The sequence below is a fragment of the Rhinoderma darwinii genome, chromosome 7 (genome assembly GCF_050947455.1).
Source record: "Rhinoderma darwinii isolate aRhiDar2 chromosome 7, aRhiDar2.hap1, whole genome shotgun sequence".
Classification (NCBI taxonomy): Eukaryota; Metazoa; Chordata; class Amphibia; order Anura; family Rhinodermatidae; genus Rhinoderma; species Rhinoderma darwinii.
In genome coordinates, this window is record NC_134693.1 from 63,473,538 (window position 1) to 63,610,538 (window position 137,001).

The window sequence follows — 137,001 nt, forward strand, 5'->3', positions numbered from 1 at the left end:
TTCTTGGACTTTAGCTGGTAACTATCTGAGCAGTAAAAACTCTATTTTTCATCTGTATTTTAGGTGCTGTGGACTTCACCCTATTAAATGTTTCCAGTCGAACTGTAAAGAGACGTGTGCAGAGGTGCCAACTGTTTTATCTTTACATTCAGTTTTTGGCATCTGATAAAAAATTAGAATTGCCAGTACAAACATCATTCAGAATTCAAAAGAAAGTACAAACCTGCATTTTTTTTTACAGATTCATTAAGAATTAAATTTATCCGGAGATATGCATTAAATAGTTATTTGTTTTATCTCGGTAAACAGCACCTTCATCAGATACTTACATATATGATGCTTAGATGCAACCAAATTTAAACAGTGTTTAAAGTGATCTGCTAGCTCTGATTAACAATGTGGCTGTAATGGCAGGAAGGAGGTGAAGGGAAAGTGAGCCCTAATCTACCCACCGCCCTGTCCCTGCCTACTTGCAACGACCCGCCCTAGGCGACGGGGTACAACTGGGCGGCGGTCCCTACGCTGTCTAAGTGCACAGGAGAACAAACAGGGAACACGCAAGGGAAGGGGCAGTAGCCCACGGAACGCCGCGAGGAAACGGAGCGGTGAACGAACAGTCAGGACGAGGATGAAGTGGAGCATACCAACGTGAGCACGGAGAAGGAAGCAAGCCAGGGGCAAAGCGAAGCAGGTCAAGCTGAACTGCAGCAAGGCAGAAACACGGCAGAAGCAGGCTGGAGCAAGCAGCAGTGGGGCCAGGAATCCAGAAGAATTACAAGCACTGAGGAAGAGAACACGGCAGGTAATAAAGGACAGGGGGCGGAGCTAACTCCGACTGACCAGGCCGCGATAGGCTCTCCCACTCCTGAGCCTGCCACCCTGGTTGGTGGGAGACGGTGTCAGTCTAACAGGTCTGGCCTCAGGTGTGGATTGATTAATCCCAGGAGTATACCTAGACGTAGTACCAGGCAGATCCCTAACAGTACTCCCCCTTTTATGAGGGGCCACCGGACCCTTACTAAGAGGACCCAGTTTAGTAGGGAAGAGAAGGTGGAACCTCCTGATCAATACCCCAGCGTGAACATCACGGGCAGGAACCCAAGTCCTCTCCTCCGGCCCGTATCCTCTCCAATGGACCAGGTACTGGAGGGAGCCCTGGACCATCCTACTGTCCATAATCTTGGCCACCTCGAATTCCACCCCCTCAGGGGTGAGAACGGGAACAGGAGGTTTCCTCGAGGGGGACCAGGACGGGGAGCAGCGTTTGAGGAGGGAGGCATGGAAGACGTCATGTATGCGAAAGGATGGGGGCAGCTCCAGACCGAAGGATACAGGGTTGAGGACTTCAATGATCTTATAAGGTCCAATAAATCGGGGAGCATACTTTCTGGACGGGACCGTAAGGCGCAAGTTCCTTGACGACAACCAGACCAAATCCCCGATGACAAACCGGGGGTTAGCAGAACGTCTACTATCAGCCTGAATCTTTTGTGCGCTCTGGGACGCCTCTAGGTTCTTCTGAACCTGGGCCCAGACAGTGCACAGTTCCCGATGAACATCCTCTATCTCAGGATTATTGGAACAACCAGGGGAAACGGAGGAGAACCTTGGGTTAAACCCGAAATTACAGAAAAATGGGGAGACCCCTGACGAGTTACTGACCCGGTTATTCAGGGAAAATTCAGCAAGGGGAAGGAATGAGACCCAATCGAATTGACAGTCAGAGATGAAACACCTTAAATATTGTTCCAGGGATTGGTTAGTCCTTTCCGTTTGGCCATTAGTTTCGGGATGGAAGGCAGAGGAGAAGGACAGATCAATCTCCAACTTTTTACAAAAAGCTCTCCAAAATAAGGAAACAAATTGTACCCCTCTGTCAGAAACGATATTGACTGGGGCCCCATGGAGACGCAGGATGTGTTTCACAAACAAAGAAGCTAACGTCTTGGCGTTAGGTTGCTTCTTAAGGGGCACAAAGTGGCACATCTTGCTGAAGCGGTCTACTACCACCCACACCACCGACTTGCCCTGAGATAGGGGCAAATCGGTGATAAAATCCATGGAGATATGGGTCCAAGGTCTCTGGGGAATGGGCAAGGAAAGTAGTAGGCCCGCAGGTCGGGACCTAGGGGTTTTGGACCTAGCGCAAACCTCACAAGCGGCGACGTAAGCCCTGACGTCTTTAGGCAACCCAGGCCACCAATAGTTTCTGGTAATGAGGTGTTTGGTGCCCAAGATGCCAGGATGACCAGATAGAGCGGAGTCATGGTTTTCCCCAGGGACGTTCCCGGGAGCTGAACCCTGATCAGCCGCAATATCAGAAGCTAAATCAGAATCCGTGGCAGAAACGATTATACCAGGGGGTAAAATACAAGCAGGATCCTTCTCGGAAGGAGGATTGGCCATGAAACTACGTGACAGAGCATCAGCCTTAATATTCTTGGACCCAGCCCTATAGGTAACCAAGAAATTAAATCTGGTAAAGAATAGTGCCCACCGAGCTTGTCTAGGATTAAGCCTCCGGGCCGATTCTAGGAAAACCAGATTCTTGTGATCCGTAAGGACCGTTACCTGGTGTCTGGCCCCCTCCAGGAAGTGCCGCCACTCTTCAAAAGTCCATTTAATGGCTAGAAGTTCGCGGTTGCCAATATCATAGTTACTCTCCGTGGGCGAAAACTTCCTAGAGAAGTAGGGACAGGGGCGGAGATGGGTGAGGGAGCTGGTACCCTGGGACAAGACGGCCCCCACTCCCACCTCGGATGCGTCAACCTCCACAATAAATGGCTCCTCTTGGTTGGGCTGAATCAGCACGGGGGCCGAGATAAAGCACTTCTTGAGGGTCTCAAAGGCCTGGACGGCCTCAGGGGGCCAATGGAGGACATCAGCACCCTTGCGAGTAAGGTCCGTAAGAGGCTTAGCGACGACCGAGAAGTTGGCAATAAATCTCCTGTAATAGTTGGCGAACCCTAAAAAACACTGTAACGCCTTAAGGGAGGCAGGTTGGACCCATTCCGCCACAGCCTGAACCTTGGCAGGGTCCATGCGGAATTCATGAGGAGTGAGGATTTGCCCTAAAAATCGTATCTCCTGTACCCCAAAGACACATTTTTCAGTCTTAGAAAACAGATTATTCTCCCGAAGGACCTGGAGCACCTTCCTGACATGCTCCACGTGGGAGGACCAGTCCTTGGAAAACACCAGTATGTCATCAAGGTACACAACAAGAAAATTACCCAGGTAATCTTTCAGGATTTCATTAATAAAATTCTGGAAGACAGCAGGGGCATTACACAACCCAAAGGGCATGACCAGGTATTCGAAATTACCCTCAGGTGTGTTGAACGCAGTTTTCCACTCATTCCCCTCTTTGATGCGGATAAGGTTATATGCCCCCCGTAGATCGAACTTAGAAAACCATTGGGCTCCCTGAACCTGATTAAAAAGGTCCGGAATCAAAGGAAGTGGGTACTGGTTCCTTACGGTGACCTTATTCAGGTTACGATAATCAATGCACGGCCTAAGACCACCATCCTTCTTCCCCACGAAGAAGAAGCCAGCACCTACAGGAGAAGTCGAGGGGCGAATGAAACCCTTGGCCAGGCATTCTTGGATATACACCCTCATAGCTTCACGTTCAGGACATGAAAGATTAAATATCCTACCCTTAGGAAGCTTGGCACCAGGCACCAAATCGATGGCGCAATCGTAATCTCTATGGGGGGGCAACACCTCGGAGGCCTCCTTAGAAAACACATCGGCGAAGTCCTGAACAAACTCAGGAAGCGTGTTTACCTCCTCCCGGGGAGAAATAGAGTTAACAGAAAGACATGACATAAGACATTCACTACCCCATTTGGTGAGATCCCCAGTATTCCAATCAAACGTGGGATTATGCAACTGCAACCAGGGAAGACCTAATACCAGATCAGACGATAATCCTTGCATCACCAGTACAGAGCACTGCTCCAAATGCATGGAGCCAACAAGGAGTTCAAAAACAGGAGTATGCTGAGTAAAATAACCATTAGCAAGGGGAGTTGAGTCGATACCTACTACAGGGATAGGATAAGGTAAATCAATAAAAGGCATCTTTAGAGACATAGCAAATTCCACAGACATGATATTAGCAGATGAGCCAGAATCCACGAAAGCACTGCCCGTGGCAGACCGGCCAGCAAACGAGACCTGAAAGGGAAGCAAAATTTTATTGCGTTTCACATTAACGGGAAATACCTGTGCGCCCAAGTGACCTCCCCGATGATCACTTAGGCGCGGAAGTTTTCCGGCTTTTTATTCTTGCGCCTGGGACAGGTGTTCAGTAGATGCTTGTCGTCCCCACAGTAGAAGCAGAGACCATTCATTCTGCGAAACTCCCTACGTTGTCGAGGGGACATGGAGGACCCGAGTTGCATAGGTACCTCCGAGTCCTCCGTGGAGGGGCGAGGGGACGGGACCTCTGGGGGGATCGCAGAAAAGTCAGAGGGGAGCACATTGAAACGTTCAAGCTGACGTTCCCTGAGACGTCGGTCAAGTCGTACTGCTAGGGCCATAACCTGGTCAAGGGAGTCAGAAGAGGGGTAGCTAACCAGCAGATCCTTCAGGGCGTCAGATAATCCTAACCTAAACTGGCACCTTAGGGCCGGATCGTTCCACCGAGAAGCTACGCACCACTTTCTAAAATCAGAACAGTATTCCTCAACCGGTCTCCTACCCTGACATAAGGTCACCAGCTGACTCTCGGCTAAAGCAGTCCTGTCAGTCTCGTCGTAAATGAGTCAGAGGGCAGAGAAAAAACGATCAACAGAGGAAAGTTCAGGGGCGTCAGGAGCCAAGGAGAAGGCCCACTCTTGGGGCCCTTCCTGGAGTCGGGATATGATGATACCCACCCGCTGGTTCTCGGAACCTGAGGAGTGGGGTTTTAGGCGGAAATACAGTCTGCAACTCTCCCGGAAGGAGAGAAACGTCTTACGGTCCCCTGAGAACCGGTCAGGTAACTTGAGGTCGGGTTCTAGAGGTGAGGTGAGGGGTACTACTAAGGCAGCGTCACCCTGGTTGACCCTCTGGGCCAGGGCCTGGACCTGTAGGGAGAGGCCCTGCATCTGCTGGGTCAGGGTCTCAAGGGGGTCCATGATAGCGTCAGCGTAGGAGAATGGTAGACTAGGCAGGGGCTTGTAATTATGTAATGGCAGGAAGGAGGTGAAGGGAAAGTGAGCCCTAATCTACCCACCGCCCTGTCCCTGCCTACTTGCAACGACCCGCCCTAGGCGACGGGGTACAACTGGGCGGCGGTCCCTACGCTGTCTAAGTGCACGGGAGAACAAACAGGAAACACGCAAGGGAAGGGGCAGTAGCCCACGGAACGCAGCGAGGAAATGGAGCGGTGAACGAACAGTCAGGACCAGGATGAAGTGGAGCATACCAACGTGAGCACGGAGAAGGAAGCAAGCCAGGGGCAAAGCGAAGCAGGTCAAGCGGAACTGCAGCAAGGCAGAAGCACGGCAGAAGCAGGCTGGAGCAAGCAGCAGTGGGGCCAGGAATCCAAGAAGAATTACAAGCACTGAGGAAGAGAACACGGCAGGTAATAAAGGACAGGGGGCGGAGCTAACTCCGACTGACCAGGCCGCGATAGGCTCTCCCACTCCTGAGCCTGCCACCCTGGTTGGTGGGAGACGGTGTCAGTCTAACAGGTCTGGCCTCAGGTGTGGATTGATTAATCCCAGGAGTATACCTAGACGTAGTACTAGGCAGATCCCTAACAGTGGCAACAAAGAGTCTTCGTCAAGTTGTCGATCTCTCTTAGGCCCCCTTCACATCAGCGTATCTCTTGTAGGCGGAAGTATACGGGGTGATGCCAGGAGATTCCCCGGGGCCAGGGTCCCTGGCCAGAGCGCTTCCGATGCTCTGGTCGGGAACTCCAGCTTTGTAAGCGCCTGACCAGTGGCGTAACTACCGCTGTAGCAGCCATAGTGGCTATTACGGGGCCCACGGCATGAGGGGGCTGTGCCACCTGCCGGGACAGCGCCCCCCCCCCATGCCCAGTGGCGTTGCTAGCAGCCGCTTTGGCTGCTACAGCGGCAGCTATGCCACAATCAATAGCATCTGCGTCCTTAGGATACAGATACTATTGTACACTATGACAGAGCAGGGAGGTATCTCCCTGCTCTGCCATAGGCTACAGGCTACATTCGGTATGCAGCATATCAGGCACAGGGTCAGGATCCTAGCGCAGGCCGGCGTGATGACGTCACTGGATCACGTTGGCCTACACAATTATCACATCCGCGTTGAGGAGCTGCTCCTACAAGGGAGGTGGGAGTGCTATCTACAAGGGGGCTGTATGGCACTGTACGGGGGAGGTTGTATAGCATCGAATGGGGGGGCTGTATAGCACTGTCTACAAGGGGGGGCTGTATAGCACTGTCTAAAGTGGGGGCTGTATAGCACTGTCTATAGGGGACAGGCTGTATAGCACTTTCTACAGGGGGGCTGGATAGCACTGTTTACAGGTGGGGCTGTATAGCACTGTCTAAAGGTGGGGCTGTATAGCATTGTCTACAAGGGGTGGGCTGTATAGCACTGTCTACAGGGGGGTGGGCTGTAGCACTGTCTACAGGAGGGGTTGTATAGCACTGTATACAGGGGGCTGTATAGCGCTGTCTACAGGGGGGGCTGTATAGCACTGTCTACAGGGGGGCTGTATGGCACAATCTACAGGGGGTTGTATGGCACTCTACAGGGGGCACTATCTATAGGGGGCACTATCTACAAGGGGGCGGTGTGTGGCACCCAGGGTAGGGGGGGACCAGTCAAAAGTTTGCTATGGGGCCCAGTGTTTCTTAGTTACGCCCTGCGCCTAACATCACTAGGAACATAGGCTGCAATGTATCCAACTGTATAGGCATACAGTAGGATACGTCGCCCGGAGCCTCTGGCAGAGTGCCGGAGTTCCCTGCCAGTGAAACTCCCAACGTCAGTGTCCGAATATAACCAATGATGTCAAGAACTTACAATGCCGGAGTCCCCGGTCAGAGCATCGGAAGTGCTCAGGCTAGCGACTCCGTCCCTGGGGAAAGCTTTACAATGTCAGTCGCCGGACAGTGCATCAAAATCGCGCTGCGCCGGAGCTCCGGCCATGGGGAAGCTCCTGACGTCACTGTCTATACATAGACAGTGACGTCAGGAGCTTCCCCAAGGCTGGAATCCCTGGGCTATCACTACCTGATGCTCTTCTCTGGGTCTCCGGCCCCTCAGAAGCTCCCGACATATACGTTTAAATTATACCTGTGATGGATGCCATACAGTTGCATTCGTCAAACATGGGCTATCATGTTAAAAAAAACTGTATCCCTCGGGATGAAATAGTGTAATCTACTATGCTATTCCATCCTTCAAAAAAAAAAAAAAAAAGGCATACTAACTTATAAGATTTGACACTTACTGGAAAACAGGGCAATGGATAAAAATTTCGATTTGCAGCACAAAAATTTGTGGCTAAACAGAGGGTGTAGGTTGCCTTTTAATGTATTTCCTAGATTCAGACAGCATTACTAAGGCCCAATTCACATCTCGTTATTGAACTATGTTTATATCGTGTCTGGCAGCGGTCTCCCCTCCCGGTCCTGATCTCCTGCTCATTTTCCACTACGTAGGTGTAGGTATACTGCTCATTAGTTTGCCTATGACTGCACTTTGCATGTATTTTATTAGGTATATATCTGTGCAAATATACTATGCTTAGCACCTGCCTAAAAATATTTATTTATGCTCTTTGTGGGATCTTGTGACCAATTTAACATCAGGGGGACCAGGCTGCTTTCATGTTCGGATTCCATCTCTTTATGAGGGTTCATTCTTTTTACTGTGTATAGTTGTAATGTGTTTTTTCTGTGTATTTTTGACTGAAACAAAGATTCTTTGTAATTTTGCAAATACTTGGTCGTGACTTAGACTAAGACCCGTTAGTGACCACCGTGAAAAGGCGTATTGGTGGTCACTAATGGGTTAACAGTAAGTCAATTACAACGTTTATATCAGGTATACTATTAGATTATAATAAATTGTTTGAAAACTTAGTGTCCATTTAATATAAAAACATGCTTTACACAATGGGTCATTTTCTGATGACACATTCTAAGAGGGAGGAGAATGTGTCTGTGCAGGAAGAACTGCTACCAGTCAGGGAAAGCATATTAAGATATCTAGAAAAAAGCTCTAACCTAAACCCCACATCTAGAGGAAAACTCGGGGGCGGCAGAAGCACAACATTGATGCACTGGTAACATATCTAGAACTCTGTTCAGGCATCTTGTACATAATGTGTGTCCCGCTTATGCCTCATGCACACGACAGTGTGCGCCGGCCGAGTACCATCAATGATCGCGATTCACACTCTAAAGTGAATGGGTCTGTGAAGACTATCAGGTGCCACTCGGATGCCATTAAAAACAGCCCGAGTAGCACATCGGTCGTGTGCAACTGGCATAATAGGCTATACTTTGGGAACAATCTGTTCAGTAGTAATTTGCACCTTGCTTCCATCCCCATTTCTGATATGCAAACATAGCGCATTGAAAAGTTGTTTTGTACACCAGCAGTTCTGGATTAGTTCAAGAAGAGTTTGTGAAAACGTTTCTGACAAGCTATCCTGTAAAAATAAGTAAATTATTATTTTCCATGTGTGGTTTGTACGGCTCAATGTGCCTGCTATAATAAAGTTTATGGACTGCATTATTGAAATTGTGTTGCACAATCCCAGCACAGAGCTAAGTAGCATAGCTCACGGCGAAAACCATTTGCCATCCAGCGAAATCAGATTTTCCGTAAAAGGTAGAAGTAAGCTTCCACCATGAGCCACGGAAGTGCCCTTGCTGACTGGGTAGTGTAATACATGTCACGCGATGTACTTCCACCATAAGACCTTATCTCAGGTGGAAGAAGTTGTGTGGCAGTGGTGCGTGGCTCCCACAGAGACCCATAGCGGCATATAGAACAATAGCCATGGCTTTACATGATCCTGGGCACAGCCTTAGGCCCCATGCACACGACCGTGCCTGTAATCACAGCCCATGATTGCGGGCACGGCCGCCCGCATTTTCGGGCCATGCTCCCATACAAAGCATAGGAGCATGGCCCGTAAGATACGAAAAATAGGACATGCTCCATAATTCCCGGAACGGACACCCATCCGTAGCGCTACGGAAAGGTGTCCGCAACCAATAGAACTGAATGGGTCCATAAAACCGTGGACCGTGGTACGGTCTGCGGTTTTACGGTCGTGTGCATGGGGCCTGACAGTGGGACTCCTGTGATGGTTGGGGTCTCCAGCCTCAGGGATCAGACCACCCCACTGTTTGTATGGTTACAAGAACTGTTGTTCGCAATAAATAAGAGAGCTCTTCAAGTAAATTGAGTCAGGATTTCCTCAGTTATTCACACACTGGGTGCACAATAGCTAATACTAAGGGCACTGATACTACTCTACATGTCCCTCTTTTGTCATGGATGTCAACTGCTTATGAGGCCCACTAGTCTCCAAGGTTTGGCTGGTGAGGCATAGGAAGAAAAGTTTGAGAAGTTCTGCTTTAAAGGATACATTCTTTAAACGTGCATAAAAAAAAAACAGTTAACCCTCTTTCTAGGATAATACTGTATGAATGAGGTCTTACAAGCATAAAAAAGTAGCAAATGTGCAAGTTGAAATAAATATCCACCTTTTCACACAATGCTTTTTTTTTTTCTGTGCTAAATAATTTTATAATACATCTTCATAGTGGGTTGGTGCTCCATTTTTCTTGTAAAGAGGTCCAAATCCCCTGCTTGCTTTGTCAATAAGTTCTGATGAGAGTAAAATCATATCAATGACCAGGGCAGATTTTGGCTTTTCTGCAGCCTGAGGCGAAAATTCGAATTGAAATGGCGCCCCTCCTCCACAAAAAAATCCTAAGAAATTCAAGTAGCCAAGCTCTAATGGATCATTCACTCTTGGAAATCGAAACACGCTGTGTTGGTGGGCTGGGAAGAGGAGAACTGTATGATGCTGATTGGACAGCGTCATAGAGAAAACATTACACCGCCCAGAGTGAAAAGAAAGAGTCACCTCCTATTTGGTAAGTATAGCAAAATTAGCATATTTGGAAAAATGCTTGTAACTTTGCAAATAATAAATGTTTTGAAACACAATTTACACTGTAGTTATCAGCATCATAGCAACTATTAGATTAGGTAGGAGATAGGGCATTAATAAAATAGTGACAGATCCTCTTTAAATTGTAACTAAACTTTTAAAAAACTTTTGCCATGTCAGACGTTTTGATCACTGGAGGTCCGAGAACTGAGACCCCCACTGACAGCTAAAACAAAGCGGAATAAGTGCTCGGGTGAGCGCTGCTGCTTCATTTCGGATTGGCTTTCCTCGGAGTGCTGTACGGGCACAATTGAAAATCTATGAGTCTGTAGACCACTTGCTCTACTTTCTGAGAAAAGCCGATCAGAAAGGTAGCGGCAGTGATCACCCAAGCACTTCTGCTGCTTCGTTTTAGTGATCAGTGGGGGTTTCAGTGCTCGGACCCCCACAAATCAAACTTCTGATGTCACTATGGCACATATTTTAACGGTTTTTTAAAAGTTTAGTTACAATTGAAGCAGTCAGACACCCCCCACACCCTGTTTTGCAGTATAATAACTACTGAGGGCGCTATGGGGGAAATTATGCTGCAAGGGGGGACTGAGCGTCTGACTCTGACGGCTCTGTGGCAGGAGTTATCCCCCCATAGAGCTCTCAGCAGTCAGTCAGATGTTCTGACCCCCTCCCTTGTAGTATGATAACTACTGAGGGCTCTATAGTGGGGATTATACTGCAGGGGGGCCTAAGTATCTGATCGATGCGGGGGGGGGCCTAATCATCTGATCGAGTGCTGAAGGATTATGAGGAAGGATAATACTGCGCTCAGCCTCCAGTACCCAACCAATTTAAAAGCAAACGGCCAGCGCTGGGGGGATATTATACTGCAAGGGGGGATCTGAGCATCTTGTTGACAGCAAAGTTCCCTGTAGGGGCCCCCCATAGAGCCCTCAGTAGTTACTATACTGCAAGGGGGTTCTAAGTAACTGACTGCTGAGGGCTCTGTGGGGGGAAATTATCTATGATGATCTGTAAGGTGAGCCATTTTAAGACGCTTACTGTGCTCAGGCTAAGCCTCCTGCCCCCACTTTTTTAAAAGGGATCGGCCGACGCTAGGGGTGGGGGGGTGTTATACTGCAAGGGGGGTTTACTGTACATCTTTCTGACAGCAGACGGCTCTGTTGGGGGGGATAAACCCCCATAGAGCCCTCAGTAGTTACTATACTACATGGGGGTTACAGGGCATCTTGCTGACAGCAGAACGCTCTGTGGGGGAGTTTATTCCCCCTATAGAGCCCTCAGTGGTTACTATACTGCAAGGTAGGGGTCTGAGCATCTGACTGCTGAGGGCTCTATGGGGGGAAATTATCCCCCCATAGAGCCCTCAGTAGTGACTTGCTCAGACCCCCCCCCCCCCCCCGCCCTTGCAGTATAGATTATTTCCCCCACAGAGCCCTCTGCTTTCAGTAAAATGATCAGACCCGCCCTTGCAGTATAGTAACTAGTACTGAGGGTTCTATGGGAGGATTATTTCCCCCCCACAGAGCCCTCTGCTGTCAGCAAAATGTTCAGTAAACCCCTTCCCCTTGCAGTATAATGCAGCGTCCCTAGCATTGGCCAATTACTTTTAAAAATGTGTGGCCTGGAGGCTGAGCCTGAGCACAGTAAGCGGTGCTTTGCCACTCTAGTCTTAACACGGCTCACCTTACAGATCACCGCTCTGCTACAAAATGCCACATACCCTTTCTAACTAGGTGGTGCCGCCTCATGGCAGGTGCGACCCTGTCAATGACAATAATGGTCATTAAATCGGGTTTTGGTAGCCACTACCGATCCATCAGGACAGCGGATTTAAAGGGAAACTGTCACCAGAATTTAACCTATTAAACCAGCAATACCTGGTGGAAGTAGGTGAAAAATAATTTTTATGTAACCTATAATTATCTTCTAAGTAGGCTCTGTACCTTCAGTATTCAGTTTTTTAGTGTTCCTGTGCCATATGCTAATAAGCATAAAAGAGTCATATATTCATTCCTCAAGCCTTTCCGAGTTATCCTCGCCTCCTTACTTTTGATTTGCAGCTCCTCGCCTCCCCCCAGCACACACGAAATTCTGCGCTTGCGCATCAATGTCCTCTTCTGATGTGTGCGCACAAACGGACACCGGATTATTGCGCAAAATGTTTGCAGACCGGGTCGGAGGAGGAGTTTAGGAGAAGGGATAATGGCAATGAAATTTTGACAGCAGCTGCCAGTGAGGGATGAGTAGAGTTCAATAGGTGAAATGCTGGTGAAAGGTTCCCTTTAACGCATACCTAACTTTTCAGGTGACTTTTCAGAGTAAGATGTCATATGTGTGTACATGAGGAATAACACTATTTCTTGCCATTATATGACTTATATTCTACATTTTTTAGAGAAATGCTTGTGATAGGTTCCCTTTAAGGACAGGTTTAGATGAGTTATCTTGGCGGAAAATGTGGGCAACTAGAATAATTACCAAGTTTAAAGTAAGTCAGAGGGGTTTTGTAGTTTCAGAGACCTGACACTATAAGGCCCCATGTAGTGTCCATGGCCGCGGGCAGTCGGGTTTTCTCACCTCCCGACGCCTGCAGCCATGGATCCGTGAGCGCTGGTCCCCATCTCCTTCCTAGGAGACGCCAGCGCTCACTTCCGCTGCGTACGGCTGTGTCCCGTAGGGTGCGCGCGCATGCTCGTGCCCGGCCTTAAAGGGCCAGCGCGCGCAAATAGGAGGAAGTCATCATCATCAACTGCCACGATTTCCTGGTCTATAAGAAGGCCCCTGGCCTTCTAATCCTTGCCTGAGCATTGTTAGCTTTCCCAGTCTGTCTTGCAAATGGTCCCTTAGTGTTTCCCGTTCCAGTAGTGACCCGTTCCTGTTTCCCGTGCTGTGCCTTTGTATCTAGTCGTGCCATGTCCTGTGTCATCTGCCACGTCCGTAGGAATCCGCCACGTTCTGTTTCATCTGCCACGTCCTGTGTCATCTGCCATGTCCGGAGGAATCCGCCACGTCCTGTGTCATCTGCCACGTCCGGAGTCCTCTGCCACGTCCTGTGTCATCTGCCATGTCTGAAGGAATCTGCCACGTCCTGTGTCATCTGCCACGTCCGGAGGAATCCGCCACATCCTGTGTCATCTGCCACGTCCGGAGGTATCCGCCACGTTCTCTGTCATCTGCCACGTCCGGAGGAATCCGCCACGTCTGGCGCAACTTGCCGCTCCTGTGTCATCCACCACGTTTGGCGCTATCTGATGCACCCATCTCCATCTGTGCCAGAGCTGAGGCCACTGGACTATCCAGGTACCCTTGTGCGGGACATTGTATTGCTGGGGTTTCCTGTTATTTGGCCAGCTGCCTCCCCACTACGACGGTACGGCCTAGTGGGTCCACTAACCTGCTTCGTGACAGTACGCTCAGGCCATGGACCCCGCTGGTCAACCTGAGACTTTGACAACACACGCCATGCTGGCCGAGATGGAGGATCTCCAGTCACGACAAGACCAGCTCCTCCTGTCGGTGAACGCCATAGCCCATCGGTTGCTTGCCCCAACCACAGTCGTCACCGCACCCTATCCTGCGGTTCCTCCTGCTACACTTCCTGTCTGTACCGGTACCAACCCCATTTGTTTCTTGCCGCCACCTCCACGCTATGACGGAGATCCGAGGTCCTGCAGGGGATTTTTGAATCAGTGCCTGATCCATTTCAGACTACATGCCAGGTCCTTCTGTTCGGATGACGTCAGGATCAACTTCATCATCTCTCTCCTTACTGGCAAAGCCCTGGCATGGGCTAATCCTCTGTGGGAGCATCAGGGACCAGAGACCCGGAACTTGCAGCGCTTCTTACAGACCTTCCGCTCGATCTTTGAGGAACCTGGGAGAGTTTCTTCGGCTGCTGCATCCTTGCTAACCCTACACCAGGGAGACCTCCCCGTGGGTGAGTATGCCATCCAGTTCCATATCCTGGCTGCTGAATTGACCTGGAACAACGAGGCTTTGGTGGCTACATTCTGGCAGGGACTGTCTTCAGGGATCAAGGACGAGCTGGCTGCTCGCGATCTGCCATCTACCCTGGACGATCTTATCCTACTCGCCTCCCGGGTTGACATGAGGATCCGGGAACGTTACCAAGAGGTTCTCCGGGAGAGAGAACTTCCTAGGCTGGATTCTGCTTTCCTGCAATCCCCCTCAGTCATCCCACCAGAGGATCCGATGCAGAGTAATTATGTCAAATTGTCTACCCAGGAGAAACAACGCAGACGCACTTCTGGACTTTGTTTGTATTGCGGCTGTGGAGGCCATATTGTGCGTCTGTGTCCCCAGAGGCCAGAGAGACCCCATTGCCTAGGATTGGTTGAAGAGACAACCCTAGGTGGAACGGAGTCTAACAGGGCATTCTGTTCCAAATTGACTATCCCTGTGACCCTAGTATCCGGCGACAGGATGCATCAAGTTTCTGCCTATCTTGACTCTGGCTCTGCTGCTAACTTCATCCACAGTTCCCCTAGAGACGTCTTTGGCTGTTGCCTCAGTTAATGGACTGCCTCTGCCTGATCCCATCATTTTTAAAACCAAGCCATTGAAGCTCCAAGTTGGAGTCCTGCATTTTGAATTAATTTCTTTCCTTGTTTTGCCCAAGGCCATCAATCCTGTTCTGCTGGGCCTGCCTTGGCTCCAGTTACATGCCCCAGTCCTGGACTGGAATTCTGGAGAGGTTCTCCAATGGGGCTCCAAGTGCCATGGTCGTTGTCTGTTGCAGATCCATCCTGTCAAGCCTCCTCTGCCTCAGTCGTTGGCGGGACTGCCTCCCCAATTTGGTCAGTATGCAGATGTTTTCAGCAAAAGGCAGGCTGAGTCTCTGCCTTCACATCGGACCTATGACTGCCCCATTGAACTGGTTCCTAATGCCTCTCTCCCCCGTGGACGGGTATATCCTCTCTCCTTACCAGAGTCTCTATCCATGTCGGCCTATATCAAGGAGAATCTGTAGAGGAGTTTTTATATGAAAATCTTCCTCCCAGGCCGGGGCTGGATTCTTCTTCGTTAAAAAGAAGTATGGATCCCTTCGTCCCTGCATTGACTACCGGGGCCTCAACCTGATCACAGTCAAGAACAAATACCCGTTGCCACTCATTTCTGAGCTATTTGATCACATACGAGGAGCCCAAATTTTTTCTAAGCTAGACCTGCGGGGGCACTACGAATACCTAGTGATACCCTTCGGACTGTGTAACGCTCCCGCAGTGTTTCAGGAGTTTGTTAACGATATATTCCGAGATCTACTCTATGTCTGTGTTGTTGTTTATCTCGATGATATTTTGATTTACTCCCCAGATCCGACGACTCATCGGAGGCATGTCCGTCAGGTTCTACTACGATTGAGGGAGAATCATTTATACGCAAAGCTGGAGAAGTGCGTCTTTGAGAGTAATTCTCTGCCCTTCCTGGGCTACATCATCTCGGCTCACGGCCTCAAGATGGATCCTGAGAAAGTGAAAGCTGTCCTGGAGTGGCCACATCCTCAAGGCTTAAGGGCCATACAGCGGTTCCTAGGATTCGCCAATTTCTACCGGCAGTTTATTCCTAACTTCTCTTCTCTGACGGCTCCCATCCCGACCCTTACTAAGAAGGGTGTGAACGCCAAAGTGTGGACTCCAGAGGCATAAATCCATTACAGCCTTTCTGGTGTGGCAATCATTACCCAAACTCCCAGTAGATAGGATTTAGGCCATGCCTAGCAGTGGTAGACTGGTGCTATTACACCTACTGTATACTATTACACAGTTCTACTACGGACAGTGATCCTTGAAGTGTTGCTCGTCCGCTCTCTGGAAGCTTTTACCAACTTTGAAAGAGTCTCATAATTGTACCTGGTTGATGATACAGATGCATTTAGGAAACATACGGTATACAATTTTATTAAGCTGTGAAACATAGAAGGCTCTGGTCTCCTTATATCCTACTTTCAAGGAATTCACGCAACATGAACATCCTCGTTTTATTTGAGATTAATATGATAATGGGAGCTATGTAACATTTCATACCCCTCAGGCGGCATTCTCCATTCTAACTAATGACTGCATTGTAGGAAAGCAAATGGGTATGGGTATGGTAATTCTGGACCAAGACTGGGACATACACCAAAATCATAGAACTTCATAGCAAATAGGCCCCACATGAGAGAGCCCTGTCTAGTGTAGTACATCGTTATTAAAGTTAATGTGCACCATTCCATTTTTAGGTCCAAAATCCTCTGCCAATTTATTTGATAACATTGCTTTATAAGGGTGCTCTGTTTTTATGACTTCTAAAGTATATAATTCTGTCTGCATGCTTCCACAAGGGTTGCTAACTGCATATGGATTTATGCAGCTAGTACTGATTTCTATATGCAGCGATCTCCACCTATTAATAGCTACAGGTAGCTTTGCCTCTATGCTAGGTATGCCACTGACCAAGACTGTAACTCACTAGAACTGGCCAGCACCCATCCTTTTAGAAAGTTGATGCCAATATTCTACAAAGGGCTTTCGCAAGAATCTCGTTTTTCACTAGGACTTGCACAAATGTAGATTTAAATAGAATAACGTGGCTAAAGATCCTATGATACCCTTTCCTTTTCATGCCAATAATTGCTTAATTCAGGTTAACCAACCCCACAGAGTCTACAGAACAGTTAATGAAAAGTTATGAAATGTTTTCCTGATACACGGGATAAAGGCACCTTTTCCCAAGATTGTCATGTATTAGAAAGGGCAGGGATCGATGGTAGTACTGCTAATCATTGCGGGAGTTGTAAGAGCTTAGAGTGTGAAAGTGGTAGCAACGTTGTCTTCGTTACTTCTGTAACTAATTTTCACCTTATTGTACAAAGATATTGTGCCTTGCAAAATGTTGGCTATTCTTACATTTGTACGGGACAACATCAAAATAATAAAAAAATAATCCACAAGAATAAGGACTGTCATGCAGTAATCATGTGCCTCAATGTAATGTGTGCTCTATAAACCTAATACATGGAAGACCTACCTTTCACACACATTAAGGCCACATACACAAGACCGTGATTACGGGCACGGCCGTGTGTATGTCGCCTTAAACAATAATATAAAAAAAAAATCTTTATTACGTTCTGCAGTGGTTTACAAAACATATCGCAACACTTTTATACAATATGATATAATTGTTTTTGTTTCTACTGTTAGGCTCTATTCACACTGCTGGATCCATTTTCAAATGTATATTGGTAAATCCTGACAGACCCCATTCTTTTAAATGCGGTTTGTTGGGGTCTTGCCATCAAAAATACTGGAGAGGCCAATGACCACCTAACCTAACTAAGAACAATTCCAGATGTCAATATCAGAGTTGAAAAAGCATAAACTATAAAATAATATAAAGAATATTATGGACACATGAAATAATTGAATCAATTAAAAACACAGGTGTAGACAGCAAGATGTTGATCACTGTATTTTGTGCCTGCTAGACCACATAGCTGTTTTCAGTCAAAAAAAAAATCTACGAACATTGCCAATAGTTGACACAGAAACTGCTACTGAGATTTAAAGTACAAATTCAGTTTTGACAAATATTCAACATTTTTTTTATTTTAAGAAATGAGTTATAGAATTATCATTATGATCTTATTTTCACGTAAAATCTTGACATTGTTGTCTGTTCAGCTTAATAATGATTCTTTATAAGGCATGCTTCTATTAAATTCCGTTTGCTCATTCTACTAGGCTCTGTTCATACTAAATTTGGCGTATTCTTCAAAAAAATCTCTGAACATATGCTGTATAAGTTTTGTAGGATGACTATGTTTTTCAATACAGTAGAAAAGAAAGGTTTACCAACGTATATCGGCTGTTTGTATATGCCAAAACAAACTCTTTCTCTTACGTCAGGCTTATTGTACCCTATGGAGACATTCCGCATTTAATTTTTCCTGCTGTATACCCCAAATGTGCACTACATAAATATGGTGTGAACACAGCCTTAAATGTACTAAAGTAATGTTGCAACATCATTTTATTACTGGAAAAATCTCTTTCTTTTATAAGTAGTTTCTATTATACTGTAGCTTAATCACCCTTAGATAAACATGAAGATTTTTGAGGTTACATGTAGTGTATATATTAAACCACTTAAAAGTTTAGGATAAGAGCTGCCAAAACAATAAAAACTGCACAGACTTTCAGTATCAGTGGAATAGACCGGTCTACAGTGCTATTTTCAAGAATACGGGTCTTGGTTGGCTTTATAATACGTTTCCACTGAGTCAGGATGGCCTCCCTGGCCCCACTCCACTTCCCCGGTCCTGTAAGACGATACTGGTAAGGAGTACAAGGTCCAAAAAACACCTGCGCAGCCAAGCGAGGATCTGTAAGAAATATTCTGAATAGATTTGGCTTTACACCAGCAAGTGTAGCGAGTTCATCCATATACTCCACATAATCCACTTGTAAAGTATGACGCGGACTTTCCACATAGCTTAAAGGAAAGAAAGTTAGGAATGTTTTAATATATAGAAGATATTTTATAAAACATCTTTATGTAACAACCAGAATAAATCACTGGATCAACTACTTATCTCTGGCAATCTAATACACAAGAGTTATATCTTTCAAGAAAGTGGCTTATCAAGTCAGTGTTCAATTATACTATTCAAACTCGCTTCTCCACTAGAAAAGATCCATAGCCATCCTCTTATAACCCACTTTAGGTCCACAGATCCCCATATTTGATGTACTGCAGCCCTAGAACTTGTAGACTATTAATGACCACACACAGTTGAGCAATTTTTTTGAGAATACGAATTTTGCAGGTATTTTTATATATATATATATATATATATATATATGTAGTAAGGTTTTGTTAGTAATACATGAGCTTTTATTTTTGTTCATTCTTTTTTTCGAGGCGTTATTAAGGGTAAAATGTAAAAAAAAAGTGTTTTTAATTTATTTATTTTTTACATTTTAATAGCAAAAATGTACAGTTAAATTAATTCTTAAAAAGGGTCCCCCTTTCCAGTATGGTCATTTTTATCGCTGGGACGAAAACGAAAAGTGAGCAGTGTATATTGTGTGCACAGAGCTCATTGAGCATCATGTATTCAGCAATTTTGAAAACAGACGCAATGCCTTTCATACATGGCCATGCAGAGAGTTATTATATTTGACCAGTGCAATATTTAAAGATGTTGGGCTTCCGCAATTGGTGTCTGTTCCCACAGCACAGTTTGTGTTTGGCAGTTTGGTGGTAAGCAGTGCTATACGGTGCTTTTATAATTATTTGCTGTGTAGATATTTTTATATATTCTACATTATTTACACATTTTTCTATCTCAACCTAAATAATCAATTAGTGAGCATTGCTCTTTTCAGCAGCACCTTGCTTGGCATATAGAGGGGGTACTAATCAAAGGAACCCCTCTATATTGCCTCCATATATTCTAATATGCCTAATAGAGCATATCGGAAAGCTTAGTCCATAATAGACAAACCCTTTTAAAGAGGTATTCCCAACTTAGACATCTATAACATATCCACGGAATATGCCATAAATGTCTGATAGATATGGGCCCCTGCTCTGGGACTCGCACCTATCTTGAGAACGGCGGACACCCAACCCCACCCTGCCTGGTGAGACAGCCACGCAGTCCAGGACTAAATGGAAAGGTGGCCGCGCATGTGTGATGCTCTCCCCATTGATTCCTATAAAAGTTACGGAAATAACTGCGCCCGCTTGGGCTACAGAAAGTATATTGGAAAATTGTGAAAGCTCATTTCCTCATTATACAATGAAAAAGCTTTATTTGCTGAAACCGTAATACCTCTTTAGGGTCGGCATTAGTGGTGTATGATCCCTGTGGTCGTACAGGGTGCAGTATTATTTCAAAATTGTATATCACTGTTATTAGATTACTTTATATGAGAAACTGTTATTTAGTCACTGTATGTTGGTATTATTTGAGCATTCCATGTAGTACTTACAATGAGTAGCACTGTACATTACATTACTTTTGCAATGAATGTTTGTGGTGGCACTGCATAGCATTGTAATCTAGGCAACTGTATTTGGCCAATGTATGACACTTATTTGGGCACCATACGGTCTGGTGCTTATAATTAGTCACTGAGTGGTATAGTTATTTGCACACTCTATAACTGTACACCATATAGAGTGGGGGAGCACCAATAGTAGGCACTGCACAGGGCATCCATCGATATAAGACTACTTTTATGTGCAATAACTTAAGAACATACCGGTTGGACATTTTGTACTGTTTCTGTAATATATCTATGGTCATGCTTTCTTTATCTGGTAATTGTACCAAACCTATAAAATGAAAATAAATGGTCAGATAAATTAAATAACATGACAAAAATTTTGCACTGAAGTATGCATTACATATTCATATTAAACCCTTTTGAAACAAGTGAAATTATATATAATATATATATACATCTACATCTAATCAGCGAAATATTACGCCAAAATAAATCACAAAAGAATTGGTCTATAAACAATTTAAGCATTGTTGACTGATAATTATGAAAAAACTTATTACACATTGTCCTCTGTAGTCTACAAACCCTCATCAAGAAACTGCAATTAAGTCAGCTATAGACATTAGGCCTCATGCACACGAACTTGCTTTTGCGACCGCAATTCCTCCGAAAATCCAGGGGAGAATTGCGGCCCCATTCATTCCTATGGGGCCATACACACGACCGTGGTTTCCACGGTCCGTGCATGGCCCAGGAGCCCGAACCGCAGAAAGAACGGACGTCTTATTACGGCTGTGCTCTGCGGTCCGGGCTCATTGAAAATAATGGGCACGGCGATGTGTATGGCCCGCGATTTGTGGGTGGCTCGCGGCTGTCACTCCGTGGCCGGCCGACCTGAAATTTTCAATATTATAGTTGAGTAGTTGGTTTCTTGGATGAAACTAGACTAATTCATGGTTACCAGTCAAAAGAAGTGTTTATTTTGGCCAATATTTATACCATTCTTTATGTTCAGTGCTAGAGAAATATTTAGTGTAAGGGCTTATTCACACGAACGTTGAATACGTCCATGTGACGGCCGTTAAAACAACGGCCGTCACACGGACGCATGTATTTCAATGGGGCCGTTCACACGGCCGTTGTTTCAATGGACCGTATAAAGGGTCCATTGAAAAGTAGAACATGTCCTATTTTCTTCCGTTTTCACGTATCCCTCGATAGACTCAAGTCTTTGAGGATCCGTAAAAACGGGTCCCACACAGGTGAAACTTGGACGTGAAAAACTGCAGTTTTTCACGTCCGAGTTTCCCCACATTCGTTTGAATAAGTCCTAAGACTATCCTTTAGTTATCTTTATGTACCTTAATTGAGAGAATATTACTCTTTATTGATGATAGAAACAGCTAGTAATACCAACATTCTACAATAGGCACTAAAGTGTATTGTATTGGTTAATACCTTTAAAAACTTGTGTCGCCAGACGAGACTGAAGCTCAGAGATTGGCATGATGGCACCAATTGGCTGAATGAGTCCCACTACCGCTAGTGTGTGTTTTTCCAAATGATAAGGAAACATAGATTTGTATAAGGAAATCTTGTTCCTCTTAACACTGATTACAGTTTCTTCACAAAATGGGAAAGAAAAACTGTATCCTGTAGCAAAGATGACTGCATCAATATTTTCCTCTTTTGTCCCATCTTCAAAGATGACACCAGTATCTGTAAACTCCTTGACATTTGGCCTAATTTGTACATGTCCAGACATGATGCGATTTGGAAGGTCATCATTGACTGTTGGATGTTGGCTATTATATCTGTGAAAGAAAAATAGAATGTTCTTCACATATTTAAAGGTTATGTACACCTTTGAAATCTTTATTTTTTTGTTTTATTTTTTTTAAATAAAAATGTCTATTGGTGTGTTTGATACAACTTTCTAAATACTTTTTATTAAAGATTATTTTTACTTTTTGAGATACAGCTGCTTTGTATCCTATATAAAGAGCAGCTATATCTTGCACTAAGTTATGAACTTAGATGTGATCGGTTAGGCTGGATTCACACAAGGTCATTACGTCCGTAATTGATGGACGTATTTCGGCCGCAAGTCCTGGACCGAACACAGTGCATGGAGCCGGGCTCTTAGCATCATAGTTATGTACGACGCTAGGAGTCCCTGCCTCGCTGCCGGACAAGTGTCCAGTACTGTAATCATGTTTTCAGTATGGGACAGTTGTCCGGCAGCGAGGCAGGGACTCCTAGCATCGTATATAAGTATGATGCTAGGAGCCCAGCTCCCTGCACTGTGTTCGGTCTGGGGCTTGCGGCCGAAATACGTCCGTCAATTACGGACGTAATTACCTCGTATGAATCCAGCCTAACAGCTCAATCCTGCTTGTCAGAGAACCCATCAGTCCCGCTAACGGATAAAGGTTTCAGGGCTAGATACAGCAGCTATATATCAAAAAGTAAAATGTATTTTTAATAAAATGTATTTAGAAAGCTGTACCAAACATACTGAAAGCCTATATTGACATGACATACAGCCTATCTGTATCGCTATTCCTAGACAAAGGCCAAAAAACTTTTATACGTTGTTTTTGAAACTATATTACATAGTTACATAGTTACATAGTTACATAGTTAGTACGGCTGAAAAAAGACACATGTCCATCAAGTTCAACCAAGGGAAGGGAAAAGGGAAGGAAAAATTTCTACACATAGGAGCTAATATTTTTTTGTTCTAGGAAATTATCTAACCCTTTTTTAAAGCCATCTACTGTCCCTGCTGTGACCAGCTCCTGCGGTAGGCTATTCCATAAATTCACCGTTCTTACTGTAAAGAAGCCTTGTCGCCTCTGCAGCTTGAACCTTTTTTTCTCCAGACGGAGGGAGTGCCCCCTTGTTTTTTGAGCGGGTTTTACAAGGAACAGGATATCACCATATTTTTTGTATGTGCCATTAATATATTTATATAAGTTAATCATGTCCCCCCTTAGTCGTCTTTTTTCAAGGCTAAATAGGTTTAATTCTTTCAATCTTTCCTCATAACTTAAATTCTCCATGCCCCTTATTAGCTTCGTTGCTCTTCTTTGTATTTTTTCCAACTCCAGGGCATCCTTTCTATGAACTGGAGCCCAGAACTGAACTGCATATTCTAGATGGGGCCTCACTAATGCTTTGTAAAGTGGCAATATTACATCCCTGTCCCGCGAGTCCATGCCTCTTTTAATACACGACAATATCTTGCTGGCCTTTGAAGCAGCTGATTGACACTGCATGCTGTTATTGAGTTTATGATTTACAAGAACACCCAGATCCTTCTCAACAAGTGAATCCGCCAGTGTAGCGCCCCCTAGGACATATGATGCATGCAGGTTGTTGGTACCCAGATGCATAACTTTACATTTATCTACATTAAACTTCATTTGCCAAGTGGACGCCCAAACACTTAGTTTGTTTAAATCTGCCTGCAATTCACAAACATCTTCCATAGTCTGAACTATATTACATAGCTTGGTGTCATCTGCAAAAATAGAAATAGTGCTATTAATCCCATCCTCTATATCATTAATAAATAAGTTGAATAATAGTGGTCCCAGCACTGAACCCTGGGGTACACCACTTATAACCGGTGACCATTCAGAGAAGGAATCATTGACCACAACTCTCTGGATACGGTCCTTGAGCCAATTCTCAATCCAATTACAAACTATATTTTCTAAACCTATAGTCCTTAATTTACCCATTAGGCGTCTATGGGGGACAGTGTCAAATGCCTTTGCAAAGTCCAAAAACGCTAAATCCACAGCGGCCCCTCTGTCTAGACTTCTGCTCACCTCTTCATAAAAACAGATTAGGTTAGTTTGACAACTTCTGTCCTTAGTAAAACCGTGCTGGCTGTCACTTATAATGCTATTTATTGTCACATAATCCTGTATATAGTCAATCAATAGCCCCTCAAACATTTTCCCCACGATGGATGTTAAGCTTACTGGTCTATAATTACCCGGGGAAGACCTAGAGCCCTTTTTGAAAATAGGCACCACATTTGCCCTGCGCCAGTCCCTTGGCACTATACCAGTCACTAGAGATTCTCTGAATATTATGAAAAGGGGGACAGAAATAACTGAACTAAGCTCTTTAAGAATTCTAGGGTGTAACCCATCTGGTCCCGGAGCCTTGTGCACATTTATTTTATTTAATTTAGCTTGGACCATCTCTACATTCATCCAATTCAGTATATCAACTGATATATTAACAGCACTGGCACCGGCTACATCAGCTGCTCCTTCTTCAGTTGTATATACAGAGCTAAAGAACCCATTTAGTAACTCTGCCTTCTCTTGATCCCCTGTGATCAACTCCCCATTACCATTATCTAGGGGTCCTACATGTTCAGACCTTGGCTTTTTTGCATTTATATGCTTGAAGAATTTTTTAGGATTTGTTTTACTATCCTTGGCCACCTGCCTTTCATTTTGTATTTTTGCTAATTTTATTACATTTTTACAGATTTTATTAAGCTCTTTATATTTTACAAAGGCTACAGCTGTACCCTCAGATTTGTATTTTTTAAATGCCCTTTTTTTGTCATGTATTGCCCCTTTCACAGAATGTGTAAGCCATGTGGGGTTTAATTTGAGTCGTTTATACTTATTACCTGTAGGAATAAATTTTGCACTATAATAACTCAAAGTAGATTTGAAAATCTCCCATTTATCATTTGTTCCATTATTTGACATTAGTTCTTCCCAGTCCATATCCTGAATTGCAGCCCTCATCCTGGGGAAATTGGCTTTCTTAAAATTAAATGTTTTTGCCCTCCCAGCCTGCGTTTGTTTTTTACAGTATAGGTAAAATGTAACTATATTGTGATCACTGTTACCGAGGTTTTCACGAACATTGACATTCCCAACAAGATCTCCATTATTAGAAATGACCAGATCCAACAGAGCTTCTCCTCTAGTCGGGTCTTCCACAAACTGGCCCATAAAATTTTCCTGCAACAGGTTGAGGAAATGTCTCCCCTTTGCAGTTGAAGCCGAACCATGACACCAATTAATATCCCGGAAATTAAAATCTCCCATTATCACTACAGTACCCGCCTGTGCAGCCCGCTCCATCTGTTTATATAGCTGAACTTCCATCTCCTCAGTTATATTGGGGGGTCTATAGATTACACCAAAAGTAATTTTTTCAGTGTTTACCTCCCTTTCTAGTTCCACCCACAAGGTTTCAACCTCCTCACAGTCTTCACCCACTATTGTCTCTTTCACACTCGCCTTCATATCACTTCTCACATACAGACATACACCACCACCTTTCCTATTTGTCCTGTCTTTACGAAAAAGTGTAAAACCCTGTAGATTTACAGCCCAGTCATGTGGAGAGTCCAGCCATGTTTCAGCAACACCAACTATATCTATATTTTCTTCCAGTATCAAGGCCTCCAGCTCCCCCATTTTACTTGCTAGACTTCTGGCATTTGTGAACATACACTTTAACTTGCCTGTCAGTTTTTCACTTTTATTATCAGAAATGTGATTTGACATTAATCGGTCCTTTTTATTTACACTGATGTTTTGTAACGAAAGGATCTCCTTATCCTGTTGTCTAGTCCTCTCCCCACATTCTGTTTCTCCCCCCACCAATATAGTCTGACCCCTCTCTAACCTGGCTACCCCTTTTTTTTCTACATTGACCTCCCTCCTCAGCCCTAGTTTAAATACTCCGCCACCCCAGCTAGAATTCTCTCCCCCAGCACAGCGGACCCCCTTCCATTTAGGTGCAAATCATCTGCAGAATACAGTTTGTACCCCAATGAAAAGTCAGCCCAGTGCTCTAGGAACCCAAATCCTTCTCCTCTACACCAAGACTTCAGCCATGCATTTAACTCCCTAAGCTCCCGCTGTCTTTCCTGTGATGCGCATGGCACAGGCAGTATTCCTGAGAATACAACCTTGGAGGTCCTTCCCTTCAGCTTGTAGCCTAGTTCTTTAAAATTATTCTTAAGGCTCCTCCACCTACCATTTATTCTGTCGTTGGTACCGACATGGACCACGACAGCTGGATCATCACCAGCCCCTCACAGCAATTTGTCCACCCGTTCCACCACATGCCGAACCCTGGCACCAGGGAGACAGCAAACCATTCGGTTGAGGTGGTCTTGGCGACAAATATCATAAAGGCTTTATTGTCCAGTAGTATTTCAAAATGCACCTTGGGGTATATGAATAGCGCTCTGAGTACATTAATATCAATTTAATGCCTCTCAAACCTGGGTCCTAGACATTTTAACTGGCAGGGTGAAGGGGCAGAGTCACCTATGTTTCCATAAGGGTATGTTCACACGCAGTGACCAAAAAAGTCTGAAAATACGGAGCTGTTTTCAGGCGAAAACAGCTCCTGATTTTCAGACGTTTTTGTAGCAACTCGCGTTTTTCGCTGCGTATTTTATGGCCGTTTATGGCCGTTATTGGAGTCAATGAAAAACGGCTCCAAAAACGTCCCAAGAAGTGACATGCACTTCTTTTTCGCAGGCGTCTTTTTACGCGCCGTATTTTGACAGCGACGCGTAAAATAACCCCTCGTAGGAACAGAACACCGTAAAACCCATTGAAAGCAATGGGCATATGTTTGTAGGCGTAAGGGAGCCATTTTTTCAGGCGTAATTCGAGGCGTAAAACGCCCGAATTACGTCTGAAAACACTGCGTGTGAACATACCCTTATACAACTTATACCTTGAGTCCCTTTCTTTTATTTTTCATTTATATCTCCACTGTCTTATTTTCCTTGGTTTCTCTACATATTGCAGTCCTCTACTATCTAGTGATCTTCAGCAAACATCCTCTTGATAATTTATCTGTTTGCCTCTCACACTGGCTCCTGTGACATATCCATACTCCTTATCAAGGCACTGGAGGCACTAAAGTTCAAGTGCCTGGGACGGCACCTGAAAAACTTTATTTGTTTACATTTTTTTTTCTACCTCTCCAACGGCTGGACTTCCAATTTCTTTGTGGGGGAGGAGTTTTCAGACGTGGGTGTAATGGCAGGAAGGAGGTGAAGGGAACAAGTGAGCCCTAATCTACCCACCGCCCTGTCCCTGCCTACTTGCAACGACCCGCCCTAGGCGACAGGGTACAACTTGGCAGCGGTCCCTACGCTGTCTAAGTGCAAGGGAGTACAAACAGGGAACACGCAAGGGAAGGGGCAGTAGCCCACGGAACGCCGCGAGGAAACGGAGCGGTGAATGAGACAGTCAGGATCAGGATGTAGTGGAGTATACCAATGAGAGCATGGAGCAGGAAGCAAGCCAGGGGCAAAGCGAAGCAGGATAGCGGAACTGAAGCAAGGCAGAAGCACGGCAGAAGCAGGCTGGAGCAAGGCAGCAGTGGGGCCAGGAATCCAAGAAGAATAACAAGCACTGAGGAAGAGAACACGGCAGGTATAAATGGACAGGGGGCGGAGCTAACTCCGACTGACCAGGCCGCGATAGGCTCTCCCACTCCTGAACCTGCCACCCTGGTTGGTGGGAGCCGGTGTCAGTCTAAGAGGTCTGGCCTCAGGTGTCGACTGATTAATCCCGGGAGTATACACAGACGTAGTACCTGGCAGATCCTTTACAGTACTCCCCCTTTTATGAGGGGCCACCGGACCCTTACTAAGAGGACCCGGTTTAGTGGGGAAGAGAAGGTGGAACCTCCTGATCAATACCCCAGCGTGAACATCACGAGCAGGTACCCAAGTCCTCTCCTCCGGCCCGTATCCTCTCCAATGGACCAGGTACTGGAGGGAGCCCTGGATGATCCTACTGTCCATAATCTTGGCCACCTCGAATTCCACCCCCTCAGGGGTGAGAACGGGAACAGGAGGTTTCCTCGAGGGGGACCAGGACGGGGAGCAGCGTTTAAGGAGGGAGGCATGGAAGACGTCATGTATGCGAAAGGATGGGGGCAGCTCCAGACGGAATGATACAGGGTTGAGGACTTCAATGATCTTATAAGGTCCAATAAATCGGGGAGCAAACTTCCTGGACGGGACCTTAAGGCGCAAGTTCCTGGACGACAACCAGACCAGATCCCCGATGACAAACCGGGGGTTAGCAGAACGTCTACTATCAGCCTGAATCTTTTGTACGCTATGGGACGCCTCTAGGTTCTTCTGAACCTGGGCCCAGACTGTGCACAGTTCCCGATGAACGTCCTCTACCTCGGGATTATTGGAACAACCAGGAGAAATGGAGGAGAACCTTGGGTTAAACCCGAAATTACAGAAAAACGGGGAGACCCCTGACGAGTTACTGACCCGGTTATTCAGGGAAAATTCGGCAAGGGGAAGGAATGAGACCCAATCAAATTGACAGTCAGAGATGAAACACCTTAAATATTGTTCCAGGGATTGGTTAGTCCTTTCCGTTTGGCCATTAGTTTCGGGATGGAAGGCGGAGGAGAAGGACAGATCAATCTCCAACTTTTTACAAAAGGCTCTCCAAAATAAGGAAACAAATTGTACCCCTCTGTCAGAAACTATATTGACTGGGGCCCCATGGAGACGCAGAATGTGTTTAACAAACAAAGAAGCTAACGTCTTGGCGTTAGGTAGTTTCTTAAGGGGCACAAAGTGGCACATCTTGCTGAAGCGGTCTACTACCACCCACACCACCGACTTGCCCTGAGATGGAGGCAAATTGGTGATAAAATCCATGGAGATATGGGTCCAAGGTCTCTGGGGAATGGGCAAGGAACGTAGTAAGCCCGCAGGTCGGGACCTAGGGGTCTTGGACCTAGCACAAACCTCACAAGCGGCGACGTAAGCCCTAACGTCTTTAGGCAACCCAGGCCACCAATAGTTTCTGGTAATGAGGTGTTTGGTACCCAAGATGCCAGGATGACCAGATAGTGCGGAGTCATGGTTTTCCCTGAGTACCCTTAGCCGGTATTGCAGGGGGACAAACAGTTTGTCCCCAGGGAGGTTCCCGGGAGCTGCACCTTGATCAGCCGCGATGTCAGAAGCTAAATCAGAATCAGTGGCAGAAACGATTATACCAGGGGGTAAAATACAAGCAGGATCCTTCTCGGAAGGAGGATTGGCCATGAAACTACGTGACAGTGCATCAGCCTTAATATTTTTGGACCCAGCCCTATAGGTAACCAAGAAATTAAATCTGGTAAAGAATAGTGCCCAACGAGCTTGTCTAGGATTAAGCCTCCGGGCAGATTCTAGGAAAACCAGATTCTTGTGGTCAGTAAGGACCGTTACCTGGTGTCTGGCCCCCTCCAGGAAGTGACGCCACTCTTCAAAAGCCCATTTAATGGCTAAAAGTTTGCGGTTGCCAATATCATAGTTACTCTCCGTGGGCGAAAACTTCCTAGAGAAGTAAGCACAGGGGCGGAGATGGGTGAGGGAGCTGGTACCCTGGGACAAGACGGCCCCCACTCCCACCTCGGATGCGTCAACCTCCACAATAAATGGCTCCCTTTGGTTGGGCTGAACCAGCACCGGGGCCGAGATAAAGCACTTCTTGAGGGTCTCAAAAGCCTGGACGGCCTCAGGGGGCCAATGGAGGACATCGGCACCCTTGCGAGTAAGGTCCGTAAGAGGCTTAGCGACGACCGAGAAGTTGGCAATAAATCTCCTGTAATAGTTAGCAAACCCCAAAAAACACTGTAGCGCCTTCAGGGAGGCAGGTTGGACCCATTCCGCCACAGCCTGAACCTTGGCAGGGACCATACGGAATTCATGAGGAGTGAAGATTTGACCTAAAAATGGTATCTCCTGTACCCCAAACACACATTTTTCGGTCTTCGCAAACAGATTATTTTCCCGGAGGACCTGGAGGACCTTCCTGACATGCTCCACGTGGGAGGACCAGTCCTTGGAAAACACCAGTATGTCATCAAGGTACACTACAAGAAAATTACCCAGGTAATCTCTCAGAATTTCATTAATAAAATTCTGGAAGACGGCAGGGGCATTACACAACCCAAAGGGCATGACCAGGTATTCGAAATGACCTTCGGGTGTGTTGAACGCAGTTTTCCACTCATCCCCCTCTTTGATGCGGATAAGGTTATATGCCCCCCGTAGATCGAACTTAGAAAAACATTGGGCCCCCTGAACCTGATTAAAAAGATCCGGAATCAAAGGAAGGGGATACTGGTTCCTTACGGTGACCTTATTCAGGTTCCGATAATCAATGCACGGCCTAAGACCACCATCCTTCTTCCCCACGAAGAAGAAGCCAGCACCTACAGGAGAAGTCGAGGGGCGAATGAAACCCTTGGCCAGGCATTCTTGGATATACTCCCTCATAGCTTCACGTTCAGGACATGAAAGATTAAATATCCTACCCTTAGGAAGCTTGGCACCAGGCACCAAATCGATGGCGCAATCGTAATCTCTATGAGGGGGCAACACCTCGGAGGCCTCCTTAGAAAACACATCAGCGAAGTCCTGAACAAACTCAGGAAGCGTGTTTACCTCCTCCCGGGGAGAAATAGAGTTAACCGAAAGACATGACATCAGGCATTCACTACCCCATTTGGTGAGATCCCCAGTATTCCAATCAAACGTGGGATTATGCAGCTGCAACCAGGGAAGACCTAATACCAGATCGGACGATAATCCCTGCATCACCAGTACAGAGCACTGCTCCAAATGCATGGAGCCAACAAGGAGTTCAAAAACAGGAGTATGCTGAGTAAAATAACCATTAGCAAGAGGAGTGGAGTCGATACCCACTACCGGGATAGGATAAGGCAAATCAATAAAAGGCATTTTTAGAGACATAGCAAATTCCACAGACATGATATTAGCAGATGAGCCAGAATCCACGAAGGCACTGCCAGTGGCAGACCGGCCAGCAAACGAGACCTGAAAGGGAAGCAAAATTTTATTGCGTTTCATATTAACGGGAAATACCTGTGCGCCCAAGTGACCTCCCCGATGATCACTTAGGCGCGGAAGTTTTCCGGCTGTTTATTCTTGCGCCTGGGACAGGTGTTCAGTAGATGCTTGTCGTCCCCACAATAGAAGCAGAGACAATTCCTCCTGCGAAACTCTCTACGTTGTCGAGGGGACATGGAGGCCCCGAGTTGCATAGGTACCTCCGCGTCCTCCGTGGAATCGCAGGGAAGTCAGAGGGGAACACATTGAAACGTTCAAGCTGACGTTCCCTGAGACGTCGGTCAAGTCATACTGCTAGGGCCATAACCTGGTCTAGGGAGTCAGAAGAGGGGTAACTAACCAGCAGATCCTTCAGGGCGTCAGATAATCCTAACCTAAACTGGCACCTTAGGGCCGGGTCGTTCCACCGAGAAGCTACGCACCACTTTCTAAAATCAGAACAGTATTCCTCAACAGGTCTCCTACCCTGACGTAAGGTCACCAGCTGACTCTCGGCTAAGGCAGTCCTGTCAGTCTCGTCGTAAATGAGTCGTCCGAGGGCAGAGAAAAAACGATCAACGGAGGAAAGTTCAGGGGCGTCAGGAGCCAAGGAGAAGGCCCACTCTTGGGGCCCTTCCTGGAGTCGGGATATAATGATACCCACCCGCTGGTTCTCCGAACCTGAGGAGTGAGGTTTTAGGCGGAAATAAAGTCTGCAACTCTCCCGGAAGGAGAGAAAAGTCTTACGGTCCCCTGAGAACCGATCAGGTAACTTGAGGTCGGGTTCTAGAGGTGAGGTGAGGGGTACTACTAAGGCAGCGTCACCCTGGTTGACCCTCTGAGCCAGGGCCTGGACCTGTAGGGAGAGGCCCTGCATCTGCTGGGTCAGGGTCTCTAGGGGGTCCATGATAGCGTCAGCGTAGGAGAAATGGTAGACTAGGTATGGGCTTGTTATTATGTAATGGCAGGAAGGAGGTGAAGGGAACAAGTGAGCCCTAATCTACCCACCGCCCTGTCCCTGCCTACTTGCAACGACCCGCCCTAGGCGACGGGGTACAACTTGGCGGAGGTCCCTACGCTGTCTAAGTGCAAGGGAGTACAAACAGGGAACACGCAAGGGAAGGGGCAGTAGCCCACGGAACGCCGCGAGGAAACGGAGCGGTGAATGAGACAGTCAGGATCAGGATGTAGTGGAGTATACCAACGAGAGCACGGAGCAGGAAGCAAGCCAGGGGCAAAGCGAAGCAGGATAGCGGAACTGAAGCAAGGCAGAAGCACGGCAGAAGCAGGCTGGAGCAAGGCAGCAGTGGGGCCAGGAATCCAAGAAGAATAACAAGCACTGAGGAAGAGAACACGGCAGGTATAAATGGACAGGGGGCGGAGCTAACTCCGACTGACCAGGCCGCGATAGGCTCTCCCACTCCTGAGCCTGCCACCCTGGTTGGTGGGAGCCGGTATCAGTCTAAGAGGTCTGGCCTCAGGTGTCGACTGATTAATCCCGGGAGTATACACAGACGTAGTACCTGGCAGATCCTTTACAGTGGGCAGTGCAGAAAAGAGATGGATCACAGTGGTGTGGTTGCTTAGCCCGCACAGTTGTTCCTGTCTAGTGGAGCGTGTAGCATAAGGCCATGTTGATCCACCAATCACTGCACGTGCTTGACAAAAAAGGGAGGAGCATGGCTGCAGCATCACTATCTGTACACATGACGATATGTAGTTAGTTTATGGGGGCTAGGGGGTGTTTAAATGTTTTATTTGCCACAGTCTTGGAGTGAACAAAGAGGGGGTACAGTGCTGAAACCCCTTCCTTACAACATCACTCCAGGCAACACCTTGTATCCCTGCCTCTTTTCTCCCTTCTATGAATTACAGTAGAGATCCAATAGATGCTGTATTATAATACGCAGGTATACGCAGCATAAAACCGCACATTTCCGCATTAAAATTTAAAAAACGCACCTAAAAATGCATCAAAAGACTCCCCAGTAGGTGTGGTTTTACGTGCGTATACCTGCAGTTTCTATGCAGATTTTCCGCATTAAATTACGCAATGTGTGCATTTAGCCTTAAAGTAATTTGCAGTGTTTTTAGCATAAAAAAATTATGTTTCTCATCTTTTTTTTTTTTTTGCTTCAGTGTCCCCCTTAGTGCTGCTTTTAAGGGGCTATGTTTCTGGGGCAGGCTCTGAGATTAATCAGTCTCATTTCCCCTCTAGCAGATTATAATATAGTTCTTTTTTACTTTTCCTGCATATTGGTAACATGGGATCCAGAGTAGTGAAAGTATATACTGTTTGACATCCACAGTATGAACATCCTTAGGCCTTATTCACACGGACATGTCTGTTTTGCGCGCGCAAAAGGTCCGTGTGTCATCAGCATATGGTGCGTGGCTGCGTGATTTTCGCGCAGCCGGCATCATTATGACACTCTGGTTTTATGTTTACAAACAGAAAAGCACGTGGTGCTTTTCTGTTTTCATTCATTGATTTTACTACTATTGTGCGAATCACGCGTGGCACCCGGAAGTGCTTCCGTGTGCCGAGCGCGATTTGCACGCACCTGTTGACTTCAATGGGTGCGTGCTGTGCGAAACACGGCCAAATATAGGACATGTCGTGAGTTTTACGCAGCGCACATACGCTGCGTGAAATTCACTGACAGTCTGAACGGCCCCATTCATTAACATAGGTCCATGCGACGCGCGTGAAAATCACGCGCGTAGCATGGACGTAAAACACGTTCGCGGGAATAAGGCCTTAGTGAGTGTACATGTGCAGGGTTCTTATCAGATGTCAGGATGCAGGGCTTTACAATACTAACAAGCTAAGAAGGAGTCTCCTCAATTATATGGGCCATGCTACTGCAGAGGCTCTGCTCCTTCCATGACAAGCAGGGCAGAAAGCAAGCTCTTTTGGCAGCTCTGCAGTGAACAGAGAATCACTTTGCAGGAACCTGGCTGTGGAAGAGGGACTGAGCATATCTATTCACCAGCACTCAGCTCATTAGGTGGCCATGCACATTGCTATACACTTTAAACACCAGATGGCCATGTTACAGGGGCGGACATACCGCATGTGCAGCCGGTGCAGCTGCACAAGGGCCCCGCGTGGGAAGGGGGCCCGTTCAGTGGCGTAACTACCACAGTAGCAGCCGTAGCAGCTGCTACGGGGCCCGCGGCATGGGGGGGCCCGTGTCGCCCTGACAGGCACATTACATTTTATGTACCAGGCCTGGCGGCACGGGCCCCCTCATGCCTAGTAGCATCACAACACTAGGCATGAGGGGAGGGAGGGGGCGGGGGCCCGGTGATAGCCGCCACACTGCACTACCAATCGGGAGGGAGGGGGCGGGTGCCCGGGCCCGGTGATAGCCGCTACACTGCACTGCCAATCTGGCACAGATGAATAGGACAGGACGGCGATGCTGGTGGTAGGAGGAGCGCTCAGGCAGGGGAGAGGACAGGGGGCGGTGCGACGTAAGACTTCGGGCGGCTGGACAGTACAGTCAGGACTGCCGGAGAACTCATAGGATGAGCGGAGGACAGACACAGGACGAGTGGAGGACGTGCAGACTGCAGAGGACAGGTAGATGAAGTTAAAAAGTTCATGTCAGAAGGGAGAAGTTTTTATGTAGAAAAATCTGCCTCATAATTCCTTCCGGAATTTTGAGGCATATTTTGACCTGCCGGTAGAACACTTCCCGCGTTTTTCATTGCGTTTTTTTGTGGCGTTTTTCGGCCATCGGGCCGTGGGCAGGGAAACGCAGCAAAAAACGCATTTTCTGCCTGCCATTGTTGTCAATGGGAAGTCAGAGACAGAAACGCCCGAAGAAAGGGCATTGCGCTTCTTTTTCCCGCATGCGGTTTTTACTGCTCGCAGGAAAAATTTCATGGATTTCAATGGGAGGCACTTTCTGACGTTTTTCGCGAAAAAAACCTCAGTGTGAACTCCCCCTAACACAGGGGCGTAACTACTGCTATAGCAGCCGTAGCGGCTGCTACGGGGCCGCGGCATGAGGGGGCCCGCGTCACCTGCCGGCACGGGCCCCCACCTTGGCCGGAATCTCCGCTAGCTGCCGCTATGGCTGCTACAGCGCGATGCCACGGAACACTACGGCAGAGCAGGGAGTATCTCCCCGCTCTGCCATTAAACATAAGACATGTATCCCCTATCCACAGGATAGGGGATACGTGTGTGATCGCTGGCATTGATAGGGAGAACGGGGGACCGAAAGTCCCCTGAAGTTCTCCATCACAAACCTCGGACTTCCGGGGTCTGTGTCGGCAGCTCCGTAGAAATGAATGGAGCGCCGGTCACACTTGAGCTGCGCAGACACCGGAAGTCAGAGGTGAGTGATGGAGAACTTCGGGGGACTTTCGGTCCCCCGCTCTCCCTATCAATGCCAGCGATCACACATGTATCCCCTATCCTGTGGATAGGGGATACATGTCTTTTGTCTTTTCACACTGTAGGTCGCATTTTTTTGAGTGATTGGGGGTGTATGGCGTTCCCTACAGGGGGGGGGCTGTATAGCGTTCCCTACAGGGGGGGGCTGTAAGGCGTTCCCTACAGGGGGGGCTGTATAGCGTTCCCTACAGGGGGGGCTGTATAGCGTTCCCTACAGGGGGGTCTGTATGGCGTTCCCTAAAGGGGGGTCTGTATGGCGTTCCCTACAGGGGGGGGCTGTATGACTTTCCCTACAGACCCCCCCTGTAGGGAACGCCATACAGAACCCCTGTAGATAACGCCATACAGACCCCACTGTAGATAACGCCATAAAGTCCCCCCTGTAGATAACACCATACAGCCCCCTGTAGATAACGCCATACAGCCCCCCTGTAGATAACGCCATACAGCCCCCTCTGTAGATAGCGCCATACAGTCCCCCCTGTAGATAGCGCCATACAGTCCCCCCTGTAGATAGCGCCATACAGTCCCCCCTGTAGATAGCGCCATACAGTCCCCCCTGTAGATAGCGCCATACAGTCCCCCCTGTAGATAGCGCCATACAGACCCCCCTGTAGATATCGCCATACAGACCCCTCTGTAGATAGCGCCATACAGTCCCCCCTGTAGATAACGCCATACAGCCCCCTCTGTTGATAGCGCCATACAGTCCCCCCTGTAGATAACGCCATACAGCCCCCTCTGTAGATATCTTGAGATTCAGTCCTGCTTGATAGGTAACAGTGCAGTAAGCTAAGCATGATAAGATCATCTAAATTATTGCATCTCAGTTGCATGAGTGCTTTGTGTTATATTCAATGATTCAATTTAACCTAAGTCTCTAAATGTGGGCAAAGAAAATAAAAAAACTATACTCACCTCCTCCCTCGCCTCCGTTCACCCGCCGCAGCCCCCATCCTCCTGTCTCGGTCTGTGTTACAAGTGTACAAGGCTGCACTGGTGACGCGCTGCCGATGGCACGTGACCGCTGCTGCCAATAACTCCTCATTGGTGTGCTGCTGAGGACAGTAGTTCCACAGCAAATCGCTGTTGAGGGCATTGATTGGCTGCAGCGGTCATGTGCCATCGACCGCGCGTCACCACAGCAGCTTTGTAAACACAGAAAGGGATAGGGGCTGCGGAGGGGGAACGGAGGCGCCGGAGGAGGTGAGTATAGGTTTTTCATTTTCTTTGCCCACATTTAGGGACTTAGTTTAGATAAGAATTTAACCCGGAAAAAAATGTGTTACTTGTGTTCTAAACTGGTAATAAAATGTACAATATAAATCTTCCTTCATAATTTTTATTAGTAAGGTTTATTTTTATATGCATATATATGTTTAGGTAACTTTGTCGGTATTGGGGGGGGGGGCGGGGGGGCCCTGGCACATTATCTGCACAGGGGCCTTTTGCAGTCTGTGTCCGCCACTGCCATGTTATGTAAGTAAATATCATAATGTTACGCTGGATTGCTTTTTAACAGCATATAAATGACAAACATTGTTTATTTTGTTATGATCTGTACAATGAATATGATATTTAACCCTCTTTAACCCTTTTAGGACACGGCCTAGTTTGTGCCCCAAGGATGCAGCGATGTGTTTCGTTTTTTCGTCTCAGCATTCCAAACGCCATAACTTCTATATTTGCGCTTATTTTTATTTTTTGGCGGAATAATTGGTATTTTTTTTAATGCTACTATTTTGGGGAGGAATGAAAAAAAATAGCAATTTCACCATTGTTTTTTTTTTCCTATCTACTTTTACAGCGCTTACCGTGTATAAATAATATGTTAACCTTATTTTGCAGGTCGTTACAATGACAAAGTTATATTCTTGATGTGTTACTATTTTTACACAATAAAAGCACATTTTATTTTTTTACTAAATTTGTGTTTCACTGGCAGGCAGCCTATTACATCCTGCCTCCGGCATTGCCTAATAGGCTTTTGAACATGGCAGAACTGGCAGCCATTGTTGGGCCCCAGCTGCCAGGGCAACCCTATGAGCCACCGCATGCAATAGAAAAGACTGCTGCACTTCAAATCAAGTCCAAACTTGTGTTGTTTTTTCAAAGTCATGTGCAGTGTCTCAACCTCCAAGAGGCCTTTTTCAAGCTTGGCTTTAAAAACATTTCTTGGAGATTGAAACTTTGCACATGCCTTTGTGAATAAACACCACAAGTTTATATTTCATCTGAAGTGCTCCAGTCTTCTTTTCTATTGTATCATGGGTTGTCTGTGAACTGGGACTTGAGTGCTTTGTACCCCCACTCAATGCTTTATTGCTATATTGGTGCTGTTGATTTAGTTTTGGATGGGCTTACAGATGGAGCCCACTCCCTCTATAAAACCATTTAGGTGCTGCGGTCAGTCTTGACCGTGGCATCTGAGGGGTTAGACAGCCAAGATCAGAGCCATCTCGGCCATTGCAGAAGGGTGTCAGCTGTATGTTACGGTATGGCATGCGGACGGTACAGACACAGCTCCTGAGCCTGCACCATCCGCACTCTGTAATAGTATGGCGTTGCACGTGGACTACCTGCTCCGCATGCTGTACTAAGCCAGCGCAGTGTTGGAAGGGGTTAAGTACCAAGAGAGTTTTTCACTTTATTCTTTCTCACATTCCGTCAGCCATAACTATTTTTTAGGCTACGTAACCTTTATACAGTATAACAGTACATTACTGCTTTTGCATTTTAGATAAATTATAAAACAGAGATTATTATTAGACAGTCCTAGACAGCTCAGCTTAATCACAATTTAATCTTTGAATTTTACATTCCACTAAACTGTTGTACCTAAACTTTCCATTGAACTTTGAAATAAATATTCTAAGGGAAAGCAATTCTGTCTAATTTTGACACAGAAGATCACCCGCTTTATCTACACACTCTTTGGCGTAAAGAACACTGTTCTGTAGATCTTTTACCGATTAAACTTCCTCTCTACTTATTTTTTCTTTGATTTTTAGTACCATATTTATGTTTGTTGCATTCCATTGTACACTTCCTTTCATGCAATTTTTCCTACTCTCTTGAGAACCACCCCTGAGTATCCGTTGGCTGTCTTTGCTGTGCTGTCCTCTCTAGACATTAAACTCGACCTTTATAAAACTGAGCGCTATCTTCCAACTCAGTAAAACTTCATGTTCCTATGTGCAATACTATTCTTTATTGTGCCTTACCACTGGTATTCCTCCTGGAAATGTATGATACAAATTGACAACTGGGCATTACCTTTCCACCTATTTTATAGGGGGAATACAAGTATTTGCTGAAACAGACATTTCAGGAGAGATGACAGATCATCTTTAACCAAACTAGCTCTGCTCTAAAACCTCATGAAGGCAGCAGCAAGCTTCATCTGTCTGACTAATGTTTATACGACGTCTCTAATCTAACACTAGTTAGATTATCTGTTCTAGAATAAAGTTCAAGACTCTGTAAAGAGTCTATAAAGCTCTCCATCAAGCCGCACCTTCCTACATCTCTTTCATAGAGGACTTCTAATCCATTGACGTTCTATAGTTTATTGTCCTTCTGAATTGCAACTTTTTACTCCCAATCCTAAAGACTTTTCCCATACCATTAATAAAACAAAAAGTTGTATACACATCTTGATCCATGTTTCAAGAACACTTCTATAACGCTCCAAGTACAAAACTATTTAAACTATTCACCCATACTAATTCTGCCGTCTTTATTTTTAATGACACTCTTCCCAATGCACAGTTATATCTGCGATAGACTTATTTATGTAATATTATTTTATATCTCCACATTGCATGTACAAGTTGATTGGACATGTCTGTAAAGGTTTTTTTTCCCCTCGGTGAACATTTAAGTCTTATGGATTTGACAGGCAGTGGCATCCACAAATTTGTCTGTTCAGTGAGGTTCTTATGCTATAATTTGTTGCACACAATAATCTGCAAAATAGAGATAATAATGAATACAAATAATTACTTAGAATCCTCTACATTTTACCTGTGTCGAGGCAAGAGTCCATAATTCTCATGATTAAATCTCTTGTTGACAGTATTTTCTGCAATGTAGTTCAGCAAAGCAGGCAAAGAATTTTGAAGTAAGCTTACAAAGCGAGAAATCTTTGCAATGTCCACTGGATAGCCATTATAAGAAACACGGTTTACAACCCAAGCACCTCTTCTTGTGCTTAGAAAAACCTTATGAGAAAAAAAAATGATCCTTCATATTAAAGAGAGATAATGAGGGAGAGATAGAACTGAAACATTGCCATATAATCCCAAAAGGGAAAATTAAGTTGCCCTGGGACAAAATAAGGAAACATAAAACCAAAATATTTAATGGATGAAATAATGGAAAAAATATAATTTTGGTTCCATGATTAATGTTTGCTGTCTTTGACTGAACATGTTCCTTCAAATAAAGCAAAGTAACTGAGGTGCAGCTGTGTTGTTTCCTTCTTGAGTGAACAGCAATATCTTGCCAAATTGGACATCAGCAACCATGTAGAAAACAAATGAGAATTTTGGGCCAATAAACTAAAGGAGCCAGAACCTTTAAACCTACAAAACAAGAAAATCCACTCCTTAGCAGAAGTTTAGACTTGTGATTCATGACCAGGAGATGCAACTCCAAAATGTTATAAAGTAACACTAAACTTCTCTTAAAATATTATACTACTGAATAAGTAGTCCCTCAATGGGGACTAAATTATCCCCACTGTTGGGTAACCTCTTCATTGTATGCTGGAAGAAAATGCACATATTTTTAGACACACATTCTTTTTCATCTGATCTAATATTTTACTTTATGTACACAGATGATGTCTTCGTGGCGTGGCATAAGGACATCTTTAAATGTGGAGGAATTTGTTGAGTACCTAAAGGCTATGTAAACCTTTGAAACCTTTACGGGAGCAGGATTTAGCGAACGTTACGGCTGCTCTATATAGAGAATACAGAGCAGTTGTATCTCAAAAAGGAATATTTAATAAAAAAAACTATTTAGAAAGTTTCACTAAACAAACTGACAAACCTTTTTATTTAAAAAAAATTTTTTTTACAAAAAAAACAAACAGAAACTGGCAGCAGCACTAAAATAAAAGACAATACTCACCTGGTAAATTTCCCTGCATCTCCAGTGCTGATGCTTCAGTGGTCCCCCGTTTGCCTTTGTTTATATTCCAGGAGCAATGATGTGCTGTTTCGGCTTATAAATGCTGCAGCCAATCACTGGCTGCAGCGTTGTTGCCAGTAAGTATAGCATGTGATGCTGAGGCCAGTGATTGTCCCCCTCAAAATTTTCCCTGCACAGCGGTGCTCCCAGCCACTGGCTCTGCATGGAACTGCAGCATAGCTCCATTTACTTAAAGTGACAGTGAAAAGGGGCACTCGTAAGCAGCCGACGGAAATGGACACACATTAAAGCGGCTCCAAACTTCCCGGAAACATCAGGCACATCAGTGTAAATAGGTGATCTTTGGCAAAATAAACCACCTCTGCCCTCTCCTCCACGACCTCCCACACCACCCAGAGCCATTATGCCGAAGAAACCACTCCAGCCGAAGTGGGATTCCTGACTTACAACATCCTCTGCCTAGATGAGTTTGAGCCGGCACAGCCCGCCCTGTCTCCAGCCGGAAGTGACAGTCTTTTCAATTCCCCTGAGCTACTTAAAGGGAAGGTGTCATGAATTATTTTATTTTTTTTAATCATATTGATTTAAATATAATATTTTCAATAATTGTATTTAATTGTACTCTCATATTTTATTTTATTTAATATTTTCTGACTTCAATATGGGGGCTGCCATTTTTTTTTCATCTCTGTATGTGTCGATTAACGACACATACAGAGATGGAATACGGCACATACAACCCCATAGAGAATGCGAACCGTAGCCGTTCCATTCTCAGTTGCGTGCCCCGTCTGTGTGGGAACGGCGTATGCGCCGCTCCCACACAGACCAAAACGAAGCTCGTTCGTAGAGCGAAATCCGGCGCCATTTTCGTGTGGACTGGAAGCCGCTGCCGGACAGTAAGATGACGACTTCCAGCCGCGGCTACTGGCCATATGTTCAACGAAGCGAAGGCTCAAGGAAGAGGAGCGCAGACAAGCAGAGGCGGCGGCAGGAGCAGGTAATTTATGTTCGTGTATGGTCGTGTATATTATGTTTGTGTGTATTATGTTCGTGTATGTTCGTGTGATACTGTCTGCTGAGCCCTGTATCTAATCCTCCTAGCACTGTGCAGTCGCTCAGAAAATGTCGGCACACAGTGTAGGAGGTTTGAAGACATTCAAACCCTTCCTTCTCCTGGCACCAGCCAGAAGAAGGGAGGGGGGATTGTGTGAGGACATTAGAGGAGTGTGTGTCCACCCCAAATTTGCAGCATACATCAATGAGGTTGCTTTACCACAGTCACCATGCTGCTATTTTGGGAATTGCTCCCTCTAGTGGCCAGCACATGGAAATAATATAAATTAGAATCTATTTATATATTTATATATTTCCTGACTAATTGTTTAACTGAAAAAATATATAGATATATTTCTAGCGACACATTCCCTTTAAGGATCTCAGCAGCAGCGAAGCCTTACAGCTTCCGGTTTAGCTGAAGGCACAGTAATCACGAAAAACACCGCTCTGCTACAAAAATTTCAATTGCTCCTATAACAGGAGCTGAATGCAACTGCCACATGTCTCAAACAGAACCTGACACAGGAGAACAGGGATCTCAGCAACCACACAAATGAGCTTGAAGAAAAGATGGACAATGCTATTGAGGTACTGAACTCCCATGATGACGAGATTGACCATCTTTGATCAGATTAACATGCAGTCCTCTTGCATATTTAAGATTTTGAAAACAGGGTCTGTAGGGGTAACCTCCGTATTAGGGCAATTGCTGAATCTGTTTAGGACCTGAAATCCTCTGTACTGTTCCAGGCATTGGCCCCCGCCATACTTAGTGACCAGCTTGAAATGGACAGAGTCCACAGGTAACCCATCCCTAAATGGACAGATTGCAAGCCGAGAGACATTGTTCTCATAATGACCTATTTTGCAACTAAAGAATTGATGATGCAGAGGGCCAGAACCCAGCCGCCTCTTTCCTTTCAGGTACATGCATATCAGATTTTTGCTGACCTCTCCCCTGTTGCCACCTGGAAGAGGAGAGCCGTGATAAAATATTTAGAAGTACAGCATGCTCACTGCATACGATATAGATGGGGCTATCCTTTCAAGCTGCACTTTCTCTTGTGACGGCAAAGCCTACGCAATTACTACCCTTGATTAAATAAAATCTGCACTATGCTCCATCCGTTTGTTGCAACCTTCATCTCAACATGGTTCACCAACCCATCCACCACTATGGAGCAAGATAACTCTACCATCAGAATGGACTAAAGTCACCAGATGAGCGTCCATGTGCCAACGAAAGACGATCTCAACTTCCAGCTAAGCACCAGACTGATGACCTGTACTCGTAAATATCTTTTTGAATGCAGGATGAATGGTGTTTGATCGCTTGAAAGACTATCATTATGTCGACTACTCTTCTCGCAGTTTCTAAAGTCATTGACGTTATCGTCTTTGATGCCTTAGCGTTCTCCTAGAGATAATTTTCCTCATTTGATTTAGCGTTACTGTACGACTGTATTGATATGATTTTTCCTGGGCTCCGACCCAGATACTATTTTTTTATTTGAGCTTAGGTTTTTATAATGGTGAGAGTCCACTTATCCAATCTTTACACCATGGGATTTGTTTAAGTGCTACTTCACATAACCACTTCCTGACATTGAAACCCCCTAGTTGGGATGTGTTCCATATGTAAGATTACCATCTCTATTGTATGTGTTACTATTGCCTTATTATGACATAAAACTGTTTTGACATTGTGACCATACCATATTGCTACCGTATTGCTACTTTCCATTGTTTACCCTCTTCCTACCTCCCTACTTTTCTTTCCAATTGTCTGACCTCCACCACTATAGTTTAAAGAGGCCTTGTCACCAGATTATAAGTTCCCTATCTCCTACATAATGTGATCGGCGCTGTACTGTAGATAACAGCAGTGGTTTTTATTTTGAAAAACGATCAATTTTGACGGAGTTATCACCTATTTTCGATTTATGCGAATGACTTTCTTAATAGACAACTGGGCGTGTTTTCGCTTTTGACAAAATGGGCGTTGTAAAGAGAAGTGTATGACTCTGACCAATCAGCATCATACACTTGTAATCGTTCCCGCCCAGCTTCTTTTACTGCACACAGCGTGATCTCGCGAGGTCCTTTGTCTCCAGGCGTCCAAGAGGGTAGAGTTGAATCTGCAGCAGCATCACAGTGTGCAGGTAAGCATAGTGAACTCCCTAGAGACTCTACCCTCTCGGACGCCTGGAGACGATGTGTCTTCTCTCTTCCGATGCGCTGGTGAAGGACCTGTGGGAGGAAGTGACGTCACAGCGTGATCTCGCGAGATCACGCTGTGTGCAGTGAAGGAAGCTGGACGGGAACGATGAGAAGTGTATGACGCGGATTGGTCAGCGTCATACACTTTTCTTTACAACGCCCAGTTGGTCAAAAGCAAAAACACGCCCAGTTGTCTATTAAGAAAGTCATTAGCATAAAATAAAAAATAGGTCATAACTTGGTCAAAATTTATCGTTTTTCAAAATAAAACCACTGCTGTTATCTACATTAAAGCACCGATCACATTATGTAGGAGATAGGGAACTTATAATCTGGTGACAGAGCCTCTTTAATAACTTGGCGCCTATGTGTCTGGGTGCTGGTGACCTCCTCATTTACTCCCTTACATGGAACTGTCTTTGACAACACCATCAGCACTTCTGCTGAAACTCTGCTCTCTCTCTTCTTCAATTTCTTCTTTCTTTTCTTCGCTCTCCCTTCTACACTTCAATCACCAACCCGGGAGGTCAATTACATCAGTAGCGGCACCTAGCAAACTCACTGCTTATATCTATTCCACAACTTAGGATAATTTCTCACAATGTGCAAGGTTCTAACTCCCCAAATAAATGCTCTAAAGCTTTTTATTATGGTAAAGCAGATATTATCTCTCTAGAAGAAATGAGACTCTTACCTACCTCTAAATTCCTGAGTCCTTACTGCCCAGTCTTTTAAAAGGCTTGTGCACCCGACAGACATCGCAGACTGGTTGTGGCGTCCAGAAAGAACCTTCCCTTCTTTTGCACCAAGGAGGTTGCGGATCCCACCAGTAGGTATTTACTGCTATGCAGTACGCTCTTTGACATAACCCTAGTTTTATTTTATGCCCCAATGCCCACCAGAATCAAATTTTTTTTCACAACTATTTAAAGTTATCACCACTCACAAAACAGGGTCTCCTTCTGGTTATGGGGGACTCCAATTTAGTCATGGACTCCGCCCTACACCGCTCCCTGCCACAATCTCCAACTCAATATCTTCTTTACAATCGCTTTATTCACTTGCTTCATTACCACAACCTGGTCAACATTTGGAGAGAGGCAACCCCTACGGTTAAAGATTATGCATTTTAATCCAACACTCACTCCTCCTTCTGTCAAACAGATCATCTTTTTTAGCAACTAATCCAGACTCCCTCTTTGGCTCCTCTGCTGCCATAGTTAGCATTCCGTGGTCTGACCAAAGTCCACTTTCAAGTTCTCTCCTCCCAAGACCCTTGTGTCACCTCCTACATCTGGCATTTAAACAATTCTCTCCTCACAGTTAAAAACACATTTGCAGAAGTTAAATAGGCAGAAGAGGAATACTTGCAATGCAATGCACCATTCATCTGTTTCTTTATGGGAAGCCCATAAGGCTACTCTCCGAGGATGCCTTATCTCATTGGCTTCAATTAAAAAGAAAAAATGTACTCAGAGGATAAGAGACCTGACTACTCAGCTTGAGATTGCTGAGAGAGCTTGGAAGTCTTCTCCTTCTGCTACCACTAAGTCCAAGGTCCATGATATCAAGTTGCAACTTAAACTTATAGGCTGGATTCACACGACCATGTTACGTCCGTAATGGACGGAACGTATTTCGGCCGGAAGTCCCGGACCGAACACAGTGCAGGGAGCCGGGCATCTAGCATCATAGTTATATACGATGCTAGGAGTCCCTGACTCGCTGCAGGATAACTGTCCCGTACTGAAAACATGATTACAGTACGGGACAGTTGTCCTGCAGCGAGGCAGGGACTCCTTGCATCGTACATAACTATGATGCTAGGAGCCCGGCTCCCTGCACTGTGTTCGGTCCGGGACTTCCGGCCGAAATACGTTCCGTCCATTACGGACGTAACATGGTCGTGTGAATCCAGCCATATTGTCTAGCCAGATGGAAAAAAAAAAAAGACCCATTTTGACTGTGATAGGGCGAACCTCCTCTTTGACCAACTGTCTTTTCCAGACATATCCAAAGAACACCTTGCAACATGACATTTCACCGATTTAAGTCAGCTTACCTATTAAATCACTAAAATTCTCTAAAATCACCAGGTCCTGATGGTTTTACACCTTTGTACTATGAAAAAAATGCTTCACTTTTTGCTGCTAATGTCCCTCCCCTCATCCAGTCCATCACAGCAATACTTGATAAGTGGTGCACCGTGCCACTTTCCTGGTTTGGTTGCATACAAATCATCAAAATTAATCTCTTGCCCAAAATATTATATATTTTTAGAGTTCTTCCAGTGATGATATCACTGTAAAATTACTTAAGTTATCTGGCTGGATAAGAACTTTGGGTTTCTCGGTACGCCCTGTATAGTCTAAAACATGAAGGTGGCCTCGGTGCACCAGACCTACATAAATATTACCAGGCAGCCACCATTGCTCAACTCGCCTCATTACACAATACAACAGATTCCCTAATGTGACTTTTTTTTCAGCCCATACTGGCCTCCTCATACCTTTGGATACATCCCACTTACAGCCCCAATCGGATAGCCCACTAATGAAACACTCCTTGTCTGTGGGGAATCTGTAAAGGTCTGGCCTCCACACATCTAAATATAATGAATTTGTGGCACAACCACCTGTTTCCTCCTGGGATCTCGCATCGCTCTGCTTTTTGATGGGGGAGAGAACATGGCTTTCACCAGGTCCATAACCTACTCTCACTATTTGGCGCGTGCACTTTCGAGACCTTAGGAGATAAACACAATATCTCACGCTTTAGAGAAATTTAGATACCTTCAACTTACACATTGGATTGCGTACACGATACAATGGGATTCAACATTTGCCAAATTCACCACATTCCTCCGGTCTGATCTCGACCCCATATAAAATAATAATCCACTGCCTAACCCAGACTAGACACACGTATGTTACTATCTGGGAAAGAGACCTCAATGTACATCATGAGGTTGCAGGTTGGAACTCCTCTTGTGTTTAGGGCTGGGCAATTAATCGAAAAATAATCAAAATTGAAATTCGGCGCATTTATTCAACGTCATCTTGCGAATTTTGGTTTTATAAATTATTTTTTTCCCGGTTTAAACTGTATGTGCATCTTCAGGTTGCAGATACAGTTGAATTCAATGGTAGAGCAGGGTACCATAATGTCCCTGCTCTACCATTCACTATGTATCACTGGACGCGAGGCAGTGATATCATCGCGCCGTGCCACACAGACCAGAGGAGCAGAGGGATCTCCTCCACTAGTCATTGAAACAGGGGGTGGGGGTAGATGTGTATGTATATTATTATTTTTATCAAACACTATTGGGGGAAGCTGTGGGGGCATTATACAGTGTAGGGGCAGCTAGGGGGACTTTATACTGGGTGGGGTGCAAATATGGGGGCAGTTATGGGGGCATTATACTGTGTGGGGGCAGCTATAGGGGCATTATACTGCATGGAAGTTGTTTTCACTGTGGTCGCGGACTGCTGCTGCTCACCTTCAACTTCCTGGCTGTCAGCCAGCGTCTCTCTCCCCGGAGACACCAGCTGGCGCTACCTTCCCGTCCTGGACTTTGCGATAGGGTGCGGCGTGCGCTTGTCCCCGGCCTTAAAGGGCCAGCGCACGCACTCTCTAAAAGTTCCCTAACATATCCCCAGAGCACCCTGGACTATAGAAAAGGGCTCCGCCCTTCCACTCCTTGCCTGAGCGTTGTTGTTATTTTCCCATGTTCGTATTGCAAATGGTCCCTTAGTGCTATCCTGCTACCAGTGTTCCTGTGCCCTGCTAACTGTATCCCGTGCTGTGTTTTGTTCCTGAGCCTGTTTATTATTGGAGTCGTGTTGTGCCGCCTGCGGTTATACGCTACGTCTGGTGTCATCTGCCACTCCTGGTATCATCCCCCGCGTCTGGTGCAACCTGCCATGCCTCTTGGTATACACCACGTCTGGTGTCATCTGTCATTCCTGGTATTATCCGCCACATCTGGCGCAACCTGCCACATCTGCTGGTATACACCACATCTTCTGTCATCTGCCACTCCTGGTACCATCCGCCACGTCTGGCGCAACCTGCCACATCTAGCCCCATCCGTGCCAGTGCCCCTGCCTGGACTATCTCAGGTACCCTTGTGCTACTAACTTGTATAGACTTTGCATAGACTGTTACTTGGCCAGCTGCCTCTCCGCTACAGCGAAGTGGACTAGTGCCCCACATACCCCCAGATCATGACAGAAGTCAGTTATAGGAGCATTATACTATGTAGAGGCAGCAATGTGGGCATTATACTGTGTGGAAGGCAGTTATGGGGCATTATACTGTGTAGAGGGTAGTTAAGGGGAGCATTATACTGTGTGGAGGACAGTTATGGGGGCATTATTTTGTGTGGTGGCAGCTATGAGGGGCATTATACTCTGTGGAGGGCAGATATAGGGGCTTCATACTGTGTGGAGGCAGTTACAGGGGCATTAAAATGTGTGGGGGCAGCTCTGGGGCATTATACTGTGTGGGGAGCACTATGGGGGCAATATACTGTGTGGGGCAGTGTCAGGGGTATATTATATACAGTTGTATACAGCGGGCTCAGGGGATAAATATTAATTCAATGGCATAGCATTCAAACAGGGGGCATGGCATGCAAAAAGGGGTGTGGCCTACATAATCGTTCAATAATCGTAAATCGAGGTTACATGTTCAATTATTTGTGATTTTGATTTAGGTCTTAATTGCCCAGCCCTACTTGGGTTGCGGTCTCACACTGTTCTGTCAATGTCACGACCATGGAATCGGCCTATACAGTTCTCAACTGTTGGTACTTAGTCCCCAGTCGAAGTGCACATGATGTCTCAGATACCCTGCTAACTTTTTTCGGGGTTATCCTGATAGGGGTAATATGCTTCATACCTTGTCCCACAGTAATATGCTTTTGGGTCAGAGTGTTCAACTTCACATGTTCCCTCTTTAATGAACTGGTTCTCAGTTCAAACTTTTCACTCCTGTTCTTTTGGCAGCAAAGCAGACCATAGCTCAAGTATGAAAATCTCCCTTTTTACCATTTGCTAATGTCAAAGTGTGGCCTGATAACTGTATGGTCAATGAATGACTGTCTAGAAATCTGAATGGCACAACCACTCGTTTTCAAAAAAGTTTGATGATTTTGGATCTCCTTTGCCAACGCTACTTTAGGTGACTATTCCATAGATTCACAGTTCTCACAGTAAAGAAGGCTTGTCGCCTCCGCAGGTTGAACCTTTTTTCAGACGGAGGGAGTGCCCCTTGTTTTTTGAGGGGGTTTTACATGGAACAGGATTTCACCATATTTTTTATGTGCCATTCATATATTTATATAAGTGAATCATGTCCTCCCTTAGTTGTCTCTTTTCAAGGCTAAATAGGTTTCATTCTTTTAATCTTTCCTCATAACTTAGATTCTCCATGCCCCTGATTAGCTTCACTGCTCTTCTTTGTATTTTTTCCAACTCAGAGCATTTTTTCTATGACCTGGAGCCCAGAACTGAACTGCATATTCTAGATGAGGCCTCACTAATGCTTTGTTCATTTATCTACATTAAACTTAATTTGCCAAGTGGATTCCCAAACACTTAGTGTGTTCAAATCAGCTCACAATTTACGAACCCAACATAGACTGAACAATACTACAATGGTGGTGTCATTTGCAAAAATTGAGACAGTGCTATTAATCCCATCCTCTATCATTAATAAATAAGTTGAATAATAGTGGTCCCAGCACGGAACCCTGGGGTACACCACTTATAACCGGGTACCATTCAGAGTAGGAATCATTGACCACAACTCTCTGGATACGATCCTTGAGCCAATTCTAAATCCAGTTATAAACTATACTTTCTAAACCTATAGTCCTTAATTTACCCATTAGACGTCTATGAGGGACAGTGTCAAATGCCTTTGCAAAGTCCAGAAACACTATATCCACAGCGGCCCCTCTGTCTAGGCTTCTGCTCACCTCTTCATAAAAACAAATCAGTTTAGTTTGACAGCTTCTGTCCTTAGTAAAATCGTGCTGGCTGTCACTTATAATACTACTCTTTGTCAAATAATCCTGTATATAGTACCTCAATAGCCCCTCAAACATTTTCCCCATGATGGATGTTAAGCTAACTGCTCAATAATTACCCGGGGAGGACCTAGAACCCATTTTGAAAATAGGCACCACATTTGCCCTGAGCCAGTCTATTGGCACTATACCAGTCACTAGAGAATCTCTAAATATTATGGAGAGGGGGAAAGAAATACCTGAACTAAGCTCTTTAACCCCTTAGTGACCACTAATACGCCTTTTTACGTGATTCACTAATGGGCTTTAGGCCTAGGCTGACGCCTTTTCACGTCAGCCTAGTCTAAGTCCTGCACGGGTCTCCCGTGCAGGCAGGAGCCGGGGCTCTGCTGTCTGATGACAGCTGAGCTCCTGCTCCAACGCCCGCGATCGAAGTTTACTTCGATCGCGGCCGTTTAACCCGTTAAATGCCGCCAACAATAGCGACCGCGGCATTTAACTTTGTTTACAGAGGGAGTGCGCTCCCTCTGTCACCCATCGGCGGACCGCGAATGAAATCGCGGGTCTCCGATGGGGTGTCATGGCAGCCGGGGGCTTGATAAAAGCCCCCAGGTCTGCCCTGGACATATTCCTGTTAGGACGTGCCTCCGGCGCGTCCTAACAGATTGCCTGTCAGATTTACACTGACAGGCAATAATGCTCTGGTATACGAAGTATACCAGAGCATTATAGCAGCGATCGGAACATCGCACAGTAAAGTCCCCTAGTGGGACTAATAAAATAAGTAATCAAAGTGAAATAAAGATTATTAATAAAAAGTACAGTAAAAAAATAAATAAAACCATTTTTTTCCATAAAAAGTGGTTTTATTTAGTAAAAGTGTAAAAAAAAAGTACACATATGTGGTATCGCCGCGACCGTAATGACTCCATTAATAAAGTTAATATGTTAATATGTAATTTAAACCGCAAAGTGAACACCGTAAAAAAAAAACTCAAAAAACTATGGCGAAATTGCAATTTTTTTCCATTGCCCCCCAAAAAAGTCATAATAAAAATGAATCAATAAGTCCCATGTACCCCAAAACAGTACCATTCAAAACTACGTCTTGTCCCGCAGAAAACAAGCCCAAAAAATCACTACATTGATGGAAAAATAAAAAAATTACTGCTCTTGGAAAGCGACGATGCAAAAACAAATAATTTTAGTTCAAAAGTGTTTTTATTGTGCAAAAGTCGTAAAACATAAAAAAACCTCCACATATGTGGTATCGCCGTAATTGTACCGACCCATAGAATAAAGGTAACATGTTATTTACGTCGCATAGTGAACGGCGTCAATTTAAAAACGCATAGAACAATGGCGGAATTTCAGTTTTTTTTTATAATCCCCCCCAAAAAGGTTAATAAAAGTTAATATAAAAATTATATGTACCCAAAAATGGTGCTATTAAAAAGCACAACTAATCCCGCAAAAAACAAGTCCTCATACAGCTATGTAGACGAAAAAATAAAAATGTTATAGCTCTTTGAATGCGACTATAGAAAAACGAATAAAATAGCTTGGTCATTAAGGCCTAAAATGGGCTGGTCACTAAGGGGTTAAGAACTCTAGGGTGTAACCCATCCAATCCTGGGGCCTTATGTACATTTATTTTATTTAACTTAGCTTGGACCATATCTACATTCATCCAATTCAGTATATCAACTGATATATTAACAGCACTGGCACCGGCTACATCAGCTGCTCTTTCTTCTGTTGTATATACAGAGCTAAAGAACCCATTTAGTAACTCTGCCTTCTCTTGATGCCCTGTGACCTACTCATCATTACCACTATTTAGGGGTCCTACATGTTCAATCCTTGGCTTTTTTGCATTTTCATACTTGAAGATTTTTTTACTATCATTGGCCACCTGCCTTTGATTTTGTATGTTTGCTGATTTTATTACCTTTTACAGATTTTATTAGGCTATTTATAATTTACAAAGGCTACAGCTGTACCCTCAGATTTGTATTTTTCAAATGCCCTTTTTTTGTCATATATTGCCCAAAAAAAAAGGGCATGTTATGTTTTATTTCTAGGACCTCAACAAGAAGCTTTCAATGGCTGCTAGATTAATTTCCTCAAACATTAAACTTATGTATTTTCTCATGTTCACCATATCACTTGGCATTACTGCTCTGTTACTTAATTTGTCATTACTGTCATGATGTTTCCCCATAAAAACTTTTTGAAAGAAAAAGTGAAAATGAAAAAAACTATAAAAAGGAAACCAGAACTGCGGCCCCTCCATTCTCATGATTGGCTTGCAGATGGACCCCCACCATTAACAAAGGAATACAAACCTTTACCTTCTGTGACAGAAAAATTTATTTAAAATACAGTTATAATCTCTTATAGTACAAATTTACAATCAAGTCTTATCCCCACATAATAAATATATTGGATTTGACACTTTCTCATTTAGGAAATTTGCATCAGGCACCATCACATTGTATGCCTGGAGTTCCAACCCAAACACACATTTCTCAGCATTCAGAATCCATAAGAAAAAACGTAGACCCCTCCTTGCCCCAAAGATAAGCTGTCATAAGTTTTTCTTACTGAAGCGACCCTCAAAATAACTGACATATCCTAACAGTTTAAAGACAGGAAACTCCCATTCTTCTGGTTGTACTATTTGTACCACCAGGTCAAAAAAATAAGTGTCAAAAAACGATATGTTAATTTACGAATTGGCAGAAATTGCCTTCTGGATTCATGGAAATGCTGGCGAAGCGAATTATAAAAGCTTGTCATCTCCAGTTATGCTTTTAATACAATGAAATAAACAACAGACTTTTTTTCAATTCTATTTCGCTACTGATGTTGCTTTATAGGTGTTTGCATTTACACTTGTGTATAGCATATTACATATTAAATATTTTCAATACAATTTTCTGCCTAGTACTTTTAGCCCTTACATGTTTGTACTACATTTAGACACCAATAATACATACATAGTATACATTTTAATGCAGGAAACATACCTGTTGTGCTGTTCTGCTTAGTTCTACTGCAATGTCTCCACCAGAGTTCCCAATTCCAATGACTACAATTCTTTTACCTTTAAAATGATCAGGGACTTTATAATCTCGACTGTGCAGATACTGCCCTTTAAAATGTTCTATTCCTTAAAGGGAACAAACAACAGATAAGCCCTTTCTACTTTGTTTTAGACAAATTTTGTACCATACTACAATATATATTAATACATATGGGTAACAGCTTTCTTAGGCCCCATGCACATGAACGTAACAAATTTCCGTAATTGCGGACCGTAATACGGTCCGCAATTCCGGATCCATTCAGGTATATTGGCTGCAGACACCTTTCCTTATCGCTATGGATAGGTGTCTTCACCGTAGAACTGTGCCGGGAATTATGGAGCATGTCCTATTTTTCGTATTTTACAGGCCGTGCTCCAATACTTTGTATGGGAGAAAGGTCCGAAAATGTGGACTGTGGCCCACGGCCGTTGACGGCCGGCCACGCCTGCAATCGCGGGCCGTGATTACGGGCACAGCCGTGTGCATGTGGCTTTAATATGAGGTGCATATAGGAATATAAAAAAAAAAATAATTGTCAATATGCACATAGCCAAATAAATAAAAGTGCTAATAAAAATACTAAAATGCATCTTATGCAATAAAAGAATTGGAATCCAGGTTCTTACAGTTTGTGAAATAGGGAAGAATATATAGGACCTACAGCGAACACACTTCTAACTTGAATGGATCTCCACCTGTATATCATTTTTATTACTCACTATGGGTAACAAAAAATTACAAGCACCTTTGCAATTATCACAGAAAATCCACAAATATTGGAAATGTCTGAAATAATTACAGTGGAGATGTAAGGTGTGGAATGGGGTTTCTCTCCCCCTTTCTTAACCCCTTAGTGACCACTAATACGCCTTTTTACGTCGGTCACTAATGGGCTTTAGGCTAGGCTGACGCCTTTTCACGTCAGCCTAGTCTAAGTCCTGCACGGGTCTCCCGTGCAGGCAGGAGCCGGGGCTCTGCTGTCTGATGACAGCTGAGCTCCTGCTCCAACGCCCGCGATCGAAGTTTACTTCGATCGTGGCCGTTTAACCTGTTAAATGCCGCCGTCAATAGCGACCGCGGCATTTAACTTTGTTTACAGAGGGAGTGCGCTCCCTCTGTCACCCATCGGCGGCACGCGAATGAAATCGCGGGTCTCCGATGGGGTGTCATGGCAGCCGGGGGCTTGATAAAAGCCCCCAGGTCTGCCCTGGACATATTCCTGTTAGGAAGCGCCGGAGGCACGTCCTAACAGATTGCCTGTCAGATTTACACTGACAGGCAATAATGCTCTGGTATACGAAGTATACCAAAGCATTATAGCAGCGATCGGAACATCGCACAGTAAAGTCCCCTAGTGGGACTAATAAAATCAGTCATCAAAGTGAAATAAAGATTATTAATAAAAAGTACAGTAAAAAAATAAATAAAACCATTTTTTTCCATAAAAAGTGGTTTTATTTAGTAAAAGTGTAAAAAAAAAAAAAAAAGTACACATATGTGGTATCGCCGCGACCGTAATGACTCCATTAATAAAGTTAATATGTAATTTAAACCGCAAAGTGAACACCGTAAAAAAAAAACGCAAAAAACTATGGCGAAATTGCAATTTTTTTCCATTGCCCCCAAAAAAGTCATAATAAAAATGAATCAATAAGTCCCATGCACCCCAAAACAGTACCATTCAAAACTACGTCTTGTCCCGCAGAAAACAAGCCCAAAAAATCGCTACATTGATGGAAAAATAAAAAAATTACGGCTCTTGGAAAGCGACGATGCAAAAACAAATAATTTTAGTTCAAAAGTGTTTTTATTGTGCAAAAGTCGTAAAACATAAAAGAACTCTACATATGTGGTATCGCCGTAATCGTACCGACCCATAGAATAAAGGTAACATGTTATTTACGTCGCACAGTGAACGGCGTCAATTTAAAAACGCATAGAACAATGGCAGAATTTCCTTTTTTTTTTTATAATCCCCCCCAAAAGGGTTAATAAAAGCTAATATAAAAATTATATGTACCCAAAAATGGTGCTATTAAAAAGCACAACTAATCCCGCAAAAAACAAGTCCTCATACAGCTATGTAGACGAAAAAATAAAAACGTTATATCTCTTTGAATGCGACTATAGAAAAACGAATAAAATAGCTTTGTCATTAGGGCCTAAAATGGGCTGGTCACTAAGGGGTTAAAGGGAACCTGTCACCAGCATTTCACCTATTGAACTTTACTTCTCCCTCACTAGCTGCTGCTATAAAAAGTTCATTGCCGTTATCCTCGCTCCTAAACTCCTCCTCCGACTGTAAATATCGGTCTGCAAACGTTTTGCGCCTTTTATCGTAATAATCCGGTGTCCCTTTGTGCGCACACACCAGAAGAGGACATCAATGCACAAGCGCGGGATGTTGTATGCTGGGGGAAGGCGAGGAGCTGTCAATCAAAAGTAAGAAAGTGAGGTAAACTCGGAAAGACTTGAGGAATGAAGATTTGACTCTTTTCAAAACGAAGATCTGACTCTTTTCTGCTCATTAGCATACGGTGTGGGAACACTAAAAAGCTAAATACTAAAGCTACAGAGCCGACTAAGAAGACAATTATAGGTTATATAGAAATGATTTTTCACCCACTACCACCAGGTATAGTCGGTTTAATAGGTGAAATGCTGGTGACAGGTTCCCTTTAAGTGTGGAGTATTGACGTCTGTTGCTACTTTGATCACAGGTGGAAATCCTGAGGAACAGATGTCTGTGTGATATATATATTATGCTTGTATATATTGTAGTAAATGTTCATTTTGTGCAATGTACTTTTATTTGCAGGCAGTAATAGTGGTTTACTGTGACTTTAAATTGGGAGCTGGGGGAACTGCACAAAACGCCATAATGCTGGTGAGACCCAGCGGTGTTACGATGCATGCCTCACGCTGGGGGCAGAGCTTAGTTAATAAAAAGGTGGCTTTTCCCACCTAACACAGCTCAGTGTGCAAGCTGCAGCCAATAGAGGTGCAAGAGTTCTACTGTACTAGAGGGTGTGAGTAGGCACGGTTCCAGAATTTGCACCAAATTTAAGCAACAAAGTTTTGAAAAACCCCATTGACAGAAAAATTCACAACGGATTCAAGACATGCTGCAGGATTTCAAAATGACAACATGCCCTATCTATTATGGATATTTGCCATGGATTTCTCTTATTGCAATGCATTGGGTAAAACCAGCTTCCAAATCTGCATCAAATACTTTGTAGCTATGTGTGTCAAAACTAGACTGGGCCTGTGGATGGCACTATTCCACGTGACATCACAAAGGTTAAAAACATAAAATCGTGTGTAAATGGCAAAGGGAAAATTTGTACCACTATTTGTTCAATATTAAAAAGTGAGTGACTGATGTATTTTAGGGGCAATATTTAGCATGTACGTTGTTGTTCAATGCAAAAGATCATTTCCAAACTGGGAAATGTAAGTGAAGTGAAACCAGGTTGTAATGACTGGCTGCCTGATCACAAAATCCTTTTTCTAAACATAGAAATTTTAGGCTATAAAGGTCAGTCCCATTCAACAGGTATTTAGCATCTGTAAGTGTCATTTAATGCAAGAATTATTATTATGAACTCTAATATACTTTGTAATAACAGACACAATTACCTGGAAAAGAAGATAATGGTAAGTTAGGAAATGTATGATGCCCAGTACAGATCATCACAGCGTCAAAGAGAGCTACTTCCTGCTTTCCGTCCATTTCAGTGGTGACAATCCATTGGCCAGTGGTTGAAAAGTTTGGGCTTCTTTTTATACTGCACACTTTAGTCTGAAATACATTCACATAGCATAACATATTAGTAGATGAATTATGTTCACACATGACAGACCTGCACTATTAGAACAACTGGCCTAATGTAGAGGATTGCATAGAAAAGCCGAATCTGTCATAATATGGGAGAGTTATAATCCTATGTTGATATGTACAGTAACTGCCAACACATTTATTTCAAGGTTTCTAAATTTGTTTTAAAATTCATGACATTCTACATGAGTCTTTGCCTTATAGTTCTTTCATATGGCAGTATTAAGCCATATATTAAGGGCCGCCAAGGAGGGGATCAGATCCTGTCCTTGGAAATCACAAAAGCCTTCTCTGTCTTCAGTACAATATATACAGCTCATAAACGGAGCTGTAATATGCTTATGTGTAAGCAATTCATTTAAGAGAACTTTTTTAGATGAGTGGTTAGGTTTTTGGAAAGCTGATCACATCGTTTTTGTCTAATATTAGGCTTTGTTTACATCTGCGTCAGGACTCCGTTCATGGGTTCCATCGGAGCTTTCCGTCAGGGGAAACCATGAAAGGAATCCAAACTGAAACAGGTTTCTGTTTGCATTACCATTGATTCCAATCGTGACAGATCTGGTGCAAATGGTTTCCGTTTGTCACCATTGTCTTAGGGTGCCATAGTTTTGATGGAATGAATAGCAAAGTCGACTACGGTATTGATTCCATCAAAACGACGGAACCATTGCAGAACGGTGATAAACGGAAACCATTTGCACCGGTTCCGTCGCCATTGGATTCAATGGTGATTCAAACGGAAACCTATGGTTTCCGTTTGTTTTAGTTTGGATCTTGTTCATGGGTTCCCCTGACAAAAAGCTCAGACGGAACGCATGAACGGAGTCCCAACACAGATGTGAATGTAGCCTCAGTCTGTGGGATTTAACTTGATAATGGAAACTTTCCCCTTTTGCTTTGCTTTGCCTTTTTTTTTTTTTTTAATACAAAATGTCACTTTGAGCATACTGTGATGTACACCAAAGAAAAAACAAAGATTAACTGAGCGAATACAAATGAATGCATTTTGCACCAGTATGCATAACAAATAAATAAATAGCATCCATCAACAGATCCGATACTTTCCATTTCTTCTCAAAATCTAAAAAATTATTCCCACAGACACACCACTCCAAAATCTTATAGAAAGTCTTCCCAGAAGAGTGGAAGCTGTTATAGGGGGGGGGGGGGGGGCAGACTTCATATTAATGCTTATAGATTTAGAATGGGATGTCATAAAAGCTTCTGTAGGTGTAATGTGTAGGTGTCCTAATACTTTTGTCCATATAGTGTATATTGTCAAACATTCTGAATTAGTCAAAATGAATTAATTTATTTTTATTAAAAATATTTCTGTGACAATTTCAGATATAAAGTATCACAACTAATAATAATTCGGTATACCATACTTGTATGAGTTGTACCAGAAGGTGGCAGAATCACATCACAGACGTTACTCTTTACCACCTAAATACTTCTCATACATTAAAATGCTGCAATATAAAAGAAGTATTTAATGATCTTACATAGGCAAACCAGTGTAATTATCAGAATACAATTGTAACCTAATTTAGTTTATATCATACCTTAAACTGGATGTGTTTTAGAAGGTCGAATTCCTTGGCATACATTCGGAAGTACTCCATAATTTTGGAGTTGTGCATGTAATTTGGAAAATTTTCAGGAATGGGGTAATCACTATAGCACATCATCTCCTTAGATGTGTTAATAATAACAGATTTATAGATGCTGGCTCTGTCATCTTCAGAATGATCCTATTAAAAAACAAATAACAACTACTACTTTATAATACAGTAGTCCTCAAATATAATGGTTCGGTACCTAGTATGGCACAATTTTGTAAAGTCAGTCTTGGTACTGTTCCGTTGCATATCATCGTACTATAAAAGTAGAATACCTATTGACCTTAATAGTTTAGAGTAATTTGTAATGTTATGATTCTTACCTGGTATTGCCATAGTCCTCCAATATCTTCACTCTTTTCAAAACATTTGGGTTCAAGTCCCTCATCAAGACAACACTTAATGGCTGCCAAACCACTGGCTCCTGCCCCAATTACAGCTACAGTCTTCACCAGCATTTTCTGCGGTTGTAGGCAAAATTAGAAAACACATATACCATATGACAAATAAATCCACGCAATAGATTAAACAGAGTTTGATCGATCATTACAGTTTTTAATATTCAACTTTTCACTATCTTTCAACAACCCCTCCTTTAAAATGTCACTCCTTGAAAAGGAGGTTTTGAGCCCACTGGCGCCATGGGTTCCAGTTTTACAGAATAATCAGGTTTCTGTCAGCATTACTTATTCTTACTGCGCAGTTCTGCTAGAAAAAATCAATGGAAACCTGCTGTAACTGAAATCTATTCCAGTGTGAACAGAGGCTTACAATTGCTTTGTCCCTACACACAACCATTTACAGGTAGGTCGAGAATTATTTGGACAGTGACACCATTTTCATCATTTGGGCTCTGCATGCTACCACATTGGATTTGAAATGAAACAACTGAGATGCAATTGAAGTGTAGACTATCAGGTTTAATTAAAAAATATCATGTGAAAGGTTTAGGAATTGCAACCATTTTTCTACACAGCCTCCACATTTCAGCTAACAAGAGGTCCTCCTCACATGCACACTCCACTATACTTACATTTTCTGCAGATATTTTTGACTCACATAGTTTAAAGACTATGTACACCTTTTAAAACGTTTTGTTGTTTTTTTTCAATAAAAATGTATATCAGTGTGTTTGGTGCAACTTTCTAATTACTTTTTTTTTTTTATATTTTTTTGTTTTTGAGATACATCTGCTTTGCATCCTGTATACAGGGAAGCTGTATCTTGCATTGAGACCTGAATCCATTAGGTCTGCGGCACAGACGGGTTCAGTAACAGCGGGTCCTGAGTGTCTCTGACATGATCAGGTGACGTCATCACGCCGGCCTGCGCAGGAATCCTGTCCCTGATAGGCTGCAGGCCGAACGGCCTGTAGCCTAGTAAATGGCAGAGCAGGGAGATACCTCGCTGCTCTGCCATAGTGTTCAATAATTCTAAGGATGCAGATACTATTAAATGTGGTGTCGCTACCACTGTAGCAGCCATAGCGGCTGGTAGCGGTGCCATCCGGCATGGGGAGTCGGCCCGTCTCCTGTCGTGTGGCATGGGCCCCCCATTGCTGCAGGCGCCATAGCAGATGCTATGACTGCAATAGCGGTAGTTATGCCACCGCAGAGGAGCGCCCGGGCGGAAAGGCAGCTCCAGAGTTGACGGGCCCGTGTGCTTCGGAAACACAGCAGGGGAAGGGAGTGAAGGCAGCACCCCCTTCCACCTGCTGGAGTGATGCGTCCTATGCAATGGCACAGGTCGCACACCCCAAAGGCCGGCCCTGGTCATGACTATGACTGAAGACCAAGAAAGGTCTAAAACATGCAAGCATTCACTAGGAGTTGTCTCCAGAACATGGAATAAAGTTTGGCACAGCTGAAAGGAGTGCCGGTTATACTTTTAAAACAAAAAAATAGAGTAGCGTTTTTCAATATGTGCAGATAGGACTTGTTTTTGCAGCAACATCCCACAGATGCTCGATCAGATTGAGATTTGGAGAATTTGGAGGCCAAGTCAACACCTTGAACTCTTTATCATGTTCCCTAAACCATTCCTGATTTTTTTTTTTCAGTGTAGTAGTGTGCATTACTCTGCTGAAAGAGGCCACCGGCTTTAGGGCATACCTTTTCCATTAAGGTGTGTACTTGGTCTGCAAAAATATTTAGGAAGGTGGTACTAATATCCGCATGAATGCAGGACCAAAGGTTGCCCAGAGCATCACTGTGCCTCTTTCGGCTTGCAATAGTGCATCCTGACACCATCTCTTTCCCAGGTAAGCGACGCAAATGCACCTGGTCATCCACATGATGTAAAAGAAAATGTGATAAATCAGACCAGGCCACCTTCTTCCATTGCTCCATGGTCAAGTTCTGATGTTCAAATGACCATTGTAGGTGCTTTTGGCTGTGGATAAGGGTCAGCATGGGCACCCTGACCGGTCTGCAGTTTTCTGACACCTTTTTATCGTAGAGAGAATTAACTTCTTCAGGAATTTGTGCTACAGCAGCTCTTATGCAGGATTGGACAAAATGGGCTAGCTTTTTCTCCCCACAGGAATAAATTAGCCTCAGGTGTCCAAGCCCTGTCACTGGTGTACTAGTTGTCCATCCTTGGAGCACTTTTGGTAGGTACACCCCACAAGAACTTGGATATGTTTTAACCTAGTCATCAAGACATCACAATCAGGGTCAGCGTTAGGGAGGGCAAAATGGGCAATTTCCCAGGGTCCCCATCCTTCCAGGCCCAGTGCCCACTTCCAGAACTACCACCATAGCAGCCATAGTGGCTGCAACGAGGCCCGCACTTATGGGCACTCATGCTAGAGGCATTGCTAGCGATTGCTACATTCAATTGTATCTGCGTCTTCAGGATGCAGATACAATTGAATGCTATGGCGAAGCAGCTCCCTACTCCACCATCCACTAGGCTACAGGCCACGTTAGACATGCAGCCTATAAGACGCTGGACAGAATTCCTGCGCAGGCCGGCGTGATGACTCCATCCTTCTCAAGGGCTAGGTAAGCGCAAATTTTTTTTACATTTGTTTGTTGGGCTGTGTGGCATCATCTAAAAGGTGGGCTGTGTGGCACTATCTACAAATGGGGACTGTGTGGCACTACCTAAAAGAGGGGGTGTGTGGCACTACAAGGGGAGGCTGGGTGACTATCTACAAGGGGGGCTGTGTGGCACTGTCTACAAGAGTGGGTGTGTGGCACTGTCCACAAGAGTGGGTGTGTGGCACTGTCTACAAGAGTGGGTGTGTGGCACTGTCTCCAAGAGTGGGTGTGTGGCACTGTCTACAAGGGGGGCTGTGTGGCACTATATACAAGGGGGGCTGTGTGGCACCATCTAAAGAGGGATGGTGTGGCAGTATCTACAGGGTGGTGTGTGGCACCATCTACGAGGTGGGCTGTTTGGCACTATTTACCAGGGGGAGTTGTGTGGCACTATCTACAAGAGAGGGTGTGTGGCACTATCTACATCGGGGCGGCTGTGTGGCACTATCTAAAGGGGGCACAGTTACTGATGGGGCACTTTTATTGTGTCAAGCACTAAGGGATCATTATTACTATCTGGGGCACTGTGGATTAAGAGTTTGTTTAGAGGATCGGGTATAGGGGAGGATGGTGCTGGTTAAGGGAGAAACCAACATGTCTGTGTGTTTCTCTCTTTTGCAGAGACGAGTTGTGGCTGGAATAGGTTGATACAGTGGTCTATGTCAGATGGAGATAAAAAGGGAAAAAGAACGACTCTAATCAGAGAAAACATCACCTGTGAGTCACTGTATATAAATGTGCTGTAATCACTTATATAGTCTACAGAGCACCTGTGTATAACTGGCATAGACCACTAAATGGTGGTAATATTGGTCTTTGTATAGCGGTTTTTCTTCAGTAACAGTGTGGGGGTATTATTCAGTCACTATTTGGTTATGGTGTGGTGGTATTATTTGGACCTTATATTGTGTTATTATTGGTAATATCGGTCTTATAATAGTTGTGTTCAGTAACAGTATGCAGGTAATATTTAATCTGGTATAGTAGTATGATTTAACCCCTTAGTGACCAGCCCATTTTAGGCCCTAATGACCAAGCTATTTTATTCGTTTTTCTATAGTCGCATTCAAAGAGCTATAACGTTTTTATTTTTTCGTCTACATAGCTGTATGAGGACTTGTTTTTTGCGGGATTAGTTGTGCTTTTTAATGGCACCATTTTTGGGTACATATAATTTTTATATTAACTTTTATTAACCTTTTTGGGGGGGATTATAAAAAAAAACTGAAATTCCGCCATTGTTCTATGCGTTTTTAAATTGACGCCGTTCACTATGCGACGTAAATAACATGTTACCTTTATTCTATGGGTCGGTACGATTACGGCGATACCACATATGTAGAGGTTTTTTTATGTTTTACGACTTTTGCACAATAAAAACACTTTTGAACTAAAATTATTTGTTTTTGCATCGTCGCTTTCCAAGTGCCGTAATTTTTTTATTTTTCCATCAATGTAGTGATTTTTTGGGCATGTTTTTTGCGGGACGAGATGTAGTTTTGATTGGTACTGTTTTGGGGTGCATGGGACTTATTGATTCATTTTTATTATGACTTTTTTGGGGGGCAATGGAAAAAAATTGCAATTTCGCCATGGTTTTTTGCGTTTTTTTTTTACGGTGTTCACTTTGCGGTTTAAATTACCTATTAACTTTATTAATGGAGTCATTACGGTCGCGGCGATATCACATATGTGTACTTTTTTTTTTTTTTTACACTTTTACTAAATAAAACCACTTTTTATGGAAAAAAATGGTTTTATTTATTTTTTTACTGTACTTTTTATTAATAATCTTTATTTCACTTTGATGACTTATTTTATTAGTCCCACTAGGGGACTTTACTGTGCGATGTTCCGATCGCTGCTATAATGCTTTGGTATACTTCGTATACCAGAGCATTATTGCCTGTCAGTGTAAATCTGACAGGCAATCTGTTAGGACGTGCCTCCGGCGCGTCCTAACAGGAATATGTCCAGGGCAGACCTGGGGGCTTTTATCAGGCCCCCGGCTGCCATGACACCCCATCGGAGACCCGCGATTTCATTCGCGGGCCGCCGATGGGTGACAGAGGGAGCGCACTCCCTCTGTAAACAAAGTTAAATGCCGCGGTCGCTATTGACGGCGGCATTTAACGGGTTAAACGGCCGCGATCGAAGTAAACTTCGATCGCGGGCGTTGGAGCAGGAGTTCAGCTGTCATCAGACAGCAGAGCCCCGGCTCCTGCCTGCACGGGAGACCCGTGCAGGACTTAGACTAGGCTGACGTGAAAAGGCGTCAGCCTAGCCTAAAGCCCATTAGTGAATCACGTAAAAAGGCGTATTGGTGGTCACTAAGGGGTTAATAACTGTACATGTATATAGATAACTTTTTTGTGTGAGAGGGGGGGACATATATTTTGGAGCTAGAAATCAGCAAAGCAGTTCTCTGCGCACTGCCTTCTGAATTGACTGCATTATTGATACAATAATTCAGCGCCTGGGGCCCCACTTTTAACTTCGCCCAGGGCCACACTTTCTCTAAAACCGGCCCTCATCATAATTTGGCACCTGTAAAAGTTACATAGTTACAGGTAGTACAGTTGAAAAAAGACACATGTCCATCAAGTTCAACCAAGGGATGGGAAAAAGAGAAGGGATGAAACAATAATTCTACACATTGACATAGGAGCTGATCTTTTTTCATTCTAGGAAATCATCTAAGCCTTTTTTAAAGCCATCTACTGTCCCTGCTGTGACCAGCTCCTGCGGTAGACTATTCCACAGATTCACAGTTCTCACAGTAATTGCCTTGCCCAACTACTGTATCTCTGCATGTTTCTTTCATTGATATGTAATGGGAGTGCTTATGAGCTCGTTCCTGTACCGCTTTCAGCGTTCTCTCCTGTACTGTTTACCTACATTGGATCTGATGATCCATAGTTTGTCCGATCCTGACTACTGATACACTACTTTGTGGGCTTTTGTGCTTTGTTTTACTCATTAGATCACCTGTCTTGCACACATAGCGCTTATTCCAGCGTTGGTATCGGCGCTGTATGTTCTGGCCACCTTTAGCTCCCCCTTGTTACCATTGATGCTTTATGCATCTTTTTCATAGGCTGCGTGGTTACTATGGATCCGCCCCCTGGAGGGGCGTGTGTTCTCACACGCCTTATTCCTTCATTGGACGGCCCGATACTACGCAACGCCCCTATGGGTTGGGCTTGGGTGAATAAAACTTCCGAGTTTCCACGGCGCGCGTCAGACCACCATCAGATGTCTCATATGCGCCGTTACACTAAAACGAACAGCTGAATATCAGCTGACAGGCAACTGTACGTTAATTTATTCAGGCAACTCGTACCCCTGAGGACGCTCCCCTACAAGGTGCAGAAACGCGTTGGGAGTGTGCCTGTTAACTAATCTGTGGCAATCAGATCTCATCAATATTTGCCAAGCACTCTGAGTCAGTTTTTATGTGATCGTTTCACTTGTGATATAATCAGGCATCCATGAATGGGTGCTCGCTGATTATTTATCTTTTTGTCACATACATCTCAGTCTGCGCTTTTGATCTGGTTGCCAACGCCTGTACCTGGATCTTTTGGCACTCTGTGCCCTACCAATTTTAATAAATACTTTGTTAATAAACAATTATTTTAAACGTTTATACAGGCAGAATAATTACATCTTAGTAATTTAAACGTATACCTCTACACAGTTATCTCTTGTACTATTTCTCTAAATCTCATTCTCTAAGGGGGATGGCAGGCTTTCTCACAACTGATATCAATGTGGAAAGATGGATGTGTGATGCGAGAGAGGTGTTCTCTGAGAGTGAATTACTGCCACAATCACACAATTTAAGTATCAATGGTACATTTAAACAGCTCACCAAGTCATACAAGGATCACATCAGATCATGGTGGGAGGTCCAGACCATTGAGACATATCTTAAGAACAGCATTGTCCCAAGAGGGCTTAGAATTTCACTTACCCCTGCAGCTAGACTGCGTTCAGTGGATTTACTCAAGAGATGGGAGAAAGAATCGATTGATTCGTCTCTCAGATTTATGGGTATTCTATTAGAAGAGGAAAAAAATCTGCTCTCACGTAGCTCCAAGGAATTGAGGGACGGTATTGAGCTTGCCCAGAAGTTTTCTGGCACTGCTGAATTTGAAAGAAGAGAAACTACTCTTCAACAAACTGTAGAAAAATTCACCGCACATATTAAGGAACGCAAGCATTTCCAATACGTTCGTGACACAACTGACTTTAAGGAGGGCAGAATTTTTGAGTTTGGCCTGAAACAACTGGGGCATCAGGAGGTAGAGACTGAGTTGTCCTCCTCTGAACCAGATCTATCAGATACGGACACTCAGAGATATCCTCTTAGGACAGCTCGGAATAATAGGACCCAGGGTAAAGCATTTTCCCGGGGTACCCCAAGAGGGAGAACTAGGGGAAGAGCCCCCATTAGGGATGGTTTTTTAGGCAAGAGCCACCCCATCCTCGATTACCTGCACAGGGACCCCAGGGACAACTAACGCTGGGTGCTCCTTGTGTTGATGAGGAAATGCAAATTATCAATGTGTCTGGGAGAACCTTATCGCACTATGAGACTGTCGTTCTGAAAAAGGGTCTATCATTTATTCCCACTAATCGTTTTGATCTCTTTTCCTGGGTGAAGGACCTTAATTTATTTATTAGAAAATTGAAGTGGAGGAAGTTCTTCTGTACACATGATAGAAGACAATGTGCTGAACTTGGCATTCAGGAGGAAGATCTTGCAAATGTCAGGGTATTGCAGGAATTATTGGATGAGGGGCAACGGGGAGTGGGTGAGGGCCCCTTCACTGATCTGAGGGCTCCCTCAACCACCAATCCCCCAATAAATGACAACACTCTGCTGGATGTGTTTCTCACGGTTGTTACAAATCAACTGCAGAAACTAGTGGCAGATCAACATCCACATTTTAATCTGTCACGGGATGAAACACTTGCACTCAAGGTACTGGAGAGTGACACGGGGATCATAATTAAACCCTCGGATAAGGGGGGTAATGTTGTTGTGATGGACCGTGCGCAGTATGTTACCATGTGTCATAATATCCTGAAGGACAGACTCTGCTATAGCATCCTGAGTGCTAATCCTACTGCAAAATACATGGCTGAACTCAAAGAGATTGTGGGGGAGGCTAAACAAGCGAAGATCATTGATGCTCGAGAGTTGTCATTTATTGTGGGACATTGTCCTCAGATAGCCACTTTCTATAGTCTTCCCAAGATTCACAAGGGTCTTAGTCCATTAAAAGGAAGACCCATTGTTTCTGGGATTGATAGTGTGTCTCAGAACGCTAGCATCTATTTGGACAGGATTCTGAGGCCCTTCGTGATGGCACTTCCGTCCTATGTGCGTGACACAATGGAGGTCCTCAGGAAGCTTGAAGGGATCAAAGTTGAACCCAATGTCCATTTGGCAAGTCTTGATGTAGAGGCCCTTTATAGCTCCATCCCCCACTCTTTGGGATGTGGTGCTGTTGAATACTTTCTCAATGAGAGAGGGGCTCATTTTGGTGTGCATAATCAGTTTGTGCTCATCCTGTTGCGTTTTGTGTTGGAGCACAACTTCTTCATCTTTGAACATAAGTTCTTTCACCAGCTCAGAGGAGTTGCCATGGGTAGCCCATGTGCTCCTACCTATGCCAATCTCTATCTGGGCTGGTGGGAGAGAGAATTTGTTTTTTGTGACAGAATGGAGAAATATGTCTCTTCCATTGTGTTATGGTTAAGATTCATTGATGACATTTTGATACTGTGGTCTGGGACAACAGCAGAATTTGGAGAATTTGTCTCTATTCTGAACATCAATGACCTGGGTCTTTATTTTACCTCTGAAATCAAGGATAATCATATCACATTCCTTGACATCCAAATAGAGAAGACTAACCAGGGACATATCCAGACACAAATCTTTAGGAAAAGCACGGCCACCAATAGCCTTCTCAGATGGGATAGTTGTCACCCTAAACCCCTGAAGATGGGCATCCCAAAGGGTCAGTATATTAGAGCGAGGCGGAACTGTACCACACTATCAGACTTTCAAATGTCGGCCAATGGTCTGAGAAAGAGATTTGAGCACAAAGGGTATCCCAGTGGTGTCTTGAAATCGGCATACCAACATGCTATTACATCAAATAGGGAGTCCCTACTGAACCCTAAAGTATCTCCAGAGAAGGACAACGTTATGAGGATAATTGGTACCTACGATGTTGCGCACGCTGAGGTTAGAAATATCCTTACCTCATACTGGGACATCCTTAAAGCAGACCCGGACGTAGGTGGTTTAGTTGGGGACCGTCCTCAGATCACTTTCCGGAGGGGCCGTAATCTTAAGGACAGATTGGTGCACAGCCATCTGAAGACACCTGCTGTCACCACTTGGCTTTCGACTAACGTCACTGGGTCATTCCAGTGTGGTAGATGCAAAGCATGTAGCTCTGTTTGGAAAAGCAAAATATTCAAAAGTACTGTGACAGGAGTCACGTTTTCCAATAGGTCGTTTATCAACTGCCTCACCAAGGGGGTGGTGTACTTGATTACGTGCCAATGTGGCATGCAGTATGTCGGCAAGACAATAAGGGAGTTCAGACGCAGGATTCGGGACCATATTTGTGACATTCAGAATAAAGCTGACACCTCTGTTTCTCGACATGTATGGGACCATCACAAGGGAGACCCCTCCTCTATCAAGTTTCAAGGTATAGAACATGTCAGTATTCCTGCCAGGGGAGGTAATTGGGACAGACGTGTTCTACAGAAGGAGGCCCAGTGGATTTTCAGGATGCAAACCATCAAGCCACTGGGCCTCAATGAGTCTATATCCTACCTTCCGTTTTTATAAATTGCCTTGCCCAACTACTGTATCTCTGCATGTTTCTTTCATTGATATGTAATGGGAGTGCTTATGAGCTCGTTCCTGTACCGCTTTCAGCGTTCTCTCCTGTACTGTTTACCTACATTGGATCTGATGATCCATAGTTTGTCCGATCCTGACTACTGATACACTACTTTGTGGGCTTTTGTGCTTTGTTTTACTCATTAGATCACCTGTCTTGCACACATAGCGCTTATTCCAGCGTTGGTATCGGCGCTGTATGTTCTGGCCACCTTTAGCTCCCCCTTGTTACCATTGATGCTTTATGCATCTTTTTCATAGGCTGCGTGGTTACTATGGATCCGCCCCCTGGAGGGGCGTGTGTTCTCACACGCCTTATTCCTTCATTGGACGGCCCGATACTACGCAACGCCCCTATGGGTTGGGCTTGGGTGAATAAAACTTCCGAGTTTCCACGGCGCGCGTCAGACCACCATCAGATGTCTCATATGCGCCGTTACACTAAAACGAACAGCTGAATATCAGCTGACAGGCAACTGTACGTTAATTTATTCAGGCAACTCGTACCCCTGAGGACGCTCCCCTACAAGGTGCAGAAACGCGTTGGGAGTGTGCCTGTTAACTAATCTGTGGCAATCAGATCTCATCAATATTTGCCAAGCACTCTGAGTCAGTTTTTATGTGATCGTTTCACTTGTGATATAATCAGGCATCCATGAATGGGTGCTCGCTGATTATTTATCTTTTTGTCACATACATCTCAGTCTGCGCTTTTGATCTGGTTGCCAACGCCTGTACCTGGATCTTTTGGCACTCTGTGCCCTACCAATTTTAATAAATACTTTGTTAATAAACAATTATTTTAAACGTTTATACAGGCAGAATAATTACATCTTAGTAATTTAAACGTATACCTCTACACAGTTATCTCTTGTACTATTTCTCTAAATCTCATTCTCTAAGGGGGATGGCAGGCTTTCTCACAACTGATATCAATGTGGAAAGATGGATGTGTGATGCGAGAGAGGTGTTCTCTGAGAGTGAATTACTGCCACAATCACACAATTTAAGTATCAATGGTACATTTAAACAGCTCACCAAGTCATACAAGGATCACATCAGATCATGGTGGGAGGTCCAGACCATTGAGACATATCTTAAGAACAGCATTGTCCCAAGAGGGCTTAGAATTTCACTTACCCCTGCAGCTAGACTGCGTTCAGTGGATTTACTCAAGAGATGGGAGAAAGAATCGATTGATTCGTCTCTCAGATTTATGGGTATTCTATTAGAAGAGGAAAAAAATCTGCTCTCACGTAGCTCCAAGGAATTGAGGGACGGTATTGAGCTTGCCCAGAAGTTTTCTGGCACTGCTGAATTTGAAAGAAGAGAAACTACTCTTCAACAAACTGTAGAAAAATTCACCGCACATATTAAGGAACGCAAGCATTTCCAATACGTTCGTGACACAACTGACTTTAAGGAGGGCAGAATTTTTGAGTTTGGCCTGAAACAACTGGGGCATCAGGAGGTAGAGACTGAGTTGTCCTCCTCTGAACCAGATCTATCAGATACGGACACTCAGAGATATCCTCTTAGGACAGCTCGGAATAATAGGACCCAGGGTAAAGCATTTTCCCGGGGTACCCCAAGAGGGAGAACTAGGGGAAGAGCCCCCATTAGGGATGGTTTTTTAGGCAAGAGCCACCCCATCCTCGATTACCTGCACAGGGACCCCAGGGACAACTAACGCTGGGTGCTCCTTGTGTTGATGAGGAAATGCAAATTATCAATGTGTCTGGGAGAACCTTATCGCACTATGAGACTGTCGTTCTGAAAAAGGGTCTATCATTTATTCCCACTAATCGTTTTGATCTCTTTTCCTGGGTGAAGGACCTTAATTTATTTATTAGAAAATTGAAGTGGAGGAAGTTCTTCTGTACACATGATAGAAGACAATGTGCTGAACTTGGCATTCAGGAGGAAGATCTTGCAAATGTCAGGGTATTGCAGGAATTATTGGATGAGGGGCAACGGGGAGTGGGTGAGGGCCCCTTCACTGATCTGAGGGCTCCCTCAACCACCAATCCCCCAATAAATGACAACACTCTGCTGGATGTGTTTCTCACGGTTGTTACAAATCAACTGCAGAAACTAGTGGCAGATCAACATCCACATTTTAATCTGTCACGGGATGAAACACTTGCACTCAAGGTACTGGAGAGTGACACGGGGATCATAATTAAACCCTCGGATAAGGGGGGTAATGTTGTTGTGATGGACCGTGCGCAGTATGTTACCATGTGTCATAATATCCTGAAGGACAGACTCTGCTATAGCATCCTGAGTGCTAATCCTACTGCAAAATACATGGCTGAACTCAAAGAGATTGTGGGGGAGGCTAAACAAGCGAAGATCATTGATGCTCGAGAGTTGTCATTTATTGTGGGACATTGTCCTCAGATAGCCACTTTCTATAGTCTTCCCAAGATTCACAAGGGTCTTAGTCCATTAAAAGGAAGACCCATTGTTTCTGGGATTGATAGTGTGTCTCAGAACGCTAGCATCTATTTGGACAGGATTCTGAGGCCCTTCGTGATGGCACTTCCGTCCTATGTGCGTGACACAATGGAGGTCCTCAGGAAGCTTGAAGGGATCAAAGTTGAACCCAATGTCCATTTGGCAAGTCTTGATGTAGAGGCCCTTTATAGCTCCATCCCCCACTCTTTGGGATGTGGTGCTGTTGAATACTTTCTCAATGAGAGAGGGGCTCATTTTGGTGTGCATAATCAGTTTGTGCTCATCCTGTTGCGTTTTGTGTTGGAGCACAACTTCTTCATCTTTGAACATAAGTTCTTTCACCAGCTCAGAGGAGTTGCCATGGGTAGCCCATGTGCTCCTACCTATGCCAATCTCTATCTGGGCTGGTGGGAGAGAGAATTTGTTTTTTGTGACAGAATGGAGAAATATGTCTCTTCCATTGTGTTATGGTTAAGATTCATTGATGACATTTTGATACTGTGGTCTGGGACAACAGCAGAATTTGGAGAATTTGTCTCTATTCTGAACATCAATGACCTGGGTCTTTATTTTACCTCTGAAATCAAGGATAATCATATCACATTCCTTGACATCCAAATAGAGAAGACTAACCAGGGACATATCCAGACACAAATCTTTAGGAAAAGCACGGCCACCAATAGCCTTCTCAGATGGGATAGTTGTCACCCTAAACCCCTGAAGATGGGCATCCCAAAGGGTCAGTATATTAGAGCGAGGCGGAACTGTACCACACTATCAGACTTTCAAATGTCGGCCAATGGTCTGAGAAAGAGATTTGAGCACAAAGGGTATCCCAGTGGTGTCTTGAAATCGGCATACCAACATGCTATTACATCAAATAGGGAGTCCCTACTGAACCCTAAAGTATCTCCAGAGAAGGACAACGTTATGAGGATAATTGGTACCTACGATGTTGCGCACGCTGAGGTTAGAAATATCCTTACCTCATACTGGGACATCCTTAAAGCAGACCCGGACGTAGGTGGTTTAGTTGGGGACCGTCCTCAGATCACTTTCCGGAGGGGCCGTAATCTTAAGGACAGATTGGTGCACAGCCATCTGAAGACACCTGCTGTCACCACTTGGCTTTCGACTAACGTCACTGGGTCATTCCAGTGTGGTAGATGCAAAGCATGTAGCTCTGTTTGGAAAAGCAAAATATTCAAAAGTACTGTGACAGGAGTCACGTTTTCCAATAGGTCGTTTATCAACTGCCTCACCAAGGGGGTGGTGTACTTGATTACGTGCCAATGTGGCATGCAGTATGTCGGCAAGACAATAAGGGAGTTCAGACGCAGGATTCGGGACCATATTTGTGACATTCAGAATAAAGCTGACACCTCTGTTTCTCGACATGTATGGGACCATCACAAGGGAGACCCCTCCTCTATCAAGTTTCAAGGTATAGAACATGTCAGTATTCCTGCCAGGGGAGGTAATTGGGACAGACGTGTTCTACAGAAGGAGGCCCAGTGGATTTTCAGGATGCAAACCATCAAGCCACTGGGCCTCAATGAGTCTATATCCTACCTTCCGTTTTTATAAATTGCCTTGCCCAACTACTGTATCTCTGCATGTTTCTTTCATTGATATGTAATGGGAGTGCTTATGAGCTCGTTCCTGTACCGCTTTCAGCGTTCTCTCCTGTACTGTTTACCTACATTGGATCTGATGATCCATAGTTTGTCCGATCCTGACTACTGATACACTACTTTGTGGGCTTTTGTGCTTTGTTTTACTCATTAGATCACCTGTCTTGCACACATAGCGCTTATTCCAGCGTTGGTATCGGCGCTGTATGTTCTGGCCACCTTTAGCTCCCCCTTGTTACCATTGATGCTTTATGCATCTTTTTCATAGGCTGCGTGGTTACTATGGATCCGCCCCCTGGAGGGGCGTGTGTTCTCACACGCCTTATTCCTTCATTGGACGGCCCGATACTACGCAACGCCCCTATGGGTTGGGCTTGGGTGAATAAAACTTCCGAGTTTCCACGGCGCGCGTCAGACCACCATCAGATGTCTCATATGCGCCGTTACACTAAAACGAACAGCTGAATATCAGCTGACAGGCAACTGTACGTTAATTTATTCAGGCAACTCGTACCCCTGAGGACGCTCCCCTACAAGGTGCAGAAACGCGTTGGGAGTGTGCCTGTTAACTAATCTGTGGCAATCAGATCTCATCAATATTTGCCAAGCACTCTGAGTCAGTTTTTATGTGATCGTTTCACTTGTGATATAATCAGGCATCCATGAATGGGTGCTCGCTGATTATTTATCTTTTTGTCACATACATCTCAGTCTGCGCTTTTGATCTGGTTGCCAACGCCTGTACCTGGATCTTTTGGCACTCTGTGCCCTACCAATTTTAATAAATACTTTGTTAATAAACAATTATTTTAAACGTTTATACAGGCAGAATAATTACATCTTAGTAATTTAAACGTATACCTCTACACAGTTATCTCTTGTACTATTTCTCTAAATCTCATTCTCTAAGGGGGATGGCAGGCTTTCTCACAACTGATATCAATGTGGAAAGATGGATGTGTGATGCGAGAGAGGTGTTCTCTGAGAGTGAATTACTGCCACAATCACACAATTTAAGTATCAATGGTACATTTAAACAGCTCACCAAGTCATACAAGGATCACATCAGATCATGGTGGGAGGTCCAGACCATTGAGACATATCTTAAGAACAGCATTGTCCCAAGAGGGCTTAGAATTTCACTTACCCCTGCAGCTAGACTGCGTTCAGTGGATTTACTCAAGAGATGGGAGAAAGAATCGATTGATTCGTCTCTCAGATTTATGGGTATTCTATTAGAAGAGGAAAAAAATCTGCTCTCACGTAGCTCCAAGGAATTGAGGGACGGTATTGAGCTTGCCCAGAAGTTTTCTGGCACTGCTGAATTTGAAAGAAGAGAAACTACTCTTCAACAAACTGTAGAAAAATTCACCGCACATATTAAGGAACGCAAGCATTTCCAATACGTTCGTGACACAACTGACTTTAAGGAGGGCAGAATTTTTGAGTTTGGCCTGAAACAACTGGGGCATCAGGAGGTAGAGACTGAGTTGTCCTCCTCTGAACCAGATCTATCAGATACGGACACTCAGAGATATCCTCTTAGGACAGCTCGGAATAATAGGACCCAGGGTAAAGCATTTTCCCGGGGTACCCCAAGAGGGAGAACTAGGGGAAGAGCCCCCATTAGGGATGGTTTTTTAGGCAAGAGCCACCCCATCCTCGATTACCTGCACAGGGACCCCAGGGACAACTAACGCTGGGTGCTCCTTGTGTTGATGAGGAAATGCAAATTATCAATGTGTCTGGGAGAACCTTATCGCACTATGAGACTGTCGTTCTGAAAAAGGGTCTATCATTTATTCCCACTAATCGTTTTGATCTCTTTTCCTGGGTGAAGGACCTTAATTTATTTATTAGAAAATTGAAGTGGAGGAAGTTCTTCTGTACACATGATAGAAGACAATGTGCTGAACTTGGCATTCAGGAGGAAGATCTTGCAAATGTCAGGGTATTGCAGGAATTATTGGATGAGGGGCAACGGGGAGTGGGTGAGGGCCCCTTCACTGATCTGAGGGCTCCCTCAACCACCAATCCCCCAATAAATGACAACACTCTGCTGGATGTGTTTCTCACGGTTGTTACAAATCAACTGCAGAAACTAGTGGCAGATCAACATCCACATTTTAATCTGTCACGGGATGAAACACTTGCACTCAAGGTACTGGAGAGTGACACGGGGATCATAATTAAACCCTCGGATAAGGGGGGTAATGTTGTTGTGATGGACCGTGCGCAGTATGTTACCATGTGTCATAATATCCTGAAGGACAGACTCTGCTATAGCATCCTGAGTGCTAATCCTACTGCAAAATACATGGCTGAACTCAAAGAGATTGTGGGGGAGGCTAAACAAGCGAAGATCATTGATGCTCGAGAGTTGTCATTTATTGTGGGACATTGTCCTCAGATAGCCACTTTCTATAGTCTTCCCAAGATTCACAAGGGTCTTAGTCCATTAAAAGGAAGACCCATTGTTTCTGGGATTGATAGTGTGTCTCAGAACGCTAGCATCTATTTGGACAGGATTCTGAGGCCCTTCGTGATGGCACTTCCGTCCTATGTGCGTGACACAATGGAGGTCCTCAGGAAGCTTGAAGGGATCAAAGTTGAACCCAATGTCCATTTGGCAAGTCTTGATGTAGAGGCCCTTTATAGCTCCATCCCCCACTCTTTGGGATGTGGTGCTGTTGAATACTTTCTCAATGAGAGAGGGGCTCATTTTGGTGTGCATAATCAGTTTGTGCTCATCCTGTTGCGTTTTGTGTTGGAGCACAACTTCTTCATCTTTGAACATAAGTTCTTTCACCAGCTCAGAGGAGTTGCCATGGGTAGCCCATGTGCTCCTACCTATGCCAATCTCTATCTGGGCTGGTGGGAGAGAGAATTTGTTTTTTGTGACAGAATGGAGAAATATGTCTCTTCCATTGTGTTATGGTTAAGATTCATTGATGACATTTTGATACTGTGGTCTGGGACAACAGCAGAATTTGGAGAATTTGTCTCTATTCTGAACATCAATGACCTGGGTCTTTATTTTACCTCTGAAATCAAGGATAATCATATCACATTCCTTGACATCCAAATAGAGAAGACTAACCAGGGACATATCCAGACACAAATCTTTAGGAAAAGCACGGCCACCAATAGCCTTCTCAGATGGGATAGTTGTCACCCTAAACCCCTGAAGATGGGCATCCCAAAGGGTCAGTATATTAGAGCGAGGCGGAACTGTACCACACTATCAGACTTTCAAATGTCGGCCAATGGTCTGAGAAAGAGATTTGAGCACAAAGGGTATCCCAGTGGTGTCTTGAAATCGGCATACCAACATGCTATTACATCAAATAGGGAGTCCCTACTGAACCCTAAAGTATCTCCAGAGAAGGACAACGTTATGAGGATAATTGGTACCTACGATGTTGCGCACGCTGAGGTTAGAAATATCCTTACCTCATACTGGGACATCCTTAAAGCAGACCCGGACGTAGGTGGTTTAGTTGGGGACCGTCCTCAGATCACTTTCCGGAGGGGCCGTAATCTTAAGGACAGATTGGTGCACAGCCATCTGAAGACACCTGCTGTCACCACTTGGCTTTCGACTAACGTCACTGGGTCATTCCAGTGTGGTAGATGCAAAGCATGTAGCTCTGTTTGGAAAAGCAAAATATTCAAAAGTACTGTGACAGGAGTCACGTTTTCCAATAGGTCGTTTATCAACTGCCTCACCAAGGGGGTGGTGTACTTGATTACGTGCCAATGTGGCATGCAGTATGTCGGCAAGACAATAAGGGAGTTCAGACGCAGGATTCGGGACCATATTTGTGACATTCAGAATAAAGCTGACACCTCTGTTTCTCGACATGTATGGGACCATCACAAGGGAGACCCCTCCTCTATCAAGTTTCAAGGTATAGAACATGTCAGTATTCCTGCCAGGGGAGGTAATTGGGACAGACGTGTTCTACAGAAGGAGGCCCAGTGGATTTTCAGGATGCAAACCATCAAGCCACTGGGCCTCAATGAGTCTATATCCTACCTTCCGTTTTTATAAATTGCCTTGCCCAACTACTGTATCTCTGCATGTTTCTTTCATTGATATGTAATGGGAGTGCTTATGAGCTCGTTCCTGTACCGCTTTCAGCGTTCTCTCCTGTACTGTTTACCTACATTGGATCTGATGATCCATAGTTTGTCCGATCCTGACTACTGATACACTACTTTGTGGGCTTTTGTGCTTTGTTTTACTCATTAGATCACCTGTCTTGCACACATAGCGCTTATTCCAGCGTTGGTATCGGCGCTGTATGTTCTGGCCACCTTTAGCTCCCCCTTGTTACCATTGATGCTTTATGCATCTTTTTCATAGGCTGCGTGGTTACTATGGATCCGCCCCCTGGAGGGGCGTGTGTTCTCACACGCCTTATTCCTTCATTGGACGGCCCGATACTACGCAACGCCCCTATGGGTTGGGCTTGGGTGAATAAAACTTCCGAGTTTCCACGGCGCGCGTCAGACCACCATCAGATGTCTCATATGCGCCGTTACACTAAAACGAACAGCTGAATATCAGCTGACAGGCAACTGTACGTTAATTTATTCAGGCAACTCGTACCCCTGAGGACGCTCCCCTACAAGGTGCAGAAACGCGTTGGGAGTGTGCCTGTTAACTAATCTGTGGCAATCAGATCTCATCAATATTTGCCAAGCACTCTGAGTCAGTTTTTATGTGATCGTTTCACTTGTGATATAATCAGGCATCCATGAATGGGTGCTCGCTGATTATTTATCTTTTTGTCACATACATCTCAGTCTGCGCTTTTGATCTGGTTGCCAACGCCTGTACCTGGATCTTTTGGCACTCTGTGCCCTACCAATTTTAATAAATACTTTGTTAATAAACAATTATTTTAAACGTTTATACAGGCAGAATAATTACATCTTAGTAATTTAAACGTATACCTCTACACAGTTATCTCTTGTACTATTTCTCTAAATCTCATTCTCTAAGGGGGATGGCAGGCTTTCTCACAACTGATATCAATGTGGAAAGATGGATGTGTGATGCGAGAGAGGTGTTCTCTGAGAGTGAATTACTGCCACAATCACACAATTTAAGTATCAATGGTACATTTAAACAGCTCACCAAGTCATACAAGGATCACATCAGATCATGGTGGGAGGTCCAGACCATTGAGACATATCTTAAGAACAGCATTGTCCCAAGAGGGCTTAGAATTTCACTTACCCCTGCAGCTAGACTGCGTTCAGTGGATTTACTCAAGAGATGGGAGAAAGAATCGATTGATTCGTCTCTCAGATTTATGGGTATTCTATTAGAAGAGGAAAAAAATCTGCTCTCACGTAGCTCCAAGGAATTGAGGGACGGTATTGAGCTTGCCCAGAAGTTTTCTGGCACTGCTGAATTTGAAAGAAGAGAAACTACTCTTCAACAAACTGTAGAAAAATTCACCGCACATATTAAGGAACGCAAGCATTTCCAATACGTTCGTGACACAACTGACTTTAAGGAGGGCAGAATTTTTGAGTTTGGCCTGAAACAACTGGGGCATCAGGAGGTAGAGACTGAGTTGTCCTCCTCTGAACCAGATCTATCAGATACGGACACTCAGAGATATCCTCTTAGGACAGCTCGGAATAATAGGACCCAGGGTAAAGCATTTTCCCGGGGTACCCCAAGAGGGAGAACTAGGGGAAGAGCCCCCATTAGGGATGGTTTTTTAGGCAAGAGCCACCCCATCCTCGATTACCTGCACAGGGACCCCAGGGACAACTAACGCTGGGTGCTCCTTGTGTTGATGAGGAAATGCAAATTATCAATGTGTCTGGGAGAACCTTATCGCACTATGAGACTGTCGTTCTGAAAAAGGGTCTATCATTTATTCCCACTAATCGTTTTGATCTCTTTTCCTGGGTGAAGGACCTTAATTTATTTATTAGAAAATTGAAGTGGAGGAAGTTCTTCTGTACACATGATAGAAGACAATGTGCTGAACTTGGCATTCAGGAGGAAGATCTTGCAAATGTCAGGGTATTGCAGGAATTATTGGATGAGGGGCAACGGGGAGTGGGTGAGGGCCCCTTCACTGATCTGAGGGCTCCCTCAACCACCAATCCCCCAATAAATGACAACACTCTGCTGGATGTGTTTCTCACGGTTGTTACAAATCAACTGCAGAAACTAGTGGCAGATCAACATCCACATTTTAATCTGTCACGGGATGAAACACTTGCACTCAAGGTACTGGAGAGTGACACGGGGATCATAATTAAACCCTCGGATAAGGGGGGTAATGTTGTTGTGATGGACCGTGCGCAGTATGTTACCATGTGTCATAATATCCTGAAGGACAGACTCTGCTATAGCATCCTGAGTGCTAATCCTACTGCAAAATACATGGCTGAACTCAAAGAGATTGTGGGGGAGGCTAAACAAGCGAAGATCATTGATGCTCGAGAGTTGTCATTTATTGTGGGACATTGTCCTCAGATAGCCACTTTCTATAGTCTTCCCAAGATTCACAAGGGTCTTAGTCCATTAAAAGGAAGACCCATTGTTTCTGGGATTGATAGTGTGTCTCAGAACGCTAGCATCTATTTGGACAGGATTCTGAGGCCCTTCGTGATGGCACTTCCGTCCTATGTGCGTGACACAATGGAGGTCCTCAGGAAGCTTGAAGGGATCAAAGTTGAACCCAATGTCCATTTGGCAAGTCTTGATGTAGAGGCCCTTTATAGCTCCATCCCCCACTCTTTGGGATGTGGTGCTGTTGAATACTTTCTCAATGAGAGAGGGGCTCATTTTGGTGTGCATAATCAGTTTGTGCTCATCCTGTTGCGTTTTGTGTTGGAGCACAACTTCTTCATCTTTGAACATAAGTTCTTTCACCAGCTCAGAGGAGTTGCCATGGGTAGCCCATGTGCTCCTACCTATGCCAATCTCTATCTGGGCTGGTGGGAGAGAGAATTTGTTTTTTGTGACAGAATGGAGAAATATGTCTCTTCCATTGTGTTATGGTTAAGATTCATTGATGACATTTTGATACTGTGGTCTGGGACAACAGCAGAATTTGGAGAATTTGTCTCTATTCTGAACATCAATGACCTGGGTCTTTATTTTACCTCTGAAATCAAGGATAATCATATCACATTCCTTGACATCCAAATAGAGAAGACTAACCAGGGACATATCCAGACACAAATCTTTAGGAAAAGCACGGCCACCAATAGCCTTCTCAGATGGGATAGTTGTCACCCTAAACCCCTGAAGATGGGCATCCCAAAGGGTCAGTATATTAGAGCGAGGCGGAACTGTACCACACTATCAGACTTTCAAATGTCGGCCAATGGTCTGAGAAAGAGATTTGAGCACAAAGGGTATCCCAGTGGTGTCTTGAAATCGGCATACCAACATGCTATTACATCAAATAGGGAGTCCCTACTGAACCCTAAAGTATCTCCAGAGAAGGACAACGTTATGAGGATAATTGGTACCTACGATGTTGCGCACGCTGAGGTTAGAAATATCCTTACCTCATACTGGGACATCCTTAAAGCAGACCCGGACGTAGGTGGTTTAGTTGGGGACCGTCCTCAGATCACTTTCCGGAGGGGCCGTAATCTTAAGGACAGATTGGTGCACAGCCATCTGAAGACACCTGCTGTCACCACTTGGCTTTCGACTAACGTCACTGGGTCATTCCAGTGTGGTAGATGCAAAGCATGTAGCTCTGTTTGGAAAAGCAAAATATTCAAAAGTACTGTGACAGGAGTCACGTTTTCCAATAGGTCGTTTATCAACTGCCTCACCAAGGGGGTGGTGTACTTGATTACGTGCCAATGTGGCATGCAGTATGTCGGCAAGACAATAAGGGAGTTCAGACGCAGGATTCGGGACCATATTTGTGACATTCAGAATAAAGCTGACACCTCTGTTTCTCGACATGTATGGGACCATCACAAGGGAGACCCCTCCTCTATCAAGTTTCAAGGTATAGAACATGTCAGTATTCCTGCCAGGGGAGGTAATTGGGACAGACGTGTTCTACAGAAGGAGGCCCAGTGGATTTTCAGGATGCAAACCATCAAGCCACTGGGCCTCAATGAGTCTATATCCTACCTTCCGTTTTTATAAATTGCCTTGCCCAACTACTGTATCTCTGCATGTTTCTTTCATTGATATGTAATGGGAGTGCTTATGAGCTCGTTCCTGTACCGCTTTCAGCGTTCTCTCCTGTACTGTTTACCTACATTGGATCTGATGATCCATAGTTTGTCCGATCCTGACTACTGATACACTACTTTGTGGGCTTTTGTGCTTTGTTTTACTCATTAGATCACCTGTCTTGCACACATAGCGCTTATTCCAGCGTTGGTATCGGCGCTGTATGTTCTGGCCACCTTTAGCTCCCCCTTGTTACCATTGATGCTTTATGCATCTTTTTCATAGGCTGCGTGGTTACTATGGATCCGCCCCCTGGAGGGGCGTGTGTTCTCACACGCCTTATTCCTTCATTGGACGGCCCGATACTACGCAACGCCCCTATGGGTTGGGCTTGGGTGAATAAAACTTCCGAGTTTCCACGGCGCGCGTCAGACCACCATCAGATGTCTCATATGCGCCGTTACACTAAAACGAACAGCTGAATATCAGCTGACAGGCAACTGTACGTTAATTTATTCAGGCAACTCGTACCCCTGAGGACGCTCCCCTACAAGGTGCAGAAACGCGTTGGGAGTGTGCCTGTTAACTAATCTGTGGCAATCAGATCTCATCAATATTTGCCAAGCACTCTGAGTCAGTTTTTATGTGATCGTTTCACTTGTGATATAATCAGGCATCCATGAATGGGTGCTCGCTGATTATTTATCTTTTTGTCACATACATCTCAGTCTGCGCTTTTGATCTGGTTGCCAACGCCTGTACCTGGATCTTTTGGCACTCTGTGCCCTACCAATTTTAATAAATACTTTGTTAATAAACAATTATTTTAAACGTTTATACAGGCAGAATAATTACATCTTAGTAATTTAAACGTATACCTCTACACAGTTATCTCTTGTACTATTTCTCTAAATCTCATTCTCTAAGGGGGATGGCAGGCTTTCTCACAACTGATATCAATGTGGAAAGATGGATGTGTGATGCGAGAGAGGTGTTCTCTGAGAGTGAATTACTGCCACAATCACACAATTTAAGTATCAATGGTACATTTAAACAGCTCACCAAGTCATACAAGGATCACATCAGATCATGGTGGGAGGTCCAGACCATTGAGACATATCTTAAGAACAGCATTGTCCCAAGAGGGCTTAGAATTTCACTTACCCCTGCAGCTAGACTGCGTTCAGTGGATTTACTCAAGAGATGGGAGAAAGAATCGATTGATTCGTCTCTCAGATTTATGGGTATTCTATTAGAAGAGGAAAAAAATCTGCTCTCACGTAGCTCCAAGGAATTGAGGGACGGTATTGAGCTTGCCCAGAAGTTTTCTGGCACTGCTGAATTTGAAAGAAGAGAAACTACTCTTCAACAAACTGTAGAAAAATTCACCGCACATATTAAGGAACGCAAGCATTTCCAATACGTTCGTGACACAACTGACTTTAAGGAGGGCAGAATTTTTGAGTTTGGCCTGAAACAACTGGGGCATCAGGAGGTAGAGACTGAGTTGTCCTCCTCTGAACCAGATCTATCAGATACGGACACTCAGAGATATCCTCTTAGGACAGCTCGGAATAATAGGACCCAGGGTAAAGCATTTTCCCGGGGTACCCCAAGAGGGAGAACTAGGGGAAGAGCCCCCATTAGGGATGGTTTTTTAGGCAAGAGCCACCCCATCCTCGATTACCTGCACAGGGACCCCAGGGACAACTAACGCTGGGTGCTCCTTGTGTTGATGAGGAAATGCAAATTATCAATGTGTCTGGGAGAACCTTATCGCACTATGAGACTGTCGTTCTGAAAAAGGGTCTATCATTTATTCCCACTAATCGTTTTGATCTCTTTTCCTGGGTGAAGGACCTTAATTTATTTATTAGAAAATTGAAGTGGAGGAAGTTCTTCTGTACACATGATAGAAGACAATGTGCTGAACTTGGCATTCAGGAGGAAGATCTTGCAAATGTCAGGGTATTGCAGGAATTATTGGATGAGGGGCAACGGGGAGTGGGTGAGGGCCCCTTCACTGATCTGAGGGCTCCCTCAACCACCAATCCCCCAATAAATGACAACACTCTGCTGGATGTGTTTCTCACGGTTGTTACAAATCAACTGCAGAAACTAGTGGCAGATCAACATCCACATTTTAATCTGTCACGGGATGAAACACTTGCACTCAAGGTACTGGAGAGTGACACGGGGATCATAATTAAACCCTCGGATAAGGGGGGTAATGTTGTTGTGATGGACCGTGCGCAGTATGTTACCATGTGTCATAATATCCTGAAGGACAGACTCTGCTATAGCATCCTGAGTGCTAATCCTACTGCAAAATACATGGCTGAACTCAAAGAGATTGTGGGGGAGGCTAAACAAGCGAAGATCATTGATGCTCGAGAGTTGTCATTTATTGTGGGACATTGTCCTCAGATAGCCACTTTCTATAGTCTTCCCAAGATTCACAAGGGTCTTAGTCCATTAAAAGGAAGACCCATTGTTTCTGGGATTGATAGTGTGTCTCAGAACGCTAGCATCTATTTGGACAGGATTCTGAGGCCCTTCGTGATGGCACTTCCGTCCTATGTGCGTGACACAATGGAGGTCCTCAGGAAGCTTGAAGGGATCAAAGTTGAACCCAATGTCCATTTGGCAAGTCTTGATGTAGAGGCCCTTTATAGCTCCATCCCCCACTCTTTGGGATGTGGTGCTGTTGAATACTTTCTCAATGAGAGAGGGGCTCATTTTGGTGTGCATAATCAGTTTGTGCTCATCCTGTTGCGTTTTGTGTTGGAGCACAACTTCTTCATCTTTGAACATAAGTTCTTTCACCAGCTCAGAGGAGTTGCCATGGGTAGCCCATGTGCTCCTACCTATGCCAATCTCTATCTGGGCTGGTGGGAGAGAGAATTTGTTTTTTGTGACAGAATGGAGAAATATGTCTCTTCCATTGTGTTATGGTTAAGATTCATTGATGACATTTTGATACTGTGGTCTGGGACAACAGCAGAATTTGGAGAATTTGTCTCTATTCTGAACATCAATGACCTGGGTCTTTATTTTACCTCTGAAATCAAGGATAATCATATCACATTCCTTGACATCCAAATAGAGAAGACTAACCAGGGACATATCCAGACACAAATCTTTAGGAAAAGCACGGCCACCAATAGCCTTCTCAGATGGGATAGTTGTCACCCTAAACCCCTGAAGATGGGCATCCCAAAGGGTCAGTATATTAGAGCGAGGCGGAACTGTACCACACTATCAGACTTTCAAATGTCGGCCAATGGTCTGAGAAAGAGATTTGAGCACAAAGGGTATCCCAGTGGTGTCTTGAAATCGGCATACCAACATGCTATTACATCAAATAGGGAGTCCCTACTGAACCCTAAAGTATCTCCAGAGAAGGACAACGTTATGAGGATAATTGGTACCTACGATGTTGCGCACGCTGAGGTTAGAAATATCCTTACCTCATACTGGGACATCCTTAAAGCAGACCCGGACGTAGGTGGTTTAGTTGGGGACCGTCCTCAGATCACTTTCCGGAGGGGCCGTAATCTTAAGGACAGATTGGTGCACAGCCATCTGAAGACACCTGCTGTCACCACTTGGCTTTCGACTAACGTCACTGGGTCATTCCAGTGTGGTAGATGCAAAGCATGTAGCTCTGTTTGGAAAAGCAAAATATTCAAAAGTACTGTGACAGGAGTCACGTTTTCCAATAGGTCGTTTATCAACTGCCTCACCAAGGGGGTGGTGTACTTGATTACGTGCCAATGTGGCATGCAGTATGTCGGCAAGACAATAAGGGAGTTCAGACGCAGGATTCGGGACCATATTTGTGACATTCAGAATAAAGCTGACACCTCTGTTTCTCGACATGTATGGGACCATCACAAGGGAGACCCCTCCTCTATCAAGTTTCAAGGTATAGAACATGTCAGTATTCCTGCCAGGGGAGGTAATTGGGACAGACGTGTTCTACAGAAGGAGGCCCAGTGGATTTTCAGGATGCAAACCATCAAGCCACTGGGCCTCAATGAGTCTATATCCTACCTTCCGTTTTTATAAATTGCCTTGCCCAACTACTGTATCTCTGCATGTTTCTTTCATTGATATGTAATGGGAGTGCTTATGAGCTCGTTCCTGTACCGCTTTCAGCGTTCTCTCCTGTACTGTTTACCTACATTGGATCTGATGATCCATAGTTTGTCCGATCCTGACTACTGATACACTACTTTGTGGGCTTTTGTGCTTTGTTTTACTCATTAGATCACCTGTCTTGCACACATAGCGCTTATTCCAGCGTTGGTATCGGCGCTGTATGTTCTGGCCACCTTTAGCTCCCCCTTGTTACCATTGATGCTTTATGTATCTTTTTCATAGGCTGCGTGGTTACTATGGATCCGCCCCCTGGAGGGGCGTGTGTTCTCACACGCCTTATTCCTTCATTGGACGGCCCGATACTACGCAACGCCCCTATGGGTTGGGCTTGGGTGAATAAAACTTCCGAGTTTCCACGGCGCGCGTCAGACCACCATCAGATGTCTCATATGCGCCGTTACACTAAAACGAACAGCTGAATATCAGCTGACAGGCAACTGTACGTTAATTTATTCAGGCAACTCGTACCCCTGAGGACGCTCCCCTACAAGGTGCAGAAACGCGTTGGGAGTGTGCCTGTTAACTAATCTGTGGCAATCAGATCTCATCAATATTTGCCAAGCACTCTGAGTCAGTTTTTATGTGATCGTTTCACTTGTGATATAATCAGGCATCCATGAATGGGTGCTCGCTGATTATTTATCTTTTTGTCACATACATCTCAGTCTGCGCTTTTGATCTGGTTGCCAACGCCTGTACCTGGATCTTTTGGCACTCTGTGCCCTACCAATTTTAATAAATACTTTGTTAATAAACAATTATTTTAAACGTTTATACAGGCAGAATAATTACATCTACTGTCCCTGCTGTGACCAGCTCCTGCGGTAGACTATTCCACAGATTCACAGTTCTCACAGTACAGATGGCTTGTCGCCTCTGGAGATTGAACCTTTTTTTTCTCCAGACGGAGGGAGTGCCCCTTGTCTTTTATGGGAGTTTTACATGGAACAGGTTTTCACTATATTTCTTGTATGGGCCATTCATATATTTATATAAGTTAATCATGCCCCCCCCCCCACCCCCTTAGTCGTCTCTTTTCAAGGCTAAATAGGTTTATTTTAATCTTTCCTCATAACTTAGATTCTCCATGCCCCTTATTAGCTTCATTGCTCTTCTTTGTATTTTTTCCAACTACAGGGCATCCGTTCTATAAACTGGAGCCCAGAACGGAACTGCATTTTCTAGATGAGGCCGCACTAATGCTTTGTAAAGTGGTAATATTATATACCTGTCCCGCAAGTCCATGCCTCTTTTAATACATGACAATATCTTGCTGGCCTTAGAAGCAGCTGATTGACATTGCATGCTGTTATTTAGTTTATGATTTACAAGTACACCCAGATCCTTCTCAACAAGTGACTCCCCCAGTATAGCTTTCTCTAGAACATATGATGCATGCAGATTGTTGATACCCAGATACATAACATTACATTTATCTACATTAAACCTCATTTGCCAAGTGGATGCCCAAACACTCAGTGTGCCCAAGTCAACTTGTAATTTATGAGTATCTTCCATAGACTGAGCAATACTACATAGCTTCGTGCCATCTGCAAAAATAGAAATAGTGATATTAATCAAATCCTCGATATCATTAATAAATAAGTTGAATAATAGTGGTCCCAGCACTGAACTCGGGGTGCACCACTTATAACTGGCGACCATTCAGAGTAGGAATCATTAACCACAACTCTCTGGATATGGTCCTTGAGCCAATTTTCAATCCAATTACAAACTATACATTCTAAACCTATAGACCTTGATTTACCTATTAGACGTCTATGAGGGACAGTGTCAAATTCCTTTGTCGAAAAACATTATATCCACAGCGGCCCCTACTTACTTCTACCCACCTCTTCATAAAAACACATCAGGTTGGTTTGACAACTTCTGTCCTTAGTAAAACCGTGCTGGCTGTCACTTATATTACAATTTTTTTGTCAGATACTCCTGCATATAGTCCCTCCAAATTTTTCCCATGATGGATGTTAAGCTTACTGGTCTATAATTACCTGTGGAAGACCTAGAGCCCTTTTAGAAAATAAGCACCACATTTCCCCCTGCGCCAGTCCCTTGGCACTATACCAGTCACTAGAGAATCTCTGAACATTATGAAGAGGGGGACAGAAATAACTGAAATATATCCTTTAAGAACTCTAGGGTGTAACCCATCTGGTCCCGGAGCCTTGTGCACATTTATTTTATTTAACTTACCTTGGACAATATCTACATTCAGACAATTCAGTATATTAGTTGATGCATTAACAACACTAGCATTGGCTACATCAGCTGCTCTTTCTTCTGTTGTTTATACACAGCTAAAGAAACCATTAATAACTCTGGCTTCTCTTGATCCACTGTGACCAACTCCTCATTACCACTATTTAGGGGGCCTACATGTTCAGACCTTGGCTTTTTTTGCATTTATATGCTTGAAGAATTTTTGGGGATTTGTTTTGCTATCCTGTCTTTCATTTTGTATTTTTATGAGGTGGTTCATTTTAGTCGTTTATACTTGTTACCTATAGGAAATAAATTTTTCACTATAATTATACAAAGTGGATTTTAAAGGCATGGTGTCGCCCCAAAAACATGTTTTTTTTTTAAAATTTAAACATTTAGTGTGTGGGTGATAAAACATTGTTCAAATTTTTTTTATTTTTTTCGCGAGTCAGGAAATATTATAAATTTTTTCAAATTTATAATACTACCCATTTTTGGTCACTAGATGGAGCTGTTTGGAGCTAGTTCCCAAAATTGCAGCATTGCAACATTGGGTTAAAAGCTATCGCTCTAGTGAGCGCTCAGCATCCCCCCCCTCCTTTATCCTGGCTAGTGCCGGGATAAACGAGGGGTTTGAAAGGTTTAACCTCCTACACTGTGTGTCGCCATTTTTTGAGGTAACCCACAGTGTAGTAGGTTTACATGCAGTAGTAAACACACACAAACACTAACATACATTGAAATCGCTTACCTGCTCCTGCCGCCGCGGCCCGTCCGCTCCCTTTGCTGCCGCTGTTCCATGTGCACTTGGAAGCCGCGACCGGAAGTAGTAATATTACTGTCCGGCCGCGACTTCCGGTCCACAGGAAAATGGCGCCGGACGGCGCCAATTTCGAATAGGACTGTGTGGGAGCGGCGCATGCGCAGTTCCCACACAGACGCCGTACACGGCAGTCAATGGGACGGGAGCCGTTCGCAGTCCCTATGGGACTGTGGCTGCCGTATTCCATGTCTGTGTGTGTCGTTAATCGACACACACAGAAATGGAACAAAAAATGGCAGCCCCCATAGGGAAGAAAAAGTGTGAAAAAAAGAAACAGTAAAACACAAACACACAAATGAAAATAAACGTTTATATTAAGGCACTAACATCTTTAACATATAAATAAAATATTTGTGATGACACTGTTCCTTTAAGATCTCCCACAGCCCTGGGGAAATTTGACTTCTTAAAATTAAGTGTTTTTGCCCTCCCAGCCTGTGTTTGTTTTTTACAGTATAGGTGAAATGTAACTATATTGTGATCACTGTTACCAAGGTTTTCACAAACAGTGACATTCCCAACAAGCTCTGCATTATTAGAAATGACCAGATCCAACAGAGCGTCACCTCTAGTCAGGGCCATAAAATTTTCCTGCAACAGGTTGAGGACATTTCTCCCCTTCGCAGTTGTACTCGAATCATGGCACAAATTAATATCTGGGTAATTAAAATCTCCCATTATCTCTACAGTACCTGCCTGTGCAGCCTGCTCTAACTGTTTATATAGCTGACCTTCCATCTCCCCAGTTATATTGGGGGGTCTAAAGATTACACCCAAAAAAAAATAATTCAGTGTTTACCTCCCTTTGTAATTCCACCCACAAGGTTTCAACCTCCTCACAAACTTCACCTACTATTGTCTCTTTCACACTCACCTTCATATCACTTCTCACATACAGACATACACCTGTTAGGGATCTGCCAGGTACTTCATCTAGCTATTCTCCTGGGATTAATCAATCCACACCTGAGGCCAGACCTGTTCGACTGACACCATCTCCCACCAACCAGGGTGGCAGGCTCAGGAGTGGGAGAGCCTATCTCGGCCTGGTCTGTCGGAGTTAGCTCCGCCCCCTGCCCTTTATTACCTGCCCTGTGCTCTCCCTCAGTGCTTGTAATTCTTTTGGATTCCTGGCCCCACTGCTGCTTGCTCCAGCCTGCTTCTGCCGTGCTTCTGCCTTGCTGCAGTTCTGCTTGACCTGCTTTGCTTTGCCCCTGGCTTGCTTCTGTCTCCGTGCCCGCTCGGGTGTACTCACTTCGTCCTGGTCCTGACTGTTCGTTCGCCGCCCCGTTTCCTCGTGGCGTTCCGTGGCTACTGCCCCTTCCCTTGCGTGTCCCCTGTTTGTCTTCCTGTGCACTTAGCCAGCGTAGGGACCGCCGCCCAGTTGTACCTCGTCGCCTAGGGCGAGTCGTTGCAAGTAGGCAGGGACAGGGCGGTGGGTAGATTAGGGCTCACTTTCCCTTCACCTCCTTCCTGCCATTACATAATTACAAGCCCTTACCTAGTCTACCATTTCTCCTACGCTGACGCTATCATGGACCCCCTTGAGACCCTGACCCAGCAGATGCAGGGCCTCTCCCTACAGGTCCAGGCCCTGGCCCAAAGGGTCAATCAGGGTGACGCTGCTTTAGTAGTACCCCTCACCTCACCTCTAGAACCCGACCTCAAGCTACCTGACCGGTTTTCAGGGGACCGTAAGACATTTCTCTCCTTCCGGGAGAGTTGCAGACTGTATTTCCGCCTAAAGCCCCACTCCTCAGGTTCCGAGAACCAGCGGGTGGGTATCATCATATCCCGACTCCAGGAAGGGCCCCAAGAGTGGGCCTTCTCCTTGGCTCCTGACGCCCCTGAACTTTCCTCTGTTGATCGTTTTTTCTCTGCCCTCGGACTCATTTACGACGAGACTGACAGGACTGCTTTAGCCGAGAGTCAGCTGGTGATCTTACGTCAGGGTAGGAGACCGGTTGAGGAATACTGTTCTGATTTTAGGAAGTGGTGCATAGCTTCTCAGTGGAACGATCCGGCCCTAAGGTGCCAGTTTAGGTTAGGATTATCTGACGCCCTGAAGGATCTGCTGGTTAGCTACCCCTCGCCTGACTCCCTTGACCAGGTTATGGCCCTAGCAGTACGACTTGACCGACGTCTCAGGGAACGTCAGCTAGAACGCTTCAGTGTGCTCCCCTCTGACTTTTCTGCGATCCCCCCCAAGGTCCCGTCTCCTCGCCCCTCCACGGAGGACTCGGAGGTACCTATGCAACTCGGGGCCTCCATGTCCCCTCGACAACGTAGGGAGTTTCGCAGAATGAATGGTCTCTGCTTCTACTGTGGGGACGACAAGCATCTACTGAACACCTGTCCCAGGCGCAAGAATAAGAAGCCGGAAAACTTCCGCGCCTAAGTGATCATCGGGGAGGTCACTTGGGCGCACAGGTATTTCCCGTTAATGTGAAACGCAATAAAATTTTGCTTCCCTTTCAGGTCTCGTTTGCTGGCCGTTCTGCCACGGGCAGTGCTTTCGTGGATTCTGGCTCATCTGCTAATATCATGTCTTTGGAATTTGCTATGTCTCTAAAGATGCCTTGTATTGATTTACCTTATCCTATCCCTGTAGTAGGAATCGACTCAACCCCCCTTGCTAATGGTTATTTTACTCAGCATACTCCTGTTTTTGAACTCCTGGTTGGCTCCATGCATTTGGAGCAGTGCTCTGTACTGGTGATGCAGGGATTATCGTCTGATCTGGTATTAGGTCTTCCCTGGTTGCAGCTGCATAATCCCACGTTTGATTGGAATACTGGGGATCTCACCAAATGGGGTAATGAATGTCTTATGTCATGTCTTTCTGTTAACTCTATTTCTCCCCGGGAGGAGGTAAACACGCTTCCTGAGTTTGTTCAGGACTTCGCCGATGTGTTTTCTAAGGAGGCCTCCGAGGAGTTGCCCCCCCATAGAGATTACGATTGCGCTATCGATTTGGTGCCTGGTGCCAAGCTTCCTAAGGGTAGGATATTTAATCTTTCATGTCCTGAACGTGAAGCGATGAGGGTGTATATCCAAGAATGCCTGGCCAAGGGTTTCATTCGCCCCTCGACTTCTCCTGTAGGTGCTGGCTTCTTCTTCGTGGGGAAGAAGGATGGTGGTCTTAGGCCGTGCATTGATTATCGTAACCTGAATAAGGTCACCGTAAGGAACCAGTACCCACTTCCTTTGATTCCGGATCTTTTTAATCAGGTTCAGGGAGCCCAATGGTTTTCTAAGTTCGATCTACGGGGGGCATATAACCTTATCCGCATCAAAGAGGGGGATGAGTGGAAAACTGCGTTCAACACACCCGAGGGTCATTTCGAATACCTGGTCATGCCCTTTGGGTTGTGTAATGCCCCTGCTGTCTTCCAGAATTTTATTAATGAAATCCTGAGAGAGTACCTGGGTAATTTTCTTGTTGTGTACCTTGATGACATACTGGTGTTTTCCAAGGACTGGTCCTCCCACGTGGAGCATGTCAGGAAGGTGCTCCAGGTCCTTCGGGAGAATAATCTGTTTGCTAAGACTGAAAAATGTGTCTTTGGGGTACAGGAGATACCATTTTTAGGGCAAATCCTCACTCCTCATGAATTCCGCATGGACCCTGCCAAGGTTCAAGCTGTGGCGGAATGGGTCCAACCTGCCTCCCTTAAGGCGTTACAGTGTTTTTTAGGGTTCGCCAACTATTACAGGAGATTTATTGCCAACTTCTCGGTCGTCGCTAAGCCTCTTACGGACCTTACCCGCAAGGGTGCCGATGTCCTCCATTGGTCCCCTGAGGCCGTCCAGGCCTTTGAGACTCTCAAGAAGTGCTTTATCTCGGCCCCCGTGCTGATTCAGCCCAACCAAGAGGAGCCATTTATTGTGGAGGTTGACGCTTCCGAGGTGGGAGTGGGGGCCGTCTTGTCCCAGGGTACCAGCTCCCTCACCCATCTCCGCCCCTGTGCTTACTTCTCTAGGAAGTTTTCGCCCACGGAGAGTAACTATGATATTGGCAACCGCGAACTTCTAGCCATTAAATGGGCTTTTGAGGAGTGGCGGCACTTCCTGGAGGGGGCCAGACACCAGGTAACGGTCCTTACGGATCACAAGAATCTGGTTTTCCTAGAATCGGCCCGGAGGCTTAATCCTAGACAAGCTCGGTGGGCACTATTCTTTACCAGATTTAATTTCTTGGTTACCTATAGGGCTGGGTCCAAGAATATTAAGGCTGACGCTCTGTCACGTAGTTTCATGGCCAATCCTCCTTCCGAGAAGGATCCTGCTTGTATTTTACCCCCTGGTATAATCGTCTCTGCCACGGATTCTGATTTAGCTTCTGATATCGCGGCTGATCAGGGTACAGCTCCCGGGAACGTCCCTGGGGACAAACTGTTTGTTCCCCTGCAATACCGGCTGAGGGTACTCAGGGAAAACCATGACTCCGCTCTATCTGGTCATCCTGGCATCTTGGGCACCAAACACCTCATTACCAGAAACTATTGGTGGCCTGGGTTGCCTAAAGATGTTAGGGCTTACGTCGCCGCTTGTGAGGTTTGCGCTAGGTCCAAAACCCCTAGGTCCCGACCTGCGGGCCTACTACGTTCCTTGCCCATTCCCCAGAGACCTTGGACCCATATCTCCATGGATTTTATCACCGATTTGCCTCCATCTCAGGGCAAGTCGGTGGTGTGGGTGGTAGTCGACCGCTTCAGCAAGATGTGCCACTTTGTGCCCCTTAAGAAGCTACCTAACGCCAAGACGTTAGCTTCTTTGTTTGTGAAACACATCCTGCGTCTCCATGGGGCCCCAGTCAATATCGTTTCTGACAGAGGGGTACAATTTGTTTCCTTATTTTGGAGAGCTTTTTGTAAAAAGTTGGAGATTGATCTGTCCTTCTCCTCCGCCTTCCATCCCGAAACTAATGGCCAAACGGAAAGGACCAACCAATCCCTGGAACAATATTTAAGGTGTTTCATCTCTGACTGTCAATTCGATTGGGTCTCATTCCTTCCCCTTGCTGAATTTTCCCTGAATAACCGGGTCAGTAACTCGTCAGGGGTCTCCCCGTTTTTCTGTAATTTCGGGTTTAACCCAAGGTTCTCCTCCGTCTCCCCTGGTTGTTCCAATAATCCTGAGGTAGAGGAGGTTCATCGGGAACTGTGCACTGTCTGGGCCCAGGTTCAGAAGAACCTAGAGGCGTCCCAGAGCGCACAAAAGATTCAGGCGGATAGTAGACGTTCTGCTAACCCCCGGTTTGTCGTCGGGGATTTGGTCTGGTTGTCGTCCAGGAACTTGCGCCTTAAGGTCCCGTCCAGGAAGTTTGCTCCCCGATTTATTGGACCTTATAAGATCATTGAAGTCCTCAACCCTGTATCCTTCCGTCTGGAGCTCCCCCCATCCTTTCGCATACATGACGTCTTCCATGCCTCCCTCCTTAAACGCTGCTCCCCGTCCTGGTCCCCCTCGAGGAAACCTCCTGTTCCCGTTCTCACCCCTGAGGGGGTGGAATTCGAGGTGGCCAAGATTATGGACAGTAGGATGGTCCAGGGCTCCCTCCAGTACCTGGTCCATTGGAGAGGATACGGGCCGGAGGAGAGGACTTGGGTACCTGCCCGTGATGTTCACGCTGGGGTATTGATCAGGAGGTTCCACCTCCTCTTCCCCACTAAACCGGGTCCCCTTAGTAAGGGTCCGGTGGCCCCTCATAAAAGGGGGAGTACTGTTAGGGATCTGCCAGGTACTTCATCTAGCTATTCTCCTGGGATTAATCAATCCACACCTGAGGCCAGACCTGTTCGACTGACACCATCTCCCACCAACCAGGGTGGCAGGCTCAGGAGTGGGAGAGCCTATCGCGGCCTGGTCTGTCGGAGTTAGCTCCGCCCCCTGCCCTTTATTACCTGCCCTGTGCTCTCCCTCAGTGCTTGTAATTCTTTTGGATTCCTGGCCCCACTGCTGCTTGCTCCAGCCTGCTTCTGCCGTGCTTCTGCCTTGCTGCAGTTCTGCTTGACCTGCTTTGCATTGCCCCTGGCTTGCTTCTGTCTCCGTGCCCGCTCGGGTGTACTCACTTCGTCCTGGTCCTGACTGTTCGTTCGCCGCCCCGTTTCCTCGTGGCGTTCCGTGGCTACTGCCCCTTCCCTTGCGTGTCCCCTGTTTGTCTTCCTGTGCACTTAGCCAGCGTAGGGACCGCCGCCCAGTTGTACCTCGTCGCCTAGGGCGAGTCGTTGCAAGTAGGCAGGGACAGGGCGGTGGGTAGATTAGGGCTCACTTTCCCTTCACCTCCTTCCTGCCATTACAACACCACCGCCTTTCCTATTTGTCCTGTCTTTCCGAAACAGTGTCTTTCCGAAACAGTGTGGCCATTTTTATCTTCAATGTTGTTTTGTAACAAAAGGAACTCCTTATCCTGTTGCCTAATCCTCTCCGCACAGTAGATTTCTCTCCCACCAATATAGTCCCCCTCTCTAACCTAACTACCCCTTTATTTTCTACATTGAACTCCCTCCTCAGCCCCAATTTAAATACTCTGACACCCCTGCTAGAATTCTCTCCCCCAGTACAACGGACCCCTTTCATTCAGGTGCAAATCTGTAGAATACAGTTTGTACCCTCAATGAAAAATCAGCCCAGCGCTCTAGGAACCCAAAGCCTTCTCCTCTACACCAAGACTTAAGTTGTTCAGATCCTTACGCTTGGTCATTTTTTCTGCATCCAACACATCAACTTCAAGAACTGACTGTTCACTTGCTGCCTAATATATTCCACCCCTTGACAGGCACCATTGTATCGAGATAATCAATGTTATTCACTTCACCTGTTAGTGGTTTTAATGTCATGGCTGAAAAAGGCTCAGATACTTCTGAGATGTAAATATTCCCTCTAAGGCCCTATTCACACGACAGGGATTCTCAGCCGTGTGACGGCCATTCTTTGAACAGGCGTCACACGGCCGCAGTAGGAACAATAGACCTCAAATGGGGCTATTCACACGGCTGATTTTTTGACATGCCCTATTTTGGGCCGTTCTCCCAGCCGCACGGATCCCATAGAAGTCTATGGGGCCGTGTAAAGAACGTCTGTCACTCGGATGTGATCCGAGTGACAGCCATGTATTCTGCCGCTCGCGAAGTGCATGTGAGGAGGAGGGTATTTTGTTTCTCCCTGTAGGAGCGGAACCCCTAATCCCCAGCCACAGCATTGCCGAATCTGTGGCCGGGGATTCTGCTCCAGGAGAAGTCATTGACCTCACTGTCCATATATGTTTGGTGGCTTTAACCATGGCATTGTTATAGGAAGCCAACTATTTAGTCAGTTTGTCAAATTTCTATAGCTGCATCGGTCACTTTGTGGGTATGTTCACACGCTTAACAAAAAACGGCTGAAAATACGGAGCTCTTTTCAAGGGAAAACAGCTACTGATTTTCAGACATTTTTTAAGCAACTAGCGTTTTTCGTGGCGTATTCTATGGCCGTTTTTGGAGCTGTTTTTCTATAGAGTCAATGAAAAACGGCTCCAAAAAGTCTCAAGAAGGGACATGCACTTTTTACGGAGCATCATTTTACACGCCGTTTTTTGAAAATGAGGTGTAAAAAAACGCCACTTCGGAACAGAACACGGTATTTCCCATTGAAATCAATGGGCAGATGTTTGTAGGTGTTCTGCTTCCGATTTTTCAGCCGTTTTTCGGGAAGTTTACGGCCTGAAAAACTGCTGAAAATAGACAGTGTGAACATACCCTGAGTGCGGTTATCGTAAAGTGAAGATATCTACAAACATCAACAGCTCATGTGCCAAACAACAGTCCAAACAAAATCACAGAACAGGACATTCGACTGTATTAGCAGTTAGAACATAAAAATTATCTTTGTGTGCAATGTTTATTGCCAAGTTCTAAACGGTCTATGAAAGCGAAGTCAGCAAAAAGTGTTCATGAGGATCTTTAGGCTGGGTTCACACTGAGTTTTTTGCAGGCAGGAAATCTGCCTCAAAATTCTGTTTGGAATTTTGAGGCAGATTTTGCTCTGCCTGCACGCCGATTTTCGCGGCGTTTTTCACTGTTTTGAACAGGTATCTAAAATGTCTAGTGAAGAGAGATCTTCATGCTAGCCAAGCCTTGCATTTTTTCCTCCCTCTTGCAATGTTTTGGTTTGCTTTTTCTCTTCTTTTTGGAGCACATAATAGGAAAAAGTTGTTGATACCTATGTGTATATGGGTACATACATATACATGCAAAACTATACCTCACAGGCTCAATGTTTCACTACAGGGAAAAAGTTGCAGACGGCTGGTGACGATCGGAAGAACTCTTTTCCCGGATTGAGACACACTTAGGGCTTATTCAGACGAACGTGATATACGTCCGCGCAACGCGTGTGATTTTCAAGCACCTCGCACGGACCTATATTAGTCTATGGGTCAGTTCAGACAGTCCGTGATTTTCACGCAGCATGTGTCCGCTGTGTAAAACTCAGGACATGTCCGTTCTTTGTGCGTATTTCGCGGATCACGCACCCATTGAAGTCAATGGGTGCGTGAAAATCACGCGCACCACACGGAAGCACTTCCGTGGGACGCGCGTGATTCGCGCAACAGCAGTCAAAAGTATGAATGAAAATAGAAAAACACCACGTGCTTTTCTGTTTACAAACATACAAACAGCGTGTCATAATGATGGTATCATATGATGATGACACACGGAGCTGTCAAGTGCCTTTTGCGCAAAACGCACATGTTCGTGTGAATCCGGCCTCAGGTCAAGCAGTGATTGTTGTAACATGCAATTTTACTGCGGTTGATTCTTACACCTGGTCACCGTTTTTTTTTAAATATTTTATTAGTTATATTCTTAGTATATGAAATATGTTGTACATTTTTTACTCATAGATTACAAACATATATTTTTACTGTGACCTTTTCACAGTACGGATCATTCACTTAGTTTTTAACCTTTTAATGACCAGCCTATTTTGACCCTTAAAGAGGCTCTGTCACCAGATTTTCAAATCCCTATCTCCTATTGCAGGTGATCGGCGCTGCAATGTAGATAACAGTAACGTTTTTCTTTTTCAAAAACGAGCATTTTTTGCCAAGTTATGAGCATTTTTATATTTATGCAAATGAGCCTTTCTTATGGACAACTGGGCGTTTTTAATCTTATTTCCAACTGGGCGTGTATTATGTGCGTACATCTGGGTGTGTTTACTTGTTTTAATAGCTGGGCGTTGTGAATGGAAGTGTTTGATGCTGACGAATCACCCAGCTTCTGGCAGTTCACAGACACAGAGCGTGTCCTCGCTCGTCCGACGCGATGAAGTTCCTGTGGGAGGAAGTGAGTGACGTCACAGCGTGATCTCGCGAGGACACGCTGTGTGTCTGTGCACTGCCAGAAGGCGTTGTGAATGGAAGTGTTTGATGCTGACGAATCACCCAGCTTCTGGCAGTTCACAGACACAGAGCGTGTCCTCGCTCGTCCGACGCGATGAAGTTCCTGTGGGAGGAAGTGAGTGACGTCACAGCGTGATCTCGCGAGGACACGCTGTGTGTCTGTGCACTGCCAGAAGCTGGGTGGTAACGAAGAGAAGGCGATGATGCTGATTCGTCAGCATCATACACTTCCATTCACAACACCCAGCTAGTAAAACAAGTAAACACACCCAGATGTAACGAACACAATACACGCCCAGTTGGAAATAAGATTAAACACGCCCAGTTGTCCATAAGAAAGGCTCATTTGCATAAATATAAAAATGCTCATAACTTGGCCAAAAATGCTCGTTTTTGAAAAAGAAAAACGTTACTGTTCTCTACATTGCAGCGCCGATCACATGCAATAGGAGATAGGGATTTGAAAATCTGGTGACAGAGCCTCTTTAAACAGGGTTATGAAATTATTATTTTATTATTATTTTATTTGTTTTTATATATTTAATTATAAATAAGTAATTCATTACGTCCCCTAATAATTTTTTTTATTAAGGCCTCATGCACACGAACGTGCTTTTGCGGACACAATTCCCCCGAAAATCCACGGGAGAATTGCAGCCCTATACATTTCTATTGGGCCATGCACACGAGCGTGGTTTCCACGGTCCGTGCATGGCCCAGGAGCCTGGACCGCAGAAAGAACAGGCATGTCTTATTACGGCCGTGTTCTGCTCATAGGAAATAATGGACACGGCCATGTGCACGGCCCGCGATTTTCGGGCGGCTCGCAGGTGACACTCCGCTGCCGGCCGACCCGAAAATCACGGCCGTGCACATGGCTACAGTCGTGTGCATGAGGCCTAATACTTACAAAAAAAATTGTGGGCTGTCATTTTTATTAGCATCTGTGTATGTGTCTCTTCAAGACACATACACAGATACTATACGACACATACAGGGCATAGGAGAGTAGAGACGGAGCCGACACTATCTCCTAAGCTGGTGTTGTTTTAACTGAACTATGCATGTTCTGTGGCATGCGCAGTTCACAGCAACATCATAGGAGTGGGGGGTTGGAGAGCTGCTGCATGTTTAGGTGGGGTGGTTGTGCGTGTGGGAGTGGATTTGTGTGTGGGGGGGGTTTGTAGTGTGGGGAGTGGCTGCATGTTGGGGGGGTTTGTGTTGGGGGGAGGGTTTGTGGACTGGCTACATGTTGGTTTGGTGTGGGGGTGGATTTGGCGAAGAGCTTTTTTATGTGTTACTAATGGGGTTTTTGTGTTTGTTTTTTTTTACAGGTATGGTTGTTGAACTACATCGGATTTGACGACAGCTTTTTCTTATTCTCAGTAAAATGGTTTACGAGGGTTGTGTGGGAGTTTTTTTTTATTTCAATAAAATATTTTTTCTGTGTGTCTGTTTTTTTACATTTATTACAACTGCCGTAGTAATGGCCGCTGTCTGATTGTTAGGCTGGATTTACACGAGCGTGCGCATTTTGCGAGCGCAAAAAATGCAGCATTTTGCGCGCGCAAAAGGTACTTAACAGCTCCGTGACTCATCACCATATGATGCGTGGCTGCGTGATTTTTGCGCAGCCGCCATCATTATGACACTCTGTTTGGATGTTTTCATTCATATTTTTTACTGCTGTTGCGCGAATCACGCACGTCACACTTCAATGGGTGCGTGATGCACGAACAACGCACAAATATAGAACATGTCGCGAGTTTTACGCAGCGGACACACGCTGCGTGAAACTCACGGACAGTCTGCGCGGCCCCATAGACTAACATAGGTCCGTGCGGGGCGCGTGAAAATCACGCGCGTTGCACGGATGTATATCACGTTCGTCTAAATAAGCCCTTAGTGTTAGCCGGTGAGAAAGCTAACACTAACCCCCGATATTTACCCCAGTACCCAGTGGCACCAGGTGTACCGGGAAGAGCCTTGTACAATCCAGTACCCGACCATCTGCAGTGATGGTCGGGTACTGGGGCAGCTGCAGGCTGGTATTATTAGAATGGGAAATATAAAAAAAACATTGCCATTCCCACCCTGGTAATGCTAGGCGGCTGATGCTATGTTGCATCTGGCTGGTCATGTAACTGTGCTACCTGTCAACTGAAAAGTCATCCACCACAGGGTCTCCTTCATGACTTTCATCGTTCTCAGCTATTTTGGTGTCCTGTAGCCATAAACAGCACGTTCTTCCGTTCTACAGTCACTTACAAAATGGTGCTGCACAGGGCTAGGCAATTTGAAGACACCTCACCCAGGCTTGTGGCCAAAATAAGGGAGGGGTGGTAAGTGTGGTCACTAGTAGGGAGCGCGTCCCTCCCACTCTTAGGCCTTATTCACACGAACGTGTATTACGTCCGTGCTACGCGCGTGGAAATCACGCTCGTCGCACGGACTTATACAAGTCAATGGGGCCGTTCTGACAGTTCGTGATTTTCACGCAGCGTATTTTTCGCTGTGTAAAACTCACGACATATCCTATACCATACCTCGGAAAAGAGAGACATTTTAAGCCACGCCCCCTAACCACGCTCAATATCCCGCATCAACACATCTAATCACGGCCAGATCCTTCTGAAAATAACACGCGCACATTCTCACTGAGGATCTCTAGACTATTTGGATATCACAGATATTATGGATCAGGTTATATCGTCTTTGTGTTACTTTACCTATCTTGGGTATAACATTTGCTCATCACGGCAGCAGCTGCAGGACAAACCAAAAGGCTGAGAACAATGAAAGTCAAGAGGGAGACCCTGTGGTTGATGACTTTTCAGTTGACAGGTAGCAGAGTTGCATGATGGGGATTTTTTTTTCCAGTTGTGTAACTCTTCTATCGGTCAATGGAAAAATCATCCACCAGAGCCCACCCTGTAGATGGCGCCACACACAGCCCCCCCCTGTAGATGGCGCCACACACAGCCCACCCCCTGTAGATGGCGACACACACAGCCCCCCCTGTAGATGGCGCCACACACAGCCCCCCCTGTAGATGGCGCCACACACAGCCCCGCCTGTAGATGGCGCCACACACAGCCCCCTGTAGATGGCGCCACACACAGCCCCCCCCCCGTAGATGGCGACACACACAGCCCCCCCTGTAGAAGGTTGCCACACACAGCCCCCCTGTACATAGCAACACACAGCCTCCCTGTACATAGCAACACACACAGCCCCCTGTACATAGCGCCACACACAGCCCCCTGTAGATAGCGCCACACACAGCCCCCCCTGTAGATTGTTCAACACAGCCCCCCTGTAGATAGCTCCAGATACAGCCCCCCTGTAGATAGCTCCACACATAGCCCCCCTGTAGATTGCTCCTCACATAGCCCCCTGTAGATAGCGCCACACACAGCCCCCCTGTACTTAGCGCCACACACAGCCCCCCTGTACATAGTGCCACACACAGCCCCCCAGTACATAGCGCCGGACACAGCCCCCCTGTAGATAGCTCCCTGTAGGTAGCACAACACAACCTCCTTACAAGAGGTAGCCGGCCCTACTGCTACCACTCTCCGCTCTGCTTTCACTCACCGTCAGAAGAAGGCAGGAGTCTTGCGGCGGCGTTCTCACTGGTGTCGATGCCGGCCTGGGAGTGGACCAGTCCAGTCACCTGACCTGTCACCTGAACGGTGAGGTCAGGTGACTGGACTGGTCCACTCCCGCATCGATCCCAGTGAGAACACCGCCGCAAGACTCCTGCCTTCTTTTGATCGCTGCTGCAGTCGTCTGGCATGCAGGGCGCCTGTCAGCAGCGATCAGCTATTTTGATACAGCTGCAGCATCCAGCGGGATATTTTGCAGACTGCCCGGGACGGCGGGACATCGGTGAGAAACCGGGATTGTACGGCTGGATCCGGGACGGTTAGGAGGTATGCCTATACTTGCCCGTGTTTCGCGCTCGGCACACGGAAGCACTTCCAGGTGCCGTGCGTGATTCGCGCTACAGTAGTAAAAAAAATGAATGAACACAGAAAAGCACCCCCTGCTTTTATGTTTGTAAACATAAAAACAGAGTGTCATAATGATGCCGTCTGCGTGAAATTCACGCAGCCACGCACCATATACAGATGTCACACTGAACTTTTGCGGACACGTTCGTATGAATAAGGCCTTACAGCAACTGTGAGTCAGGTTGATTTGCCTGATTCACCTTGCTGTAATTATGGGAAGTGCTCCCTTTGGTGGCCAACATAGGAAAACATAAAAAATTATTATGTAATTTTTTTTATTTCCCACCTTGTGGAAGAAAAAAAGATACACCAAAAATTCGAAAAGAAAATAAAAAAAAATATTCTAAAAAAAAGTAACTTGGTAAAGACAAAAAAATTGGCAACAACAAGCAATTTTTTTTTTTTTATTATTTTTTTTTTAAAGGTCGCATTTCAAGATTCTTTACTTTTTGTTTCTGTTGACATTGCCGTATGAGGAGTTGTTCTTTGCGGGCCGAGTTGTATTTTTTAATGGAACCATTTTGTTTATTTTTTTAGTCGGTGGAAAAAAAAGTGTAGTTCCACCATTGTTTTTTGAGTTTTGTTTGAGAGCCACAACACATGTGAACAGAGCCTTATAGGGTCTTATACTGTCCCTTTTCTAGTAAGAAATTAAAAACCATGTATCTTTGATGACTGTTTGACCTCTGGTTATGGCACAGTCATCTTCCACCTCCATAAGGGTATGTTCACACGCTTAACCAAAAACATCTGAAAATACGGAGATGTTTTCAAGGGAAAACAGCCCCTGATTTTCAGTCGTTTTTTGAGCAAATCGCGTTTTTCGCTGCGTTTTTTACGGCCTTTTTGGAGCTGTTTTCAATAGAGCCTATGAGAAAATGGCTCCAAAAACGTCCCAAGAAGTGTCCTGCACTTCTTTTGAAGAGCCGTCATTTTACGCTCCGTATATTTTGACAGTGACGCGTAAAATGACAGCTCGTCTGCACAGAACATCGTAAGACCCATTGCAAGCAATGGGCAGATGTTTGCCGACGTATTGGAGACGTCTTTTCAGGCGTAAGTTGAGGCATAAAATGCCTCCATTACGTCTGAAAAGAGGTCGTGTGCACATACCCTAATTGTTAGCTCACCATAACCTAATAAACTAAGTTTTAACTCCAGAGGGGAGAAAGTGATATCAAAACTAATGGCGGAAAATTTTTGCCTTGAACAAAGAACTGCAAGTATAGGAAGCCTCACTCTGGCTGCTGATATAGTGCTAAAATTGAGAAAATGGCCAAAAAAAATAAACACCATACAAAGTGCATTTTTCATTGTTGAAAATAACGGCACTAACCTCAAAAACACCACAAACTAAAATGGTTTGTATGTAGTGTTTTCTATATTTTCTTATAGACATTAGCCCTTTGCCCGACATATGTCGTAAGTATATGTAATGGAGAGCTAGTGCTTCCCACAAAAATGTTGTATACTTATGACAAATAGATGGCACGGGCTCAGAAGGTGAGCCTGCGCCATCAGCTGCGGGTGTCAGCTACTTGTTACAGCTGACACCCTGCTTTAACGGCAGGAAATGGAGCTAGCTACGATCCAGACGATTAACCCCTTAGATGTTGTGGTCAAAAGCGACTGCGGCATCTAAGGGGTTTGTAGCCAATGGCTGCTACGGCAACCGGAAGCCCAACAATGGCCTCCTGGTCTGCCAAGCACGAAAGCCTATTAGGCCCTGCCCAGAGGTGGAGCCTAGTGGGCTTGCTTTCAGTGTAAGTGTATGTTCACACACACTAATTACGGACGTAATTCGGGCGTTTTTGCCCCGAATTACGTCCGAAAAATGCGGCTTGAAAGCGTTGACAAACATCTGCCCATTGAAAGCAATGGGCTGACATTTGTCTGTTCACACGAGGCGTATATTTACGCGCCGCTGTCAAATGACGGCGCGTAAATAGACGCCCGCATCAAAGAAGTGACCTGTCACTTCTTGGGGCGTAATTGGAGCCGTTATTCATTGACTCCAATGAAAATCAGCGCCAATTACGTCCGTAATGGACGCGGCGTTCAAGCGCCTGCACATGCCGTTACGGCTGAAATTACGGGGAAGTTTTCTCCTGAAAACATCCCCATAATTTCAGCCTTTACGGACGCTGCCGTGTGAACATACCCTAAGGGTATGTTCACACGCACTAATTACGGATGTAATTCGGCCGTTTTTGCCCCGAATTATGTCTGAAAATAGCGCCTCAATAGCGTTGACAAACATCTGGCCGTTGAAAGCAATGGGCAGACGTTTGTCTGTTCACACGAGGCGTATATTTATGCGCCGCTGTCAAATGACGGCGCGTAAATAGACGCCCGCGTCAAAGAAGTGACCTGTCACTTCTTTGGCCGTAATTGGAGCCGTTATTCATTGACTCCAATGAATAGCAGCGCCAATTACGTCCGTAATGGACGCGGCATTCAAGCGCCTGCACATGCCGTTACGGCTGAAATTACGGGGATGTTTTCAGGCGGAAACATCCCCGTAATTTCAGCCGTTACGGACGCTGTCGTGTGAACATACTCTAAGAGTATGTTCACATGGCTTATTTTCAGCTGTTTTTAGGGGCGTAAACACCTCAAAAAATGGCTGGAAAAACCGAAGCTGAAAGCCTCCAAACATCTGCCCATTGATTTCAATGGGGAAAAAAAACGGCATTTCGTTCCGATGGGAATCTTTTTTACGTGGCTGTGTGAAAAATCGGCGCATAAAAAACGCCCCGTAAAAAGAAGTGCATGTCACTTTTTGAACCGTTTTTGGAGCCGTTTTTCATTGTATCACAATAAAACACCTGTGGGGGCAAAATCCTCAATACACCCCTAGATGAATTCCTTGTGGGGTGTAGTTTCCAAATCGTGATGTTTTTTGGGCTGTTCCCTTTGTTTTGGTATTACAAGACCTCCTCTAACCGGACATGGTGCCTAAAATATAATCTAATAAAAAGAAGGCCCCAAAATCCACTAGGTGCCCCTTTGCTTCTGAGGTCTGTGTTTCAGTCCATTATCACACTAAGGCCACATGTGGGATATTTCTAAAAACTGCGGAATCTGGGCATTAAATAATGATTTGTGTTTCTCTGGTAAAACCTTCTGTTTTACAGAAAAAAATGGATAAAATTGAAACGGAGAAGAGGATGCAGCGCTAAGTCAGCCCTGAGGTCCTTCAATCTCAGGATCGGTGGAGTTTCTGGCAGTCAGTTCCCCACGGATTGCAAAATGATGGAAAATCCTTGCAAAATGCCATCACTTTGAGAGAAATAATCCTTTAATTAGGTCTAGTTTCTTACTATCATCTCTACAACTGTTCTCCTTACAGAAACTCTGCACAATATGTAACCTTGCCGTGGTCATCTATTGCTAGAGTAGGTGAAAAGACGACAGTTCTTTCTATTACAGACTGCTCAGCTCATAAGAGGATTCCTGCTTACAGAAAAAGCTGCTTGTCTAACATTGCTTTCTTCCAACAATATGCAGTTATTTACAGACATGAAATACAAGCACATGTATTCTCTTGCCCAGCAAACTTATGGGAATATTTAGTGATCCAGATTTGTTATTTAGCGATCCTCTGGGCATTATGTTCACACTCGCTTGTATAATCTATTATGTAAGTAATTGCGGAGGACACAATATGAAAGTATATCTCTGTATTGAAATACAAGGGCTATTATTGTAACAGCCTTCTTGTAAAGTCAAGTAAGATCCCACAGATATGAAGCAAAATGGAATTAACTTACCTTGAACGGATCACCCCTGAAATAGAGGGAAAAATGTGTTTACTTCTCCCCTTAGAAATAAACTGAAATTTAAAAAAAAAAAGAAAAAGAAGCAGACCTATCCTGCAGAGCAAAGGGCAGAGTGCTGTAGTAAAAAATTAATAGAGGTGACCTTCATGCAGCTAGTCTATACAGTCCAAACTATTATTTTAAAATTGTTGACCCAGAGACGTAGAAAAACAAAGGCAAAAACATTTCTGCCAGAGTACTCAAAGTACTGGAAGAAGAGAAGACAACATTGTTGCCAATGGTAACGTCTACTAATTCCCATAGATCGACATTAGCATAAATAATCTTAACTGGTTAAGCAGCTCGTCATAAGCGGCTGGACGTCGCAACATCATGACGAGCATAGATGTCATGCTGATCAGGAGCAGCCGCACAGCTGGAGCACCACTCTAACCGTAGAGATAAGAGAAATCTCTGCCTTTAACTCTTTAGAGGGATAATGAGAAGGGGACCCTCCTTTGATCGCGTGACCGGGAATCCCTGCAATGCGATTGAGGGACATACCTTATATGGGCAGACAGCCCAGGGTCCATTGAAGGGCTGTCTGACCATATTTCCTGCTGTTAGGGCATACATAGGTATGTCCCAACAACCACCTGCGTACTATCAGTGCACAGGCTAATGTACTGGTATATAGATATAGACAAGTACAGTAAAAGTAAAAAGACCCTTCTCTCACTGCGGGTCGAAACGCTGCCTGTTTGTCACAAGATGTTTTGACAATAAAACCTTTTTGAAGCTTTGGAGACGTGTGCTGTTGTCCTACTGCTTTGTTGTAATATCCACAGGATATGTCATAAATGCCAGATAGATGCAGGTCCCACCTCTCGGACCCGCACCTATCTCTAAAACGGGGCCCCCTAAACCCTGTTCTACCTCTCTGTGTTGCGGCTGAATTGTGTGATGTCCAAACATGATAAATAAAACAGCGTAGCTCGCTGAACTACGCAGTTTCCATAGGTCCCATAGAAATTAATGGTAGTTACGGAATCCGCATAGCTCGCATGCTACATAGATTCCGTAAATGCCTTTCACTATTATGGGAGTTATGGAAACAGTGTCGCTCAGCGAGCTGCGCTGATTTCGTAACTCCCGACAATATAACCAGAAGGTGGCCGGGGAGGCTGAGGGAGCAGAAATGGTAGAGCGGAGTTCTAGAAATATCAGACGTCATAAAAAAATGATAGAAAATAATAAAAGTATACACACAAAAAAAATTATGAAATGCATAGCAAAATCTACTGTTGCTATAACTTTGTGTTTGAATCCGGGGAGTTTACTAATTGATTCTGCTGCTGTAAAATGCCCCATTATATAACAATTCTGCGCTGGAAACAGCCGCCTTCTGGATTATCGGATGCTGGATTAAAGGGATTTATATATATATATATATATATATATATACATATATATATATATATATGTATACAGTGAAGGAAATAAGTATTTGATCCCTTGCTGATTTTGTAAGTTTGCCCACTGTCAAAGTCATGAACCATCTAGAATTTTTAGGCTAGGTTAATTTTATCAGTGAGAGATAGATTATATAAAAAAAAATAAAAAAAATTACATTGTTAAAATTATATATATTTATTTGCATTGTGCACAGAGAAATAAGTATTTGATCCCTTTGGCAAACAAGACTTAATACTTGGTGGCAAAACCCTTGTTGGCACGCACAGCAGTCAGACATTTTTAGTAGTTGATGATGAGGTTTGCACACATGTTAGATGCAATTTTGGCCCACTCCTCTTTGCAGATCATCTGTAAATCATTAAGATTTCGAGGCTGTCGCTTGGCAACTCGGATCTTCAGCTCCCTCCATAAGTTTTCGATGGGATTAAAGAGGCTCTGTCACCAGATTGTGCAACCCCTATCTGCTATTGCAGCAGATAGGCGCTGCAATGTAGATTACAGTAACGTTTTTATTTTTTAAAAACGAGCATTTTTGGCCAAGTTATGACCATTTTCGTATTTATGCAAATGAGGCTCGCAAAAGTACAACTGGGCGTGTTGAAAAGTAAAAGTACAACTGGGCGTGTATTATGTGCCTACATCGGGGCGTGTTTACTACTTTTACTAGCTGGGCGTTGTGTATAGAAGTGTCATCCACTTCTCTTCACAACGCCCAGCTTCTGGCAGTGCAGCACTGTGACGTCACTCACAGGTCCTGCATCGTGTCGGCACCAGAGGCTACAGATGATTCTGCAGCAGCATCGGCGTTTGCAGGTAAGTCGATGTAGCTACTTACCTGCAAATGCTGATGCTGCTGCAGAATCAAGTGTAGCCTCTGGTGCCGACACGATGCAGGACCTGTGAGTGACGTCACAGTGCTGCACTGCCAGAAGCTGGGCGTTGTGAAGAGAAGTGGATGACACTTCTATACACAACGCCCAGCTAGTAATAGTAGTAAACACGCCCCGATGTACGCACATAATACACGCCCAGTTGTACTTTTACTTTTCAACACGCCCAGTTGTACTTTTGCAAGCCTCATTTGCATAAATACGAAAATGGTCATAACTTGGCCAAAAATGCTTGTTTTTTAAAAATAAAAACGTTACTGTAATCTACATTGCAGCGCCGATCTGCTGCAATAGCAGATAGGGGCTGCAAAATCTGGTGACAGAGCCTCTTTAAGGTCTCGAGACTGGCTAGGCCGATCCATGACCTTAATGTGCTTCTTTTTGAGCCACTCCTTTGTTGCCTTGGCTGTATGTTTCGGGTAATTGTCGTGCTGGAAGACCCAGCCACGAGCCATTTTTAATGTCCTGGTGGAGGGAAGGAGGTTGTCAATCAGGATTTGACGGTACATGGCTCCATCCATTCTCCCATTGATGCGGTGAAGTAGTCCTGTGCCCTTAGCAGAGAAACACCCCCAAAACATAATGTTTCCACCTCCATGCTTGACAGTGGGTACGGTGTTCTTTGGGTCATAGGCAGCATTTCTCTTCCTCCAAAAATGGCGAGATGAGTTAATGCCAAAGAGCTCAATTTTAGTCTCATCTGACCGCAGCACCTTCTCCCAATCACTCTCAGAATCATCCAGATGTTCATTTGCAAACTTCAGACGGGCCTGTACATGTGCCTTCTTGAGCAGGGGGACCTTGCGGGCACTGCAGGATTTTAATCCATTATGGTGTAATGTGTTACCAATGGTTTTCTTGGTGACTGTGGTCCCAGCTGCCTTGAGATCATTAACAAGTTCCCCCCGTGTAGTTTTCGGCTGAGCTCTCACCTTCCTCAGGATCAAGGATACCCCACGAGGTGAGATTTTGCATGGAGCCCCAGATCGATGTCGATTGACAGTCATTTTGTATGTCTTCCATTTTCTTACTATTGCACCAACAGTTGTCTCCTTCTCACCCAGCGTCTTACTTATGGTTTTGTAGCCCATTCCAGCCTTGTGCAGGTCTATGATCTTGTCCCTGACATCCTTAGAAAGCTCTTTGGTCTTGCCCATGTTGTAGAGGTTAGAGTCAGACTGATTAATTGATTCTGTGGACAGGAGTCTTTTATACAGGTGACCATGTAAGACAGCTGTCTTTAATGCAAGCACCAAGTTGATTTGGAGCGTGTAACTGGTCTGGAGGAGGCTGAACTCTTAATGGTTGGTAGGGGATCAAATACTTATTTCTCTGTGCACAATGCAAATAAATATATATAATTTTGACAATGTGATTTTCTTTTTTTTTGTTTCTATAATCTATCTCTCATTGGTAAAATTAACCTTGCCTAAAAATTCGAGACTGTTCATGACTTTGACAGTGGGCAAACTTACAAAATCAGCAAGGGATCAAATACTTATTTCCTCCACTGTATATATATATAATGCTTGAGAAAGGCCCCATGGAGTAGGGCTGAAACGTCGCATGTGGTGAATAAATCCACTTTTTTCACTATCAAGGTGTGCTGTCTCGTATTTTGAAAGGATTTACTATATATATATATATATATATATATATATATATATATATATATATATATATATATATATACATATATATACACTACCGTTCAAAAGTTTGGGGTCACCCAGACAATTTTGTGTTTTCCATGAAAACTCACACTTATATTTATGAAATGAGTAGCAAAATGACTAGAAAATATAGTCAAGACATTGACAAGGTTAGAAATAATGATTTTTATTTGAAATAATAATTTTCTCCTTCAAACTTTGCTTTCTTCAAAGAATGCTCCATTTGCAGCAATTACAGCATTGCAGACCTTTGGCATTCTAGCTGTTACTTTGCTGAGGTAATCGGGAGAAATTTCACCCCATGCTTCCAGAAGGCCCTCCCACAAGTTGGATTGGCTTGATGGGCACTTCTTGCGTACCATACGGTAAAGCTCCCACAACAGCTCTATGGGGTTGAGATCTGGTGACTGCGCTGGCCACTCCATTACAGATAGAATACCAGCTGCCTGCTTCTTCCCTAAATAGTTCTTGCATAATTTGGAGGTGTGCTTTGGGTCATTGTCCTGTTGTAAGATGAAATTGGCTCCAATCAAGCGCTGTCCACAGGGTATGGCATGGCGTTACAAAATGGAGTGATAGCCTTCCTTATTCAAAATCCCTTTTACCGTGTACAAATCTCCCACTTTACCAGCACCAAAGCAACCCCAGACCATCACATTATCTCCACCATGCTTGACAGATGGCGTCAGCCACTCTTCCAGCATCTTTTCAGTTGTTCTGCGTCTCACAAATGTTCTTCTGTGTGATCCAAACACCTCAAACTTCGATTCGTTTGTCCATAACACTTTTTTCCAATCTTCCTCTGTCCAATGTCTGTGTGCTTTTGCCCATATTAATCTTTTCCTTTTATTAGCCAGTCTCAGATATGGCTTTTTCTTTGCCACTCTGTCCTGAAGGCCAGCATCCTGGAGTCGCCTCTTCACTGTAGACGTTGACACTGGCGTTTTGCGGGTACTATTTAATGAAGTTGCCAATTGAGGACCTGTGAGGCATCTATTTCTCAAACTAGAGACTCTAATGTACTTGTCTTGTTGCTCAGTTGTGCAGCGGGGCCTCCCTCTTCTCTTTCTACTCTGGTTAGAGCCTGGGTGTGCTGTCCTCTGAAGGGAAATCTTCAGTTTCTTGGCAATTTCTCGCATGGAATAGCCTTCATTTCTAAGAACAAGAATAGACTGTCGAGCTTCACATGAAAGCTCTCTTTTTCTAGCCATTTTGAGAGTTTAATCGAACCCACAAATGTAATGCTCCAGATTCTCAACTAGCTCAAAGGAAGGTCAGTTTTATAGCTCCTCTAAACAGCAAAACTGTTAACAGCTCTGCTAACATAATTGCACAAGGGTTTTCAAGTGTTTTCTAATCATCCATTAGCCTTCCAACACAGTTAGAAAACACAATGTACCATTAGAACACTGGAGTGATGGTTGCTGGAAATGGGCCTCTATACACCTATGTAGATATTGCATTAAAAACCAGACGTTTGCAGCTAGAATAGTCATTTAGCACATTAACAATGTATAGAGTGTGTTTCTGATTAATTTAATGTTGTCTTCATTGAAAAAAACTGTGATTTTCTTTAAAAAATAAGGACATTTCTAAGTGACCCTAAACTTTTGAACGGTAGTGTATATATTTATTTGTGTTTTGTTTTAATGGGTTATTCCCATCCAAGACATTCATGGCATATCCAATAGATATGCATAAGCATAAAGCTTTGGCGCCCACATCCATGTCGAGCACCGCCATTGCAACAATAATTATCCGTAAACTCTCTGACCCTTCTGCATTATGTTAAAATATAAATATTTAAAATCTAAAATTATACAGAATACCCAAGAGAGAAAATATATTTAAAATCCTATTTTCATTTTGCCACACACACATCAGGAGGACTATACTTTATATTAGTGTTTCGATCTGAAGGACATAGCGTGGAGGATAAAGCTTTTGTAAATCATTTTACATGAATGCGTGTGATTAGTTACATGCTCTCACACGGTATAGTCTGAAGCATTATTACTGCAGCTTACGACACAAAACAGATCTATTTACAATTATTCCATTATTATTATTATTATTAATAAAGCCAGGTCAATCTTTTATTTATTTGTCAATAAATGTGTTATGTCTCCATGTATACAATAAAGGTTCGGTAACATACACCTGCATCCTGTGTACATAGGACGTGTAGCATATTTGCAGCTTTGAAGCATAGCTTTGCCGTACTACAAACCTTCAATAAGTATTAGGCTGGGTTCACACGAGCATGTTCGGTCCGTAAAGGACGGAACGTATTTCGGCCGCAAGTCCCGGACCGAACACACTGCAGGGAGCCGGGCTCCTAGCATCGTAGTTATGTACGACGCTAGGAGTCCCTGCCTCTCCGTGGAACTACTGTCCCGTACTGTAATCATGTTTTCAGTTTCAGAGTAGTTCCACGGAGAGGCAGGGACTCCTAGCGTCGTACATAACTATGATGCTAGGAGCCCGGCTCCCTGCAGTGTGAGTCCAGCCTTATAGTCACTAATCTATAGCTATTATAGGCTCATCTCTGTCAATCTTTCTTTAACTTTTCAAACATTCCGACGGAAGGGCTAAGGCCAAAGAATGAGATTAAGAAAAACATATATCCATGAAAGAATTCATGAATAATAAAGGTAAGAATGCAGTCATTAAAAACTTCTGGGTTTTAGGATTTGGAAAACTCTTTAAAACCAATGAAAAAAAATCAGTCCTTGTAGCTATGAAAAAATTCTTATGCTTTTAATGGGCAATACCTTAAAAATAATAATTAAAAAAAAAAAACGTACCTTTGTTAATGTTGTTTATTGATGGCAGGTCCTGGTGTGTTGATAGTGTGACTGAATTTTGGGAATTTAATAAACTTCTCTCCATTGCCATAAGCTTTTACAAAACAAAATGATTACATGTAGGGACGGCCCCTTTTTCAACCAGTCACAGCCTTTTCTGCGAAAGTTCTTCAACCTATATTGTCCATGCTAGTACATCAAAGTATTATTCTCTAAATCCTAGTACTGAGAAGGTTAAAGTGTAGCTAAACGTTTGAAAAACTTCTGACATGTCATAGTGACAGGTCAGAAGTTTGGATTGGTGGGGGTCCGAGCACGGAGAACCCCGCCAATCGCTAAAACGAAGCAGCTGAAGCGCTCGTGTCTGTTCGGCTTTTTCCGTAAATAAATGTACGGACTCAATAGAAAGTCTATGAGCCCGTACTCCGATACATCGGCTTTCCGGAAAAAGCCGAACAGACACAAAGCAGCTGAGCGCTCACACGAGCACTTCAGAGGCTTCGTTCTAGCGATTGGTGGGGGTCTCAGTGCTCGGACCCCACCAACATAAACTTCTGACATATCACTATGACATGTCAGAAGTTTGTCAAACGTTTAGCTTTACTATCATTTGAAAATCCTTTGGTTGCTTTCACATGAACATATTTGTAAACGTCTATAATACATCCGTATTATTTTGCATCAGTATGGCATTAGTATTTTATCAGTATTGCATCAGTATTACAGATCCGTAATACTGATAGGCCGTTTTCTAGGAAAATAATTGAATTACATAAGACAGGCCCCTTGAAAACAAAAGCAATACTGATAACACACAGATGAAATACGGATCACATGCGGACCAAATACAAATGGGTCTTTATTTTAATCATTCCCCATAGACTTCAATGGGTGTTTTTTATCCGCAAAACGGATGAAAGTAGTGCATGCTAAATTTTTTACATATGCACGTATTTTATATGACTATGTGAGTTGCTCCTATGATTAACCCCTTAGTGACCAGCGTATTTTAGACCCTAACGACCAAGCAATTTTTTTAGTTTTTCCATAGTCGCATTTAAAGAGCTATACGTTTTTTATTTTTCCGCCGACATAGCTGTATGAGGACTTGTTTTTTGCGGGATTAGGTGTACTTTTTAAATGCACCATTTTTGATTAACATTTATAAACTTTTTTTTGGGGGGGGGGAATAGAAAAAAACCCTGAAATTCCGCCATTGTTCTATGTGCTTTAAATTGACGATGTTCACTGTGCGGTGTAAATAACACGTTACCTTTATTCTATGGGTCGGTACGATTACGATGATACCACATATGTATAGGTTTTTTATGTTTTACGACTTTTGCGCAAAAAAAACACTTTTGAACTAAAGTTATTTGTTTTTGCATCGTTGCTTTCCAAGAGCCGTAATTTTTTTAATTTTCCGTCAACGTTTTTTAGGCTTTTTTGCGGGACGAGACGTGGTTTTGACTGGTACTGCTTTAGGGTACATGGGACTTATTGATTAACTATTATGACTTTATTAGGGGGCAATGGAACAAATACCAATTTTGCCATTGTTTTTTGTGGTTTTTTTTTACGGTGTTCACCTTGCGGCTTAAATTTTATAATAACTTCATTGATTGAGTCATTACGGTCGTGGCGATACCATATATGTATTATTTTATTTATTTTTGCACTTTTATTAACTAAAACCACTTTTTAATGGGAAAAAAAATTATTTATTTTTTTACTGTAATTTTTATTAATTTTTATTTCACATTACTTACTTATTTAGTATCTTACTTATCTTAGTATCCCAAAGCATTATTGCCTGTCAGTGTAAATCTGACAGGCAATCTCTGGCACTTCCTAATATGCATATGCCCAGGGCAGACCTGGGGGCTGTTATCAGGCCCCTGGCTGCCATGGCAACCCATCGAAGGCCCGAGATTGCATTTGCCGGCCGCCGATGGGTGACAGAGGGAGCTCCCTCCCTCTGTAAACAAGGTAAATGCCACGGTCGCTATTGACCGCAGCATTTAACAGGTTAAATGGCCGCGATCGACGTAAACTTCGATCGTGGTCGTTGGAGCAGAAGTCCGGCTGTCATCAGGCAGCCGAGCCCCGGCTCCAGCCTGCACGGGACACCCGTGCAGGGCTTAGACTGGGCCGACGTAAAAAGGCGACAGCCTAGCCTAAGGCCCCTTAGTGACCGCCGTGAAAAGGCGTATTGGTGGTCACTAAAGGGGTTGACATTAGCTTCACGGACAGAAAAAAACGGATGGAAAACTGATTAAAAATATGTTCATGTGAAAACATCCTTTGGATGGATCAGGATATCGACCCATAAAATGGTGGGTCACAGGAAGAGACAAACAAACATAAAATATAATCTTCCAATGAATGCTTGAGCAATAGAAATTTTGTTAGGAGCAAAGCGCCACAATTTGATGTTGAGAATGATCAAAGGTTACATTTTCACTGACAGCATGCAAAGATTTTAAAATAAGATTGTATAATTTATAATCATCTATTATTAACTATCATGGGGAGGTCATCCCTGTTTTTAAATGGAAACCGTTTCCCAGCACAATCTTTTTAATACAAGTAATTAAAAAAAATGTACAGGGTGTGTGTGTGTGTACAATGTGTAAATGAGCCGCCTCACTGAAGAGTTGGCTGTAAACTTCCTGTAAGGCTTGCCCCAACATGCCCAGGTCACCACCTGCCGATAATCTCCGGCAGCATAGAGTGTTAGAACGAGAGATCTGGCTCGTTAACGTGAGATTTCGCATTTTTACACTGTAAGGTCCCAGAGATTATGAATTATTGCTGTATACGTCTATCTGGATAGGTGAAGGTGTATTTCACGGTTATAATTCATAAACTCCGGCAGCATACAGTGTAAAAACATCCCGGGACCAGCCTTAACCTATCCATAGCTATAGGGTCGTAGTAGTGCTACAGATATGCTGTTTTATATATATATATATATATATATATATATATATATATACATATATATATCATATAAAAAGGTGATGTGTTTATTCACCCCATAGGCAGGCAACGTTTCGATCCGTCTCAATGGGATCTTTGTCAAGCTTGACAAAGATCCCATTGAGACGGATCGAAACGTTGCCTGCCTATGGGGTGAATAAACACATCACCATTTTCACTGTTTTCCCTGGAGTGCTGTCTCTTCATTTTTGAATTCTAAGGCTGGGTTCACACACCTTATTTACGGACGTAATTCGGGCGTTTTAGCCTCGAATTCCATCCGAAAATACGGCTCCAAAGCGTCGGCAAACATCTGCCCATTCATTTGAATGGGTTTTACGATGTTCTGTGCCGACGGTCATTTTTTTTACGTGCCACTGTCAAAAGACGGCGCGTAAAAAAGACGCGTGCCTGTCACTTCTTGAGACGTAATTGGAGCCGTTTTCCATTGACTCCATGGAAAAACAGCTCCAATTACGTCCGTAATGGACGCAGCGAAAAGCGCCTGCACATGCCATTACGTCTGAAATTCCGGAGCTGTTTTCTCCTGAAAACAGCTCCGTAATTTCAGCCATAACGGAGGCTGCCGTGTGAACATACCCTTATACTGACAAGGGTTCCTAGCCTCAACCCAGGAGGCCTGCACCCACTGCTGTTGCTGTGCTGCTTTACTCTTTTTTTCATTATATATATATATATATATATATATATATATATATATATATATACACTACCGTTCAAAAGTTTAGGGTCACTTAGAAATTTCCAACGTCTACAGTGAAGAGGCGACTCCGGGATGCTGGCCTTCAGGGCAGAGTGGCAAAGAAAAAGCTACATCTGAGACTGGCTAATAAAAGGAAAAGATTAATATGGGCAAAAGCACACAGAGAAAAAGTGTTATGGACAGACGAATCGAAGTTTGAGGTGTTTTGATCACACAGAAGAACATTTGTGAGACGCAGAACAACTGAAAAGATGCTGGAAGAGTGCCTTACGCCATCTGTCAAGCATGGTGGAGGTAATGTGATGGTCTGGGGTTGCTTTGGTGCTGGTAAAGTGGGAGATTTGTACAAGGTAAAAGGGATTTTGAATAAGGAAGGCTATCACTCCATTTTGCAACGCCATGCCATACCCTGTGGACAGCGCTTGATTGGAGCCAATTTCATCCTACAACAGGACAATGACCCAAAGCACACCTCCAAATTATGCAAGAACTATTTAGGGAAGAAACAGGCAGCTGGTATTCTATCTGTAATGGAGTGGCCAGCGCAGTCACCAGATCTCAACCCCATAGAGCTGTTGTGGGAGCAGCTTGACCGTATGGTATGCAAGAAGTGCCCATCAAGCCAATCCAACTTGTGGGAGGGGCTTCTGGAAGCATGGGGTGAAATTTCTCCCGATTACCTCGGCAAATTAACAGCTAGAATGCCAAGGGTCTGCAATGCTGTAATTGCTGCAAATGGAGCATTCTTTGACGAAAGCAAAGTTTGAAGGAGAAAATTATTATTTCAAATAAACATCATTATTTCTAACCTTGTCAATGTCTTGACTATATTTTCTAGTCATTTTGCAACTCATTTCATAAATATAAGTGTGAGTTTTCATGGAAAACACAAAATTGTCTGGGTGACCCCAAACTTTTGAACGGTAGTGTATATATATATATCTATATCTATACACACACACACATTTTTTTGGGGGCAGTATATGTATTGGGGCTATTGCCTCTGACGTTCTAAGATCTTAGCGACGCCCCTGGCTGCAAGTGCTGCATCGTTGGGTCACTTAGGAGACCCAGCGATGTAGCTGAAAGTGGCGGGCCGTCGGCCATGAGAAGAAGTTGGGGGGGCCCAAGAAGGACTTTTGCATCGGGGCCCATAGGCCTTTAGCTACGCCCCTGGGACAGACGCTTTAATACTTTAGTTATACTGTAAAAATAATAGGTGTTTTTCCTTTCATTCCTGAAATACATCTTTTGCATAACCTGAAGTGCTATATACAAGGTCAAAATATACTCTGCTATCTTGAGAGTAATTAGACTATGTTAAACTATTATGCAACAAATCAAAATGCTATAGTTGTATAAGTATTTACTGCTTTTACTTATACTGTACGGTTGCCATCAGACTTGTAAGCGTACCAAACTTTTCAGGTGACTTTTCAGAATTAGATGTCTTATGTGTGTACGTGAGGAATAACACTATTTCTGGCCATTATATGACTTGTATTCTGCATTTTGTTTTAGCAGTTTTTCACTTTACAGGCTCTATCTATAATTCTCAGTTTTCTAACAGATTATCATATATCCTATACATTGCACACATAGAAGAGGACAATCCTTCTCTACTATCTCTATTACATATATACACACTATATGGACAAAAGTATTTAAGACATCTGATTCTAAATCCATAGGCATTAATACAGAGTCCACCCTCCCCCTTTGCAGCTAAAATAGATTCCAACTCCTCTGGGAAGGCTTTCTACAAGATTTTGGAATGTGTCTGTTGGAAAATTTGCCCATTCATCCAGAAGAACATTTGTGAGGTCAGTGTCACGATCTAGGGGTATGTGGACCCACTAGACCGCTCCACCGTAGCGGAGAGGCAGTAGGCCAAGTCACAGTCTATGCAAAAGTCTAAAGAGGCAACAAAACTATGGATCTGGAACAGACAGCAGGAATGACTGGCAGTGGAACGGCAGTAGCATCCGGAAGAGAAGCAGGAGCTTGTTCCAGTCGGGCGATGATGGAGTTTACAGCCACGAGGAGTTAATCCTGGCGTGCATGTAGTACTTTACATGGTAATTCTGCCTAAAGCAAGCCCTAACAAAATGAAAACAACAGAGCAGCACAAAGCTGGGCAAGATGATAAAAAAATAATGGCCGGACACAGGCTGAAAGCCTCAGGGGAGGCCGGCATGACCAGGGGCACAGGAAGGAAGATGATGAGGATGAGTTAGGGGGGGGTGGCTTTAAGGGGCGAGGTCAGGGGATATATAGGTTGAACGGTGGAATCGAGCGCTATTACCAGGCAGACAGTTTAGAAATTTGTCAATCCCATTTTTTTTAACTTACCTGATGGAGGAGCTGATGGTGCAGCTTCGGGCTGCAGTCGCTGAGCAGGGGATGGCATGGCTGGAGGAAGAACTGGGACGGACCGGTCCCGGTGAGATGTTGTCTGAGGTGTCTGTGGCTGCTGGGTCTGTGGACTTGCCGGGGTCTTCTGCTCCAGTGACACCCTCCTGCTCCGAACTGCGCTCCGCTGGGGAACTGGCGGTGATGTCATCTCCCATCCGGCGGCGTTCTCGTCGGGTTCGTCCGCCTGAGATGCAGCCACGGGTCAGGCGCAGGATTAGGGGCTCCTCTCGGGACCCTCCAGGCCGGGTCCCGACGCCCGGGGATGCAGGGTGCGGTCTGAGAGGAATCCTAGGAAACGGCTTGGCAGTGCAGAGATGAGTGGGCCGGCTCCCTTGCCTCTTGGACCGCCCTTTGTCTCCCGTCGACCCATTCGTGGAGCTGAAACGGGCCGATCTGGCGATGCTCTAGTCGGACGGCCCGACGATCGTCTGAAGGATGTCAATGGATCTGCGCGTAGGCCACAATCGGCGATGACGCAACGTTGTGGCGGTGTTCAGAGCTCTGCTGGAGAGCGGGTGCTTCCTGGGGGATGGACCGCGAGAAACTGGTCGGTGGGGGAGGTCTGTGATGTCGCTGCAAGGGGTCGCGGATGTTGTGTGGAAGACGCCTATTCGGGCCAGGCAGATCCGGATGAGGCTGAGGACGTGGATGATGAGGATGGTCGTCAGGAAGGATTCTACGCCCCGGTTGGTGGGGACACAGCACCTGCGCAGCTTGGTGAGTCTATATCTCCATGTTCCTTTCTGGCTATATTTAGGTCCCCAGGGGTAGGTGGTGGTTCACTGGGTGGGACGGCGGAGGAGTTAGTCGGTAGTAGCGCATCTCAGGGGCGTAGGGGCAGGGGTGAAGTGCCGGAATTGCTGGGATGTGTAAGGGAACTTCTTGCGCGCTGCGACGGCGGTTTGTTGCAGGCTTCTTCACCGGTTCTGGCGTGGGCGCCTCCAGTGGTAGGGCCAGTTGTAGTGAGGGGGGGTCAGCCCTCAGGGGCGGGGGCCATTTTCAGGGACGCAGGGGTGACCGTCTCATTTCAGACTGATAAGGATGTAGACAGGGTACAGTTGAACGATAAGGCAAAAGGGGAGGTGTATGTCTGTTTTGAGGGCCCTTTGGGGGCTCATTTGAAGCAAAAAGTTAGAGATAAGATTTGGAAGGACGAATATGTCAAGATTTTCTCCCTTCTTCCCCTCGAGAAATTTAATTTGGATAAGAGCAAGTGTTCAGAGAGCAAAAAAGAGGAGGAAAAACGTAGGTATAGGTTGATTGCCCCAAACTTTTGCCAATTGGTTACAGGCGTTTGCCATTTTGGCGAGCATTATAGGTGAGAAGGCGCCGGGAAATTGTTCCGCCCTCTTCTGCTATATGGATGCTATCGGGGAAGCGCATCCGGTTTATGGGGGACGAGCAGTTCAGGCAAAGGAAGGCGGTTTGTCCCCATATCTAGTGGGATAATAAAGGATATCGGGCTATGGTTGCGCGTTATGGCCCCGGTTCGGTCAGTCCTTTCCAGGGGGTACCGGAGTCGCCGGCCCCACCAGTCAATCAAGCCAGAGTAATGTAGCGTTGGGAGGGATGTTGGGCTTGTGCTGGCAGTTCAACGACAGCCAGTTCAAGTTCGGGGCTGGATGCAAATTTAAACATTCCTGTTCCTCGTGTAGCGGTACTTCACACTGCTCCTCAAAATGTTTTTAAAAGGGAAAAGGAAATGGTGCTAGCCAAGGTTCTGACGCCGGTGAGGTGGGAAGAGATGGAGCCTTACCTAAGTACATACCCTAAAAAAGGGGGAGCGGAGTTGTTATTGGATGGTTTTCGTTTCAGTTTTAAGATCCCTTCTCCGCCTTTTCCCAGCGAAATATGTGTTCAGCATTGCAATATCCCAGGATGGTGACGGAAAAGTTGAGGAAGGAAGTTTTGTTGGGGAGGATGGTGTGCCCAATTCTGTCCATCGCCTTTTCCGATCTGATTGTGTCCTCTCTGGGGGTGGTGCTTAAAAAGGAGCCAAATAAGTTTTCGCTAACTCACCACTTATCTCATCCTAGGGGGTTGTCTGTTAATGATGGTATTGCTCTGGAGCTGTCCTCCATAGCATATACCTCTTTCGATGCGGCAGTTGCGTGGGTACATCATTGTGGCAAAAACGGATATCGAGTCAGCCTTTCGTCTCCTCCCGGTGCACCCGGACAGCTTGTGGCTGTTGGGGTGTTATTGGAACGGGGCTTATTTTGTTGACCGGTGCCTACCGATGGGCTGTTCGATTTCCTGTGCTTACTTTGAGGTCTTCAGCTCCTTCCTTGAGTGAGTGGTTTGTGATGTTGCGGGTGTCCGCTCGTTTATTCACTACTTGGATGACTTCCTGTGTGTCAGCCCCGCGGGTTCGTCAGTGTGTTCTACTCTACTACACACGGTGGAGTGGGTAGCAGCTCGGTTTGGTGTTCCGCTGGCACCTGACAAAACGGAGGGCCCTCGGAATTGCTTAGTTTTTCTGGGGATCACAATTGATTCTGTTAACATGGAGTGCCGTCTTCCTGTTGACAAGTTGGAGTCCCTGCAGGTTGATATTTGGAGAGCAAGACACTTGCGGAAGATAGTGCTCAAGGAGTTACAATCCCTTCTAGGCAAACGTAATTTTGCGTGCCGGATTATGCCCATAAGCAGGGTGTTCTGTAGGATGTTGGCGGGGGCGACGGACGGCGTTCGGACTCCACATGGTGGTTCCGGGATAGCAAGGTGCGCTTCCATTGTGATAATATGGGGGTGGTGTTGGCCATTAATAATGTGTCGGCGTCTTCTCCTCCGGTGGTGCGATTGTTGCGTCAGTTGGTGTTGCGCTGCTTATCCCTTAATGCATGGATCATTGCGGTACATGTGCCCGAGGTGCAAAATGACATTGTGGATTCTCTTTCTCGCCTACAGTGGGAACGGTTCCGGCAGCTGGCTCCGGAAGCGGAATTGGAGGGGATCGCCTGCCCGGACCAACTATGGGGGCTGGTCTACGAGCAGCAGGAGGATTAATATGGTCTTCTCTAGCGCCTGATATGTGGTCGGCGTACAACGCAGCGTGGATGGACTGGGAGGCATGGTTAGGTAGGCTGTCAGGGGTAGAGGGGGACATCGATCGTGTAGTGGCTTTGCGGGGGTTCGTGGGCCAGGTCTCGGTGCCCGGGCTGGTTTGTGTCTAAGGTAACTCGTTTTGTGTGAGCTCTAGCCTTCGGCTTTAAAATCGAGGTCTTCGGGATGTCACAAAAGATTTCTTGGTGGCCCAGGCCCTGAGGACTAGTAGGGCAGGAGGGTTGCAGGCGACGGATGTGCTGTTATTTGACAGGAGGGTCGAGTTCTGGATTAGGCGGATCAAAAACGGATCAAGGAGGTTGGGGGCAGTTCCTGCGGCACGCATGTGCCCGTTTTCTTGTTATAGTACTGTTAAGAGGGGTGATGGGGCAGATTTTGTGTCACGCAGATGGTTCGTTTTGTCTCGTTATCAGTTTTTGTGGGTTTTTCATAAATTAATAGTTGCTATGGGGTTGGACGGGTCTCTTTTTGCTCCTCACTCCGTCCGTATTGGGGCCGCTACTGAGGTGGCTGCTTGGGGGTTAGGGCCAGAGGTAGTAAAACGGACAGGTCGCTGGGAGTCCAAACGGTTTCAGTTTTATGTCCGTCCTCAGTTTGTGTGATTGTACAAGTTTTTGTTTTTTTCTGTTGTTTTGGTGTACCTATATATATTTGTGCCCCCCCTCTTCAATTTTTTTTCCTTCTTCTCATTGTAGATCGCGCCCCTCGGTTGGTGTGGATACTTGGGCACTGATACGTGCCCTGGGGGGCTGTGCGGGCTGATGTCCGCCTAAATGGGCAACAATTGGGTTTTCTGAGGTCTGCTGCCATAATTCATTGGCTGGGCTCTAGAGGTATAATTTAGAATCGGGTTCTCCCTGACTTTCATAATTATGCCCAGCTAGGAAGGGCACCAGATGTATGTAGGTGTTACATGTAGGGGGTAATGACCTGGGAAAGCGCCCCTTCCGGTAATTGATTAGGGACATAAAGTAGGATTTGCTGCGTCTCTGGTTCTGTTTTCCCAGGGTGATAGTGGTGTGGTCTGAAATTGTCCCTCGTAGAGTGTGGAGGCATGCTCGGTCCGTGACGCGCCTTAACAAGGCTCGTGGGAAAGTTAACCGGGCTGTCTCAAGATTCGTAGTTAAGAGTGGCGGCGTCTTCGTCCGCCATTATGATTTTGAGGATGGGCTGGGAAACTTCTGGTTGGGGGATGGGGTTCATCTCAACGCTGTCGGCATTGACCTTTGGGCCCTGTGGATCCAAGAGGGGATAGAGTGGGCCTTGTTGATTGGTGGGGGCTCTCATACTTATTCTAAGTATGTTCGGGTGGCGGATCGGGGGTCCTTGGAGTTGGTGGTAAATTGGTGTGGGTATGGTCCTTCCCAAATTATACAATTACTCACTAGCCTGGCTTATTTTGGGCTCCTGCTGTGTGGTGTCCCGGGGAGTGGTTTACACTCATTACAAGCCAACTGTGGTTTAAAACGGTGCTCCTGAGCCTGTGGAGAACAGCTGGGCGTAAATATATTATCTGGTGGGCAGTTTGGCGCCAGATTTTTTTGTAGCTCCATGGACCCCCCCTTTCTCATTGTTTTATTTATACAAACATTTTTTTATTTTTATGTATGTTTTTGTTAATAAATGGCTGCTGTGGCCGAATTTATCCAACCTAACGTCTCGGTGTGTTTTACTGGTGGGGTAAGTTGGGGTCACAAGGGGGCCATAGTAACAGTAATAGCTTATAAAACTTATGGACTGGACGAGCTCTGGAATCCCATGGTCATGAAAAATCACTACCGTACTTCTGAGCTATGGTGGGATCGACTTGTGAGCCTCCAGACACATATCGGTAATTATCATTGTTTTTTTATAAGCTTATCTTATGCACAACACTTGGCCATTGCATGGGTGACTGGATGACTTAGGTAATGTTCACACGGAGGAATTCTGCGGCAAAATTCTTTTGTCTCCCATTCATTTCAATGGGAGTCGGACGTTTCATTTTGAAATCAGCCAGCAGGAAAAAGAAGCGTCCTGCTCGATCTTCGGGCAGACTCCGTCTGAACCTCCCATGGGAGGAATCATCCTGCCGTCGGCAGGAATAGTTTTGCGGCGGGTTTTGAGGCCATGCAAAATCCACTGTGTGAACTAGTCTTGTGAGGGTATGTTCACACGGCTTATTTACGGACGTAATTCGGGCATTTTCCACCTCGATTTACATCCGAAAATGCGGATCGATAGCGTCTGCAAACAGCTGCCCATTGAAAGCAATGGGTTTGCCGTTGGTCTATTCCCACAAGGCGTAAATTTACGCGTCGCTGTCAAAAGACGGCGCGTAAATAGACGCCCGCGTCAAAGAAGTGCCTGTTATTTCTTCAGACGTAAATGGAGCCATTTTCCATGGACTCCATGGCAAAACAGCTCCAATTACGTCCGTAATGGACGCAGCGAAAAAGCGCCTCAACATGCCATGACGGCTGAAATTACGGCGCTGTTTTCTCCTGAAAACAGCCCCGTAATTTTAGCCGTTGCGGACGCTGCCGTGTGAACATACCCTTAGTCCCTACTTTCTTCAACTGCTTTGACAGGAAACATTTTCACTCCTACCTTTACTAGTACTATATAGTAAACTTATTGAGTTGTATTCGACTGTCATTCCTCAACCTCAAGAAATTTCTAAAGGGGGTATAGAAACTTTATTGAGTGTCAGAAGGGATACCAATACGTGTTCTTTCTTAGGGTATGTTCACACGAGGGCGTCCGTTACGGCTGAAATTACGGGGATGTTTCAGCCTGAAAACATCCCCGTAATTTCAGCCGTAACGGCATGTGCAGGCGCTTGAACGCCGCGTCCATTACGGCCGTAAATAGCGCTGCTATTCATTGGAGTCGATGAATAACGGCTCCAATTACGGCCAAAGAAGTGACAGGTCACTTCTTTGACGCGGGCGTCTATTTACGCGCCGTCATTTGACAGCGGCGCGTAAATATACGCCTCGTGTGAACAGACAAACGTCTGCCCATTGCTTTCAATGGGCAGATGTTTGTCAGCGCTATTGAGGCGCTATTTTCGGACGTAATTCGGGGCAAAAACGCCCGAATTACGTCCGTAAATAGTGCGTGTGAACATACCCTTACAGAGCAAAGATTCGATTTGGTGCCCCTCCCTAAAAAAGACATACACATCCCTGAACACTGGATTTGTTATTCAGTGGCCAAATCATCATCCTTCCGTGCCCCTGTTCTCTCCTCTGCCAATGTCCCTGTTATTAATAAACCTTTATGCCTGTGACACTTTCATCCGTTTAGCACAATTATCTGTGGGGCAGAAGTGGGTGCAAAGTAGTGCTGCTTTTACTATTGCTGTAGCAAGTAAAATACTGTGCACATTGAGAGAAGATGACAATTCATGAGCACAGAGGAGCTTTACGCTTTTTAGTAGTCCTCTGCAGTTCCTAGATTGAAAATTTGCTAAATATATAATTTCCACATGATGCATGTTTATACTTGCTCTCACTACCTTACAATTTTCCCCTGCTTGCCACTAGCCTCTGTAGCTACTACATGGACAATTATAGGATTATATAGATCTCGCCTGTGTCTTCTTTAGTAAGAATTTAATTAAGTAGGAGCAGTAAGTCTTTTGGTGTGCAATGTACGACATGACTTTCGACTTCAGGTAATGCCAGGGAAACACCTTAATGTGTTCCCAGCCCTTTAAATGAATGGTTTTAAACATAATCTAGTCCGAATTAATATTTTATATTCTTCTGTACATGAAAACGTGATTCATATCCCCACCATGACCAGCACAAATATCATGTTTATATATTTTTAAAGCATTGTAGATTTTAGATTACACTCCTTCCCGACATCCGCCGTATGAATACGATTCTGTCGGGAGGTGCTTCCCGCAAAGCAATGCAGTTACTGCGCAGAAGGCCATCCCTATTAAATCGCCCAGGGGGTCAATGCCCCCCCCCCCCCCCGCGCATCGGCGATCGACCGGCCAATCGCAGCCATTTTTGTTAAAGCTGTGCCCTGGAGCCACGGTGCATAGTGAGATAGCGGAGATTGGTGCTGCATAAGACAGCACCCGTCACCACTAACGTCACGTAGAAAGGTGGTAGTTATGCCACATCACGAGCGCTCTGATTGGTCAGTCTCTACTGACCGACCAATCAGAGCACTGGCATGTTTTAAAATATCAACACCTCTCTGTCCGCTTCATTCTGACTTGGAACGACGTGCAGAGCAGTTGAAAAAACGTCTGTACTGTTGCTGTGCTGGATTTTGTAGTGCGATCTGCACTACTTTGTGAAAATTAGAATGTGCTATAGCTGATGCTGTCTGATGACCAGCAGCATTTATTTAGCATAAGTTACATTTTTTCAGGCCCTTTACCCATCCCACCACCTCCCTCTCCAAGTCCTGTGCCCACTGAGCACTGATCAGTGACCACCATTACTGATCAGCGTCTGCGCTCAATTTCTGGCACAGTTTTTCTTTTTTTGCGAAATTTTTGAATTAGCATCAACTTCATGTGTGCATCCTGTGGCCATAAAGTGCTGGTTAGTGACCACCATCGCTGATCAGCATCTGTGGTTATTTTTTTTCCGCAGGTTCTTTTTGGATACTTTTTTTTTTTCTCACCTACACCAATTACCTGTGTGCGTCCTGGGACCTTTGATTAGTGATTGCCATCTCTGATCGGCATCTGTGCTAAAAATTTTGGTGCAGGATTTTTTATTTTTTTTGGGGTGTAATTTTTTTGCTGATAGTTATTAGTTATTAGCGTCTGTGGTAACTTGTTGACGCAGGTTATTTTTTTTGGGCCTTTTTATATTTTTTTCACCCACACCCTCTGCACCAGCTAACACGAAGTACCGCCTTAGTAGTGGACGTTATCAATCAGTCAGCGTCCTAAAGTGGTAGGAATAAATCTTTCAAGGAAAATACACAGATATAGATACATTTTATTGAAATAAAGCACCCCCAACACAAGAAGAAAGCGCCCTCATCTAAGTAGTCGTCGAATCCAATGTAGTCCAACAACCAAACCTCCAAAAAAAAAAATGGGGCAGCTATGTTGGGAATTATATTGTATGGGGGGGCATACATACCCCATAGTAGCCTAGCCTTATGTAATGGGGGGACAGCAGACAGTAATCTTATATAGTATAAGATTGGTGTCTGCTGTGCACCTGTATCTAAGCCTAACTTTTTGTTGGCTTCGATACTTGATATAACAGACAGTGTCACCCATGTACCCTGTATGTAAGTCTACCCCATGTGTTATAAATTTTGTATTTGTGTGCGTTTGTTTTTACAACGTTTCGGTTGCTTGACTAAGTTGGATTCGAGGATTACTTTAGTAACGCTATTTTTTTTTTCTAAAGGGAAAGTGTAGTGATCAAATAATTTTATTTTTTTTAAAAAACAGATGCGATACAAACATTTTTATAGTTTTGCTATATTCTGAAAAAAAAAACAGTAAAAAAGGGACAGCACAAAGAAACATTTCACAAAAGGCCTAATTTATATATTTTAAATCAGGTTACGCTGAACCTATTGTACTACGTAGTAAATTCGGTGGGCTACTGCGATGATCTACGATTTTTGTTTAAATAAAATGGTTAGCGAAGATTCTGTGGTGGATTATTCATTTCAATAAAAACATTTTTTGAATATCTAGGTTTTTTTTTATACTTTATTAGCGCATGCATAATGACAGTTTTTTTTTGTTTTTTTTTAGGCCGTCCATTAGGCTAGCAGTAAACAGCCATTACCCCAGTTTCAACCTCCACTACGGTTATCGGGAACAGTCTGTTACAATCCAGTGAGGGTGGATCACTGGGTCGGCCGCAGGCTGGTGTTATTAGCCTGGGAATGGACAAAACCAGTGGCCCTTCCCACCAGTGTAATGCCAGGCAGCTGTCATATCTGGCTGGTTATTAAAAATGTGGGCGACCCCCACCCCCACAGGGTACTGGATTGTACCAAGCTCTTACCAACACTCCTGGTGGCGGTGGGTACCGGGGTAATAATGGGTGGTTAGTGCTAGCCTCTGCACCGGTTAACACTAAGTCCCGCCTTAATAATGGATGCTGTCAATCAGCCAACTGCCATTATCTAGGCACTAATATAGTTTAAAAAAAAACAAAAAGCACAAATACAATTTTTTTTATTGAAATAAGAAATCCCCCACAAAACCCTCGTTAACCATTTTATAAAAGGTTTTGAGAAAACGTAGATCTACGCAGTAGTCCAATGAATCAAAGATGTAGTTCATTCGGGACAGCAAAATCTGCAACAAAATAAAAACCAAGTTTTCAATGTGAACATTACCAATACTTATACTCACCTACACACATTGTGTGTGTGTGTGTGTGTGTGTGTGTGTGTATATACACACACACACACACACACATCACAAACCTTCAGCGGACCGCAGATTTCTCCTCACGACTGGTGCCTTCCATCTACTGCGCATGCACCGATATGCGCATTCATGAGAGGACGTAGAGGATATCATTACGCGTGCGCGGCCACCGCTAAAGGTAAATAGTGGTGGCCGAATCCCTCGACAACGGCTACAAACAAAGAGGGACGGACAGCGACTTCAAATCACGAAAACGACATCACTGGGCTATAGACAGGTAATTAGAAAAATTATTAACTTTAGAAGGGTGAGCTTAATAGCTAGATTTTTGTAGATGGGAATAAGCCTTTAAATACATTTCTTTAGGATTACCACTATGATGAGTGAGAATACGTTCGATCAGATGCGGAGTACCCTCCCCTGTAACTAATGACCGTATGTGTTCCCAAAATCTCTTAAACAAACATCAGGCAAATAGCCTTCCCGATGTAGAAGAGACCACAGGTACACATGACAACATTGTGAAGCCCCCTAATTTAAGGTATCTACACCTCAGCTGACTGCAGAACCTGCAATGCCCACACCTGTAATGCCCTTTCGGGATAACATTACTAAGCCACATTTTTTGGAGGGGGATGTTGTGTAAAGCATCCTTTAAACAAGAATATGTCTTAAATTAGTGCACTTTCTGAACTATACAATCGGTTGTCTACCTGCAACTTCAGAGAGTTAGGCCTGACTCACACCAACGTGTTAAACGTCCGTGGGACAGCCGTTGAAACCATCGGTCGTCCCACGGACCTATGTAATTCAATGTGGCCATTCACACAGCCGTTTTTTTCAACGGACCATGTGAAGGGTCTGTGCGAAAATAGGACATGTCCTATCTTTTCACGCATCCCTCCATAGACTCAACTATGGGGGATGCGTGACATCGCGTCCCGCAGCACTGAGCACAGCAGTTTTTCATGTCCGAGAAGCGCAGAGCTCGTGTGAATCAGGCCTAAGGGATTGTTTTCAATCATATACCAATTCTTTCTGATTACGGAACTTATGACATTCCTCATAGGGCCATGACAAGACTAATCTTTTGTCCTTTTTCTTGTTTTTATTCTTATTTATATGGTTATTACTCTCACTTCTGTTACCATTTATTCCCAACAATTCCTCTCTGTTTTGACATCTAGCCTTATCCCAAGCGGTATATAAGACTGTATCTGGATATCTCTTGCTTTAAGTTTCACAAATAGCTCTTCAGCTTGTAATTCAAATATTACCTCATCACTATTCATTCTTCTAAGTCTCAAAAATTGGCCATCAGGCAAAGCCCTTTTCATATGAAATGGTTGACGGCTATGGAACCTCAGCAAAGAATTTGTAGCTGTAGGTTTACGGTAGTAGTCAGTCATCAATTCTTACCCTATCGCTGTAAGGGCTTATTTAGACGAACGTGATATACGTCCGTGCAACGCGCGTCATTTTCACGCACCTCGCACGGACCTGTTATTCTATGGGGCCGTGCAGACTTTCCGTGAGTTTTACGCAGCGTGTCCGCTGCGTAAAACTCACGACATGTCCGTTACGTGTGCGTTGTTCGCGCATCATGCACCCATTGAAGTCAATGGGTGCGTGAAAATCACGCGCAGCACACGGAAGCACTTCCGTGTGACGCGAGTGATTCGCGCAACAGCAGTAAAAAGTATGAATGAAAACTAAAAAGCACCCCGTGCTTTTCTGTTTACAAACATAGAGTGTCATGATGGTGGCTGCGCGAATATCACGCATCATACGAGGGTGACCCACGGAGCGGTTAAGTACCTTTTGCGCGCGCAAAACGCACACGCTCGAGTAAATCCGGCCTAAATAGAACATCTGGAAATTCGATGTTATTACTTCCAAACTTACTGGTTAATTTCATATTAACTTGATTGTCACTAATAAATTGTACAAAGCTGGAGAATTCTTGCGAGGTACCAGACCAAACAATGAAAATATCATAAATATAAAACGCAAATATAACTGCAAGAATTTTAGATAAGGATTAGAAATATATAGGCAAATGTCGGGGCGACAGGAGTACCAATTGCTACACTATAGTAGACTACACTATGGTTTAAAAAAAAAAAAAAAAAAACAAAAAAAACAAAAAAAAAAAAAAACACCGGAATCCTTACAGAATGGAAGCCAACTGCAATGGAAGCATTACCATTGAAATCAATGGAAATGCAAATGGAAACTATGCTTTCCGTTCATTGGTTCCTCCGACGGAAAGCTCGAACGGAACCGATGAACGCAAGCAGACACTGATGTAAACAGGCCCTAACAGCCTGTATACCTGCATCCTGAGGGATGTGGGTGTATAGGCTCCCAATATCAACTGAAGCAAGATTAAAACCGTCTAGCCACCCAAAATCAAGCAGTATTGGTAGTGCCCCCTATTAATGACAGGACAGTTTTTAGAATTGGCCTGAGAACCCAATCTAAATAGTTGGAGAGTAACTCAGTAATTGAGCCAAGCCCAGCAATAATGGGACGACCTAGCAAATTCATAGCTTTATGAATTTTACGTAGAAAGTACCAATATGGTTTTTTGGGGAATTCAATAGAGAGCTTTTTAGCAAATTTGTCTGTGAATATACATTTTTCCACCCCCCGTCGTAGTAAAGATTTGAAAGAATTTTGATACGTCAACATCATTCATCGAGCAACTGTACGTTCTGGCGGAAAGATACTTCATACACCAGGACGTACAGTTACAGTGGTTCCCGATGCACACTGTCCGTGACAGTGTGCACCAAGAACCGGGAGGTCAGCTGTCTCCAACAGCTGACACTCCACTCTTGCCGGCCAGTGGTCCATCGCCACGGATTTGGACAATTAACTCCTTAAATGCAGTGATCGATTACGATCACCGCATTTCAAAGCAAAATTCCCACGGGTTGGATACGCTGCGTAAAAACACGCACAGTGTCCGACCTGGAACCATTGTAGAAAACCTGCAATGGAAAATCAACTAAAAAAACGCAGCATAAATGGACATGCTGCAGATTTACATTTATTAACGTTTTACGCTGCGGTTTTTCCCCACAGCGCAGGCATGAGATTTTCTAGATCTCATCCGCTTTGCTGCTACTGTAAAATATTGCGGAATTTCATTGCGGAAATTTTGCAGGGTTTACGCTATGTGGGAGTTTGTAGCAAAACAGCAGCCTCCACGATACGATCATGGGGGTTGCCATGGCAACTGGAGGCCAGACAATGGCCTCCGGGTCTGCCATGTACGGAAGCCTAGGCCCACCAGCATCACAATGACAAAATACATTACGCTACCTACGTAGTGTAATGTATTCTAGCAGCGATCAGTGCTGCAGATCTTCATGATCCCTAGTGGGACCAAAAAAATGTAAGTTAATAAAAATGTTTTATAAAAGTGTAAAAATAAAAAAAGTTAAAGAGGTTCTGTCACCACATTATAAGTGCCCTCTCTCTTAGGCTGGGTTCACACGACCTATTTTCAGGCGTAAACGAGGCGTATTATGCCTCGTTTTACGCCTGAAAATAGGGCTACAATACGTCGGCAAACATCTGCCCATTCATTTGAATGGGTTTGCCGACGTATTGTGCAGACGACCTGTAATTTACGCGTCGTCGTTTGACAGCTGTCAAACGACGACGCGTAAATGGACTGCCTCGGCAAAGAAGTGCAGGGCACTTCTTTGCCACGTAATTTGAGCTGTTCTTCATTGAACTCAATGAAGCACAGCTCAAGATTTATGAGCGTCTCAGATGGCTCGTAAAATGCGAGTAGGAGCATTTACGTGTGAAACGAGGCAGCTGTTAACAGTCTGTCTTTTCACACGTAAATGCCTCTCATCGTGTGAACATACCCTAACATAATCTAATTGGCGCTGTAATGTAGATAACAGAAGTGGTTTTTATTTTGAAAAACAATCATTTTTGAGCAATTTTAGATTTATGCTAATGACTTTCTTAATAGACAACTGGGCGTGTTTTTACTTTTTACCAAGTGAGCGCTGTACAGAGGAGTGTATGACACTGACCAATCAGTGTCATACACTTCTCATTGTTCCAGCCCAGCATGATCCACAGCACAGTGTGATTGTGCAGTGAAAGAAGCTGGGCTGTTACAATGGGCTGGAACAATGAGAAGTGTATGACGCTGATTGGTCAGTGTCATACACACCTCTGTACAACGCCCACTTGGTAAAAAGTAAAAACACGCCCAGTTGTCTATTAAGTAAGTCATTAGCATAAATAAAAAATTGCTCATAACTTGCTAAAAAATTATCGTTTTTCAAAATAAAAACCACTGTTATCTACATTACAGTGCCTATCACATTATGTAGGAGATAGGCCATTTATAATCTGATGACAGAGCCTCTTTGAGTTAAAAAAAACAAAAAACAGTTTTTCCCCCCTATAAAAAGTCCTTTATTATAGGGGGAAAAAAAAATTAAACCATTAAACAAAGTACACATATTTGGTATCATCGCATTCGTAACGACCCAAACTTGCTGCCCTGCTCCCACCACCAACAGACCCCTACACAGACGCTCACCGCAACACATGATCCCCGGGGCAAGGAGCATTAAGCATCTTCCTACCTCTCTCCCCCTAGACAAAGAGCTGGTGCCCCTTTTTGCCCCTGGTTAACCCTTACCTCCCCTAGATGAGCCTTAATATTTACCCTTTCCCCTATACAAGCTGGTAACCCCCTACTTCCCTCCCTGGTATATTCCCCTAGCCCTGCACATTCCCCTGATATTTAACCCCTAATACACACACTCCCCTGGTACTTAACCCTTTACCTTCCCTAGCCTACACATTTTCCCTGGTATTTTACCCTTCATTTCCCCTGGACAAACCCCCTGTAGCTCTATTAACCCTAACCTTACAACTGCTAAATTTAAACAAAACAAGTTAACCCCTTTCCATTCATTTACCCCTTAGTAACAGTTAGAGTCAGGTGGGGTGGGACCAGAAGCAATGTGCATCTGTACAGTATAGGTAAATCTATTACCAGTATACGCAGCGGTCACTACATCAAGTGTACAACAGGTCCTTCCTGTACAGAGGTCCATTGTAATGCTAATTAGGCAGTAGAGAAGAATCTATGACCAAATGGCCTCTGGGCATACCGACACCTCAATAAGTGAACATCACTGAATAATATCAGTATATACTATATCTATTTACCAGGTATATTTTACATAGTCATAGGACAGAGTGTCTGGGTGGGAACAATATTCTCCTGTAAGGCCCCATGCGCACGACTATATTTTCATCTATCCGTAAATACGGTCTGTATTCCATCCATTAAAAAAATAAAATAAAATGAAGGGGGAGGTTGCAAATTATATCACCAACATGTTGCATAGCAATGCTCCCGTAAATATGATGGCGTACGGATGCTTAAGCCTATGGGAGAGTCCGTGCCATAATTACGGACAACAGGACATGTTCTATAATTTTCTCAGCATGGACACCCATCAGCAAAAATACTGAAAGGTGTCCGTGGCCAATAGTAATGAGTGGGACCGTAATTACGGATGAAATATACGGTCGTGTGCATGGGACATAACAGTGTATCCTGTGTTTAATAGCGGAGTGGGATTACGGTTAGTTAATAAATACTGTTTTTGCTTACTATACACTTTGTTGTGAATCACTGCACACACATACTTCGCTAATAAGGTAAATGGAAGAGCGTAAAACAAAAAGGACAAGGTAGGGGAGTTAGGCATAACCCTAATAAAAGGAGGTAGTAATAGTGGGTGACACTAACCAGTGAACCCCATTAATTACCAGCCCTGTAACAGAGTGTCATACACGATTTTTCAGGGTAATTAGGGCACTGCTGCGTTTTTAAAATACGCCCATGTGGATAGCCTCCTAGATTAACAGCCGCTCCTTAATACGGAAAAAAAATAAAAAATAAAAATAGTTGTAGTACGGATGAAAAATATGCTCATATAAAATCAGTCTAAGTTATATAAGCTTTGCAGCAGTCACATGGGTGCTGCCCGCACACAGACCAGAAATTTAGTTCTGACAAGTGGGATCCAGATGTTTTCCGTCAACAATATTTTGAAGTAGAAAACTTAGAAAATGCTTTGCAAAGTGGGCCCGAATCTCATGAAATCTACACATCCAACATGACACACGTACATGCTCCGGGTTGTTTTTTTTTTTACAAAATATTGGCTGTGTCAGTTTTTATAAAATTACTTCTGGAATTTGTAGCATGATTGTCAGAAATTGAATACCTTGACTTCAAATGGCATTTTCTAACTGCATGTTAGTCTTGTGCTGCTTTTAAGGAATAAGTAATTAAGGCCTCATGCACACTTCAGTTTTTTCCTTCAGGGTGCTATCCGTTTTTGTCACTGATGGCGCCCTGAACCCATTCATTTCAATGGCCCCATGCACACATCAGTTATTTAAACGGATCCGTTGTTCCGTTCCAAGTAGAGCATGTCCTACTTTGCTCAGTGATTCAGTGACCGTGTGGCCCATAGAAGTCAATGGGTCAGTGGAAAAAACCGATGGCACACGGAAGGCTTCCGTGTGCCGTCCGTTTTTGACGGATCAGTTGCCATAGCAACGGCTGGGTGAGCAAAAGTTCACAGACTCACAGACTACAGTCAACATTCATTCCTGAATATAGGCTCATATTTTCACTCCAAAACGCCCAAAAAACCAAAGTAAGCCAAGCAGAGTAATCTCAAACTGTTCTCTATGCTCTGAAAGCTACAGAAAACAGCACCAAAAACTTATTGTAAACTTTCTATGGGTGTTTCCTGGGACATGTGACAGGTTCAAATGAAGTTCACATCCGTTTTTTAAACGGAAACAAAACGTCCGTGTAAAACGGAAACACGGAACGGAAACGGAGTGCACACGGAAACAAAAACGGACACACGGATCCGTCAAAAACGGCCGAGAAAACGGTGATGGAAGTGTGCATGAGGCCTAAACCTTAAGTGGTTATCTTACGGCAGACATTGATTGCATATCGAAAGGATATGCCCTTAATGTTCAATTGGTGGGTGTCTAACTGATGCGACCCCCACCGATTGCTAGTATAAAATGGCAATGCCGATAGGAAAGCGCCATGCCACATTGGCTGCATCAGACATTGATGGCACATCCTAGTGACATATGCCATCAATGTCTGTCCTGAGACGACTCCTTTAAAAACTTACCAAAGAGGTGTAGATAAGAAGACCAATTATCCACCAATCATACCTTTATTAAAAATAACATTACAACTAAAGATTACAATAAGTAACAATAAGAAAACATAGGAATAAGGTAATTATATAGAAAGGCATGTCCAAACAATTCTCAAAAAAAACCTACACCTAGAAATAAAAAACTAAATCATGGTTATTTTATAAATTTCTCAAGGGTTGATAAATTACACAGCAGTAGGAGCTTATTGGATTTCAGGCTAGACATACGAGTATATGGCTCTGTTCACACCTCATTTTTTTCTTCCATCCGAGTTATACGTCGGGAGTATACCTCACATGGAAGGCAGCGACGTAGGCCGCTGTATGGACATACAGTGGCCTACGTCGCCCAATGACTGCTATTGTAAAAAAATATATAGGTATACCATGCAGTGTACGTTTAATTAATGGTGTACCTTTGTATAGGACAGTGCAGCAGAAGGGCAAAAACTAAATGTGAACAGAGCCAGACATTTTAAAGTATTGATATACATTGGTAGTGCATACCACGGACTAAGGCCTCATGCACACGACCGTAAAAACACCCGTTATTGCGGGTCATAATTACGACACGCAAAAACGGGCCCATAGACTTCTGTTAGTCACGGGTACCTTCCCGTTTTCTCGTGGGAAGGTGCCCGTGCCGTTAAAAAAATAGAACATGTTCTATTTTTTCATTTTACGGGCCGTGCTCCTATACTTTATAATGGGAGCACGGCTCGCAAAAGCGGCCGGCCACCGCCCGTAATTACGAGCACGGTCGTGTGCATGAGGCCTAACAGTTTTCAGGATAAATAATGAGAACAGTAATAATTGAACCATTGTACATACTCAAATATGCTATTAAAATGTACAGCAACATATATTTCCCCTGAATTTAATTCTTATAAACAGTAAACACATAAAAGCACACAAACAAAAACATGGTTAATAATAATAACGCAATACAAATTCAGTAAAACTATACTTATTGCAACATAAATTGGAAATCGAATAAATGGCATACAGACCTATCCCGTATTTGTTGTAGAAAGAGGAGGATACAATTGTACATAGAAAGGTAAAAGAAATAAAGCTGGAGTTCTGCACAGACCACCATAAACCTAGGGTCCCTTCTAGAACTAGACTTGTACTTATGTCAATACACCAATTGGTGCAGAGACGAGGTGCATTTAGTCCCAAGAATAGACAGAGGTAACATGTGGAATGTCGCAGTCCCTACAGATAACCTGATCTAAATACACCAAAGCGCAGGATCAATCCTCATACATATGTAGGCATTGGAGGGTGAAGAAACTAAATACACCAGGGTATTGCTTGTTTCATGTGAGAACTGGATTTAATGGTATTCCTCATCACATTAGCAATTTCCTGCCTTATTACATGGAAGAACCCCCGAAAAAAGGTTTCCACTCCCAGGGAACTCATTCACATTGCCATCTAAGAAAAGTTTGGCGTAGGAGCCAGTAAGGCAATTTCTATACTGGTAAAGATTTATTTATTGCCTCATCCCAAGCCCCTGACCAGGTATCATTGATCTACATAGAACAACAATGATAATTTCCAACAACAGTTTTTGTTGAAGGTACCACTTCTGTATCACGGACTTTGAAAAGTTCAGACGTTTCATAAGGGAATGTCTCTCCTAAAAATGTCCCAGTCCATATAGGAAAGCTGAGAAGTGAGCTACACAAAACAGGAATTACCAGCCTATTGTCACTGCTCTAGTGGCCAGTGTGAAAACTGGAATAAAATAAGCGATATGGATTTAATTTTTTTCAGCCTCCTCCATTCAAACACATGGCACCTGCCATCCGCACAGGTCCAAGATGACAGGTATCTAGCGCGGGCAGTGTTTAAATGGAGCAGGCTAAATGACATATCAGGTCAGACGCCCCTCCATCAGGAGCCCTTTTTTCTACGTGAGTGGCTGGCAGACGGAAAGGCTTGCTGACCAAGGGGGGCGGTCGCACCGATATACCAAACGGCACAAAATGTAGAAGGATGTGTTAGGAAGTGTCAGGTATTCATCTTAAACACACATTGGTTAATATAAGTCCTAGAGTGGCCAACCTCTTTAATGATTTAACAAAGTTCAAAGACATTGTAAATCATTTTACGAAGATTACGTACACGGAATAATAAATCCTAGTATAAAAAGTGCGAAGTGGTAATGCTATTGTGCTGGAGCAAGGTGCAGAAGTCCAGTTTATG

At 44.5% G+C, this 137,001-nt stretch overlaps 1 protein-coding gene across 1 annotated transcript; it reads right to left on the reverse strand.

The window, feature by feature from the left end:
* Positions 1 to 17,249: 17,249 nt before the first annotated feature.
* LOC142657923 (flavin-containing monooxygenase 5-like) lies at positions 17,250 to 105,210 on the reverse strand. Its single transcript, XM_075833465.1, has 9 exons — positions 105,147 to 105,210; positions 58,820 to 58,957; positions 58,440 to 58,628; positions 56,673 to 56,835; positions 52,971 to 53,113; positions 39,489 to 39,685; positions 21,619 to 21,974; positions 20,416 to 20,488; positions 17,250 to 18,637 (listed from the first exon to the last, which is right to left on the reverse strand). The coding sequence occupies exons 2-9, from the start codon at positions 58,952 to 58,954 to the stop codon at positions 18,292 to 18,294; spliced, it is 1,602 nt and encodes a 533-aa protein (XP_075689580.1). The 5' UTR covers positions 58,955 to 58,957; positions 105,147 to 105,210; the 3' UTR covers positions 17,250 to 18,291.
* Positions 105,211 to 137,001: the final 31,791 nt, after the last annotated feature.

Bases quoted from the DNA above. Each gene is read 5' to 3' on its own strand.
- LOC142657923 (XM_075833465.1), bottom strand. From the start codon at position 58,954: ATGCTGGTGAAGACTGTAGCTGTAATTGGGGCAGGAGCCAGTGGTTTG. The intron at 20,489-21,618 runs GTATTAACCAAT...TTCATTTTATAG, and splicing joins GGCGACACAAGTTTTTAAAG to GTTTGGTACAATTACCAGAT. The intron at 18,638-20,415 runs GTATGTTCTTAA...CTTTCCTTTAAG, and splicing joins CAGTACAAAATGTCCAACCG to CTATGTGGAAAGTCCGCGTC.